The sequence below is a fragment of the Mustela erminea genome, chromosome 10 (assembly GCF_009829155.1).
Source record: "Mustela erminea isolate mMusErm1 chromosome 10, mMusErm1.Pri, whole genome shotgun sequence".
NCBI classification, from domain to species: Eukaryota; Metazoa; Chordata; class Mammalia; order Carnivora; family Mustelidae; genus Mustela; species Mustela erminea.
In genome coordinates, this window is record NC_045623.1 from 89087375 (window position 1) to 89204823 (window position 117449).

At 38.8% G+C, this 117449-nt stretch overlaps 1 protein-coding gene across 4 annotated transcripts; it reads left to right on the forward strand.

Annotated features, from left to right (window-relative positions):
• The first annotated feature begins 731 nt into the window (after positions 1–731).
• EYA3 (EYA transcriptional coactivator and phosphatase 3) lies at positions 732–116340 on the forward strand. 4 transcript variants are annotated; one of them, XM_032303707.1, is made up of 18 exons: positions 732–895; positions 40703–40803; positions 50538–50581; positions 54766–54845; positions 59604–59670; positions 62168–62304; positions 74417–74554; positions 80626–80711; positions 83582–83765; positions 85732–85871; positions 90683–90766; positions 92231–92320; positions 94583–94641; positions 97195–97355; positions 100244–100358; positions 101411–101532; positions 110168–110268; positions 112231–116340. In XM_032303707.1, the coding sequence occupies exons 2-18, from the start codon at positions 40771–40773 to the stop codon at positions 112309–112311; spliced, it is 1722 nt and encodes a 573-aa protein (XP_032159598.1). In that variant the 5' UTR covers positions 732–895; positions 40703–40770; the 3' UTR covers positions 112312–116340. The 4 variants fall into 4 exon arrangements, with proteins under 4 accessions (XP_032159598.1, XP_032159599.1, XP_032159601.1 ...); XM_032303708.1 differs by lacking the exon at positions 40703–40803; XM_032303710.1 differs by lacking the exon at positions 74417–74554 and having other exon boundaries at positions 733–895.
• The last annotated feature ends 1109 nt before the right edge of the window (positions 116341–117449 follow it).

Below are 117449 nucleotides of genomic sequence, written 5' to 3' on the forward strand. Positions count from 1 at the left end.
CAAGCAGTTTAAAAATAGTGGGTAATTTTTCTGAATTTTGTGGTACTTGTTAAGTTTTTAAAATTTCTAATTTGTGATTTCTTTTCTCACCCCAAAGATTCATTTTTATACCTCATATTGTATTTGTAATTTTGGATTTTTTTTTTTAAACAGGGCCCTCAAATTGAATAAATCTCAAGCCCCTGCAATACCTGAATTCAGTCTGGCTCCTTGCCCATATTTGGGCAGTAATTTAAAGTTAGCGAAGCATTAATACTGTTTCTGACATAAAATAATGGGCACGAAATAGAAGTCATTGTAAGAGTAATACAATTTTAGAAATAAGCTAATATTGGGGATTGAAACACCACCCTGGACTCGCCTCCCTACCAGTGTCTTCCAGAATTTCTCACCCATTCTTCCTCCCACAGTTTTTCTAAATCTGTCACATACATCGGCATTTCTTCTCACGATCGCTTTGGGAAGGCAGGCTTTACACGAGTCTAAAAAAAAAAAAAAAGTCTAAAAATATGAATGCTAAAATATTCTTTATCCGGGCTGCTTGTGCTTCAGCTGCGCCACAACACCACTGCCCGCTGGCAACCAAGCACCACCTCTCCGCACTACCCAATTCCAGACTCCCCTCGAGCCGTAACCAGGGGCGGGGCTCTCGGGAGGGTGGAGTTGGGAGGGGTCTAGATCCGCCCTCGCCCCGCCCCGTGAGGCCTGACACAGGCGCCCAGAGGCTGCTGGTGGAACGAGGTGTGGATTGTGCTGTGACTCTGGCCTCTGACTTCCGGTTCCTAGGGATGCGCATCCGGGTCACGCTAACGCCGCGGTTTCCTCCATCCGCTTGGTTCTGCTGTGAGTCTGGACCAGTACCCATGTCCTGCTTTGGGGCCTCTGCAGCCTTAGAGTGAGTCTCCGCCGAGACAGGGTCTGAATGCGGCCGGTCGAATGCAGCCTGTAGGGGGACGGGTCAAAAGTTCTGTCTTGGTCCCTGTGGGTGGGCGTTCGCTCTGCCTGTCCCTTGTCCCTGCAGTGCTTCCCTCACTTCAGCCCTTTCCCTCGCCGGCCTCGCCTCATTCACCTCGCCTTAGCCTTGCCGATCCCCGCGCACCTCTCGCCTGGCTGCCTCCCCATCTTCATCCGCCGGTTACAAGCCCGGGTTTCTTGCCTTTTGCCTCAGCGCTTCCCTCACCACTGCCTCTCGCTTTCGCCCGGCTCTCCTGCTAGCACCTCCCTGGTATCTCGCCGTTCTTTGCCGAAGCAGGACGGCCCACCTGCTCATTGTGCTTCCCCTCCTCCACTGCGAAACTGAGCCTGTCTTTCTGGGGTCCTAGGTCCCGTCCCCCTACTTCCATCACCTTCGACCCCTAGATCTTCCTGGGACTAGTAGGTGACATTTGTGCTTCGCCTGGGGTTCTCCCGCCTTTTCTTAGCTAGAGGAGGGCTTAGCGAAAGTCCCAATCTGGGCCGATTTATCCATCCTGGGGGAAGTTTTGCCTTGAGGCGTTGTGTTAGAGTCAACTCTGGTAGTTTCCGTAGTTAGGGAACAACAAAGGCTTTCCCAGTTCTTTGCTGGAGCACAGTTCGGGGGGCTCTCTCTGGAGCGGGCTAACAGGTGGCAGGAACACGAAACTGCTAGAGATGGGGCTTGTGTGGTCTGGTTAACTGACAGGCCATGATGACGTCCTGTCATTTTTGTGTTCTCTCTCCCATGAGAATGGATGCGCACGGCCGAGGTAAAAGTGCAGATATTCTTGGCACGATCACCTTTGTTTTCTGCATAGGCTTTACTTACAGGACAGTTGCTATGACAGAGGACAGAGTTTCTTGGGAGATTTTTAGCCCCAGATTTGCCAAAAATTTTATTATTACTGAAATTTTGTTTGCTGCTAAAGAATGCACTGTTAGTAATTTCAAAAGTACATTTTCTTTGCTTGAACTCAGTGTGCATATGTATCTTTATCCTTAAGTCTCATAAATTGTTTCTTTGTTTTTCCTATATTGACAAGTTTTCTATTTTTCTTCCCATTTCTTCATAAGCCAGACATTATACTACATTATCTCTTCCACTATTACTCTTTCACTTTTCTTTATTGTTTTCACTTTACTCTTTTTTTTTTTTTTTAAGATTTATTTATTTGAGTGGTGGGGGGAGCAGAAGTAGGAAGGGCAGGGGGAAGGAGAGAATCTCAGGCAGACTCCCTGCTGAGATTGGAGTCTGCTTAATGGATTTCATGACTGAGATCAGACCTGAGCCAAACCAGGAGACACTTAACTGACTAGTCTTAAAACCATCTTTTTCTCATTTGAGACTTAGGTTTCTCTTAAATTTCTTAAATTTCTGTGATGGCTCTTAGTCACCTCTAAGATGAAGAGATTGGATTTCATAGTGATTTGTGTCCCATTTCTCAAATGTTGTGATCTGAGGTGTATTTTGAGACAGAGGTTTGGATAATTTTTATTTTTTTTTCTGATGTTTTTAGTGGTGTCCAGCATTTGATTGCAAATGTTTTTCTCTAAGCAGCTTCTGGAATATAAATTGTGCTCTGAAATTTAGTACTTAAGTGAACAGAATAAATATAGCTTTTATGTCTGCTTCATTTTTGACTGGTGAGTTATAGAAAAATTTCTCTCATTATATGATACATATACATATGCAAGCATAGCATAGACCTTGACTCATTCCAGAATTGAGCTGCTCCCTTCAGCTATTTTTAGCATAGGACTTTGGAGTGTGGCCATATTCCTCCTGCAAGCCACAGAGAAGGACCCTTCTGGTTGGCTTTCAGGCCTTATCTAACAAAGGAAGACCTTTTGAAAGCTCCTTACCCATACCTCTTCCCCAGCACCTATACTGGAAACTCTAGCTTCTGTTCATCGTGGCCTCATCATTTGGCATCCTTAAAAACTAATCCCAGTGAGAGTGAGTATGGTCTGGCTCTCTATGTTTCCTCACCTCCAGGTTTGTAGACTTTTTTTTTTAGCCAGGGGAATTCCATAGATAGACTTATATTTGGATTGAAGCAAGGCCCTTTTTCAACCTTTTTTTCATTTCTGAACTTTTTATTTCTTGGGCATGTCTAAGTCTAAACCTAGATGGATTTCTCAGTTTACAGCTGGAGGGAACCATAGAGCTCAAACTTACTCCTTCATTTTACAAATAAGGAAATCAAGATTTTAGGAATTGGTGATTTTTCCAAGGTCAGGTTTTACAAATAAAGAAGTTTTGTGCATGCACTCAGAAGTCGGTTTTAGTTCCCTTAAAGTTGTAGGTCAGAGAGCACAATATAGTACTTAATGGTTCATTTCAATACATTTGTGTCACAGGAATGAGTTTTAGGATAAGAAGTTTATGACAGATTTTAAAATTGAAGGCTCGGGGGCGCCTGGGTGGCTCAGTGGGTTAAGCCTCTGCCTTCGGCTCAGGTCATGATCTCAGGGTCCTGGGATCGAGCCCCACATCAAGCTCTCTGCACAGCAGCTTCCCCCTCTCTCTCTGCCTCCTTTTCTGCCTACTTGTGATCTCTCTCTTTAAAAAAAAAAAAAAAAAAAAAAAAAATTGAAGGCTGAAGTTATTTTGCCTTCAAAGATGGACTTGAAAAAAGTTGTGTTGTGCAGACGTAGAAGTTGAGAAGTCTTAGGGAGTCTCTCTCTTTCTTCCAAAATCACTTTAGCTTATTATGATATAAATGCTGCATAAAACCCTTTACATGGAATGAACATCCTATGGTCTTGTTGGAGCAATTGTGTTTGCACTCCTGGTCTTCCTACCCAATACTAACAGACCTTCTAGTTACTGAAAAGCCTGCATGTCTTATCTAACTTCCAAACAAATAAACGAAAATATCACTATAGATAGCTTAGAGTATGTTTGTAAGGCTCAGAAGAGGAATCGTTGTCAGTTTTCTATAAAAATTTCTCTTTTAGTTTAGCAGTCTTAGCTTGTACGCCTGAGGGCTCAATTTAAAATAAATTTCTGCATATTAGCTTATGCCTACAAGGTTTTCTGTTTTTATTTGGCTTACTTATTTTTGAATGTTCTTCTTCTTCTTCTTTTTTTCATTTTACTTGCTACTGTGCTTTTCTTACATGGTTAATTTTTATTCTTGAACCCTGGGATATATTTTAAGGAAATGTAGCTTTAAAAATTTGAGAAACAAAGTACCCCTCTTCCATGTTCTTACCAGTTGTACCTTGCAGCGTGATGGTTTCTGTGATCTGCCTGAGCCACTTCATAACTTCATTCTTTTTGTTTTGCTTTCAGATAAAAGGCTGGTAGAACTTTTTTGATAGTTTGTCTAAAAGACTTCGTGTTCTGCATATAGCGGCAGGGTATTTTAACTGAAAATTATTTTAAATGGAGGAAGAATAGTTCAAAATAGTTAACATAGACTAGTTTAATAATAGAAATAATTCAAAGTATATTTAAGAATATTAGGAATAATTTATTTTTCTTATACATTCATTTGCATCAAGGAGTTAATTTGGAATAAAGTTGAAAATAGGTGGGATTTCCATCTGCTAACTAACGTAGAAATGCAGGTGCATTTTCTTATACAGAATATATGGCTTAAGCTGTGAATATGTTTTATTGACAGAGAACATAGTGAATAATGGATTGGCAACCACATCATCATCTCAATATTTTTATTTGGTCCCATCAACCTAAATTTTAGGGTATCTAATTATTAAATGTAAAAATAATGAGAGTATTTTCTTTGTTATTTCTAGTATATTCAAAAACAGTTATTAGAAATATGGGCTTCATAAAATTTATCTTTACTATTTTCTCCTTTTAAATAATGCAGTAGTGTTTTTCTTTTTCTTTTTCTTTTCTTTTTTTTTTTTTTTTAAAGTAATCTCTACACCCAACATGGGCCTGGAACTTACGACCCTGAGATCAAGAGTCATATACTCTACCAACTAAGCCAGCCTGGCATCCCTGTATTAGTATTTTAAATTAGAAAATGAAAAGTGTAGGGGCGCCTGGGTGGCTCAGTGGGTTAAGGCCTCTGCTTTCGGCTCAGGTCATGATCCCAGGGTCCTGGGATCGAGCCCCGCATCGGGCTCTCTGCTCCGTGAGAAGCCTGCTTCCTCCTCTCTCTGCCTGCCTCTCTGCTTACCTGTGATTTCTCTCTGTCAAATAAATAAATAAAATCTTTAAAAAAAAAAAAGAAGAAAAGAAAATGAAAAGTGTAAATAGTGCTAGCCTTTCAACACCCATTGAAATCTAAAATTAGATTAAAAACTCTTAACAGGGGGCGCCTGGGTGGCTCAGTGGGTTAAGCCTCTGCTTTCAGCTCGGGTCGTGATCTCAAGGTCCTGGGATTGAGCCCCACGTCGGGCTCTCTGTTCGGCGGGGAGCCTGCTTCTCCCTCTCTTTCTGCCTACTTGTGATCTCTCTCTCTGTCAAATAAGTAAATAAAATCTTCAAAAAAAAAAACCTCTTAATAAGAGTAGGAATAGAGGGAACATACCTCAACATAATAAAGACCATATATGACAAATGCATCACAAACACAGTCAACAGTGAAATAGTGAAAGCCTTTTTTTCTAAAATCAGGAACAACGCAAGTATGCCCACTCGCTGTATTTATTCAACATAGTATTGGAAGTCCTAGCCACAGCAGTTAGACAGAAAAAGAAAAAAGAAATGTATCCAAATTGCTAAGAATAAGTTAAACTGTTAGTATTTGCAGGTGACCTAATTCTGCATGTAGAAAACTTAAATTTTCCATAGACAGCTATTAGAATTAATGAATTAAGTAAATTTGCAAAATAAAATAACAGTATACAAAAATCTGCTGCATTTCTACACAATAATGATTAACTATTAGAAAGAGAAAACAAGGGCACCTGGGTGGCTCATTTGTTAAGCGCCTGCCTTCAGCTCAGGTGGTGATCCCAGGGTCCTGGGATTGAGCCCCGCATCAGGATTCCTGCTTGGTGGGAAGCCTGCTTCTCTCTCCCACTACCCCCTGCTTGTGTTCCCTCTCTCGATGTATCTCTCCGTCAAATAAATAAATCTTTTAAAAAAGAGAGAGAGAGAGAGAGAGAGAGAAAACAATCCCATTTACAGTGGCATCAAAAAAAGTAAAATGGGGGGCGCCTGGGTGGCTCAGTGGGTTGAAGCCTCTACCCTTGGCTCAGGTCATGATCCCGGGGTCCTGGGATCAAGTCCCACATCAGCCCTGTGTCTGGCTCTCTGCTTGGTGGCGAGTCTACTCCCCCCCCCCCCCCCTCTCAGGGATCCCTGCTTGCCTCTCTGCCTACTTGTGATCTCTGTCAAATAAATAAATAAATAAATAAAATCTTTTTTTTTAAAAAAAAGAGTAAAATGTCTAGGAATAAATGTAATCAAGGAAGTGAAAGATATGTGCACAGAAAACTCTTAAGAATTTAAAAATTGAAGATGATGCAAATAAATAGAAAGATAGTCCATGCTCATGTATTGGAAGAACTAATATTATTACAATATCCTTACCATCTGAAGCAATCTATAGGATCAGTGCACTTTCTTTCTAAATTCCAATGGCATTTTTCATAGAACTGAAATAAGGAACTCTAACATTTGGGTGGAAAATTCAAAAAAAAAAGAAAAATTAAAAAAATAGTGTTGACTTACTGTAAGTTAACAGATCCCCCCTAGGCAGTCAGTCAGTGCTTAATGTCTTAAAGATCTTACTACAGATTGTGTTGGATACACTTTAACTTATTAGCTTGGTTAATATTTGCACTAGTTAGATTTGCTTTTATTTGCCTTAGAAAATAGCAGTAATCTTTCTAACACATGTCTTTTAGCAAATTTATTTTGGGTGCCTACTATGTATCATTTTAATAATATATATATAGGTTGTTCATTGAACTAGGTAATATTAAGGCTGACATATATACTTAAATCCTAAATTTGGTTTTCCTTGTGCATATTTGAATTAAACTATAAGATGTAATATAATGTATATTATAGGGGGTAGCCAGAAAAAGAAGCAGCAGCAGCAGCAGCAGCAGCAGCAGCAGGGGGTAGAAAACATAATTAGAATTAAAATAAACCTTAGTCCTGAGAAAGTGTCACTTCTTACTTCTTACTGGTGACAATGGTAGATGATTTTTTATGTTTTTTATGTTTTATGTTTATGATTTTTATGTTTTTCTGTTTTGAAAATACTTTGGTTTTTCATCATTAATTGAGTTTAAGGTTCTTGTGTTAATTTGCATCACAGTTTAATATAAAATCCTATTCTTTATAGGTACAATTAAATAAATTTCATTTGGGAAACTTCACAACTGAACTGTAAAAATGTAATGGTAAAACAGTAAACATTAAAGTAGCTTTACATAGCTCTTACTATGTGTCAGGAACTATTCCAAGTGGTTTACATATATTAACTCTTTAATCTTTACAGCCCTGTTAAGTACTGTTCTTATCTCCACTTTACAGTAGAGGAAGCCAGGGCAGAGAAGTTACATAACTTGCCCAAAGTAACAAAGCTAGTTAGCCAGAGAGCTGGATTTGAGTTTAGTCTCTCTGGGTTCAGAGTTCATGACATTTTGAACAGAGTTCTACTAGTTTAGTGATTTCTTCCTTTGTAGGTTAAGGTTACCTTAGGGGTTTTACGTGGTCTTTTTATCAATGCTGGCTTAAGGCATATTGCAAACCCTGTATTTTCTATGTTTCTTAGAAGGCAAAAATCATGTATTAAGAAAGGAAAACAGGACCAGATCTTTCCCTCTTAAAAAAATTATCTTGTTGGGGCACCTAGGTGCCTCAGTCAGTTAAGAGTCTACATTTGGTTTGGGTCATGATCCCAGGGTCCTAGGATTGTCCCCACATTGGGTTCCTGGCTCAGCAGGGAGTCTGCTTTTCCCTCTCCCTCTGCCATTTCCCCTGCTTGTGCTCTGTCAAATAAATAAAATCTTTAAAAAAAAAATTATCTTATGGAAGTTGGTTACTTTTGAGTTTTAAAGAGAAAAGGTAATACATTTAATACAATACATTCTATATTATTAACATGTCTTACCTCTAGATCTTAATATTTTTCCTTTCTTTGATTTGCAAAATATTAAGCAAATTTATGTAATAGTCTCAAGCTCTGAAATCTTAGTGTCCCCAGTATGAATTTAACAACTCTGAAATATGAAGCAAAACTAAAACTGAAATTTCTCACTTAGATATATCTCATTTTCAAATTTGGAAATTTGTGCAAAATTAAGTGTTTTTAGTTTTACTTAGAAAAGAGGAGAACTTTTGCAAATTAATTCCTTTGTAAATTGAAAAATGCAAATAGTAATTTAAAACATTATTAATCATATTAATATTATTCTTTTGTTCTTTTATTTTTCCCAAATATAAAAATTCTTGTGTGTCCTTAGGGAAGGGGATGATTTTACATCAGTTCAGGTGGTAGTTTAATGTAAGAGTCTGAGATATGCGAAGTAATTCTTCTGAGTATTTTAAAAACAATTGAGAATCATGAGATCTGGTTAACAGGAAAAAACTACAGTATTCTTTCTGGTAAGAAGAGACACTTGTTTAGGGATACTGCTTATTTTATTTCTTACATAGTAACTCCCATTTATTTATTCAGACATTAAATAAGTACACCATTTTTCATAGTCTTGATTTTTTTCATTTTGGTGGGAAAATACTGTTATGGAGCTAAAAAGTCTAAGCTTTGTTGTGCTGATTTACTTATTTGTATTTAGAATGTTTTTTACTTCGGTTTAAATGTTTAATTTTTATTTCAAAAACAACTCTTTTTTTGTATGTGGGTTTGATAATCAGTTTATCTTCTAAAATTTCAATAGTTTTTTTTCTTTCACCTGAAATTTAATAATGTAGCAATTACTGGATTTAGGAAAATTGTTTATTGCTATCAGCACTGTTACTATGGGAATAAATTAGAATGATTAGCTCTAAGGTGGAATTGAACTTTATTCTTTAGTTTCCATAGTAGTTGAAAAAGATTTAGGTCAGATTCACCTGTTGTTCCTCCTTTTTTCAAAATAAGAGGGAATTTTAATTTAGCACAATGATGTTAATATTTTCCCACTAGATACGATAGTTTCTCTTTTTATTGATGGCATAATCCAAAATAATGTGTATATGATTTGGTTTTTAGAAAATTTCAGAATTTAGAGAACACTGTAGGATTAAAAAATAGTATATACATGACTTAGGAAAAAAGTGCCCTAGAAATCAGTGTGTTATTAATTCACTGAATTTTTCAAATTCGCTTTTACTTTTTACCAAATCTTTGTTGTCGATTCAGAATCCATGATTAGATAACAAGACCATGAACTCTGAATAAGAGTTCTTGAGAGTGAGAATGAGAGCTTTTGCAAAGAAAAGAAGCCATCTCTAGTATTCGCGTGGCATTTAATAGCTAGATGAACTGAAAATCTTTGTTTTGTCTCATTTCTATGTATCTCCTGTTAGTATTTATTTATTTACTTTCGATACCTCACATTCTGTGAAATTGTTGTCTGTTTGGAATAACTCTGTTAAACTATTAATTCTTACGCAGACGGTTTCCTTTTCCTTTTTTGTTCTTTTTCAGAGGGTTGCTTTGAAAGAGCTGTAATTTAGAGAACCACCAAGACTCAATGTTATTTCCTGTGTAGTTTGAAGTGGATATTTTCCTCCTTTTCTCTGGCCAGTTTTTTATATTCTGTTAAAGTGGCTTTCAAATTTTTTTAATCATGACCCACTATAAGATGCAGTTTTTCATTGTTACTGAGTCTGTATACACATATGTACATTATCCAGTACTTGTACATATTAATGTTTAAAAGTGAAGTAGGACATTGGGGAGGGTATGTGCTTTGGTGAGTGCTGTGAAGTGTGTAAACCTGGTGATTCACAGACCTGTACCCCTGGGGATAAAAATATATGTTTATAAAAAATAAAAAATTAAAAAAAAAAGTGAAGTAGGAGTTTTGTGAAACAATATTATCCTTACACTACTGGTAATGAATTGTAATATTTTTTTTCTATTTTGTTTTATTGTATTTCATTCAAAACTCTTGGTCTCCACTAAGTTAGTAAGATAATATATTAATGCGTTTGGAAAGTTTGGAAAATGCAGTTTGGAAAATTCTAATGACTGCTAGATTTTTTCCAGTATCGTCTTTTTTGTAATTGAAATGTTTGGGTTTGTTATTTTCTTTCTCTGAAATGTATCTTGATTCTTTTAAGCTTTTGATCTAAGTAACTATGCAGAACAGTTGAGAGAGGGAGACCCTATTGCCCTGATTGTCATTGCTGTCATCTGTGTTTTACTTTGTCTAGGCACATGAGCTTTGAAAAACGCTTGGTCACATGCAGCGCTTCTATCATTGGAATCCTTTGCTAGATTCCAAATAATAGTCAAAGTTTAAGTTGATGAAGTTGCTTTTCACCAACTGCTCCTGCTCTTGGCAACTAGTCAAAAGTTTACAAAGCTGCTTTATTCTGCTTTCTTCTGGCTCCAGTCCAGTCTTTGTAAGCCAAAAAAGAGAACTGAGGAGTGTAGAAGTTTGCGTCTGTGTGTAGATGATCAGGTGAAAGTGATGTGGCTGAAGAGTGGACTGTATGTATGTTTTATATATTGTCCGGACTCCTTTCCTGTAATCGTAAAGGGGAAAAGATGGTAGAGGTCCCAGCAGTTCCTAGCATATCGTAGCCATTAGAGTGAGGCAGTGTCAGCAGCACACCCTACTGTTTATCACCACCACCTCCTAACGCTTTCTGTTCCAGGCACTGTTTAAAGCACTTTTTTTTTTCACTTGGGGCGCCTGGGTAGCGCAGGCAGTTAAGCATCCAACTTTTGGTTTCAGCTCAGGTTGTGATCATGAGATGGAGCCCTGTGTGGGGCTCCACACACAGTAAGGAGTCTGCTGGAGATTCTCTCTCCCTTTCCCTCGGCCCCTTGTGCTCATGCACTTTCTCTCCCTCTCTCTCTCTCAACATAAATAAAGAAATCTTAAAAAAATAATAAAGCACTTCACTTTATTCACTCATTCACTTGAGAAGCCTGGGAGAATGAGAACGAGAGGATAAAGAAGAAAACTTGCCTCAGTATTATTATCTGGCTTGTGAATTCTAGCTACTTGCGAATGTGGCATGGCATCCCGTGCATTTTTAGCTTGGTCAGCTTTCTGAAGTCATCAGTGCTGCCTGTGATGTTCCGTATTGAATGGCACATAACTGTGGTTTGAGACCTAAGGCTTTGAGGCTAGGCTGTCTGGGCTTGAATTCCAGGTTGGTGACTTACTAGGTAAATAACCCTGGGCAAGTCCCTCTCTGTACTTTAGTTTTCCCATCTGTAAAATGGTGATAATAATAACTAGTACCTATCAAAGACTTACTGAGTGGATTGAATGAGTTATACATGTAAAGTACTTAGGACATTGAGGCGTAAAAAACATTCCATAAATGTTAGCTATTAATAACTCACAATGCACAGTTGGATCTCCTGAAAGTATTTGTGACCATGATGAGTTCTGTGTATTTGCTAACAGGATGTGATTGACATTCAATGTTTTATTGTCCTGGAGCTTAAAAACAGCTTTCCTTGCAAAGGACTTACAGGGAAAGCTCTCTTGTAGGATATTTGGACTCAAAGCCAAATGAAAAGGGCAAAGCTACAGGCCCAATTTATTTAATTTCTTATAGGAATCTCTTGTTACTTGGATCTTATCCTTAATAATTTTAATATTTTTCCCTTTGAAAAACTAAAGACAGCTAGTTGCTGAATTGACTTTCACTCAAGACCAGATTTCTTTCCTGAATTTATCTTTTGTCTAAAATATTTATTTTATTTTTCTTTAACAAATAGCTATATGATGTTTACTGTGGTGCTAGGCACTATCCTGAGAGCTTCACAAATATTAGCTCATTTAAATCTTTTGACAAAGACACTTGTTATTCCCATTTTATGGATGAAGTATGGATGGATGGATGAAGTAATTGAGGCACAGGAAAGTTAAATAACTAAACTCCCACACCTTTCATCAGTGTAGAGCTGGGATTTGAACCTAAGTAGTCTGGCTCCAGAGCTAATGCTTCAGGCTTGCCAAACCTGTCTCTTACAGAGGTAAATTATGTTGAAAAGAGTAAAATAAAAGAACAATTGTTCAAACTTCACTATTATTGTGAAACTAATATGACACTGTATGTTAACTACATTGGAATTAAATTTTTTAAAATATGGAAAAAAATCACTGTTCCTCATTCTGCTGAAATGACAGCACTGAATTTTTGGGTGATGAATTCTCAAAGGAGTAAATAAGTTTGGAGAAATAAAACAATAATGAAAGAACTGAACCTAGATTTTATAGTTCTGACAGCTAAAGACTTGCATTTTCAAAAGACTTAGTTTTGTTAGCATAGTGTAAGATAAATTTTCTATGAATAATGGAGAGCTGATGTATAAATGTGTTATATGTAGCTTTATAAAGTGTGATGTAAAGTTTTGACTTTTTTTTTTTTTTTAAAGATTTTTTATTATTCATTTGACAGAGAGAGATCACAAGTAGGCAGAGAGACAGGCAGAAAGAGAGAGAGAGGAGGAAGCAGGCTCCCTGCTGAGCAGAGAGCCCGATGCGGGACTCGATCCCAGAACCCTGGGATCATGACCTGAGCCGAAGGCAGCAGCTTAACCCACTGAGCCACCCAGGCGCCCAAGTTTTGACTTTTGAATGAGGAAGAGGTAGGGTACAAGTTTTTCAGTATAACTGGAAACAGCGCATTTGTAGGATATTCATGTTGGAATAAACCATGTATCAGGCCATAGTACCTACAGAAAAAATTATGATTCTCTTAGAAATGTTAACTTCACAGATTAAAGGAGGATAAAGATAAAATTTTGGAGGTTTTGAGTTCCGTGGAGTCTGGATTGCTACACATTAAATTCTTGAGCTTGTGACTGACAAGTTACTAAAAACAAGGAGAACTGGAAAGAACATAGAACTGTAGGATTATCGTTAAGCTCACTTTGACAGATATAATTCAGATTAACTCATTTCTTCTCTATACTTTTTACTGTGCTTTGGAATTTTTCTTATAGAACAGATCTCCTTATTTTATCAGAAGCTTGTGGGGATAAGTTTTCATAATTTTTATTAAAGATTGTTTTATAAACAACTTCAAAGGATGATTTTCCAAGAAATAATACTAGAAATTTTAAGAACAGTTTTTCTTAGAGAATCTATTCCTGATCAAGTATTTTTCCTATTAAGAATTTAGTACAGGGGTGCCTGGGTGGCTCAGTGGGTTGAAGCCTCTACCTTCGGCTCAAATCACGATCCCAGGGTCCTGGGATCGAGCCCCACATTGGGCTCTGCTCAGCAGGGAGCCTGTTTCCCTTCCTCTCTCTCTGCCTGCCTCTCTGCCTACTTGTGATCTCTGTCAAATAAATAAATAAAATATTAAAAAAAAAAAAAGAATTTAGTACAGCCTAGGGGCCCCTACGTGGCTCATTTGGTTAAGCAACTGTCTTCAGCTCAGTTCATGATCTGGAGTCCTGGAATCTAGTCCTGCCCGCATCAGGCTCTCTGCTCAGCAGAGAGTCTGATTCTCCCTCTGACCATCGCCTTCTTGTGCTCGCTCTCTCATTCTCTGTCTCTCAAATAAATAAATAAAATCTCAAAAAAAAAAAAAAGAATTTAGTACACTCTAAATGTATTTTTTTTTTAAAGATTTTGTTTATTTGACAGACAAAGATCACAAGTATGCAGAGAGGCAGGCAGAGAGAGAGGGGGAAGCAGGCTCCCTGCTGAGCAGAGAACCCGATGTGGGGGACGTGGGGCTCGATCCCAGGACCCTGGGATCACAACCTGAGCTGAAGGCAGAGGCTTTAACCCACTGAGCCACCCAGGCGCCCCTCTAAATGTATTTTTTAAAAATTCTTCTCAGTAAGTTCTGATAGTATTCTGTTATTATAAAGTTACTATAAATATTCCTACAGCTGACAATACCATAACATGTTGGTCAGTCATATCTCCCAAATAAAGTAACCAGAAGAATTCACCAGCTTTACCACAGTCAGTTGGCTGGGCTGTTTATTTATGGAAGGAGTTCACCAGCATGGTGATGGCTTTTGTCTATCCACAGACAGTTCTGTGGATACACAATTACACAGAAGGTGTAGTTGGTTAAAATCCCCCCCCCCACCCCCCCAGAAATGTGAGTTGTGCTGATGCCTGAATTGTGGAACTAAAAGGCTTTCTTAGGGTGCCTTGAAAGACAGTCTGAAGGTAGATCAGCTGAGTATAGGTCTGCTGGATTTTTGTGTCTACTTCAGCAGGACACTTGAGCTCAAAGGACTCTGAGTAATCCGTTAGGTTTGTTAGAAGTTTTTTGAAAGGTAATATATCGAGAAAAGTTACCATCAGTTGATGAGATTGGTGAATTTCTAAAAGATAAACAATAAGATTGAATCAGTAGAGACTAGGAGAAGAAGTCATAACTGAAGGTATATGTAGAAGTTTCAGAATTGGGGGCGCCTAGCTGGCTTAGTGGGTTAGAGCCCCTGCATTCAGCTCAGGTCATGATCCCAGGGTCCTGGGATGGAGCCCCACATCGGGCTCTCTGCTCAGCAGAGAGCCTTCTTCCCTCTCTCTCTGCCTTCCTCTCTGCCTACTTGTGATCTCTGTCAAAAAAATAAATAAAATCTTTGAAAAAAAAAAAAAGAAGTTTTAGAAATGTATCAGACTCCACATAGACAATTATGAAGAAATGAAGGGTGCCTGGAGTATAGTGATTTTGAGCATTTGGTGTTTGTCCCCTGGATAAAGGCTGGGAAAGTGCTTTCCAGACACATTGAACAGTCTGCTTGTGGAGGGCATGTATTTCCATGGTCTGTTCTCCCCATGGTGTTTAGTGTATATTAATTAGATTATGTCATTCCTTTGTTTGAAACACCCATCGCCTTCCCAAACTCCGTATCATGTGTTACAAGGCTGTGTGTGATCTTGCCCTTGCCTGCTTCTTGGTCTTTGTTTCCAGCTACTCATTCACTTGCTGACAATGGCCTTTTTGCTATTTCTCAAACATGCCAAGATGTTATCATTTCAGTTTCTTTTTTCTTCTTTTTTTATAAATTTTATTTATTTGTCAGAGAACGCATGTGCGAGTGCACAAGCAGGGGGACCCCCGGCAGGCAGAGGGAGAAGCAGGCTCCCTGCTGAGCTAGGAGCCTGATGTAGAACTCAATCCCAGGACCCTGGGAACAGGACCAGAGCCGAAGGCAGATGCTTAACTGACTGAACCACCCAGGTGCCCCTCCTTTCAGTTTCTTTTTACTTGTTTCCTTCTGAAACCTCTTCCTTTGCATCTTCTTATAACACTCTCCTTTTCATTATTCAGATCTCTGCTGAAATATTACCACCTCAGAGAAGCTACCACCCTATCTGAAATAGCTCCCTTGTAGTCAGTCTCTATTCTTTGTGTTGTTTCCTGTGGTACTTAACTACTTTGTGAAATTACATATTTGTTCATCTTTCTGTTAAAATATAAGTTCCTTGAGGCTGGGGCCTTCGTGTTTATCACTGAATTTCCAATATCTGAACTAATGCCGGGCACATAATAGACACCCAATAAATATTTTATAAATGAATGAGTGAATCTTGAGATTAGAGAAAGAAGCATGAGGAGCCTGAAGTCGCAGAGGAAGCGAAAAGCAAAATGAGTAGTTAACTCCAGTGTTTCTCCCCAGGATAAAGCTTTGCTAGTTGCTCTGAAAGTGAGTCTTGGCATAAGAGGCCAGATATATCCCTAATAATTTGTGATGTTCAGAAGAGACAGGGATTCATATCTAGAAAGCAGGTTACCAGCAGACCAGGCCTAACTGTGTGTTTCTCCCTCTTCATAATCAGTGGAAGTGAATATGTATAACTAGAACCTACTTAAAGCAACAGATGAACAAAGATTCTCATCCACTCTGAGAAAAAAAAAGTTGAGGTAAAACTCCCAACTACAAAAATGAACTCTAGGGGCACCTGGGTGGCTCATTTGGTTAAGCGTCTGCCTTTGGCTCAGGGCCCTGTCAGGCTCCCAGCTTAGTGGGGAGTCTGCTTCCCCCTTACTCTTCCTCTGTGCTCTCTCTCAAATGAATAAATAAACTCTTTTAAAAACAGTGAACTCTAACAATCTAGATTTAATCATTTGAGGAAAATTAATGCTATGAAAGAGAGGAATCAAATGTAACTGACACTAAAGTCAATAGTGAATAGTATAAGCCGAAGGAGATTTTAAAGATAAGCATTTTTAGTAATTTGAAGAAATAATGAAATAAATGTAAATGTTGAAATTTTAAAGAGAAATAGCAAATATAGCAAAATAATAAGTATAAAGGTTGAGTTAAGGGGCGCCCAGGGGCTCAGTCAGTTAAGTGTTCAACTCTTGATTTCTGCTCAGGTCACAATCCCTCGGGTCATGAGATTGAGCTCTGTGCCGGACTTCATGCTGGGTGTGGAGCCAGTTTAAGATTCTCTCTTCAGCCCTCACCCCCATCCCACTCAGGCACGTTCTCTCTCTCTCAAAAAAAGAAGAAAAAAAAAGAGTGAAAGGAATTTCTCAGTTAAAAAGCAGTCAGCAATAATGACAGTAAGAACCTCTGAAAGTTTTCTCCTTCATAAAAGCAATGAGAACACTGGCAGACATAGAACCAACTCTTCCAGAACTCTGAAAATTAACCATAGGTTTAGAGCAAACTGGGAACATTTATTCAAGAAAAATGGCCACATTTCAGGAAAACAGTGAACTTTGTAGCAGTTTAACTTGACCAAAAGCCATCCTCCTCTCCAGTTCCACAGTAGCTTTGAAAACTAGTAACCTCCAATCATGGTGAAAACTAGCAGCCTAGAAACCAACAGGAAGCGATGGAACAAGATTGGTTCTTCAAAGCCCCATTCTCAGAGAATTGTCAATTGAATTTGACCTGTCATTACTTGTTATTATTGACCTGTCTGGTAGTTCCTTACAAGACCTCATCTGTACACTTGAAGAATTCTTCCCCCCTCCCGCCCCCAGGGTGTTCATTGAGAAAAATTAGAGGCAATTATTGAACATCTCAGCTGCCTGTGGTAGTGAATAGCAGTTGGGGCAAACAGGCTAACCAAAAAAGCTTAAAAGGAAAAGCTGGGGAATAGATGTCCATAGGAGATCTGTAAAGCTTTGATGCGTTCCTGGGAATCTAGAATGCTGTTGCACAGAGGTTGAGCAGTATGCATGTTTAGGAAGGACCTGAGAACGCCCTAAATTCTCAGTTCTGGTTCATCTGGAGGCTCTGTGCCTGCAGATACTAAGGCTAAGCCAGAATTGTGAACTGACTGGCTGAGTGCTGAAGGTGTGCCCTAATATATATAGAAAGCCCATCAGTAAGGACTGGGAGATTTATTGGTTCCAGGGGACTAGGGAAATCTATCTAATCATTAGCTGACCATTAAACTAACAGCAGAGACCTCAGTGGCCACGTACAACAAAAAATCCAGGTTCTATAGAATTAGTTTCTCTATTTCCTTGTCCTATTTTCTATTCCTTACTGCTGCTTGAATAATAATTTACTTTTTATCTGTCTCTTCCTTCCAATTAGAACGTAATTGTACTAAGATCAGGGACTCTTTGTGCACAGTGCTTTATTGCCAGTGCCTAGAACAATGCCTAGTACATAAAAATATTTCTTTCTTTCTTTCTTCCTTTTTTTAAAGTAAGCCCTGTGGCCTTCATGGGGCATGATCCCAGGATCAAGAGTCACATGCCCCGGGGCGCCTGGGTGGCTCAGAGGGTTGAGCCTCTGCCTTCAGCTTGGGTCATGGTCTCAGGGTCCTGGGATCGAGCCTCAAGTTGGGCTCTCTGCTCATTGGGGAGCCTGCTTCCCCTTTTCTCTGCCTGCTGCTCTGCATGCTTGTGATCTCTCTCTGTCGAATGAATAAGTAGGATCTTAAAAAAAAAAAGAGTCGCATGCCCCACCGCCTAGGCCAGCCAGGTGTCCCTTAAATATTTCTTGAAATGGTGAGTAAATGAATGACTCCAGTATTAATCCCCTTGAAGTCACTGTTTTTATTTCTTTATTTCATTTTAAATTTTAATTTCATTTTATTTAAGTAATGTCTGCTTAAGAAAAATTAAGTGGGTCTCAAACTCATGACCTTGAGTTTAAGAGTCGCATATTCTTCCAGCTGAGCCAGTCAGGCGCCCCACTGTTCTTATTTTATTGTTGTGTATTTTATCTGTTTCATTCCTTTGCTGTTATTTTATTTTATTTTATTTTACATTTATTTTGACAGAGATCACAAGTAAGCAGAGAGGCAGGCAGAGAGAGAGGGGGAAGCAGGCTCCCCGCCAAGCAGAGAGCCTGATGTGGGGCTTGATTCTGGGATCGTGACCTGAGCCGAAGGCAGAGGCATTAACCCACTGAGCCACCCAGGCCCCCCCCACTTTGCTGTTATTTTAATGGGGTGGATATCAGGAGAGAGAGAGGATATAAATGGGTATGCTTCATCAGCTCTCATGAACCAGAATGTTCTGATTACTGATTTTGATAATAGGAATTTCATTGAGAGTAAACTGATTTGGATGAGGTTTGGAAGGTTTTATGGTAGAAGTCATTCTAACGAAGAGAACGCAAGAACTACACACACGCAGGGCACCTGGGTGGCTCAATCATTAAGTGTCTGCCTTCGGCTCAGGTCATGGTCCCAGGGTCCTGGGATCAAGCCTCAAATCTGGCTCCCTGCTCAGAGGGAAGCCTGCTTCTCCCTCTCCCCCTCCCACTGCTTGTGCTCCCTCTCTTGCCTTGTCTTTCTCTGTCAAATAAATAAGATCTTAAAAAAAAAAAGAACTACACACATGTATTATGGTGTAAAACCTTGTGCAAATAACCTTGACAGTCTGCATGAAATAGATGTTTTAGAAAATGTTACCAAATTTGACCCCAGAAGAAAGAAATTCAGGAGACAAATTATAAAGGGAATCAAAGTTATCAAAGGACCGCTCCATAAAAACTGTTGGACCTTGATGTTTTCGTAGGTATATGTTACCTCAAATAGCCAAGGAATAGATGACTCTGTTCCAGAGCATGGATAGAGAAGGAAAGTTTATAGTTCTTTTTTTTTGTTTGTTTAAATTTATTTGACAGACAGAGATCACAAGTAGGCAGAGAGGCAGGGAGAGAGAGGGAGGGAAGCAGGCTCCCTGCTGAGCAGACCCGGATGTGGGGCTCGATCCCAGGACCCTGGGATCATGACCCGAGCTGAAAGCAGAGGCTTTAACCTGCTGAGCCACCCAGGCGCCCGAAAGTTTATAGTTCTTTTAAGGAAGCCAATGAAATGTTGATTCTAGAGCTTCATGAACACCACAAAATAACAAACTGTGGAAGAATCTTACAGGTATCAATGTAAAAATCTTAAATTCAGTGCTAGAAAATAGAATTCAACAGTATGTTAAAATAATATTCTCTAATCCAACGGTTTTCTTTTCGTTTTTTTTTTTTTATTTTTTTAAAGATTTTGTTTATTTATTTGAGAGAGAGATGGCCACAGACATTGTGAGAGAGACCATGTGCCGGGAGGAGAGGGAGAAGCAGGCTTCCCACTGAGCAGGGAGCCCGATGGGGGGCTCGATCCCAGGACCCTGGGATCATGACCTCAGCAGAAGGCAGATGCTTGATTGACTGAGCCATCCAAGTGTCCCCCTTCCAAGGATTTGATTTCTAAAATAAACGCATATATGGCTTAATATTAGAACATCTATTAACATGTTTTAATAGATGAGAGAAAAGCCATATGAAAAACCATAGAAAAACCATCGTTTGGGATGCCAAAAAAGCATTTGACTAAATTCATATCCATTCCTGATAAATGTTCTTTATTTAATTAAAATCGATGAATTCCTATTTGACATGATTAAGGAAAAATGTATTTCAAACCAAAATCAGTATCATACTTAGTAGTGGTATGGTAGAAGTATTCTCATTGATGTTAGAAACAGGAAAAGGATACCCAGCATTTAGGACTTAATATTATAGTAGAGGTATAAGGAAGCCTCAATGGCTCAGTTGGTTAAGTTTCTGCCTCTGGTTCAGGTCATGATCCACAGGGAGCCTCCTTCTCCCCCTGCTTGTGCTCTTTCTCTGTCAAATAAATAAATAAGTTTTTGTAAGTGTATAAACCAATATCATTAGGCAAGAAAATGAAATAAAGAGGTTAATATTGGGAAAGAGGAAGGAAACTATTTTTATGCAGCAGGGGAAAATAGATTCAACATCAGCCATCTTACCAACCATGTTACCATCTTACTGTTCTCATTATGAGAAAGAAGGAGACTTTGGTAAAATGGCAGTTTACAAAAGTACCGGTACCAGTAGCTTTCCTATATATACAAAATAACTTTTTTGGAAAATATAATGAAAAATGTAAAAAGCAAACAGATAAAATAGGAACATAAATAGAGAGGGTCTACTAAGAGATATTTTAAAAAAGAATAACTGGAAATATATATTGTGCCTTTAGGTAGGAGAGCTTAATATTGTAAACTTACATTTTCCTCTAAATTAAGTATTTAATGCAATTTAAATTAAAATATCAGTTTTTGAAAATTTGACAACATTGCCCTGGAGCTCATTTGTTTTTTAAACTTTTTTTTTTTTTTTTTAATTTGATGGAGAGAGAGAGAGTGCACAAGTAGCAGAGCTGCAGGCAAAAGGAGAGGGAGAAGCAGGCTCCCTGCCGAGCGGGGAACTCAATGTAGGGCTCAATCCAACACCCCAGGATCACGACCCAAGCAGAGCCGAAGGCAGACGCTTAACCAACAGCCACCCAGCGCCCCTGGAGCTCATTTGGAAAGCATAAAATCTGAGAAAAGAGAATGAAGACTAGCCTTTCCAAGTACTAAAACATATGAAATTACTGGGGGGGGGGGAAGCCTCTACAACATGTTATGAAATTATAGTAATGCAAGTTAAATCTGAGGAAGTACAAATAGATCAGCAAAACTTAACAGTTTATATACAGAAATTTAGTTTATTATAAAATTGGCATTTCAGATAATTGGAGAAAAAGGTAAGATTTACTAAGTGTTGGGGCAACTGGCTAAGCATTTAATAGGTGAAACAAATAACACCTAATGCTTAACAATTATTATGCATCAGTGTTATTATCATAAGCTCTTTATATTAATTAACACATTTAACCCTCCTAACATCCTTGTGAGACAGATAATATTATTGCCCCCCATTTTACAGTTTAGGAGATTGATGCATACAGTAACACAGCAATTAAGTGACAGAAGGTAGGATTTGAATCGAGGCAGACTGATTCCATGATCTGTTCTCTCTCTCTCTCTCTTTTTTTTTTTTTTTTTAAGATTTTATTTATTTATTTGAAAGAAAAAGAGAGAGAACACACAAGCAGGTGGAGGAGCAGATCCATAGGACCCTGGGATCATGCATGACGTAAGCAGAAGGCAGAAGCTTAACAGACTGAGCCACCCAGGTGCCTCCCATGATCTGTTCTCTTAATCACTATGCTATTATTAGCCTCTCTAAACATATATGTAAGTAAGGAGATCACCTTACTTCACTTACAAAGATAAATGACAAGGGGAAAGAAAATGTATAAGTGAAAGGACTCATTTCCAAAATTTACAGTGTCCTCATACCAAATATTAAGAAAATGATCAACAATTCCGTAAAAATTGGGCAAAAGATAGGAATAGGCAGATTTACTAGAAAAATGTCAAACGTCTCAAAAAACTTATTTTCGGGGTGCCTGGGTGGCTCGGTGGGTTAAGACTCTGCTTTCAGCTCAGGTCATGATCTCAGGTTCTTGGATCGAGCCCCACGTCGGGCTTTCTGCTCAGAGGGGAGCCTGCTTCCCTCTCTCTCTCTGCCTGCCTCTCTGCCTACTTGAGATTCTCTCTATCAAATAAATAAATAAAATCTTTTTTAAAAAAACTTGTTTTCACTTACAATTAGAGATATAAATCATGCAGTTTGAGATCATGTTTTACCTGCTGAATTAGGCAGACATTTAATTTAAAAAGATTGATGGTACTTGGTACTGGTTAAGGCACAGGGAAGTGGATATTAATGGTTGTAATCTTTTTGGGAGATGTCAGGGTTTTTTCAGTCTGGCAGATGTTAGGGTTCATGAGAGAAGCAGAACTACTTAGGAGAAAAAAATAGATACACACACACACATATGTACATGTGTGTGTAAGGCCTAAAAGTACTTAATGTTGTGGGTAAAGAAGGCAATTTTCAGGTATCCTAAAAGGAATCTAGCACATAGGGTGCAGTTAGCATCATCAGATCCTGCAGAAAATACAAGTAAGATATGGACTGACTACACCAAAATGAAAGGCTTTGGTACAGAGAAATAAATCATCAACAAAACAAAAAGACAGCCTACTGAATGGGAGTGGATATTTGCAAATGATACTTTAAATAAGAGGTTAATATCTGGGGCACCTGGGTGGCTCAGTAGGTTAAAGCCTCTGCCTTTGGCTCAGGTCCTGAACACAGGGTCCTGGGATCAGGCCCTGCATCGGGCTTTCTGCTCATCAGGGAGCCTGCTTCCCCCCCCCCTCTCTGCCTGCCTCTCTGCCTGCTTGTGATCTCTGTCAAATAAATAAATAAAAATCTTAAAAAAAAAAAAAGAGAGAGGTTAATATCTAAAATATAAAAAGAACTTTAAATTCAACACTAAATAAACAATCACCTGATTTAAAAATGGGCAGAAGACCTGAATAGACGTTTTTCCAAAGAACACACTGAATAACAAATGTTGGCAAGGATGTGGAGAAAAAGAAACCCTCCCTCATGCAGACTTTGTGGGAGTGAAGATTGGTGCAGCCACTCTAGAAAACAGTATGAAGGTTCCTCAAAAAATAAAAATAGAATTACCATGTGATTCAGTAATTCCACTACTGAGTAGTTATCCAAAAGAAAATGAAAACACTAATTATTCAGAAAGATATTTTTTCACCCCTATGTTTATTGCTATTTACAATAGCCAACCCCCGGAAGCAACCCAAGTGTCTGTTCATAGATAAATAAGTAAAGAAGGTAGAAGGTGTGGTATGTGTACACACATGCAGGAGTACTGCTCAGGCATAAAAAGAAAAGAAAAGATCTTGGCATTTGCACCAATATGGGCAGACCTAGAGGGTATAATACTAAGGGAAGTCAGTCAGAGAAATACAGATACCATATGATTTCACTCATATGTGGAATTTAAAAAGCAAAACAAATGAACAAAGAGAAAAAAGACCAAAAAACCCAGACTCTTAAATGCAGAGAACAAGCAGGTGGTTGCCAGAGGGGAGATGGAAGAGGAATGGTGAAATAAAGGGAAGTGAGACTTATCTTGATAAGCACTGAGTAATGTACAGAATTGTTGAATCACTGTATTGTACACCTGAAACTAATATAACACTGTATGTTCATTATACTTCAATTTAAAAAGGAAAGAAAAATATAAAGAGCTTACTCTATAGGACATATACAGATGTGGACTGAGAAAAGACTATTAGTGAAAAATTAATTTCCATAGAAAACGTTTTACAGTGGTATAGAAACTACTATGCAAATTAAAAGATTGGAGTTTTAAATTTTGACTTTTTTTTTCTTTTGCGGATTTGCAGTGGTTTCATAACTAAGAAATCCAGTAGACTGTGAATAGCCTGTGGAAGTGGTCCTACTTGTATATTCTTCCACTCTTGGTGCATAGCAAGATATTAAAAAACGCAAAGGGGACTGACATTTTTGGGTTACCTTTATTTGTGTTAGGCACATGTATTGTACTAGATTCTTTGAATGTAAGTATTCACTGAATTTTAAGATTGACTTTTTAAAAAAGATTTTATTTACTTATTTGACAGAGATCACAAGTAGGTAGAGAGGCAGGCAGAGAGAGAGCACGAAGCAGGCTCCCTGCTTAGCAAAGAGCCCCGTATGGGGCTCAATTCTAGGACCCCGAGATCATGACCTGAGCTGAAGGCAGAGGCTTAACCCATTGAGCCAGCCAGGTGCCCCTGAAACATGTGTCTTACAAAGCAAGCTTGCTTAACAAGTTTTTGCACCCTTTTTGGTATTATTCTTCTAAGTCCCTTAAATATTTTTTAAAAGAAAACAGTACTGTACAATGTTAACATCCATAATGACACTCCATAAATGATGATGTGGGCTTTTATGTGACTTTTCTCTTTTAAGACTTCCAACTAAAGAATTCTCTTTGAGGGGTGGTTAGGTGGCTGCCTTTGGCTTGGGTCATGACATCAGGGCCCTGGGATCGAACCCTGTATTGGGCTCTTTCCTTGGTCAGCGGCGAGTCTATTTCTCTCTCTCCCTCTGTTACCTCTCTCACTTTCTCTGTCTTGAATAAATAGATAAAATCTTAAAAAAATTTTTTTTCTTTGGATTTTTTTTTTCTCTTTGTTTTTGTCAGACACATGTTTTCATGGTATCATTGGGTTTGCAAAGTATTTTGCTATGTAGTAATTCTTCTGGCTTGATAAATGTGTATATGTTTTGCAGAGATCTTTGGTTCATTGCCTATCTCTTAAGTACCCTCTACTTTGTGTTTTTGTCCTTAAGTAAATATCAGTTTCTTTTTTTTTTAAGATTTTATATATTTATTTGACACAAGCAGGGGGAGGAGTAGAGGGAGAAGGAAGAAGCAGGCAGGTTCTTCATTGAGCAGGGAGCCTAAAGCAGAGCTCATTCCCAGGACCCTGGGATCATGATCTGAGCAGAAGGCAGATGTTTAACCGACTGAGACACCCAGGCATTCCAGGTATCAGTTTCTTATTTTAGGTGTAATTGCTTCTGAATGATGGAATTGTTTAGATCTACCTATAGTGGCTTAGCATAGGTGAAGAATTCTTCCACCACTCCAGTTTAGGTAGGGAAGGAGTGTCTGTTGAGGGTAGTCATATTTAAAATTAAAAATTTATACAATTTGACCTTATTTAAGTCATCTATGTAATGGAAAACTCTAATGTTAAGATATCAAGTAGTACTGCCATTTCATGTACTCATGAACTATTGATTCAACTCTGTTTATAATTTTCTTAACCAGCATTTCAGTCCATTTACTCATAAATTGATCTAACTATATTTATAATTTTATTTGCATATATTACAGTTACAGAATTTTAATCAACTTTGTATATAATTAATTTTTTCTAAATATGTAAATAGATCCTTTTATGATGTTATGAGATATAATTCACATATAATAATTTCATCATATTAAGTGTACAGTTCTATGAGTTTTACAAATACATACCATCATGTAATGACCAATATAATCAAGATGGAGAATAGTTCCATCATCCCAGTAAAGTTCCCTTGTAACCCTGTGGAAGCAGTCCTGTCTCCCATCCCTAGCACCTGGCAACCACTGATATATTTTCTGTCCTTACAGTTATATAAAAAATGCCGTATGAATGGAAGTATACAATATGTAGATGCCTGACCTTGGCTTCTTCCACTTAGCATAGTGGAGATTCATCTAAGTTGTTCCATGAATTGCTGCATAATATTCCATCCTATAAATATACAACAGTCGATTCATTTACCGGTTTAAAAGACATTTAAGTTGTTTACAGTTTTCACTGTATATGTGAACAAAGCCACTATATGCATTCATGTACGGGTTTTTGTGTGAACATAAGTTTTCATTTAGGTGGATACTTCAGTGGGATTGCTGGGTCATATGGTAAACATATGTTTAGTTTATAAGAAACTACCAAACTTTTCCGCAGTGGCAGTGTTGTACCTTTTTGCATTCATACTAGTAACGTGTGAGAATTGTAGTTGTTTTACATCCTTGTCAACACTTGGTATGGCCAGTTTTCCTTTGTTTATTGCAGCCATGCTAGTGTGTAGTGATACCCCCTTTTTTAAAGATAAGTTTTTTATTTTGGAATAATTATTTTGGTATAATTTTAATTTTGGAATAATACAATCCAGGCTTGAAAACAACATTAATCTCATTGTGTATCTGCATCAGAGCTCTTAGATGATCAAGGTGCATTGTCAATGAGCAGTAATATTTTGAAAGGAATCTTTTTTTCTATGCAGTAGATCTCAGCAGTGGGACTAACACATTCAGAATGCTGGGGCACCTGGGTGGCTCAAGTCGGCTGAGCATCCAACTGTTGATTTATTTTGGCTGAGGTCGATCTCAGGGTCGTGAGATCAAGCCCAGACTGCTCCACATTTAGCATGGAGTCTGCTTGTCCCTCTCTCTCTGGCGCCTCTCCGCCAACACACACTTACGTTCACACTCTCTTCCTAAAATAAATAAATAGAATCTTAAAAAAATTTTTTTTTCAGATAACCACATTGTAAATTGATGTGCTGTCATCCAGGCTTTGTTGTTACATTTACAGAGTGCAGGCAGACTAGCTTTAGCATAATTCTTAAGGGCCCTGGCATTTTTGAAATGCAAGAGTCAGCCTCTCTTTTGAAGCTTTGAGGCCAGGTGTTGATTTCTTCTTTCCAGCTATGAAAGTCCTGGATGGCATCTTCTTCCAACTTAAGGCTGTTTGATCTGCATTTAAAATCTGTTGTTTAGGGAAGCCACCTTCATCAGTAGCTTATCTAGATCTTCTGGAGAACTTTATACAGCTTCTACATCAGCACTTGCTACTTCACTATGCGTTTTTATGAAACGGAGATGGCTTCTTTCTGTAAATCTCAGGAACCAGCCTCAGCTGGCTTCACATTTTTCTTCTGCAGCTTCCTCCCCTCTCTCTGCCTTTACAGAATTAAAGAGAGTTTGGGCCTTGCTCTGAATTAGGCTTTGGCTTAAGGGAATGTTGTGGCTGGTTTGATTTCTATCTAGACCACTCAGACTCTTCCCATATTAGCAATGAGGCCGTTTTGCTTTCTTTTTCTTTTTCTTTTTCTTTTTTTTTTTTAAGATTTGATTTTATTTGAGAGAGCACAAGTGGGAAAAGGAGCAGAGGGAGAAGCAGACTCCCCGCCGAGGAGGGAGGCTCAATCCTAGAACTCTGGGATGATGACCTGAGCTGAAGGTTTAACCAACTGAGTCACCCAGGCACCCCTGCTGTTTTTCTTTCTTACCATTTATGTGTTCACTCGAGCACACTTTTAATTTCCTTCCAAGAACTTTTCCTTTGCATTCACAACTTGGCTGTTTAGCAGAAGAGGCCTAGCTTTCATTCCACCTTGGCTTTTGATATGCTTTCCTCACTAAGTTCAATCATTTCTAGCTTTTGATTTAAAGTGAGAGATATGAAAATAAGTTAAAAAAAAAAGTGAGATATATACAAAAAAAAAAGGATGAGATCTTGCGACAATATGGATGGACCTAGAGGATATTATGCTAAGTGAAATAAGTCAAACTGAGAAAGGAAAATAGCATATGATTTCACTCATATGTGGAATCTAAAAAACAAAACAAACAACAAGAAGCAAAATCAGACATAAATACAGAGAACAAAGTTATGGTTGTCAGAGAGAAGGATAAAATAGGTAAAGGGGAGTGGGAGATACAGTCTTCCAGTTACAGAAAGAGTAAGTCATGGGTATGAAAGACAGCATAGGGAATATAGTTAATGATATTATAATAGCCTTGTGGAGTGATAGATGGTAGCTACATTTGTGGTGAGCATAGCATAACTTACAGAGATCTTAAATCACCGTGTTGTATATCTGAAACTAATGTAACATTCGGTGCCAACTATACTCAAATAAAAAAGATTTAAAATAGGGCACTTGGGTGGCTCATTTGGTTAAGCAACTCCCTACGGCTCCAGTCATGGTCCCGCAGTCCTGGGATCGAGTCCCACATCAGGATCCCAGCTCCATGGGGAGTCCGCTTCTCCCTCTCACCTTCTTAGCTCTCATGCTCTCTCTCACTCTCTCTCTCTCTTAAATAAATAAATAAAATCTTTTAAAAAAATTAAAAAGAGAAAGGAGACCTAATGAGATGGCACCCTATTGAGTCCAGCTAATTCAATAAATGGGTTACACTGAAAAAATAAAGTGAAAGGTGTGTGACTCTTCTTTTCACTTGAACATTTAGAGACCATTGTAGGATTATTAATTGACCTAATTTCAATACTGTTGCATTTCAGGGACTCGGGAGGCCAAGGAAAGGGCGAGAGATGGGGGAATGGCTGGTCAGTGGAGCAGTCAGAACACACATAACATTTATGGATTAGGTTGGCCCATCTTGCATGGCACGGTTCGTGGTGCCTTAGAACAGTTACAGTTAGTAACATCAGAAATTGCTGATTGCAGATCACTACAACAAGTACAATAATAGTGAAAAAATTTAAAATATTGTCAGATTACCAAAATGTGGTATAGAGACGAAGTGAGCAAATGCTGTTGGGAAAATGGTGCCAATAGACTTGCTCAATGCAGGGCTGTCACAGACCTTCAATTTGTAAAAATCAAGAGTGTCTGGAAAGTGCAGTAAAGTGAAGTGCAGCAAAGCGAGGTATGCCCGTGCTTTATAGAGAAAAAGGAAGAAGTAGGGAGGGGCTCTCCATTGGAGGAGAGTGAGTTCTGAGCGGTGATGGTTTCTCACTGGCCAGGCTAGGAGGTTATTTTATATCTTACTGACCACTGCGGTAGTAGAGTAGGCTTCTTCTTTTTGGGGTCTATAGTTGGCAAGTTGGTAGGGCTTGAAAACACCCCCTTTAAGGCCTTCCAGCTCCATATATGAGGTTTCCTTTTTCATTTTCACACTTAGCAAAGATGGCATTTTTTACCTACCTAGATAATCCAGCATCATTTCCTCATCTAAAAATCTGTAATTACAATTGCAAAGACTCTTTTTTCCAAATAAGGTTACATTCGTTGGTTCTGGGGATTAAGGTGTTGATCTGTCTTTTATCAGAAATCTATTTTCTGTGTATATATGTGTTGGGCAAGGGGATTCTCTCTCTCTTTCCCTACCCACCCCCCACCCCCCGCTTTTCTTTTCTTTTTCTAACTTTATTTGTTTATTTTTAAAGATTTCATTTATTTATTTGACAGATCACAAGTAGGTAGAGAGGCAGGTCGGGGGGAGGGGGCAGGCTCCCTGCCTATCAGAGAGCCCGATGCAGGGCCCAAAACCAGGACCCTGGGATCATGACCTGAGCCGAAGGCAGAGGCTTTAACCCACTGAGCCACCAAGGTGCCCCATCTTTTTCTAACTTTAAACATTCATCTGTTAAGGGAGAGGAACCTGAGGGCTCCTAATTTTTAAATAAGTAGTACCTGTGCTGTGATCCCTTGTTATGGATGTGATTTAAAAATTTGATTTACGGTATTTCATTCCTTGTTTTTACTTGAAGGGAACTTTCCAGTTAACACAGACTTCAAAATGATATTCTTCAGGTCAGTTAACAAAACCTTGTAAAGAATTAACATTGTGACTTAGGTATCTGTGGCTAGAAGTGGGAAAAGTAAAGATTTGAAATTTTTGTGCCTCTAAATATATCAAAGTTTCTTAGTGAGCTGGTTTTCAGTAAATATATAGAGGAATCAAGAGCCTAGAAATTGTACTCGATTGAATACGTGTTTATTGAATACCCAGAATGTGCTGTCAGATACTAAAAAGAAGAAAGTGGTCTCTGCCACTGTGGAATTTAGGATGAATATTCATAGGAATCATAGGACCAACCATAAGAAAATTAGTAGCTGTTTTCTTTGGGGGCAAATTATGCTCAGAGACAGAGACTGTCTTTGCCAATAATTTATTTAACACAAATTATTTAACAGTAATTTATTTAACATTGCGGGAATTATAATTTATAATATTAATATTTTATAAGCCAGTAGCATAGGATAATGTCTTATAATAAGCCAATAAAGAAACAACATACTGCAAACTAATGATAAATTAATTACCCTACTGCTCCAGGCAAAGGGGAGATGCAAGAAATAAAGTCCACATTTAGTTGAAGTGTACCTTCCTACAAGCTGGTCTTGGTAAGAGTCAGTCATTCCAACTAAAAGCTGGTTATCAGCTGCTGCCTTAGGTCCTTTGCTGCTGGTGCATGTAGCTAGCAGACAGTAATACTGGTGTTGCTGGCAAGGTGGGTTGCTCTGAAGGGTGTTACTTCAGGAACCACTGCCTATGAGGAGTAGCCTCACCAAGGCCTAAACAGATGTGCCGTCTACTCCTGAGACTGCTACATGATTTTATTGCCCCTGGTGATGACAGGTAGTATGGCCATAGCATGAGCAAGCTTCTCAAGATCTTAAGAGGGATGGGGTGCCTGGGTGGCTCAGTTGGTTAAAGCCTTTGCCTTTGGCTCAAGTCATGATCCCAGGGTCCTGGGATTGAGCCCTGCATCTGACTCTCTGCTCAGCAGGAAGCCTGCTTTTTCCTCTCTCTCTGCCTGCCTCTCTGCCTGCTTGTGATCTCTGTCTGTCAAATAAGTAAATAAAAATCTTAAAAAACAAAAAACGATCTTAAGAGGGCTATGTAGATCTGCAAAGAGTAGCCTTGCCCAGACTGAACGCCATCGAGTTGGTCAAACCTCTTGGGTTTTTAAAGTTTAAAAGTCCATCACTTGCTGGACACCATTGCTCTTACCATGGTATCAGTGATGTAAAGGTCCTCTCCATTGCAGGTGCGAAAGAAAACCCTAATACCCAACTTCAAAACAGGCTATTCAAAATAAGTTCATACCACAACTTTGTCCAAAACAAACTTTGAAAACATGGATTTGAAATTATAACAAGTCGTACATAACAATGGTATTACCAGAATTGTTAACTGCCAGTCAAGATCAGAAGAGTTTTGAAGAATTCTTAAATATTAACAATAGAGAGAGAAATCTTTCATTAACAACATTGAGGTTTTTGTAAGTTAGGAAGTATTTTAATTTTCTAAAATCATAATGCTTATCTCTGAATAGAAATAGTAGAAGAATTTACTTTCATATACCTTGTAATTAAAATTACTTGTTTCATTAATAATAAATCAGCCTGTGCATTGTAAATTAAAGACTTATGGCTGTAAAGAGAAGTTAAATTGTTATTTTTGCTGGACTGCCCAGGAAGTTAAAAAGCAGCATAAAAAAAGAATCTTGTTTTAGGATTTTGGGGCGGTCCTTAAGGTGCCAGTTAACATATTGATAAAGTTTTGAATTTGTAAATTTAAAACATTTTAAAATTATGCTATTATACCATGAAGTCAGAGTAATGTAACAGAATAGAGATTTAATGTCGGAAAAGAAATAAATAGCCTATGTTAATATTAGAAATGTGGGGCGCCTGGGTGGCTCAGTGAGTTAAGCCGCTGCCTTCGGCTCAGGTCATGATCTCAGGGTCCTGGGATTGAGTCCCGCATTGGGCTCTCTGCTCAGCAGGGAGCCTGCTTCCCTCTATCTCTCTGCCTGCCTCTCCGTCTACTTGTGATCTCTCTCTCTGTCAAATAAATAAATAAAATCTTTAAAAAAAAATATTAGAAATGTGGTTTTAAAAAAGGGACTCAGATACTCAATTCTACGTGAAAGGAGAAAAACTTCAGACGGGGGAGTTCATAATCTTGGGTCCTGCTACTGGTTCTGCTGCTTAAGAGTCTTCGTGAGGCAGTGCCTTCCTCTCTTTGATTTTAATTTACTCAGCTCTGAAATTGATTATCTCTAAAATCTATGTGCCTTGTAACATTTTATGTTATGTATTTTCTTGCATTCATAGAATGAACAGTTTCTCTCCAGTAGGGCAAAATCAAATGTGAAACATCTTCTGGTATCAAATTCTTTAACTAGTGGAAGTTCAGTGCTTTTGTACAGAACAGTTAAATGAGCCAATTCTGTGCTTGCGTGCAGTGTCTAACTTCACTTCATTCTTACGAAGGAGATAATGGAATAAAAAATTTTTTTTTTAAGAATTTATTTATTTATTTGACAGAGAGAGATCACAAGTAGGCAGAGAGGCAGGCAGAGAGAGAGAGGAGGAAGCAGGCTCCCTGCTGAGCAGAGAGCCCGATGAGGGACTCGATCCCAGGACCCTGGGATCATGACCTGAGCCAAAGGCAGTGGCTTAACCCACCGAGCCACCCAGGCGCCCAGAGATAATGGAATAAAAATTTAATGAATCTTTCTGTCTGTAGTGCTGTCTTGAACTTCTTTAAGATTTGGGGTAAGGGAGGATCAATGCAATTTAAATTGCTTTTTCCCCAGAGTTTAAATTTTTTTTTTCCTGAGGAAAAAGAGTGGGACAAGAATGGAGGAGTTGTGTCCAATTTTAACTTAATGTCTTGAGGAACACTTTTTAAGGACCATTTATAAAATAATGTGCATAAACATTTTACTATCCAAACCTTAAGATGTTGTCCCTTGAGATCTGCTTTTGACTCTTAACAAATTACATTTAAGCTGTTAGCATTATTCCATAATTAATTTAATTTCTTTTCTTCTTATATTCTTTTTAATTTAATTTTTCAGTGTTCCAAGATTCATTGTTTATGCACCCCATAAACATGCTCCATGCAGTCCATGCCGTCCTGAATACCCACCACCAGGCTCACCCATCCTCCCACCCCTCCTCCCTTCCAAAACCATCAGCCTGTTTCTGAGAGTCCACAGTCTCTCATGGTCTTTCACCTTTTATTTCTTATTTATTTATTTATTTTTAAAGATTTTATTTATCTGTTTGTCAGAGCAGGAGAGCACACACAAGCAGGGAGAGCAGCAGGCAGAGGGAGAAGCAGGCTCCCTGCTGAGCAGGAGGCCCAATTTGGGGCTCTATCCCAGGACCCTGGGATTAGGACCTGAGCCGAAGGCAGATGCCTAGCTGGCTGAGCCACCCAGGTGTCCTGTCTTTCACCTTTTAAAGATTTTTTTAAATTATTTTTATTTATTTGACAGAGATCACAAGCAGGCAGAGGCAGACAGAGAGAGAGAGAGGGAAGAAGTAGGCTCCCCATTGAGCAGAGAGCCTGATGTGGGGCTCGATCCCAGGACCCTGGGACCATGACCCGAGCCGAAGGTAGAGGCTTTAACCCACTGAGCCACCCAGGTGCCCCTACAGTTTCCGTTTTAATATAAGATACTCATTCATAGAATTACAGCATGGGTAAGCCATTCTCCACATGTTTTCTGATTTTTCATTTCTCTGAACAAACTTACTCTTTTTTGGAATTAGAGTTAGCTTTTTACCCCTCTGTTTAATTTTTGGGAAAAAAATTAGGAAATTAATCAGGCCATGGATAATTTTATGATCTGTTTCATAGTCTAACCAGAGAACAGTCTGAAGATAACATGATTTTACAGCTGTGCCTGAATATTTCTTATAGCTCAGATAACACTCAGTTTTGTTGTTTAGATTTATTTTTGGTATTTTCTTAGGTATGAAGTAGTATCTTAAAAATATTAAAATTTATTTAGTTAGTAGTGAGAGGCTTTTTTCCCAAGTGCTGATGTGATCTTGGTGGTTAAACTGTTTGTGTCCTTTGATGGATGTGTATTTAGTTACTGTTTGCTACATAACAGATGATCAGTAATGTTGAATTGGGTGGGTTTATATTGCAGACATTAAGGTTTATCATAATTATCGCAGGTGTTGCTTCTATTATATTCTTCCCTTTTAAATTTTTTAAAAAGATTTCCTTTATTTGAGAGAGAGTGAGTGAGAGAAAGAGTGAGCATGAGAAGGGGAGAAGTAGAGGGAGAGGGAGAAGCAGACTTCCTGCTGTGCAGGGAGCCCAATATGGGGCTCTATCCCAGGACCCTGGGATCCTGACCTGAGCCGAGGGCACACACTTAACCAACTGAGCCACCCAGATGCCCTATATTATATTCTTTAAATCCTAGATTTGTTATTCCTTACTGCAGAAAGTATATTTTATATAATCACATCTGTTGATTTATTTATGCTTTCTTCTTTTGCACACAATTTTTATCTCTTTTCCACAGAGAGATAAATATACTTAATCTGCTTTCTCCAAAATTTCTTGAATGTTTTTTGTTTATTTAGAATTTAGAACACGGATACTGTTTTTCTGGCAATATACATACATATATATATATATATTTAAAGATTTTATTTATTTATTTGACAGACAGAGATCACAAGTAGGCAGAGAGGCAAGCAGAGAGAGAGAGGAGGAAGCAGGCTCCCTGTGGAGCAGAGAGCCCGATGCGGGGCTCGATCCCAGGACCCTGGGATCATTACCTGAGCCCAAGGCAGTGGCTTTAACCCACTGAGCCACCCCGGTGCCCCATATATATATATATATATATACATATCTATATGTATATATACATGTATATATGTACCGCAAGACCAAGAGTTGCATGCTCTACCAACTAAGCCAGCCAGGTGCCCTCTGGCAGTATTTTTTAAATACGAGTTCTCTACTTATAAGCACTTTTGTTTGTTTGTTCTTGTTTTGTTTCAAGTTTTTATTTAAATTCTGGTTTATAAGCTCTATTTAGATTTGATTATTGCTTTGGTATTTCTTGTTTCATGGGTCTTTTTTTTTTTTTTAAGATTTTATTTATTTATTTGACAGACAGAGATCACAAGTAGGTGGAGAGGCAGGCAGAGAGAGGAGGAAGCAGGCTGCCTGCTGAGCAGGAGCCTGATGCGGGGCTTGATCCCGGGACCCTGAGACCATGACCTAAGCCGAAGGCAGAGGCTTAACCCACTGAGCCACGAAGGTGCCCCTCATGGGTCTTTTTATATCTTTTTATTATGGTAAATATATATAACAGAATTAACTATTTTAACCACTTTAAATATACCATTCAGTGGTATTAAGTACATTCACAGTGTTGTGCAACCATCACCATCATCCTTCAGCCTCTTTATTTGGTATATTTCTGCCTTAACTTCAAACATTATTGCTGTTACTCTCAGGCAAATTGTTTAAATCTCTGAGTCCTAGTTGCCTTGTCCATAATATGAAGATAACACTATGTCTTAGGATCGTTGTGGAGATAAAACTTAGGTAAGACAAAAAAAAAAAAAACCAAAAACCCCAAAAGAAAAAAAACTAGGTAAGACAATAAATGTAAAAATATTTGCTGTATTATATATGCTTGGTAAATGATTGCTCTTATCCTTCCCACTGTAATTGGTTTTAAAGGCTGTTGCAGGGTAAATCTTCCTTAATTCCCTCAGTAATTCTCCACTCCTCCAAGATACTCATTGTTATTTTTGCCTAATTTTCACAAGATATTTGTAGGTGTTAGAATAAACCTTTGTTCTCTTCTCGTTTGAAACTAATGTATATGTTCTATGGATTATGAAGGCCTAATTACTACATGCCCCCTGACACAACTAATAAGCAATGTTCTGCAGGAGAACACAGAAATGTTTTCTTATATTTTGAAATCTTTGATTTCATGATTTTGCCTTATAAGGCCTCTTAGTTTATAAATTAGAGTTTAAGAGGTATCTTCAGGTTTTATGTTTGGTTCTTTGAGTGTTAGGGTACTAGTTTCTGAATTCATTTAAGGATCTCCTTTAGAATAGATCTGTTATTGTTGAATAACAATACTTGAAGCAGTTGTCTTAAAGCCACTAAAAGATGGTATTTTGCTTATTGTTTTCATTCTTCAAGGCACACACATAATTGTATTTGAGGATACCATGGTGGACATTTACTAATTATGTACTTTTAAATCCTAAAGTAATCCACGTTAATAATCTTTTTTTTAAGAGATTTTATTTATTTATTTGACAGACAGAGATCACAAGTAGACAGAGAGGCAGGAAGAGAGAGGGGGAAGCAGGCTCTCCGCTGAGTGGAGAGCCCGATGTGGGGCTTGATCCCAGGACCCCGGGACCATGACCAGAGCTGAAGGCAGAGGCCCAAGCCACCCAGGCACCCCAATCCACATTAATAATCTTAAGTGATAATATACCACTTTTTTGATACTTCTTTTTAGATTACTTTTGTTTATAACTTTTATTGCTGAGATATATTTAATTTTGGGAAGGGTGCTGTTCATTTTCCCCAGGGAAATTTCTTTTGCCTTTTATTTAGTGTGTTCTTAAAAAAAAAAAAAAAAAAAAAATATATATATATATATATATGGCCTGCCTTGGAAGAAATATTTAGTAGACTTCTAAAATACAGTGTGGTCAGTGATTAACTTTATGAGCTACCTGTTTTCTCTTTAGAATTATATGAAAGATACTCAGTTAATCTATGCACACTTAGCCACGTGAAAGTTCCCCTTCTAGGACCTACAATCCAAATATTGTGCTCTATTTAGACACTTCTCTTGATGTTATAATTAGGAGTAGTATATACTTTATTTTCTTTGAAAGCAATTTGATCTTTATTCTGTTCTTTATATGTGTGTATGTAGAATATATATATATATTTTTTCCCCCTTTCTGTACTTGAATGCTATAATAACATTGCAGTAACCTAGGTTTTTGCTTGTAGCCATTTACAGTTAAAGGTTGAATAGTATGTTCAACTTGGTACAAAACAGAAATTATCAGGTAGGAATATAATTAGAATTTTGAAGTAAAATATTTACTAATTATTTCCCTTCTAACATTTAATGATTAAAAAGAAAAATTATAGCTGCCATATTACAAAAGTATCCTGTTTTATTTATGAACATGTGAAATCACAGTATTTAAATTTGTGACCTTTTTTAATCCAAACAGAATTCCCTATTTTTGCCTTGTCAGCATTTGCAGATAGGGAAAGTCTACAGAAATAATACCATTTCTGTTCTTGGTTGTAGATTTTTCCTAGATTTCTGTGTATAAAGGCATATAGATACTGACAAACTCTCATGATAAAAAAGGTGTAATTAGAAATCAACAGTAAGAATTGAGGGGCGCCTGGGTGGCTCAGCGGGTTAAAGCCTCTGCCTTCGGCCCAGGTCATGGTCCCAGGGTCCTGGGATCGAGCCCCGCATCGGGCTCTCTGCTCAGTGCAGAGCCTGCTTCTCTCTCTCTCTCTCTGCCTGCCTCTCTGCCTACTTGTGTTCTCTGTCAAATAAATAAATAAATAAAATCTTTAAAAAAAAAAAAAAAAAGTAAGAATTGAAACTAGAAAATTGTGAGAGGACATTACTATCCAAATGCTTAAAAGCACTTAAAAGATAAACTCACAGCATGTTTTGTAATTTCACTGGCTGTTTGACTAAGTTATAATAACTGTATTCATTTAAGTTCCACTTTATATAATGAGCTGTATTCATTAAGTGCACTTAAGAATCCACTTTTTACTTCTATGTCAAGTCATTGTATTTTTGGGTATTTTAGAAGATGAATTTCATTTGTAGAATAATGTCAGGTTACATTAATGGTTTACAAAAACCCACTTAGATTAATAAACTCTAGAACTAGTACATGAAAAAGAGAATACTAAGATTTGTATAGTAATTCTGTACTTTTTAAATTATCAATTATAGTAATTCTGTACTTTTTAAATTATCAAATACTAGAGCACTATTTGAGTTATACAACACTTTCATCTGGTTGCTAGTAAATGTGACTTGATTATAAGCATGTGCACTTATAGAAAATTGTATGGGATCTTAATATTAAAGTTTTAGCACATTGAGAAGTTCTAGGAATGTGACAAATACTTGAATTCTTGTATTTAGTAAGTCCTTATATTTCAGATTAGTCAAATTATAAATTATTGGAAAATTTTAAATTTGTAAATTTAAATTATTTGCAAATAAATTACTTTTAAATTATTTGTAAATTTGTAAGTTTGCAATTTTAGGCATTTTACATGTTGCTGATGGAATCCCAGAAGATGCTGTAATAAATCATGTGCTTTCCTCGTAAGATTGCTTTTGTTTGTTTTATTTATTTATTTTTAAAAAGATTTTGTTTGTTTGTTTGTTTATTTATTTATTTGATAGAAGGAGCACAAGTAGGCAAAGCCAGTAGACATGGAGAGGGAGAAGCAGGCTCAGGGAGCCCAATGTGGGACTTGATCCCAGGACTCTGGGATCATGACCCAAGCCAAAGGCAGATGCTTAAACATCTGAGCCACCCAGGCACCCCTGCTTTCATTTGTTTTAAATGATCAAAATTGTTAGTGATCATTGATCCAGTTATTTGATTTTTAAAATTTTTTCCTAACTATAGAAATTATGCCCTTTTATTCCCCTAAATTGAAAAGCTGAGAAAATAAAGGTAATTTTTAAGATGGAAACAGTAGTGCTTATTTTCAAATAAGAAATAGGAGAGGAAGAAAGAATGTCTTCCAATTTTTCCCTTAAAGTTTTCTTGCAACTTAACCATAGAATTTGTCTTAAGAAAAATGGAAAATTCCTTCTTTTCATTATAAAATCACTGTTATTTTGCCATATTTTTAGAAAACAAAATTCAAGATTTTAACATTTAATTTTGTATGACTTGAGAATTTATTTCCCCATAATTAAGAATAGTATTTTTTACCTTGTAAAACCTGTGATCCCTTTTGATCAATAAAAACGGTGCCCCTTTAATGTTTGTATTTTTGAAATCAGTTCTTGTGTTTAAAATTAAAACACATGTTATTGAGTATCCTTTTTTAAAACAAAATTTCTTACCTTATTCTTGCCCAGAGGTAGATTTTATAACCCTTCCCCCATGAGAAGGAATATCCCTTCCCTCTCCCGTGCTGAGAATCTACGAATTAGAGATTGCAATGATTACGTATGGCTTTCAATTAAGTAAAACATGGAATACTATAACTTTTTGTTTAGGTGAGAGATGATCACACAAAAATCCAACAAATGAGTTATTAAAGGTATCACACTTCCCTCATGATTTGGCCCTATTTTGCTCCTTTGGGGATGAAATTATATATGTACATAAGTACATTTAGACAGTATTAAAAGCCCATAAAATAAAGACATTTCGATTTAAATCTAAGATAGGTAGAAGCTGATAAAACATAAAAATGTTTCATCTTTCACAGTTGTGAATCCGTTTCACGTCACATTGATTATGCTCTTCTGAGGAGAGCAAAACAAATTCAGGCAAGATAGCTCCTGTGGGCTTTAGTTACTGTGCCCTGTAATTCTGCAGCACCAGTTACCTGCGTCATGTAGAGCTTGGCTTTTGGGGCTCTGTATGAGCTACACGTGAGTATTGATCACCAAGCGCTTCTGACCTTTAAACCTTTTTTCTTTTGACATCTAGGTCAGGGAAGGGAATAAAGTCACGGTAGAGTTGGGCTGTTCTGCCTCTAATCACGTGTGTGTTCCCTCTTTTTCTCATTCTGGAGCGTGGCTGTAAAATAAAGTGTGTTGTATTGCATCGCTATAGAGCAAAAGAGGGGAGGGGTGATATGGCACAACTGAGGGTTTTCATTTCCCTTTTCATTTTTTTTTTCAATTTTTTAATTTTTATTTATTTATTTGACAGAGAGATCACAAGTAGGCAGAGAGGGAGGCAGAGAGAGGGGGGCAGAGAGAGGGGGAAGCAGGCTTCCTGCTGAGCAGAGAGCCCGATACATACGGGGCTTGATCCCAGGACCCTGGAATCATGACCTGAGCTGAAGGCAGAGGCTTAACCCACTGAGCCACCCAGTCGCACCTTTTTAAAAAATTATTTATTTATTTATTTGACAGAGAGCATGTTTTTTTTTAATCTCTGTTCGTTACTTCAGTGATAAGGTTCTATACTTGATTTTGCTTTTATACGTTTAGTTACAGTGATTAGTAGAAGTAAAACAAGTGTGACCTTCTTTAAAAGCATAAATGGTCACATCAGTTTTGGAGAAGTGTCATTTTCATTTGTGTTGAATAGATACGGAGTTTTTGTTTTTATAATGTGTTTAGTTTCATGATACGTACCTATTTCTTGCCAGCAGGCCACAGTAGGTAGTTCATACCAGTAAATGGGGGGTTTTGAGTCCTCTATTTTTCTTTTTTAGTTTGAAAAATCAGGACAGGAAGAGCGGGGTCTGAGAAGGTAGAGTTTGCTTAAAAATTGACTAGATAGTGGGACTCCTGGGTGGCTCAGTCGTTAAAGTATCTGCCTTTGACTCTGGTCCTGATCTCAGGGTCCTGGGATCAAGCCCTGCATCCGTCTCAGCAGGGAGTCTTCTGCTCCTCCGCTGTATGCACACACTCTCTTTTTCTCTCTTTTAAGTGAAAAAAACATTGACTAGGTAATATATTTAGTGGAGCTTATTATTTCAGAATAAAATTGGGTGTTAGTTTTATATAATTTTTCCTTAGTTCTAAAATTCAGGGTTTTGCTTTACTTATTTATTTGAATTACTAAAATAAGTCTAGAAGAATTTTCTTTAAAATCAATTGCATATATACAGATAGTTGGTTGTGAAAGTATTTAATCGATATTCCAGTTTGTCCCATTTAAAGTGATTCAGTGTGTCTGTGTTAACAGTTATGTAAATGTTCCACATTCAAGCAGGTTAGATGTTATCATAACTTACTGACTTCCTAGGCTAGTTTTTATCATTTTTTAATGTAACAGTAATCCTAAAATCATGTTTTAGTTATCTGCACATGGCTGTCATTATAAGATGTTTAGTGCATTAGGCACTATAGTAACCGGGTTTTAAGTACAGCAGAAGGGGTTCCACGTGTTGGCTTTTGCTAGGCAGTATAAAGGTCATTGTGTGCACCTATCTCGACTTGGTGCAGCATGTCAATTTTAAAAAGCCACGTGCAGGTTTGAGATTTTGAGATTGGGACTCACGTAGAAAGCTTGGAGTAACAAAAAGTTTAAAAAAATTATTCTCTGATGGCCTCAATGATAATGCTTTAAGAGTTCATAAAGCTTTGAACCCCCCCTTTTTTAAACAGACAGTGAAGACTGCTGACGGACACTCGCAATCCAGCCACATAAACGTTAGGAAGGAATACTGGTCCTCATGGAAGAAGAGCAAGACTTACCAGAACAACCAGTAAGTGTCTCCTTTAACAGTTTAAAGTTCTTTTTTTTTTTTTTTAAATTTTTATTTATTTGACAGACAGAGATCACAAGTAGGCAGAGAGGCAGGTGAGGTGGGTGGGGGAAGCAGGCTCCCTGGTAAGCAGAGAGCCTGATGCAGGACTTGATCCCAGGACCCTGGGATCATGACCTGAGCTAAAGGCAGAGGCTTTAACCCACTGAGCCACCCAGGCGCCCCAATTTAAAGTTCTTTATAGAAAAGCTAATTGTAAAAGATTTTAAATATTACTCAGTTATACTAGAGATTCCAAATTAGAATAAAAATAAGGAGAAGACTTCCTAATACTTCCCTTCTAAGAAAACAGCGTTCTTAAATTCAGTTTTGTTAGTTTAATTCTAGAGAGTCTGCTTAGAAAATACAGTATTAAAAAATTACATATTGTATTTGGAAATGCCATTAAAATAGAAAAAACACCAATGGCTATTCTTAAAGTTTTTAGAAAATAAAAGAGGACATCTGTTTACCAGTAAAACAGTATATATATGTATCATTTCTGCCTGAAAACTTAGCTTTATCTTTACCTAAATTTCTCTGATTGACTTAATTAATTAATTTTTTAATTTTTTAAAAGATTTTATTTATTTATTTGACAGACAGAGATCACAAGTAGGCAGAGAGGCAGACAGAGAGAGAGAAGAGGAAGTAGGCTCCCTGCTGAGCAGAGAGCCTGATGCGGGGCTCCATCCCAGGACCCCGGGATCATGACCTGAGCTAAAGGCAGAGGCTTTAACCCACTGAGCCACCCAGGTGCCCCTGACTGACTTAATTTAAAAAAAAAAAAAAAGTTGAAGAAAAGTGTAATTTGACCACTACCTAATTTTTTTTTTTTTTTTAAGATTTTATTTATTTATTTGACAGAGAGATATCACAAGCAGATGGAGAGACAGGCAGAGAGAGAGAGAGAGGGAAGCAGGCTCCCTGCGGAGCAGAGAGCCCGATACGGGACTCGATCCCAGGACCCTGAGATCATGACCTGAGCCGAAGGCAGCGGCTTAACCCACTGAGCCACCCAGGCGCCCCTGACCACTACCTAATTGTTAAAAACATAAGATCCTAGAGTCTAGGTTAGAGTCTTAATTTCTTATAAATATTTAATATAAATAAATAAAAATTCTAAATGTCCCCAGGGGATACAGATTATTGCCTTTGCCATGGCCTTTGTTTGTTTTGCTCTTTCTGTATTTTGACTTTTAGCATTTAAAAAAGGAAAGCAGGGGCACCTGGCTGGCTCAGTCAGTAGAGCATCCAATTCTTGATCTCTGGTTTGTGAGTTCAAGCCCCACCATGGGCATGATGCCTACTTAAAAAATAAATAAAATATAATAGGAAAACAATAGTAATCATTCTTTCAAGATACTTTTTTTTTTCCTTTTAAGATTTTATTTATTTATTTGACAGAGATACAGCAGAGATACAGAGAACTCAAGCCCTTTCCAGGGGAGAGGGAAAGGGAGAAGCAGGCCTCCACTGAGCAGCGAGCCCAGTGCGGGGCTTGATCACGGGACCCTGGGATCATGACCTGAGCTGAAGGCTCAATGACTGAGACACCCAGGCACCCCTCAAGATACTTTTATATTAAAGAATCTTTTCCTTTTGTGTTGTTTCTCTTTCTGAAGTTAGATAAATCCTAAGGCAATTTACTATCCTGAATGAGCCTCTTGCATTTCATAGTAAGAAAGAATGTAGAATAATAATATGTTTACATTTATGAAAATCCAACTTGGAAAAAAATTGAGTTTTGAAAGCAGATGATAGGGCATGTTTTTCATGTTCTAGATGTATTCTTTATATCACAGAAGGATGGGCACTGGCTTGCATCAAGTCCTTTAATACATTTTTAGTATTTGTTGTTACATTGAGAGTACATGCTAATGATTACTTTGCCATTCTTCTTTTAGCCCCTTTCTTAAGGTAAGTATAAAACTAGAAAGAGCAGGACGCCTGGATGGCTCAGTTGGTTAAGCATCTGCTTTCAGCTCAGGCTGCAATCCGAGAATCTTGGGATCGAGTCCGGCATCAGGCTCCCTGCTCAGCAGGAAGTCTGCTTCTCGCTCTCTGACAAATAAATAAAGAAAATCTTTTTTAATAAATAAAACTAGAAAGACATAAGCAATTGGTAAAATGATCTTGGAACATATGAAGTGTCATCCCTTATCCCTGATGGGGCAACAATAATTAGGGAAATGGTAGAACTAAAAATCATCCTTAGCAGTGTTCCTAGGATATGTACTATGAGAACACATAGCTGAATTAGAGGCATTAAGTATGCCAAAGAAAATTATGTCATTGAGTTTTTATGTAGCAAGACAGAAGTCTAGTCAGGAGGTCTAGTTTCAAGACTTATGTGCTGACACATTATTGAAATGGGTATTACTAGTTACTCCGTATTTATTGAAAGTAATGAGAATTGTGAGGCTGACCTGCTGGTGAGTCATCTTTTCTGCTCTGCTTCATTTCCTTGCTGTTCTGTTCAATTTCTATAACACAGTGTACAAAACCTGACTGTTAAGAAGGTGAGAAATTAAAGCATTTTTAAAAAATTAAAGCATTTTAAAAACAAATTTTCTACTGACTGTAAATGGTGATTGTCACAGGGTGTCATTTATTTTGATTTGTGCCCGAGTCTTAATTTAGAAAGGTAACTGAGTGACCACATGGGGAGGTCAGTGCCACTGAAAGAAGAGTTTAATGTTACTGATTGTCCTTAGATATGGAAAGCATGGCACACCACCCAGGGCCAGAGGGAGACGCACCAGTGTCAGTTAGGAGGCAGGAAGGAGCAACGGGAATTTATAGGCCACGGGCTTTATTGGGGTTACCCCAGGCAAGGCGAGGTAAACAAGGTTTAGTTTGTTTGAATAATTCCAAGGGCTTTTGGGGCATTGTGGCTGTCAGTAGGTTTCTGGTGTCTGCTTCTGGGTGGGTTGATTAGAGCAAGGGAAATACTGACTTGGTGTGTATGTTGGAAAGGAGATGGATCAGAGTATGGGCCCTGCATCACAAGGGAGATGTACACAGCTTTGGTCTATAGTTTGTCCCTATGATGAATGGATGCTAACTAGACAAATACAGAATCCAAGAAAACATGAAATTTTTTTAAAAACATGAATATTTATGAACTGTTAAAAATAATTAGAGTAGGAAGAGTAAATATTGTACTTTGAGGAGAAAAGTATTCACAGGCTGTAGTAGAGGTCTAAAATTTGAGTAGAAAAAGTGGTTCTATCCCAAGTTGATAATAAATAAAACCGAGAACTTTAACCCTACCGTTACCTGTATACATAGAGAGATGTTACTGGTGGGCATTATTAGCTGGAGTTATGTTACTCTCATTAGCTCGTCTTGTCTCTTTCCTACTGAATTATCCCTTTCTTGTTTCTTTTCTTTCTTTCTTTCTTTCTTTTTTTTTAAAGATTGTATTTATTTATTTGACAGAGATCACAAGTAGGCAGAGCAGCAGGCAGATGGAGAGGGGGGAAGCAGGCTCCCTGCTGAGCAGAGAGCTGGACTCAGGGCTTGATCCCAGGACTCTGGGATCATGACCTGAGCCGAAGGCAGAGGCTTTAACCCACTGAGCCACCCAGGTGCCCCAGCATACCTCAATTTTTAAAAATATTTTTATTCCTGTGTGTATAAGCAAGGACTCAAGTTATTTCTAATGAGTTCTGCTCCTCCAGACTTGCAGCAGTTTTATCTTATAAACCTAAAACTTTGAGATGTCAGTGCAGAGCCAGCATTGATCATCTGAAAAATCACAGAGTCATCCACAGAACACAGATATTCTGAATTCATGTACTGTGTTACTAGTATTCCCTTGCTCTGTTATGTTAAAAGCATAATTTTTTTTTTTTTTTAAGCAGAGGCACAAATAGAACCCTGATTCACAAATTTGTCAGTGGTTCTTCTTTTTGTGTTATCTTCAGTCATAACATGCCCATAAGATTATGTCATTTTTTAAAATAACAGGTTTGAGATACAATTTACATCGTCTTTTTAAAATGCAATTCAGGGGCACCTGAGTGGCTCAGTCGGTTAAGCCGCTGCCTTCGGCTCAGGTCATGATCCCAGTGTCCTGGGATCGAGTCCCGCATTGGGCTCTCTGCTCAGCCAGAAGCCTGCTTCTTCCCCCCTCTCTCTCTCTGCCTTCCTCTCTGCCTACTTGTAATCTCTGTGTCTGTCAAATAAATAAATAAAATCTTTAAAAAAAAAAAAAGCAATTCAGTGGTTTTTGGTATAGTCACAGTGTTTTTCAGTCATCACCAGAATCCGTTTTAAAACATTTTCATCATTCCCAAAAGAAACTCCATACCCATTAGCAGTCACCCTCCAATTTCCCCATCCCCTGCAGCCCTAGGCAACTACTAATCTAATTTCTGTCTAAAAATTTACTGATTTGTGGACATTTCATGTAAATGGAATCATACAGTTTGTGATTCTTTGTGACCAGCTTCCTCCACTTAGCCTAGTTTTTCACACGGTTCATTTACTTTGCAACATGTCTCAGTACTTCACTCCCTTTTATTGCTAAATAATATTGTTTGGATTTTTAAATTTTATCAGTCATCATTTAATTTATCATTATTTTATCATTTTATTTATCCACTTATCCATTCATTCATGTTGTTTTTACTTTTTGGGTATTTTGAATAATGTTGTTATGAACACGGCATCTGGGTGGCTCCATGGGCTAAAGCCTCTGCCTTCAGCTTAGGTCATGATCCTAAGGTCCTGGGATCGAACCCCATATTGGGCTCTCTGCTCAGCAGGGAGCCTGCTTTCCTTCGTCTCTCTCTGCCTGCCTCTCTGCCTATTTGTGATCTCTCTCTGTCAAATAAATAAATAAGTAAATAATCTTTTTTAAAAATGCTGTTATGAACATCTGTGGACATATGTTTTCATTTTTCTTGGTTATATAGCTAGGAATCAAATGACTGGGTTATATGGTAATTCTATATTTAACCATTTGAGGAACTACTAAACTGTTTTCCAAGGTAGCTACACTATTTTACATTCTATTGATTTCTGGATCGTATTGTTTCAACCCATACTTCTGTAATCCAGTAAAATCTGTCTGTATCCTTTTCAGTTAGTTTACCTTCCTGGAGTACCAAGGCAGTGCATGTTTTCTATGTTTGATTTATAGAAGAGCATAATTGCCCAAGTCAAGGCAAATAATGGTACATGAAAGGTAAAAAAATTAGCTATGATACTTCACTAGGCATCAGGGAAATATAAATCAAAACCACAATGAGATGCCACCTCACACCAGTCAGAATGGCTAAAATTAACAAGCCAGGAAATGACAGATGCGGAGAAAGGGGAACCCTCCTACATTGTTGGTGGGAATGCAAGCTGGTGCAACCACTCTGGAAAACACATGGAGGTTCCTCAAAAAGTTGAAAACAGAGCTACCCTATGACCCAGCAATTGCACTACTGGGTATTTACCCTAAAGATACAAACATAGTGATCTGAAGGAGCACGTGCACCCAAATGTTCATAGCAGCAATGTCCACAATAGCCAAACTATGGAAAGAACCTAGATGTCCATCTGGATATAGAGGATGTCGTGTATATATATACACAATGGAATACTATGCAGCCATCAAAAGAAATGAGATCTTGCTGTTTGCGACGGCATGGATGGAACTAGAGGGTATTATGCTTAGCGAAATAAGTCAGTCGGAGAAAGACAACTGTCATATGATTTCCCTGGTATGAGGAAGTGGAGATGCAATGTGGGGCGTTTGGGGGGTAGGGAAAGAATAAATGAAGCAAGATGGGATCAGGAGGGAGACAAACCATAAGAGACTCTTAATCTCACAAAACAAACTGAAGGTTGCTGGGGGAAGGGGGGGTAGGGAGAGGGTGGTGGGGTTATGGACACTGGAGGGGGGTATGTGCTATGGTGAGTGCTGTGAAGTGTGTAAACCTGGCAATTCACAGACCTGTAGCCTTGGGGCTAATAATACATTATATGTTTATAAAAAAATAAAAAATTAGCTGTGATAATAACATTTTCTTTCCCCCAAACTTTTTTTGTTTGGTAGATATGATTTTAGGTACATTTTCTCCATTTCTAGTATTACTTATTCTTTGTACTGGGTTGGCACTGTAATAAATAAAAAGTGAAATAAAATTTGAAAGACCCTATGGTGTGGGTGCCTGGGTGGCTCTTTTGGTTAAGTGGCTGCCTTCAGCTCAGGTTATGATCCTGGGGTCCTGGGATGGAGCCCCACGTTGGGCTTCCCTGCTCAGTGGGAATCTGCTTCTCCCTCTGTCGGCCCTCCACTTACGCTCTCTCGGTCTTTCTCTCTCAAATAATAAAAAAAAAAAAAACTTTAAAAATAATAATTATTTTATTTTATTATTTTTTAAAAGATTTTATTTATTTATTTGACAGAGTTCACAAATAGGCAGAGAGGCAAGCAGAGAGAAAGAGGAGAAAGCAGGCTCCCCTCGGAGCAGAGAGCCTGATGTGGAGCTCGATCCCAGGACCCTGGGATCATGACCTGAGCCAAAGGCAGAGACTTTAACCCACTGAGCCACCTAGGTGCCCCAGAAAAATAATAATAATTTTTAAAGGCCCTCTAGTATAATTTGTTAATTATAAAATTTAATTATAAAAAATTTATACTTTTGTATAAAAATTTATTTTATATAAAATGTTATATAATTAAAAATTTTTAATTATAAAAATAAATTTTTGCTCCAGTTCCCTTTTTTTTTTTTTATGATTTTGTTTATTTATTTGAGAGAGATCACAAGTAGCCAGAGAGGCTGGCAGAGAGAGAGGAGGAAGCAGATTCCCTCCTGAGCAGAGAGCCCAAGGAATTTCTTTTCTTTTTTGGGAATTTCTTTTTTTTTTTTTTTTTAACTTAATTTGTTATTCTGTGGTTCTAATAAAATTAAGATTATAATAAGTTAGATAACTCAGTGCTCCAGTTTTCTTTGTATGGATGATTTAAAACTGTATAGAATGTTTTGGTTACCAGGTCACAAATACATTTCTTTGGTCATAAAGAGAGTCTTAGGGTGAGCTAAGCATAAATTCATCCCTGCTGTTGGAAAATTACATTATCATCTGACGTTATGTAAATACTATCATCTTTAGGTGGGAAGGGCAGCACATTTTATAACAAAAGCATATATTTTGTCATTTGTGAAATTATGGCAGGCAAGTAAACTAGATAATTTTATTTTCCTTATGTCTAACCTTGCAATTTCCAGTCACAATGTCATCCATTATTATCTTAAGTAGCTCCTTTATGTCTCACCCCTTTCAGTGGGGTTACATCATACAGTTACAATAAATTAAATGCTTTTGTCAAAGTCCATATATTATCCTAGGAGTATTCAATCTCCTGGTTGGTTTATGGCATCTTTTATCACATAGAAGTTTTGAATTTTTGTAATATCAAATCTGTTTTTTATTTTATGGATTTGGAATTTAATATGCCTAGTAAGAATTTATCTGCCTCAAAGGTTTTTGTTTTTCTTCAAATGCTTCTGTAATTTTTTTAAATTTAGAGGATTAAAAAAATTTTGGGGGGGCACCTGGGTGGCTCAGTGGGTTAAAGCCTCTGCCTTCAGCTCAGGTCATGATCCCAGGGTCCTGGGATCGAGCCCCGCTTCGGGCTCTTTGCTCAGTGGGGAGCCTGCTTCCTCCTCTCTCTCTGCCTGCCTCTCTGCCTACTTGTGATCTCTGTCTGTCAAATAAAATAAATAAAATCTTTAAAAAAAATTTTTTTTAGTTGACACACCATGTTACATTAATTTCAGATGAACGTAGTGATTTATCTACTCTTTGTTGTGTTGGGCTCACCCCAAGTGTAGCTGCCATCTGTGACCATGCCATCTATTGCAGTGCAATTGACTATATGCCCTATGCTGTGCCTGTTTTTCTTAGAGGTTTTTTCTTTTTTAAAGATTTCTTTATTTTAGACAGAGAGATCGGGAGAGGGAGAGAGAGAGAGTGCATGAGTGGGAGAAGCCAGAGTGGAGGGGAGGTGAACACGGAGCCTGCTGTGGGACTTGATCCCATGACCCTGAGTTCACGACCTGAGTCAAAACCAGGAATTGGACAGCCAGCCAACCATACCACCCAGACACCCCAAGGGTTTTTCTTAATGCCCCCCTTTCCTTGATTTTCGCTTTACTTATGAAAATTAAAGTAGCAGTAAAAAATAATGTCTGTTGGTATGCCATAAGCAGGAAGCCAAGAGTGGCTTTATTTATTTTGTCATGTTTTCTCATGAGGAATAGATGTCCATGAAAAATGTTATGGGCCTTGTATTTATCTTTTATTTATTATTTACCTTATCTAAGGACTGCTAGACTGTTTGCCAAAGTAGCTATACTATTTTACATTCTCTCAGTTTCTGGATTATATTGTTTGAACCCATACTTGTAAAGTTTGTCTGTATCCTTTGAGTTCATTTACGTGCCTCTAGTGCCAAGGTGGCACACGTGTCCTGATTTACAGGGGGACATAATTACCTGAATCAAGGGAAATAATGTCTGAGATGTTAAATTGATTCATATTAAATATTCATATTAAATAGCTATATTCCCACCTGATATTTTTGTTTAAAATTATTTAACAGTGTTTCTGCCTTTTGTTGGCTTGAAATACTTTGAAGGACCTATAATTTTGTATGGCTAAGCATACTAAGCATGTTTCTACTATGACTAGTTATTCTAATCAAGAGCTCTAAAATCAGCTTCTTTGTAATATGAAAGCAGGGAAATCCACTAGCAGTGTTAAATGTTGATCTTCTGTTTGTGGATTCTTGAACTATTTCAGTGGAAATGCTTTCAGCTCAGAAGGAATTAGAAAAGACAAAAATCTGGAATAAAATAATAGCATGCAGAATATTTTTTAAATTGCTCATAACCTGGGGCTCTTGGGGTCTCAGTTGGTTAAGCGTATGACTCTTAGTTCTGGCTCAGGTTGTGATCTCATGGGTCATGGGATCAAGGTCAGCACTCTGCTTGAGTTTCTCTCTCCCTTCCCCCTCTGCCCCCCCATCTCCTCCTTCCCTCTCTCTCAAAATAAATAAATAAGTAAAATATTTTTTTTTAATTAAAGACATTCCTGTTTAATAAGTTAATAAATGAGTAGGTGATATTGAGATTGCCACACTTACTGTTGGATAAGATAATTATGTGTCTGTTAAAATTTAAAACCAATTAGTTTGTATCCAAGTTTAGATATTTGATTCTGATAAAAATTTTTGTAAAGATTTTTATTTATTTGGCAGAGAGAGAGTGTGTGTGTGCACACAAACGAGCACAACCAGGCTCCCTACTGAGCAGGGAGCCTGATGCAGAACTCGATCCCAGGACCCTGGGATCATGACCCAAGCCAAACAAACGCATACGCTTAACTGACTGAGCCACCCAGGCACCCCTCTGATAAACATTTTATCTCGAGTAAAAATCTGGTAAATATTTTACCTTGAACCTGAAAAATACTTTTTTCATTAAAAAGAAAAGAGCTCATGTGAAAACCAAGTCCATCTCTAACTCTAAAATAAAACAAAGGTTAATTAAATAAATCTAAGCAAAACAAAATGAAACAGTTACCTTGTAATTTATTAGTTAATATTAGCCTGCCATTTGAATAGCTTGATAATTTCAAGAGCAGATCACTATATTGATGCCTTTGTATAATTATTTTTGCAGGTAAAAAAAGCCAAGATGCAGGAATCAGGAGAGCAAACTTTAAGGTATGTAAAGTTGAATTTCTTTTTAATGATCTACTTACTGTCTTTTTTTCATATGCTGATTAGTATAGGGGCGTGTTTTGGGTTGACTACTCTCTTTTTTAGTTTTAGCATGTCAGACTTTGTTGGTTTTTTTTTTTTTTAAGATTTTATTTATTTATTTGACAGACAGAAATCACAAGTAGACAGAGAAGCAGGCAGAGAGAGAGGAAGGGAAGCAGGCTCCCCGCTGAGCAGAGAGCCCAATATGATCCCAGGATCCTGGAATCATGACCTGAGCTGAAGGCAGGGGCTTTAACCCACTGAGCCACCCAGGCGCCCCATCAGACTTTATGTTTTGAAATTACTTGGTTTAAGATGAAAATTTCCTTCCAGTAGTTTGTCCTTGAAACGAGTAAGCGCTGATATTTTCTTATTCATTATTTATTCAGTAATATGTACTGAACTCATGTTATCTACCAGGTCCTGTGATATATGGAAGAGACAACAGTAAATATTCTCCAGTCAGATGTACAGTAAACAGAATGGGAAGAATAAGCAGAAATAAGGGAAATTCAAGGGATTTCGTGTCAATTACCAAATGAATATGGGATGCCTTAGTCATTAGCTCCACTCCCTCTTGGATAAGAGGTAGCTTCTTTGCACCTCATGCTCTCACTTCTGCAATGCCATTGTTTTCTGCTTTCTCCAGTTCTTAATTCCTTTTGTTTGTCTGTGAACTAGTAACTACATCACCTCTAATATCTTAATTTCCAGAATCTGACTATTTTAGTACCACACACTGCATTCTAGCTCATGTAGCTACTCCCATACTCCCATATGATATCTTCCTATGCACTTCCCATTACATGAGCTGTCATTTTCATTCTTAAACATTGACCCCTCCCATAAAAAAAAACTTCCGTATCTTTCTTATGCTGTTTAAATGATAAGATCTATTAATTTAATCAGTCCCTGACAAACATTTTGTGAGGGACTTCTCCTTTTAACTTCTCCTTTTCCCCTGTGGCATGCTTCCTAGCAAAACCGCAACCCTGGTCAAACCAACTATCCACCCATTCCATGCTTATTTCCAATCACCCAAACTTTGTGATGGGAAAACACAAAACGGTACTGATCTGTTTTCATTTATAATTACATCTCAAACAGGCACTTAAAGATTCTTGGTGGTCCGTCCACCCTTCCCGGTGTATTTTATTCCCTAGCCTCTAAAATTAACTTTCTTCCCCTCCCTTCCTCCTTACCTCCTGGTTTCTACCCTCCACTCTGTTCCCATTCACTCAGCTGGGGATCTTGCTCTCCCTAATTCAAAGAGAAATTAGAAACCGTTCAATACTGCCTTGTTTGCCTGTCACCAAATCTACCAAATTTGATTAGACCAAATCTACCCATTTATCTACTTCTATTTTGACCAAATCTACCCATTTATCTGCTTCTCTACAATATTCTCTTGAAATCAAGAGTCGGACGCTAAACAGACTGAGCCACCTAGGTGCCCCATTAGCACTCTTGCTTCTGTTGAATCTCTAAACACTTAGTTGAATATGTAGGGGATTTTGCTATAACATAAGATTCTAGGACCATAGGTCTTTATACCATTGTATACCAGATTATACAAATAGACCTTCTAAGTTACTGGGTCTAGAAATAGTCTTTCATCAGTGGGTATAACAGTGAACCCCAGACTTATCCAGGTATACATAGGAGACAAAACAGCCATTGTAGTTGGAATATGAAGTTCTTGTCTAGCTTTATACCCATCTCCTGAGAATCCTGTTTAAGTAGGCATGACTAGAAGTCTGTATTTTTACCAGTTATTCGGGTAATTATAATAATAGACAAGTTTGGGAAACATGGATATAACTAGTCAGTTTGATTTCTTCCCCTTACTCTTCAATTCCCATAGTCACATCTTGGTTAGTACATTAAATGCTATTCCAAAAATACAGGTATTTGAGTAAATAGATAAACTTCATCTGGGGATTTAGCTTTAAAAATTAATTACAGAGGTGCCTAGCTGGCTCAGTTGGTAGAACATGTGACTCTTGATCTCAGGTTCATGAGTTAACACCCCAGATTGGGCATGGAGCCTACTTAAGAAAAATAAGGGGCATCTGGGTGTCTCAGTCCTTAATATGATCTCAGGGTCCTGGAATCGAGCCCCACATCGGGCTCCTTGCTCAGTGGGGAGACTTCTCACTCTCCCCCTCCCCTAGCTTGTGTTCCCTCTCTCCTGTGTCGCTGTCAAAAAAATAAATAAAATCTTTAAAAAAGAAAGAAAGAAAGAAAGAAAAATAAATAAATAAAAGTTAATTACAGGGACACCTGGCTGGCTCAGTCAGATGAACATGCAACTCTTGATCTCGGAGTTATGAGTTCAAATCCCTGATGGGTGTAATGATTGCTAATGTAAATAAGTAAACATTAAAAAAAAAAGGTAATTATATCTCAGGAAAAACTGTTTGAAAATTCAGAATATACCAGGGGGGAAAAAAATCTTGATTTCTTACTTGAATGTTTGAGGTCCATTCAGAAAAAATATGAGAGCTTTAAGGATTTTGATGCTGTGTACTTTTTATGTAAGTAACATTTCTTTTAAAAATTTTGCTGTGTAGAACCTACTCTTCCCTTTTATTAGTCTCATCTTTGAAGATATGTGGAGTCTCTGGTATGGTGTTGTCCATTTCTCCCTAGAGTATAAAATAGCAGAGCAGATTTCTTTCTAAGGGAAATGAATGTGGGAAGGATGCCTGGGCTGGGGTGAAGTTATAATACAATAATAATGGCTATGGTTATATTACATTTACTCTCTTCTAGTCTCTAAGTACTTTTCATATATTAACTCACTAATCCATGTAACAACCCTATGTGTTAGGCTCTGTTATTGTCCCTCTTTGACAGTTGAAAGCGGGGTACAAAGAAGTTTAGCTCAAAGTCTTTAAGCTAATTTTGGCAGAGTGTAACATGAATGCAAGCAATCTGGCCACTATGCTATGCTGGTAACTGAGAGAATAACTGGAGAGTAGAAAGGAAGGTAGAAAGGAAGAGGGAGGACACTGTGAGGGGTGAAAGTTAGTAAAATCTCCATTCCAGAATTTCAGTGAGAATTTTGCCATTCAAGTGTCTAACCTAATGATTTGTTCTCCCAGTTTATGTGATTTACCTTTTGTAATTTATCTGAATTCTCCTTATAACTTAAAAAAAGATACTGCTCAGGGGATATGATAGCAAATTTTTTAAAAAAATTTTAATTGAATGGGGAGCCTGGGTGGCTCAGTGGGTTAAAGCCTCTGCCTTCGGCTCAGGTCATAATCCCAGGGTCCTAGGATCGAACCCCGAGTCGGGCTCTCTGCTCTGCAGGGAGCCTGCCTCCCTTCCTCTCTCTCTGCCTGCCTCTCTGCCTGCTTGTGATCTCTTTCTATCAAATAAATGAATAAAATTAAAAAAAATTTTTTTTAATTGGAGTAAAAAGAGAAATATAATAGAATGAGCCATTTTAAGGTTCAGAACCCCCTTCTTGGAAGCAAGCATGTATAATTTGAAAACAATTCTCAAGTAACTATGAGAACCACTGTCTGAAATCAGGAATCTCCCCATTTTACTCTGGAACTTTGGAAACAAAGTAACAGCGAAGTTTGGTTTGCTTTCTTATTTTTTGTTTTTTGGTTTTTGTTTTTTTTTTTTACCCCAAGTTCTTTAGAAAAACTCTGACTTGTCTCTGACTTAGCTGGAATTTCTTTTTTTTTTTTTTTTTTTTTTTTAAGATTTTCTTTATTTATTTGACAGAGAGAAATCACAAGTAGATGGAGAGGCAGGCAGAGAGAGAGAGAGAGGGAAGCAGGCTCCCTGCCGAGCAGAGAGCCCAATGCGGGACTCGATCCCAGGACCCTGAGATCATGACCTGAGCTGAAGGCCGCGGCTTAACCCACTGAGCCACCCAGGCGCCCTTAGCTGGAATTTCTGAGTGATAGGAAAACAGGAGTGATATGAGAAAGAAGAGTGAAATGCTGAAGGTACCAGCCCCAGCCCTACTTCTTCAGGTAGCCGCTAAAAACCAATAATGATACCATGAAGACTTACTTTGCCTCTTACTTGTGTAGCACAGGAAGAGAAATGAGTTTGATGAAATCACTTTTAGCAACACATCAAGTCCATGAGGGGCTAATGTTTTCATTTTGGTTCTCTAGTCAAGTGAGCAGCCCTGAAGTCAGTGATCAGAAACCTGAAACTTCAAGCCTTGCTTCAAACCTTACCATGTCAGAGGAAAGTAAGTACTGTATTCTGTGCATGATGAAAGAGGTATTCTTATAAATGGATGATGCTGTTCTTTTATAATTGGTTTTCACTGATTGCCTTGTTTGTTCCTTATATCCAGAAGCCTTTCCTGTCCGTGTCTGTGTGTGTGTGTGTGTGTGTGTGTGTTTTCATCCTTGTGTTCTCATATATTTGACATACCAGCTGAGGAAGAAAATCGCATGGAATCCATTTACCTGAGGAGTCACACTTGGTGATTTTATTTTTGTTTTGTTTTGAAGTTGATGTTCTGGAAGTAATATTGCCTTACTCGCAATCAGAAAAGTTTCTGGGCCAACCTCTGACTGCTCCTCCAAAGACATTGCTGTTTCTCTGCCTTTCTAACAACCAAATGACTCTACCTATCCATCTGTGCCAAAAAGAAAAGTAATCCCCTTAAGAGCCCCCAATGGAAGGGTGCCTGGGTGGCTCAGTTGGTTACGCATCTGCCTGTGGTTTGGGTCATGATCCCAGGGTCCTGGGATCGAGTCCCACATCTGGCTCCTTGCTCAGCAGGGAGCCCGCTTCTCCCTCAGCCTTCTGCGCCCCCTGCTTGTGCTCTCTATCTCTCTCTCTGACAAATAAATAAATAAAATCTTCAAAAAAAAAAAAGGAGCCCAGAATTGATACTGGACGCTGGGGGAGACCCACCCCAATAAGATACATCCTCCACTTACCAACCTGCTTTCTCCTACAGAAAAGATAAATTTATAATGGACAAAATTTTATAGAGTGTTCTGGGTTTGTTTGGTTGGGTTTTTTTGTTTGTTTGTTTGTTTGCAAAGATGTAAGTTTTCTCTAGCATACCCACATATGTCCCCAGGTTCCCTCCATAGGACAAATAGTCATCCCTGAAATTAAGTATCATTGCCCCTCCATATTTTACCACGTACTTTAAAAGAATAAATTTGTATAAGACACTTTTTAAAAAGACACTTGTTTAGGGGATTTTTTTCTTCTCTTAAGGTGGTTATACTTAACTTGACATACTTCCATGTATTAGAAAATGATGTCTAAAAAAAAAAAGGAAGGAAATAGTATATCTTGAACTATGTATATTATTTCCTCAAAGGTACTAGTCTAGTGGTTCTCCAGCTCTTAGTGTACTTAAGAATCTGGAATGCTTGTTTATAATGTAGAATTTTGGCCTCATTTTCAGAGATTATCATTCAATAGATCTGATATGGATTGGAATGTGTAAGAAGATAGGTGATTCTGATGCATATGAGAAACTGCCCATACTGTGGAAACTGCTCTAATCCGTGAAAAGTCTCTGATTTTTTTTTTTGATGTCCCACTCATCCCCAAGAAAAAAAACCTGTTTTTTTGTATATTCCAGGGCCAGGAAGTAAGTTGAGTCTTCTTGCTCCTTCCAGATACTTCTTTCCCTTTTTTCCCTTCGAAAACTCCAGTTCCTTTGAAGTACATATTTATGCCTCCCTTGCCTTTCTTTTTACCCTAAACTGAACTACTAGCCATTTTGCTCTTTAAAGACTAGGTCTTCTTTGTTTTCTTCTCCATCCATACTCTTACTATATTCTTGGTGATTTCGAAATCCATGTAAATGACCTATCCAATACTTGTCATCATATCTGTCTGCCTTTATGTCCCTTTTCACTCTGTATGGATTCTATGGCTCTTTATTATAATTGTTCCTTACAAATACCTTCAATACCTTTGCCTCTTGTACTCTCCTTGCTAAACCCCCATCCTAATTTAATACAACTCTCCATCTTCCCTTTAAGTGCATTCACATAGCTAAACATTATTGGATAAATTATCTACCTGGCTGACTCACAAGGCCTCAAATAGGCACCCAGCATGTTTGGAAATCCTACATTTTGCTAATGAATTTTACCTTTTGATATTTCACAGAATACCATATCCTCACTCACCTTTCCTCATTCTTAACCGATGGCTCCATTGCAAATAGAAGTTACCAGACAAAAAAAAACCCCTTATCCTCTCACCACCACCAAATCTTTAAGCCTACCTGTGTTTGTACCCATGTTTTCTTGCTTCATTCTTTTTTTTTTTTTTTTAAAGATTTTATTTATTTATTTGACAGACAGAGATCACAAGTAGGCTGAGAGGCAGGCAGAGAGAGAGAGAGGTAGAAGCAGGCTCCCCGCCAAGCAGAGAGCCCAACGCGGGGCTCGGTCTCAGGACCCTGGGATCATGACCGGAGCCGAAGGCAGAGGCCCTAACCCACTGAGCCACCCCGGTGCCCCTTTCTTGCTTCATTCTTATCGGGACTAAAATAGTCCTAGTCTGTAGAAATAGTGCTCCTGTCAACGGTAAGACCTTTTATTTGGGCTCCACATCTAACCCATTCTCACCTTCCCCAAAGGCTTTGGTGGTGTTGTTAACTAAGACCATGCCTGTGTCATCAAATTCTTCTTCTCTTCTTAATCCTTCCTGTCAGTAAAGAGACATGACACAGTATTTGCCATCTTAAAACCGAAACAAAACCCTCCTTTGGCTCCACATTCTCCACCTCTGTTCCATGACCCATTGGAACTTCTGGAAAGAGTTGCGCTTTCTTGTTTTCTTGCCTCCCATTCATTATTCAGTCCTCTCAAGTTTAACTTCGGTCACCACTCTTCCACTGAATTGCTCCTCTCAAGGTCATTAGTTACTTGCAGTTACTCTGAGAGGACTAGTTCTAGTGAACGTTTCTTCTCATAGCCTGCCTCTCACCACTTTTCCTCCCACCTTTCTCTTCTGTTGGCCCTTCTTCCTCTGCCTGAACTCTGAATGTTAGGCCTCATGATTTATTTCTAGTCCAGCATTCTTTCCTCTTTCTGCATCCTCTCATCCACTGTGTTACTTTAAATATTGTATACATGGTTGATGAATTCCAAATTTAAATTTCCAGTTTGACTTCTACCCTGATTTCATTTGTGTATCCACCTGCCTGTTTGACACCACAACTTAGATTTCTGAAAGGAAAGTCATACTTAAAATATGGGAAAGCTTTTGGGACACCTGGGTGGCTCAGTGGATTAAACGTCTGCCTTCAGCTTAGGTAATGATCCCAGGGTCCTAGGATCAAGTTCCTCTCCCTCTGCCTGCTGCTCTCTCTGCTTATGTGGACATGAGGGCTGTCTTTCGCTCTCTGACAAATAAATAAAATCCTTTTTAAAAAAGGATTAGCCCCATCAAATCTCTTCTTTTCCCAAATTGCCCCATCTTTAGGAAGGGGTTTCACTATCCCTCCCATTGCTCAAGCTGGAAATTATCCCATATTCCCCTGTTTTCCTCAGTCCTTACATAGAGATCCGTCAGAATGTCCTGCTTTACCTTCAGAATGTATTTCAAGGTTGTGCCTCATCTCCACTGCTGCTATTCTAATATTACAGCAGATTATGCCTTGACTGTTTATAATCCTTTCACGGTTCCTAAGTACTGCAAAAATAAAGCCTTATTCATCCTACAAAGCAGTAAATATTGGTCTAAATCTCCTAGGATGTTTTGTCAATCTCTTCTCAAATTAAATCAGAGGAGAAGGGTTTGGGTTTTTTTTTTTTAAGTAGTCGTCAGCAGGGAAGGAACCATCACGCAGAATCCAAATGAAGGTATGTTTTCTGTGATGGACGTGAAGACCCTTTAGACCTAATTGAGATCTCTTTCATTTTTGTCAAAATTATTATGGATGAATGTGATCTACAGATTTCCAGTAATTATTTTTAAAGACCTTGAACAATGGCAGTGGACAAGATATCAATTTGTCTTACTATTGGCCATGAATTGCCGGCAGCTTATGTGCTCTTGACCAGAGTTCCCTTTTTAGTTCAGATACTCAGGAAACCCAGCTAGAAGTAAAGTTAGTTGGTTTACTCTAAAACCCGACTAATAGTAGAACAACCACAACCTCCTTCTCAGATGCTGAAGGAAGTTCTTGGACAATTCAGGGATCTGGTACAAGTTCTTTATGATACAACTCTGTCTACAGCATGGACTGAAATAGTGCGTAATGAATAGGATTTCGCTACCCATCAGACTTGAGTTGAATATTTACAGATGAAATCATGAGGATGAAGCCTTCTCAGCAGCTATTTCAGATAAAGTTATAGGTGTCAAGAGGACCCTAGCTGTGAAAGTCTCTTTACTTGATGGTTCATCAGAGCATCACATCAGTTCCTCAGATCTGTGTCTTTGCTTTGCCAGACTTGAAAGCCTTCACCACAAAGCTGAAAAAGTAGTGGTATGGAAGTGTTCTTGCATCTTTTGCTGCACTGTAATAGCAGTAGCAAAAATTTTCTAATAAAACTGGGTACTCCCACCCCAAATCTGTCTTCCTGCAAATCATTCTTACAGCTTTTTACTCAGATGAGTGGAAACACCCAGAGAATGAATAAGCTAAAGAAATATAATGCAATTTCTCAGATATGGATCTTGGTTTTTAAGTTTGCCTCTGAGCACAGTGAAAGCTTAGGGTGTTGCTTCATCTGTGACTTTAGATCAGTGACAGATAAAGATAGAGATCAACTGGTACTAACCTTCAGCTCTTCCCCAAACCCCCCACATTCTGGCTTCTTCTACTGTCTCTAAAAGTCTCTAAACGCATTACTATAAGAGAGAGGGATTTTCTACTGCATAGTCTTTTTAAATTTCTCAGGTGCCGTCTGTAATCTGTTATTTAGTTTGAAAGACTACAGTGAGATATGCAATTTTCTCATTTCATTTTTGAAATGTTCTAACTTTTTACCTGATGATATCTTTCTTTCAGTTATGACATGCACCGATTACATCCCTCGCTCATCCAATGATTATACCTCACAAATGTATTCTGCAAAGTAAGTTCAATAATTATTTCAAAAATCTATATGCCTTTTCTCTAGGTTCATTTCAAAATTTAGTTTGATATTTAACTTAGTAAGTCGACATTTTAACTTCATTTCACCTCTCATGTTTTCTGACCCTACTCCAATTTTTTTATTCCCTCTAAATGTAGAGTCTCTGTAACATGCTTTTAAAAAGTAGATGGTTGCCTGGAATAGATAACTGTTACACAGGAGCTTGCTGTAAAAGAATGGCCACTGAAAATGAGAAATATTCGTGATCAAAGCGTATCACTGATTGACCTCTGATCATTCTCTCTTTCCTCTGCCTTGCTAGATCAGTAACACAGCTCAAGCCAGCCTCCTAGTGGGACTTCTCAGCCTATTCTATGTTCAGTTTCTTGCTTTAGGAATGTCCTCAAAGTAGAATTTAGGCTTGAAGTTAGGCTTAGCAGGTTGAAGTCACTGAAAGGCAACGTGCTTTGGGCCTTCAACAGGTAAGATCAGCATTTAAGATCCATAAGCTAATCATCTCCAAGATGAGCAGTACAGAACTGGGTGTATGCCAGACTACCAACCATCTGTTGATAAAGAGTGAACCTGTACATACATTGATAGATACATATGAGTGTATTTATTGAGGTTGGATGTATGCCCAGGTGCTTACATAGGCAGAACACATGAAGGAATTGGTAACAGAGGTGACTGATACCTATGGTACTGTTCATAAAAAGAAAACTGGCATTTTTTCCCCCTTTTTGTGCTCGTTTATACCTTTTGAACTTTTCATCAGTTAACAAAGAACTAAAAAGATTAATTCAATGAGTTATCCAAATTCTCATCTGATATTTAACAATAATAGCATCTTTGACCCAGTCATTTGCACATGATTTCCTTCTGTGAAATGACTGAACCTATTCTCTGAGATCATTATGAAGGAAATAAGAAAATAACTTTGAGTTATAAAAACTCTACAGGAAAAAAGGATATTATGATCTTTAACATATCTGGAGATCAATCCATTTGAAGTCACCAAGATTTTAAATTATTCCCATGTGAGTTGATTAACAGTTACGACCTGAGTTATTTCTTGGTTCAGATCTGGATAAGAAGAACGATGTGAACATGAGGCATATTTCAAATTCATCTGACTATTCAAAAAATAATTTACATACCTGTTGCATTCAGGACTCCTTATTAGCTATGCTGTCAGTCTTAATTCAGACCTCTTTAGCACTTATGTGAATCATTGCATTATAGCTATTTTTTAACTGGACCTCTACTTCAGCTTTCTCCCCCTTCTAACCCATTTTATAAAGCAGTGTCAAATTAATCTTTATTCAAGAACAGCTCTGATCTTGTCACTCTTTGCTCAACAATTTTAGTGGCTCCCGATTGTTGCAGATTGGTCTGAACTTAGCCTGGAATTCAAGGTCTTTGGTGTCTTTCCTTCTTTTGCTACTCCCCTTCACTTCATGTATGTCCTTTAATATAATCTTTGCTCCTTATAGGCTTAAGCCCTTGTTTGCCTTCCTCTGTACCTTTACCAGAGTTTTTCTCTTTTCCTTGGACGCCCTTTCTTTCCCATTTCTGCAAATCTTATCTGCTCAGTTCACATACTGCTTCTTTATAGCCTTCCTTCATTTTCCTTTCCCCCAAAGCTGAAAAAAATGTTTTCTCCTTCATTGCAGTATTTTATTGTTCAGATTTATGTGGTACACAAAACACTTGCATTGTAAGTACAGCATAACTCACCAAATAAAATAACTGGTATCTAAAAATTCAGTGCACAAAATGTGGGACCATTTTATTGCACGGATGAAATGACCGGGTCCTCTAGCTAAAGTCCCAGAAGTTTCACTGCTGAATTCGAATTCCCTAGCTAAACCTGATGTGGTTGGCTGCAACTAGTGACAGTGTATTCTGGCTTAAACATCAGTGGGAGGATTCTGAGTCCTGTCTGGGACTTCTCAGATTTTATTATCTGGCCCCTGATTTGTAGGCTTGATCTGGGGATATTGGGGCCCACCGCTACTCCCCGTTCTTTGATGTGTAGTGGTTCCTTGCCTTTTCTCTACCAGCCTAACCCCTCTCTCAAGTCCTACTCTCTCTCTTAGAACTTGTTTGTCCCAGAGGGCTGGGTGAAGAATAAGAGCCAATTGTGAGTCCCATTCTGTCCAGTTTTCTGTTACTTTAGGGGTTCATGTACATGTAGATAAATTTTATTTACAACTTTGCATGTAGCATATTACAGATGGTTGTAGCATAGTGATTGGATGTTGGGAGGATACTTGGAACTATTTAATTTCCCATAAAGATGTTTCTTAAGTGATAGTACAACTTGGAAGGGAAAAATTAATTCTACTTTCTGACCACAGTAAGAGACATTTTATGTGGAAGGTTAGTCTCCTCATTGCTGATTTTTTTGCTTTTAGTGTTATTAGCTCTTCCCTCTATTTCTTATTAAAAATAAATCACATATGAAAGTTTTTATTTTCTTGAACTTTTATAGACCTTATGCACATATCCTCTCAGTTCCTGTGTCGGAAACTGCTTACCCTGGGCAGACTCCGTACCAGACACTACAGCAGTCTCAACCCTATGCTGTCTACCCTCAGGCAACCCAAACATATGGACTACCTCCTTTCGGTAAGGCATTCTATTATAAGCAGTTTCTAAGAGTGTTGATTTTATCCCCTAGAAACTTCGATCTTTCCCCAGATACCAAGTATGGCTAATCAGAAAGCTGAAAGATGATGGGTTGTTCTTTATAGAATATCTACTCAGTTACAAGTGTGATAGATGTTGGGTGTGCAACTTTCCAACAGTATGTTTGATGCATATTCAATAAAAGCATAACTTTTAATGCTCATTTGTGTATCTGCCAAAATTTTGCTGTTTCCAGAAAGGTACTAAATCTCGACTATAAAGCTTGGAATCTTTAAGTGTTGGGAGAAACTCTTTGAGGAATTACTGTTACTTTCTTTATACAAAACACATTACCATGGTTAGATAAGCATAATAAGTATATTTTGTGATGACTAATTTTCATGCTAAAACTTGGTAATCTAAATATCCAGATAGAGTATGCCTTATAGTGTACTCTCCCTTTTTTTTTGGTCAATTTTTCCCTCTCTTTTTCTCCCTCTGCCTTAAACTGATCAGTTGTTGCTCTGCTGAACTAACAAGTTACCTTAGAATGAGGAGAATCCCCAATTTTATATAGCCCTATCTTTGTGTGTAGTTTGTTCTGTAGTTTTAGGTATGTTGGACGTGAACTGTGAATTAAATTGATTTACTGGAAGTCAGTTTGAGACTCTGGGAGCACTTAATATCTGTGCTGATTTTTCTTTGTGTAAATTGATAGATATTTGCAGTATGCTTTGTTGTCTCTTCCCTGGTTTCCTAGAACCAATGTTAGAAAGTTGAGTGAGTAGTGTATTATTTTCACATATGCAACATGTTAATAAAATTTTATCTCTGTAGCCTTTACTGAAACTAACTGGAAATTAGAAAGAAATTCTCAACAGATTCTTGATGTATTGTGGTGTTGCCTGCTTTTGGTTTCTACATTCTTGCTTTACCTGGCCCATTTGACTAGTCCCTTGTGACAGTGACAGCTCTCTTAGTTTTAGGCTTGTTAATATGCCTTGGCTCCTGGTAACTACTAGAAATAAAATGGGAGGTCGTGTTTTAATGATAGTGATGGGTCTGTAATCAAAGGAACGAGACTGATACAAAGGGAAAGTCAAGCAAAGCTTTATTTTGCGCCGGGCATCGGGAATCAAACCAACCATTCAGGACGCCTCTTACAGAGAGGGCAACCCCTCCCAGCCTCACAGACTAACTTTTATAGAGCAAAGGCCATGTGGTTGAGCCTGGCCACACACAGGTGGCCAATGAGATTGTAACACACAGAGAAAACTGCACAGTCATGCTAGGTCATACATGGGTGGCCAATTGAATTACAGTTCACCCCATAGTAGCTATTTGAACTAGCCTATCACCTTGGTCAGGATTGGCGCCCAAAAGGCGGGTCCCACACTCCTTAGTAGCTAGGGAGACAGTATCCTCGCTTTACTGATTGGATGTCTCCACCGGGCCCTACTCATCCCTGCATTCGGGCTCTGTTACCTCCACCTGACCTGACCCGCCCTTGTATTTGGGCTCTGTTATCAGGGACTGGTCGACCATATTCTACTGGTTTCCCGGACTTGCTTTTAAGTAAGTTCCTTGTGGGGGGCGGAGTGGGGGGGTAGGGTCAGTTTAAGTTTGACTGCATAAACAACAAAATCACTGTTTAACCAGATGGAATCGCTCTGGCTAAATAGGCCCCTACAGTATTGGTAGTTGATAACTTCATGAAAGAAGACAAACAGAAATGCTCTTGTTCCCCCATTTGTATGTCCATACCTCCACGCCTGTCAGTATCCGCCCGTATACTAAAATCTTAAATTTGTTATATATTTAACCAGCCATGACTGAGTAATCCTTTTGGAAATGGAACTTTCTGTGAATATGTTTGTGCTTATATCTTTTTGCATATGTTAAAGTTAATTTTTCAACAGCTGACTAGTGAAAGCTAGCAAGTATAAAGTAAGTATTTTTATATTAGTTTTTTACCTTCTGTTTTGGTTGAAATTCATTGTTAGCAAGCCCAGAGCTCTTTATGACATTGTCGAACAGTTGATCATTCCTGCTGTTCAGTATTGAGTAAAACTCTTATTACATCTCTGATCTCAGATTATGGAAGACCTAACACAGTGCCATGTGCATATTATGGTATCTTTTATGATCACTGCATTTGCCATGTATTAAAGAAAAAAAAATTCTGTATAATAGGTCCTTGGTAAAAACGTGAAACTGTTTATATTGTAAAGAAGTATTGGTAATAGCAGGCTCTTTTATTAATCTGGTTTTGTTTAATATTTGGGAGTGAGGGAGACTTGTTTCATAAATTCCTCTCTCAGTATTTCAGAGAAAGAGAATCAGCTAAATCTGACTCTTAAGTAATATATGAAGCTTACTGGAGGGAGATTTAGGTTGGGGTAATGTGAATGAAAAATGTGGCATATTTTCAGAATTTATTAAGGAAATTATAGATATGGCTGGTTTTTTAAAAAGTGTGTTCACTCAAGTAGAAAATACTGTTTCTTCCTGTGAAGATTTGGCAATTTTATCTTAGTGCTGCTTACTAGCATTAAAACTAGATTAGCTGGTCTGTTATTTCATTTCAGATGTAAACAGGGCTTCAGGAATATCTAATGTTTATGAAGTGCTTTATATACCAAGCAGTATGCTGGGAACAAGTACCTCACACTTTACATTATTGTCTTATTTAATCTTAGAACAGCCCTCCGGAAAAGCAGTAGCATTATCCCTTTTTATAGATGAGGAAACAGGCTTAGAAGGATCAAATGATTAGCCTGAGGTCATACAATTAGGAAATACCTGGGTTTAGAATCGAACCCGGATCTGTTTAATTCCAGAAGTGCTCCTAAATTTAGTCTGTGTCTCAGAGTTGAGTTTGAAATTAAAAAACATTCTTCCTCCTGATGAAAGGAGAAAAAACTAGAGGAAATCTAGGAGGCCTGTACTGGGAGCAGTCTGTAATGCTCGCATGTAATGTGAATAATGTAAAAGTAAAGAAATAGTGGTCATGCTGTTTTTAAGAGCTCTGTAGAAATGTAGTGGAACGGCAGAAAGAGGAATGGAGGGTTAATTTCCAGTGATCTCAGTGAACATGTGGGAGGAAAGGGGCACCATTTATTTTTAGGAGCTTATAAAAGATCACCTTAGCTGCCACTATTCCGGCTTCTTTTGAAAGAACTCTAATGTGAGTTGGAGATTTGGTAATACTAAAACCTCAAGGACGTTCATGCCATTTCCCCCAGCAAATTCACTTCTAGAGATTTATCCTATGGAACTAATTAGAGATACCCATGGATTTTCAAAATAAGATACTCATCACAACATTATTTATAACAGCAAAAGATTGGAAACAGCCTACATTTTGAATTGAAAACCATGTGTTAAATTGCAGTGTATCTATAGAATGGGAAAGTTAGAAATAATATTCTTATAAATTCCACATTCTTAAAGAATATTCAGCATCTTGAGAAAAGTTTATTATTAATTTTAAAGCAGTATGTAAAACTAAAAGCAATATAATATGCCAAGTTAGTGTTTTTTAAAAAATATGTACATAAAGAATAATTTGGAAGAAAGATGCTCATATTGCTATACAGGCATTATAGATTTGATCTCAGTTATCAGGGAACCATGCAAGGCAAGGACTTAGTTGCATTATGTGCCAGTTTCTGGTAACGCAGTCCTCTACAAAAGCAAGAACTGCCTGTATTTTTTTTCTGCGCAGGACTATGCATTTTTTTTTTTAAACTTTCTATGTTTTCTTCACTTTCTGTAATATACATCTACTCACTTTATAATCAGGGAAATCTCAGATTAATTATTTAGTATTTGTAATAGCTCATCCCAGTGAGCTGTTGAATCAACAGACCAAGATATTTTTCATGTGTTTTTTCCTGAGCATTGGCATGTGCTTCAGTTCCTAACCAAAATAATTTTTCTCTAAAAAGCCACTACTCTGATATATAGTACTATAAATGGAAGTGCTCAGATTAGTTTGGTTAGTGACTAACCAAAGATGAAGTATTTGTGCTGAGAAACTTAGGAGTAGAGTTTGTGATAAGACCCCAATGTGGGGCAGTAAGAGGATAGAGCTCAAAGACTGGCTTCATTTGCCACTGTTAGACCAGCTATTGTCCACAACAGGCCCTTGGTGCTTAAAAGGCCTCGATAAGCTTGGTAGTTGTAGGGATAGAGCAGGGGACTGGGAGTCAGGAGACCAGGGTTTGGTTTCATCTTTGCTATGGGCAGGATTGCTATATAGTCAGACCATTTGGTCATGCTGCCTGTGACTTGGAATTCTGGGAAGGGCACTTTTAAAGGAAGATTCTTACATGCTTTCAGAGCAAGGCTACCGTGATGCCAGAGGCAGTGTTCCTGTGGTCTTTTATTCTTATCTTCATCGTAAAATAATTGTAATTTTAAATACCCACTTCTTGTTTCTGGTCAAAAACATTCAAAACTACTATAGTCATTTTCCTACTTGCCTTGGACACTTTGCTCTGGTTTTTGGCCTTATAAGGAGGACCAGTTCATAGACATTTTGCATTTTGAAACTGAAATATATAACTAATGAGACTGGCAAAACATTTTCAGGGAATACTATTCTCATGAATAAGATTGTATTTTAGTACAGTGTAATCTGAATGTGTTCACAGATCCAACACCTCAGATTCAAAACCTATTTAGAAAAAAAAAAATCACATCGATTACAATAAATCTGAAAGTTATTGTGACATTGAAATGGCAATTTGCTAAAATGACACTCAACCACAAAGAATCATGGCACTGATACTCAAATTTCACGTAACTGTTAAAAAAATAATATTTCCAAATATTTTTAGTGTTGAAATTTAGGTTTAGTTAGGACTTTAGCTGTGATAATGATAATAAACTAAGCACAGAACAGGGGCCAACCCTCCAAATGTATCCTGTAGATGATGGAATTCTTCATTTTCCTCAAATAAGTTATTTCATATGTTTAATAGGTAAGAAAAGAATACAACTTTTTTTTTATGTTTTAAGAGTTTGGGACAAGGCGATTGCCACATCCCATGTCGATTTGAGATTTTTGCAGCTCCCTTACACTTAGTAATCCACAAATTTTACAGATCTGAGTTTACCTGGATATTTCAGTGCCCTGGTGAGGCAGAGGGCCCTATTGTCGGTGCATTATATTTCTATAAATTCAGTATCAGATTAGAAGTAAATGAAATGAGTTAATACTGAATTTGGAGCTGTGGCTGACCTTGGTATTGATTTCTTACCTGGAATGTGATTGATGAACCTTCTTGGACCCGTTAGCTTCAACTACCCTGATCCACCAGCCATAGCTATTCAGAACACAATGAACAACCAGACAGTAAGTTTTTTTTTTTTTTTTTTAGATTTTTATTTATTTATTTGACAGAGAGAGATTACATGTAGGCAGAGAGGCAGGCAGAGAGAGAGAGGAGGAAGCAGGCTCCTTGCTGAGCAGAGAGCCCGATGCGGGACTCGATCCCAGGACGCTGGGATCATGACCTGAGCTGAAGGCAGCGGCTTAACCCACTGAGCCACCCAGGCGCCCACATTTTTTTTTTTAAGATTATATTTATTTATTTATTTGAGAGAGAGGGAGGGAAAAGCAGATTCCCTGCTGAGCCAAGAGCACGATGTGGGCCTTGATCCCAGGACCCTGGGATCGTGACCTGAGCCAAAGGCAGACGCTTAACTGACTAAGCCACACAGGCACCCCGTAAGATTTTTTATAGATAAATTTTTGCATAGCCAAAATTATCACTAAAACTGTTCACCATAAAGGACATCCTTAGGCTGTTGTGTAGAAGCAAAGCTTCGTTTATGGTTTCCTAGTTTACTGCACATGAACAAGGAGGTAAAGTGAGAAGCAAGAGATTGTCAAGTGACAGGTCACAGAGAAAAAGTTAAAATGATGTAGATCTATAACTGAGTTGTATTTAGTACTAAGCAAATGTCTTCACATATCCCAGTACCTCTGGGGATGTCTCTGTAATATATATATATATAGCACAGCACACTATTAATCTTTGTGACAGTAATTCTGAGAAAATCTAAAGGTACATCCACTATTTCCTTCCTGCAGAGAAGGCAGGAAAGTATATAAATATATTTGAAAAAGATTATCACTCAGGAGCATTGTGATAAAAATCAAATAAAAGTGAACAGCAATGACAGAGAATAAAGAAGCTGAGCAAAAGAGGGACAAACAGCTACTGGACCACGAGGGGAGAATTCGAGAGATAAGTGACACCATAAGACGAAACAACATTAGAATAATTGGGATTCCAGAAGAAGAAGAAAGAGAGAGGGGAGCAGAAGGTATACTGGAGAGAATTATTGGGGAGAATTTCCCCAATATGGCAAAGGGAACGAGCATCAAAATTCAGGAGGTTCAGAGAACGCCCCTCAAAATCAATAGGAATAGGCCCACACCCCGTCACCTAATAGTAAAATTTACAAGTCTCAGTGACAAAGAGAAAATCCTGAAAGCAGCCCGGGAAAAGAAGTCTGTAACATACAATGGTAAAAATATTAGATTGGCAGCTGACTTATCCACAGAGACCTGGCAGGCCAGAAAGAGCTGGCATGATATTTTCAGAGCACTAAACGAGAAAAACATGCAGCCAAGAATACTATATCCAGCTAGGCTATCATTGAAAATAGAAGGAGAGATTAAAAGCTTCCAGGACAAACAAAAACTGAAAGAATTTGCAAATACCAAACCAGCTCTACAGGAAATATTGAAAGGGGTCCTCTAAGCAAAGAGAGAGCCTACAAGTGGTAGATCAGAAAGGAACAGAGACCATATACAGTAACAGTCAACTTACAGGCAATACAATGGCACTAAATTCATATCTCTCAATAGTTACCCTGAATGTTAATGGGCTAAATGCCCCTGTCAAAAGACACAGGGTATCAGAATGGATAAAAAAACAAAACCCATCTATATGTTGCCTCCAAGAAACTCATTTTAAGCCCGAAGACACCTCCAGATTTAAAGTGAGGGGGTGGAAAAGAATTTACCATGCTAATGGACATCAGAAGAAAGCAGGAGTGGCAATCCTTATATCAGATCAATTAGATTTTAAGCCAAAGACTATAATAAGAGATGAGGAAGGACACTATATCATACTCAAAGGGTCTGTCCAACAAGAAGATTTAACAATTTTAAATATCTATGCCCCCAACGTGGGAGCAGCCAACTATATAAACCAATTAATAACAAAATCAAAGAAACACATCAACAATAATACAATAATAGTAGGGGACTTTAACACTCCCCTCACTGAAATGGACAGATCATCCAAGCAAAAGATCAGCAAGGAAATAAAGGCCTTAAACGACACACTGGACCAGATGGACATCACAGATATATTCAGAATATTTCATCCCAAAGCAACAGAATACACATTCTTCTCTAGTGCACATGGAACATTCTCCAGAATAGATCACATCCTCGGTCCTAAATCAGGACTCAACCGGTATCAAAAGATTGGGATCATTCCCTGCATATTTTCAGACCACAATGCTCTAAAGCTAGAACTCAACCACAAAAGGAAGTTTGGAAAGAACCCAAATACATGGAGACTAAACAGCATCCTTCTAAAGAATGAATGGGTCAACCGGGAAATTAAAGAAGAATTGAAAAAAATCATGGAAACAAATGATAATGAAAATACAACGGTTCAAAATCTGTGGGACACAACAAAGGCAGTCCTGAGAGGAAAATATATAGCGGTACAAGCCTTTCTCAAGAAACAAGAAAGGTCTCAGGTACACAACCTAACCCTACACCTAAAGGAGCTGGAGAAAGAACAAGAAAGAAACCCTAAGCCCAGCAGGAGAAGAGAAATCATAAAGATCAGAGCAGAAATCAATGAAATAGAAACCAAAAAAACAATAGAACAAATCAACGAAACTAGGAGCTGGTTCTTTGAAAGAATTAATAAAATTGATAAACCCCTGGCCCGACTTATCAAAAAGAAAAGAGAAAGGACCCAAATAAATAAAATCATGAATGAAAGAGGAGAGATCACAACTAACACCAAAGAAATACAAACTATTATAAGAACATACTATGAGCAACTCTACGCCAATAAATTTGACAATCTGGAAGAAATGGATGCATTCCTAGAAACATATAAACTACCACAACTGAACCAGGAAGAAATAGAAAGCCTGAACAGACCCATAACCAGTAAGGAGATTGAAACAGTCATTAAAAATCTCCAAACAAACAAAAGCCCAGGGCCAGACGGCTTCCCGGGGGAATTCTACCAAACATTTAAAGAAGAACTAATTCCTATTCTCCTGAAACTGTTCCAAAAAATAGAAATGGAAGGAAAACTTCCAAACTCATTTTATGAGGCCAGCATCACCTTGATCCTAAAACCAGACAAGGATCCCACCAAAAAAGAGAGCTATAGACCGATATCCTTGATGAACACAGATGCGAAAATACTCAACAAAATACTAGCCAATAGGATTCAACAGTACATTAAAAAGATTATTCACCACGACCAAGTGGGATTTATTCCAGGGCTGCAAGGTTGGTTCAACATCCGCAAATCAGTCAATGTGATACAACACATCAATAAAAGAAAGAACAAGAACCATATGATACTCTCAATAGATGCTGAAAAAGCATTTGACAAAGTACAGCATCCCTTCCTGATCAAAACTCTTCAAAGTGTAGGGATAGAGGGCACATACCTCAATATCATCAAAGCCATCTATGAAAAACCCACCGCAAATATCATTCTCAATGGAGAAAAACTGAAAGCTTTTCCGCTAAGGTCAGGAACACGGCAGGGATGTCCATTATCACCACTGCTATTCAACATAGTACTAGAGGTCCTAGCCTCAGCAATCAGACAACAAAAGGAAATTAAAGGCATCCAAATCGGCAAAGAAGAAGTCAAATTATCACTCTTTGCAGATGATATGATACTATATGTGGAAAACCCAAAAGACTCCACTCCAAAACTGCTAGAACTTATACAGGAATTCAGTAAAGTGTCAGGATATAAAATCAATGCACAGAAATCAGTTGCATTTCTCTACACCAACAGCAAGACAGAAGAAAGAGAAATTAAGGAGTCCATCCCATTTACAATTGCACCCAAAACCATAAGATACCTAGGAATAAACCTAACCAAAGAGACACAGAATCTATACTCAGAAAACTATAAAGTACTCATGAAAGAAATTGAGGAAGACACAAAGAAATGGAAAAATGTTCCATGCTCCTGGATTGGAAGAATAAATATTGTGAAAATGTCTATGCTACCTAAAGCAATCTACACATTTAATGCAATTCCTATCAAAGTACCATCCATCTTTTTCAAAGAAATGGAACAAATAATGCTAAAATTTATATGGAACCAGAAAAGACCTCGAATAGCCAAAGGGATATTGAAAAAGAAAGCCAACGTTGGTGGCATCACAATTCCGGACTTCAAGCTCTATTACAAAGCTGTCGTCATCAAGACAGCATGGTACTGGCACAAAAACAGACACATAGATCAATGGAACAGAATAGAGAGCCCAGAAATAGACCCTCAACTCTATGGTCAACTAATCTTCGACAAAGCAGGAAAGAATGTCCAATGGCAAAAAGACAGCCTCTTCAATAAATGGTGCTGGGAAAATTGGACAGCCACATGCAGAAAAATGAAATTGGACCATTTCCTTACACCACACACAAAAATAGACTCAAAATGGATGAAGGACCTCAATGTGCGAAAGGAATCCATCAAAATCCTTGAGGAGAACACAGGCAGCAACCTCTTTGACCTCAACCGCAGCAACATCTTCCTAGGAACAACGCAAAAGGCAAGGGAAGCAAGGGCAAAAATGAACTATTGGGATTTTATCAAGATCAAAACTTTTGCACAGCAAAGGAAACAGTTAACAAAATCAAAAGACAACTGACAGAATGGGAGAAGATATTTGCAAATGACATATCAGATAAAGGACTAGTGTCCAGAATCTATAAAGAACTTAGCAAACTCAACACCCAAAGAACAAATAATCCAATCAAGAAATGGGCAGAGGACATGAACAGACATTTCTGCAATGAAGACATCCAGATGGCCAACAGACACATGAAAAAGTGCTCCATATCACTCGGCATCAGGGAAATACAAATCAAAACCACAATGAGATATCACCTCACACCAGTCAGAATGGCTAAAATCAACAAGTCAGGAAATGACAGATGCTGGCGAGGATGCGGAGAAAGGGGAACCCTCCTACACTGTTGGTGGGAATGCAAGCTGGTGCAGCCACTCTGGAAAACAGCATGGAGGTTCCTCAAAATGTTGAAAATAGAACTGCCCTATGACCCAGCAATTGCACTATTGGGTATTTACCCTAAGGATACAAACGTAGTGATCCAAAGGGGCACATGCACCCGAATGTTTATAGCAGCAATGTCCACAATAGCCAAACTATGGAAAGAACCTAGATGTCCATCAACAGATGAATGGATCAAGAAGATGTGGTATATATACACAATGGAATACTATGCAGCCATCAAAAGAAATGAAATCTTGCCATTTGCGACAACATGGATGGAACTAGAGCGTATCATGCTTAGCGAAATAAGTCAAGCAGAGAAAGACAACTATCATATGATCTCCTTGATATGAGGAAGTGGTGATGCAACATGGGGGCTTAAGTGGGTAGGAGAAGAATAAAGGAAACAAGATGGGATTGGGAGGGAGACAAACCATAAGTGACTTTTAATCTCACAAAACAAACTGAGGGTTGCTGGGGGGAGGGGGTTTGGGAGAAGGGGGTGGGATTATGGACATTGGGGAGGGTATGTGCTTTGGTGAGTGCTGTGAAGTGTGTAAACCTGGTGATTCACAGACCTGTACCCCTGGGGATAGAGTATTATGCCTCCATCAGAAAGGATGAATACCCAACTTTTGTAGCAACATGGATGGGACTGGAAGAGATTATGCTGAGTGAAATAAGTCAAGCAGAGAGAGTCAATTATCATATGGTTTCACTTATTTGTGGAGCATAACAAATAGCATGGAGGACATGGGGACTTAGGGTGGAGAAGGGAGTTGGGGGAAATTGGAAGGGGAGGTGAACCATGAGAGACTATGGACTCTGAAAAACAATCTGAGGGTTTTGAAGGGACGGGGGGTGGGAGGTTGGGGTACCAGGTGGTGGGTATTATAGAGGGCACGGATTGCATGGAGCACGGGGTGTGGTGCAAAAATAATGAATACTGTTATGCTGGAAATAAATAAATAAATAAATAAAAACTGAAAAAAAAAAAAGTGAACAGCTATGATATCTATCAGTATGAGAAATTTATGTGTTCTGACATGGGAAGATGTCTTTCACAGGTATTATGTGGAAAAGCAAATTATGAACAGTATGGATAATATCCCATTTTTATTAAAAAGAAAAAAGATTAGTAAATATGTAGAAGAAATCTAAGTGACTTCTGCAAACTGTTAATAGTGCTTAAGTCTGGATGCTGGGATTATATATGACTTTATTTTTTCTAAGTTATATATTTCTGTAATATTTTTAATTTATAAAAATAAGCAAGTATGTCTTTCCTAATCAGAAGAAACAGGTAATAAAATAACCAGCTTAAGAAGGCAGAAAAGTACTCAATACATTTTAGAAAGTTTTGGTGCTTGTTTAATGGGTAAGTGAATTTTAAACTTGTGTGGAATGTCTCCCACCTTGACAATGGATAAATGATTTATCACTGTACATGATCATCAGGCACTCTGTATAATAAACACTCCAGTTGGGTGTCAGTAGCTTTTTTTTCCTGAACCCTGATCAATCTTCCTCAACCATTGAAATGAACTTATATACATATCATTTTTGGGGATTTTGACAAGATTTTTGTTTCTGTGGCCCCATTCCCCAGTTTTTGAAACTGTATTTGCTTGTGGTATATTAGGAGTGGGACAATCAGTAATTTTCTCTTACAAGCAAATTTACTTTTGTTCTAAGATTTAGGTTTTAAACCTACTGGCTGATAATTAAAAGCATAACCACGCTCCTCAGTCCCAGTGTATTGTTTGTAATTGGTCCAATTTATCTGATTCAGGTGCATTGTGGCCAGGTATGAAACCTGAAAGTGGTTTAATTCAGACTCCATCTCCAAGTCAACACAGTGTTCTTACCTGCACTACAGGGTTAACCACAAGCCAGCCAAGCCCAGCACATTATTCTTATCCCATTCAAGGTAAATAGGCATGGTTGTGTGTGTTTTATTATTGTTGTTTTTGTTGTTTTCAGTCTATCTGTATCTCCAAACAAATTGGGTAATACAGGAGCACTGTCTTGTAAAACAGAAGGGGGTGATATTTGCACTTGTGCATGCTTTTTGTGTTAGGCACCCAGAATTCGGGACTGTGGTTTCTAAGTAGTTTAGCCTTTAAATGTGAATTGTAATGTGTAGAACTTCAGCCTTTCCTTTTGCATGTTGGTGTCCAGAAAACCTGTCTGATTTTGTTTTAGCCTGTTCTCAGTGGCACTTTGTCCTATAAATGAGCAGAAGACTCCCCATGGGGCAGAACTTTGCTGATTTCTTTTATGGGAAGTCCAGGTAGGGCAGTAGTGAGATGTGTGCTGCATTTTTTTGCTGCAGTGTTGTCATACCTCCCACTTGCTGCTTCTTGGTGAGAGCATTTTTTCTTCTCAAAAAGTTTAGTCTTGTTTCTATTTCATGATAAAAAGCATTGCCTTAAAGCTTGAACTCTGAACATCTTTGCCTTCCTGAGTTGTTGTTCTAAAAGGTTAGAATTATGACAGGACTATTAGGAATAAAGAGAGAGAAATTCAGAAGGCACTATGGGATTAATTCCCAGCCCTTCCACATCTAACACAGGCAATTTGTCATTGCTCCAGATTGGAAATTAATGTCCATGTTCCTGGCTTCTCATCTGCCTCCCTTCTCCTGATTTCTCCCAGCTTTAAAATTTTATTCATAAAATGGATGCTAGAGGAGTGAGGATGGGACAGCAAAAACTGGTCTGAGGTACTCTTAAGATACAAACTTTGGTGATAAAAAAGTGTTTTGATATAGATTATAGTAAATAAAATATTTTGCTACTCAGTTTTAATTGTTTTCATTGTAAATGATTAAGAACTACTTCTACTTGTTCCATTTACCAGTTAGTAAATAATTAAGTCAGGATGTAAGCTGGGCAGTCTGATCTCAGAGCATGAGTGCAATATTTATGATTTTCGGTATTGAAATCATGATGTCAATATCAGCTCTCCCAAAGAGAGAACCTTTACGGACAAACAAGTAAGTTTATTGTTCCTCCCTTTTCTGGTTAACCTCTTGGCACATTTTGTTGTTCGTTAGAACTTTGGCAGAGGGTAGAATTTAAGGCCGAAGGTAACCATCAAGTTATTAATTTTTACCTTTATTCTAAAGAAACATTGATAGAATACAAATTGAAACAATTGGCTAAAATGAAATGTGAGTATTGGCAGAGTCAAATTACCTAGGTTGTCTGCTATCAATATCACTCTCCTCTCTCCCACCTTTAGTTTTCCTTAGCATGGATAGTGAATGGCTGTCCAGGGCTGCTCTGTTCCCCCTGTATAACTGTCCAGTCCCTCCACGGAAGAAAAGCAAGAAGAATTCTGTCAGTTTTTGAAAAATGGTCAAAATAGCAGTGTCTCCTCATCGTACCCCAAAGCATTCTACAATTGACATATAGAGTTATCTAGAGTTGTCAAATCACTATGTTGTACACTTGAAGCTAATATGTGTCAACATACTGCAATTTCTTTAAAATGTATAATTTCAACCTAAAAAAAAGTTACACTTCTGGCTTGATCAACTCTGATCAAAGCCCTTTCTTCAGTTTATGCAATGCTTATGAAAGCCCTTCAGTTAACTAGATCTGGCTGCTTTATATCAATCTTTTCCTACAGTATAAATATGTGGCCCAGTCTCTGGTTATTTTCTTCAGTTGAGATGGTTTAGGTGGTTAATATTTAAGTGGTAAAATTAATTTCAGAAATTTCAAAACTAATTATAACGTAATCTTGACTTTTAATGAATGTGTTTGTGCTTAATTTTGTTGGTAGCACATGATAGTCTTTTTTTATAGTCTTTCACTAATCAGGAGTTTTGTTTTGTTCTGTTTTTTAATAGACATTAGTTTTTAGTTTAGTTTTAGATTTATAGACAAATTGAGAGGATGGTACAGAGAGTTACAGATACCCCCATCTTGTATATAATTTCCCCTATTATTGACGTCTTATTTAGAATGGAACATTTATTATAATTAATGAACCCATACTGGTACATTATTATTACCTAAGTCCATAGTTTATTCATAGTTCCTTAGTTTTTTGTTTTGTTTTGTTTTTTAAAGATTTTATTTATTTATTCATTTCACAGGCAGAGATTACAAGTAGGCAGAGAGGCAGGCAGAGAGAGGAGGAAGCACACTCCCCGCTGAGCAGAGAGCCCGATGCGGGGCTTTATCCCAGAACCCTGGGATCATGACCTGAGCCAAACGCAGAGGCTTTAACCCCCTGAGCCACCCAGGCACCCCCATAGTTCCTTAGTTTTTACCTGATGTCCTTTTTTTTGTTCCAGGATTCCATCCAGAATACCACATTCCATTTAATTGTCATGTCTACTTGGGCTTCTCTTGACTATGCAGTTTTTTAGGGTTTTTTTGTTTTTGATGACCTTGACATGCTATACTTGAGTCCCACAAGTTACACAGGAGTATACCTGTTTGCAGGATAGACGTGAATCCCACAAGTGTTTACTGAGCATCACCTGCACTGTGCCAGGTATTTTGCTAGATGTTGGAGATAAGAATAAGATAGTAAGATTCTGCCTTCTTGGAGCTTACAGATGAGTGGAAGAAACAGAAAGCAAGCAAGTAAATAATTAAATAGATTTTGAAAAGTTCTCAGAAAAAAAAAACAGATTGCTGTGATTGGGAAAACAAGGAATTAGTTGTGTTTTTTTTTTAATTAAATTTAATTTTTTTTAATTAGCATGCAAGCAGGGGTGGGGGCGTTTGGGGAGGGGCAGAAGGAGAGAGAGAGATGGAGAGAGAGGATCTTAAGCAGGCTCCATGCTGAGTGTGGAGCCTGGTGCAGGGCTTGATCTCACAACCCTGAGATAATGACCTGAGCCAGAGTCAAGAGTCAGATGCTTGACTGACTGAGCCACTCAGGCACCCCAAGGAGGGGTCAAAGAGCATGCCTCTGAGGAAGTGGACTTGCTGAGCGTGAGCCATTATGTTGGGAGGGCAAGAGGGACCGACCAGGGAGAACAATCCAGGCGGAGCAAGCAACATTGCCAAGGTGCTCAAGTGAGAAAGAGCTCATCTTGCTTTGAATAACTTGAAAGCCAGGTAGGCAAGGGTGGTAGAGGGAGACATGTATAAAGTTAAGACATGGGTAGAAAGTAAATCTTGCGCCAACTTTTATATACCACTAACCTTTAGGTCAACCTTCTGGCTTTGGGGCAGTGTCATTTAATTTGGCTGTGCCTCTCACAGTGCTATAACCACTGTCTTGTGATTAAAGCTGTCTGTGTATATTGACTATATTATTTGGACCTCTACTGGGGCATGGTTTTTTAAAACACACCTATGAGGAAACTACTGAGTCTCCTCTTTTCGTATTTATTGATTGGACCTCTAGTGGGGCATGGTTCTCAGAAGCTTTGTTTTTCTATTATTTCATGGCCCCGTTGTCAGAACAGGAGTGGAGACTATCCAAAAACAGTTGGACATGCCATTCGCATTTGGAGAGCAGATAGTCTTCAGATATGTATCAGTAGGATTGACCACTTGAGTTTTCTTTGATCCTCTAAGTTTGTATGTTTTGTTGCAATTTTATTGCTGCTGTTTTTGTTTCTTAAATCTGCGATCAAATATTATTTGTTGAGACATATATATGTGTATATGGGCAGAATGATAAGTACTATTTAGTACCTTTAGTCATAGTTATGTGTAGGGTAGTGTATACAGTGATGTGTGTGCCCTTTTAGGTGAGTTTGGCTTGGGTGCAATGATGGTTACAAGAGCCTAAAGAATTATGTATTTAATTGTTATCTCACTCCATCAATGCAGTCTGATCTCCATGAGAGCAGGGGACTTTGCCTTGTTCACTGCTCTATTCCTCAGTGACTGGAACAGTTTCTGGGTGCATAGTAGACCGTGGTTTGCTGAATGAATGAATATGGCACATATGAGAAAGGATTTGATTGAATTAGAGAAAGAAGTGGTATACTGAACCCTATAAGCTTTCTAGGTCAGTAGGCCAACATTTTCTATAATAGAAGCCACTATTGCTGAAAGTAGTTTGTGATCTTTAGGAAGGTATGTATTAAAAATTCAGTATAGCAACTAGCTAATCAAGTCATTAAACTTCCTAGTGGAGATATAAGAGTATATGACCACTTGTTTATAAGGTCCACCTTGTTACCTTTAGCCCAGTTCAGTAAGTAGTTTGAAAATTGTTAAATTTATAAAACCACTTTGTCAGAGTACCTTTTCCCCATGTATGCGAAGATATGAATGGGTTGTACTGCTAACCATTTATAAGTTAGTAATACAGAAGGTAGAACAGAATTAAAGGTAAATAGGAGAAAAGAGGATTATATGCTAGAATAAAGACCAATGAAAAATTGAGCTAGAAGTGGACTTCACTAGGAGAAATAAACTTAAGAGATTAAGTAAATTATTCATTTTCTTTCCCACCTTAAATCACCTTATGTCCTGTGTGTTTTATTGCTTGGCTACCTAGCATAATGTGCTGGTAATAAAACCTGAAAGCCACTCAAAATCTCTACCCACAAGAATGATTAAAAACTACTTACAGAATTATCTAAGCCTGTGTATTGTACAGTAATTCCTTGTACTTCCCCATGGTGGGAAATGGGTTAAGTCATGGTAAAGAAGAAGATGAATATTGGTAGGAAGAAAATACCATCTATGAGGTTATAAAATCTGTTTCATTCGGTTTTATGTTTAAGAAAGTAAACTCTTTTAAGAGTCCTGTAGTTCCCCTGGGAGAAGAAGTATTGTAGAAAAATTCTCCCTGGATTGTCAGGAAATCTGTCTTGGCTCATCCAGTTGGGAGATACTAGACGCCATCGTGACTAACACTGGTTCCATGACAGTAGACAAATTACCTTAACTCTTCTTTGTCCCAAGTTCTTCATCTGAAAGCTGGGGTTTCTCTTCTAATCTTTTCTAGACTTTCTTCTAAGCAGAGTACCCTTAGGGGAAGGAATAAACATTTCCCTGATTTTGATGAGTACTCTCATGTTTCTGCTTCATTTGTCCATCTGTTCTCTTCTTAATGGAGGTTTTCCTATTAACTTTACCTGTAAAGTACTTTGTTGCTAATGGGATAGGTAGTCAGATAGTCAGGTCTACCTGACGACGAATTCTTATGGCATGTGTGACTATAGTGTGCTTGTGATAAATGAGGGAAAGGACCAGTTCAAGACCAGTACCTTGTAGTCTTAGTTACTACACTGGTTCACCTGAAAAAAGTCACTTTAACAAATAGTAGTCACTGAAGATTTGACTAAAACCCTGGTGGAGTCTGTGGTAGAAGGATATAAAAAAAGTTAGCCCAAATTCTTGGTCCCAAAATAGGCAGCCTAAATAACTTACAGAGTATATTGTTACCTGGCCAGAATAATATTTAATATTTTCCAGGCTCATTGGTACAATCATTAAATGCCAGATCATGTTTATTGATCCACATTAATAATTCATGATTTGAGTAGAGCCCAAAAAGCAACTCCAAGCAGGTTTAGGGGATCAGCTCTATTCCTCAAAGTTAATTATGTTGCATTAGGAGAGGCATCGTTTGGGGCAAGTGGTAACAAATATCCCAGTCTAGGATTTACATGCAGATTTACCAGAGCTCTTGTGGTTTCTGCTGGTTGTCAGTCGGTCACATTGCAGGTGAGTCATCTTTCAAGGGCTGAGAAGATAGACTGGAGATTTGGTTAGCTTCTGATTCCATTCATTTCATTAGTATGAGCCAGTGCATTGTACATGTGTCCTTCCTAGGACTTTAATAGGAATAGTGGAAGACTCAAGTTAAAACAGAAAAATGTTTGAACTGTTTTATTTCTAATCAAGATTAAAGTATGGCATGCAGAAGAGCAAAATCAGTATTTGTTTCCTTTGTGCAATGTTCTTTATCTCCTTGTAGATCTGTTTACATAAGACACAATATGTTTTCCATTTCTTCTAGGCTTTTACATGATATCTTTAACATCTTTTCACACTCTCCATCCTATAGCTTCAAGCACAAATGCCAGCCTGATATCCACTTCATCTACAATTGCCAATATTCCAGCAGCAGCAGTTTCCAGCATCTCAAACCAGGTACAGTCTACTGAGTTCATCCTATTTTATATGGTTCATCAAGTTTGATCTTCTTCTCTTCACTCTCTGGTCAATTTGCTAATCTAAGAAACAGCCAGAACTGGGACCCTGGATGGTTTCTCAGGCTGCCCTCCAGTTTCTTTCATTACTATGCTATCTGACTGATACAGCTCTATCTGCTCACTTACCTACTTTGTGTGTCTGTCTCCTACCTTGTCCCTACTAGAATGTAAGCTCCGTGAGGATAGGGACTTACTTTTCTATTTTGTTCACTTATGTATTCCCAGAGTTCAGAAAAAGCCTGGTTCTTTCTACATTTTTATTTAGGCACTCATTTCTTCTTTGTGGTCTGGTCTCGATCACTGTTCTATTAATTCTTTATGTTTAGATCACTGGTAATAGCTTCAGTGTTTTAGGGGTTTTGTTTTTGGTGTTAGGTTTTTATTTGTTTTCTCTGCAGCAATGAAACTTCTCCATGAATCTCTTTTTTGGCTATAATTAACATTACTGTTCTGGTTCATCTTTTATGTTTGACTGTTTTTGCATTTCTTCATTCTTACAGTTCACAAATTACTGAGTTTCTACTATATACCTGGCACTCTTCCATGTTATTTATCTTTCCCTTTCCTAAGTTTTGTTTTTGATCCTGTTTTCTCTCATGGACAGTGTATATAGTTTTCCACATGTTTATTATTTCATCCCCAGAAATGTTTAACCACATTCACAGTGTCCATTTACTACCTCTGAAATGAACATTCTATCTTGACCGCATGATTTCTGCAGGCTTCCTGCTGATTGATGGCCATGTTTTTCTTTAATGTCTCGCCATTTCCCTAAGTTTATCATATCAAAAGCCAGGCTTTCATTCCACCTTTTTTTTGTCCTTCAAAAGTAAAAACCACTTTTCCCTATGACTTTTCAATTGTCAGTGAGACCATTTTTAAATAAAGCTAGGCCTCAACCAAACCAGTTGTTTTCAGTTTTTTTCCCTCACCTATTCCTAATGTAGCCATTTCTAGAATTCTTTCTCTTCCATTTTTGCTATTATTTCCTATGTTTTGGTTCTTCCCCTTTAATCCTGTTACTTCGGTTAACTGTTCATCTCATCTCCAGTTTTCCTCTGTACCTAACCATTTCCTAAAACACTATCTGAGGACACATGGCTGATTCAGTCAGCGGAGCATACAACTCTTGATCTTGGGGTCCTGAGTTCAGGCCCCATGTTAAGGTTAGAAATTACTAAAAAAAATTTTTTTAAAAAGATTTTAAAACACTGTCTGAGTAATTTTCTCAAAAGTCTACTTTTATCCTGTCAATCATCTGCCCAGAGTCTGTCTCTATTTTTGTTGTTTTGATTTTGATAGTCACTGTTACCTGCCCCCCACACACAAACTATACACCATGGCCTTAAGAATCCAAGTCACATTCATAGGCTTGCATGACTCATTCAAGCCTGCAAGATCCTTTGTTTCAACCAGACTCAGTATCTCTGGTCCCTTAATAAAACCTTTTTAGGCCCTATTCATGCTCTTATTTCCTCTGTCTGTTTAGCTCAGAAAGCTCTGACTATCACAGTTTGCAGGGATAGTTGTCTTCCTCTGTATTTCATTCATTGAACATATAATTGACTGCCAATTTGTTGGAAATGTTGTCTCCTCCTGCTAGACTTTTAACTCCCTTGAGTTCAGCCAGTACAGCTTACTCTTTTGTTTAATGTTCCAGCTCATACCTAGACACATACCCTGACTGAGTTGTATTTGGTTTATGATAGATGCTCAGTACTCTTTATAATTGGTCTGGTTAATTAGCTTCTTCCTGCTTCTTACCAACATCAGTATCAGTTGAAATTTTTTAAGGTATGTATTTGAGCTACACATCATACACATTTTTTGTACAGCTTTATTAAGGTATAATTGATCTATAATAATCTGCATATACTTAAATTGTAGTTTGATAAGTTTTGACATGTATGTGCCCATGAAATCATTAAAAAGTTCCCTCCAATTTTCTTCTTTTTTTTTTTTTTTTAAGTAGGCTCCATGCCCAGCATGGAGCCCAAAGTGGGGCTTGAGCCCATGATCCTGAAATCAAGACCTGAGCCAAGATCAGGAGTCAGAGACACTTAATGGGCTGAGCCACCCAGGTGCCCCAATACTCAGTTTTTAAACTAGGAAACCTTAATGTAGAATATGTGCTTTTTTGTTTAAGCTCATCTGTACTTAGAAAGCACTAGCATCTAGTGAAGTTGCTTATAAACTTCTTAAAGAATAGAATCATCAGAAATTCTGTGCAGAAATTTACACAGAAATTCAGTACCTAAAATGGACAAAGAAAGAAAGAAAGCCGTTAGAGTAGAAAAGGGACGTTGTGTGTAGAGTGCACGGGACCCTTCTCTCTCAGCCTCCTGCTCATGGTAAAGATAGCCTCTGAGGTCTCTCCTCTTGACTCTTAGGTTGCCACAGAATGCATTTTGAAAATCATTGGTTTAGGTGGAAGCTATAGATGGGTAAATGAGAAGTCAAATAAATGTTTTAGGAAACTAACAATGAATAAGAGGGACATGAAAGTGGGGCACCTAGGTGGCTTGGTCATTAAGCATCTTCCTTTTGCTAAGTTCATGATCCTAGGGTCCTGGGATTGAGCCCCGTATCGGGCTTCCTGCTCGGCGGGAAGCCTGCTTCTCCTTCTCACACTCCCCCTGCTTGTGTTCACTCTCTTGCTCTCGCTGTGTCTCTCTCTGTCAAATAAAGAAATAAAATCTTTAAAAAAAAAAAAAAAAAGTGGGGGGGGACAGAAAGTCTCTTGTGTTGAAATCAGTGCTTTGCTCTTTCTAAGTCTTGTTTTCCTCCCTTATTCCCCTTGGTCTACAGGACTATCCCACCTATACTATCCTTGGTCAGAGTCAGTACCAGACCTGCTACCCCAGCTCCAGCTTTGGAGTCGCGGGCCAGACTAACAGTGATACCGAGAGTACCACATTAGCCGCAGCCACATACCAGACGGAGAAGCCTAGTGTCATGGTACCTGCGCCGACAGCACAGAGACTTTCCTCTGGTAAGCACCGTACCTCTCAAGCCTGTGGCTTAAGAGCACTTCATTCAACATTACGGAATAGTAAAGATCATTTTGTTCTGGTCTGAGTCACTGTTACTGTGCTATTGGCTTTCCTTCTCAGGTGAGGAATATTTAAATATTAGAACCAGATATGTGCTGAGTCATTGGCAGGCTGAATGTAATACCTGATACTGTGAACTGAAAAGCACCAAGAATGAGAAGACTGTGACAGCCACCCCGCCCTTCAGCTTTACTGTGTTTGTCATAGGGAACTTCAGAATCTTGGCACATTTTGTCAAAGCTGAAGGACTCTAGTTTTAGTCAGTATGTATTGTGGACTCCTGCAGTGGCCTCAGAGCAGTAGTCCTTAACTTTTTCTACGTCATGGATCTCCAAGATCATGAGGAAAGCCATGGTCCTTCCCCTCTCAAGGAAATACATACTTAACCTACAAGTCTAAACCTGTACATTTAGGTTTGAAATGTGTTGATGAATTATGAAGTCCAGGTTAAAAAAAAAAAACCCTGACATAAAGGCTTTATACACACATTCAGTAAGTAAACATATGTATATCCTTTTTATTTGTCTCTATCATTCAGGAAAATTTAGTGCTTGGCTGTCACATCATATAATTGGATGAAGGACTGTTTATTGTTAGCACTGATGCATTTTTAAAAGTAGTGCTCTGTCTCAACTAAAGCAGTTTTTTGTGTACCTTCACTAGTCTTCTAAGAAAAGGATACTGCTTCAAATTTACATAACTTTGAAATAGGTACACTTGTTGATGCCTTAGTTTTGAATTCATAGCTCTAAATATCTATTCTTCCTAACAATTTTAACTTATTAATAATAGGGAATTTCAAACCTAGAAGTTGTCAGAATAGTATAATGAACATCTTATGTATCCATCATCCATCTTCAACAATTAACTCGTATTTCAACTGTACTTAATCCAGTTCTCTCACCAAATTCCAGCATTCTATGTCTATACAATAAATATTTGCTAGTGTAACCACAATGCCATGCCCTCTGAAATAATTCAGCAGTAATTCCTTACACTATCATAAAATACTAAAAGGTATTATTTCTAGTTTTCTCATAAATATGAAGTTTTATTTTCCTTTTTTATTAGAGTTTTTAATTTTTTAAAAACTAACCTATTTTATTTAGAGTTTATTTAAATTAGGATCAAAGTAAGGTTCATACATTGGGATTAATGGATATATACTTTCTCTTTTAACTTATAAATTCCCCTTTTTTTAATTCTCTGATGTACTGTATTTGTGAAGAAACTGGAGTGTTTATCTCATGCCATTTCCCAGTCTGAATTTTGCTGATTATCACTGTATTGGATAGATCTACATGTCCTGCTGGCTTCTGTATTTTATTTTAAATTGGTAAATAGAACTAGAGTCATGGTTTTCAACTAAAAGTGATTTTGTGCTTTGCCCTCTCCCGCATTCGCCTAAGACATTTGGCAGTGTATGGAATACTTTTGGTTGTCACAGTGGGTGGGGAGTGCTACTGGCATCTAGTGGATAAAGGGCAAGGGTGCTGCTTAGCCAGTCATCCTAGAATACATAGGACATCAGCTCAACAAAAAATTATCTGGCCCAAAATGTCAATCGTGCCAAGTCAAGAAACTCTGATATAGAAGCTTGGCCAGATACAGGTTTAGGTTTTTGGGGGTTGTGTATGAGAAACAACTTTATAGCTATGTTCTTGCATTGAGAGGCAGGTATATAAATTCTATTATAACTATCTCTGTTATATTAGGAGCTGTTGATGCTTGATGTTGGTGCCTAGGTCTGCATTCCTAAACTGATCAGGATCAGGCAAAGTTTGATTTTCCAGACTTTATTGCTGTAATATGGTTCTTATGGACAGAAAGCATGCTGACCCTCTTCCAGCTCTGGTTCTTATAGCCTGTGACTACTGGCAATATATATCTCACTTTTCTTTCCAGGAGACCCTTCTTCAAGCCCATCTTTGTCCCAAACTACACCAAATAAAGATGCGGATGACCAGTCCAGAAAAAACATGACTGGCAAGAACCGGGGCAAAAGGAAAGCTGATGCCAGCTCTTCCCAGGACAGTGAATTGGAAGTATGGGAAGAAACTCATTTGAGCTACCTACTTTTTTTTCTCATTTTTTAAGTTCATCGAACATACTTATCTGAAACTCATGGAGATACTGTAGTTCTGTGTTTAATGTCCCCCAACCCCCCGCCCTGCCACCATCTGCGATTCTTGGTCAAGAGAAACGAAACTGGCCTAGTGAGGAGAGAAATGTAAAAACACATTCTCCGTGCCCATAACTTGCCATATTACTTTCGGATGCCTTTCACCAAAGCATTGCAGAAGCTTTTTTGAATTTAGGTAGTCAGGTAACTTTTTATTTAGTTTGTTAGTTTGTTTAGTTTGCCAGAACAGTTTGTTCTCTGTGTTCAGAGCGGAACAGAAAGAACAGTTCCCTCATATTCAGAAAGCACAGGGTGTCACAGATAATGTCATAGTGTTCTCCTTTTAAAAATCTAAAAGTAAAATGAGAAGATGAGAGTGCTTTAGGCCAAGCTTCTGTGAAACCGCATAACTTATTAATGAGACGAGTGCTCACTTATTTTGTGGTTAAGCACTATAAGCATTTATTAGGGACATTGCATTTGGCTTCATTATTAAAAAGATTAGAAAATCATACAAAATGCTAATAATAGTTGAGTTTTTATATGCTTTTGTTTTTGTATTTGATTTTTCTATAATATGAGCATTTAATGGGTAGAGGGATGCTATATTTAAAAATGAGTTCATCGATAGGTATTAAGACATGAGTAAATTAAGGCTGTGTTTGGGGACTCTCTTTCCTTTTATTCCTGACCAAAAAAAGAAAGGTAAAAAAAAAGAAGAAGAAAATCTAAGTCCTTTTACATTTTTTGGGAAAAACTGAGAACCAAGTTTTTTTTAGTAGTGGTAAAATATATGCAATAGAAAATTTACCATTTTAACCATTTTTTAAATGTGCAGTTCAGTGACATTAAGTACATTTACAGTGCTGTTTGTTGCCACTATCTATTTCCAGAACTTTTTCATGATCCCAAACAAAAACTCTGCCTATTAAGCGATAACTCCCCGTTCTCCCCTCCCACTAGCCGCTGGCAACCTCTATTCTACTTTCAGTTTCTCGGAATTTACCTATTCTGAGTATCTCGTGTAAGTGGAATAATAGAATATCTACCCTTTTGTGTGAGACTTCTTTCACTTAGCATCTTTTTAAGGCTCATCTGTGTTATAGCATGTATAAGATCTTCATTTCCCTTTGTACCTGAATAATATTCCATTGTCTGTATATACCATGTTCTGTTTACTCATTCATTTGTTGATGGACACGAACAGTTTTTTCCACTTTCGAGTTACTGTGAATAATGCTGCTATGAACATTGTTATCCAGATATATATTTCTTTCAGTCTCTCTTTTCAGTTATTTTGGATATAAACTAAAGAGTAGAATTGCTAGATTATATGGTGATTCTGTGGTCAACTTTTTGAGGAAACAACAAAATGTTTTCCATAGTGGCTATATCATTTTACATTCCCACCAGCAATGCAGGAGAGTTCTCATTTCTCCACAACCTCACCAACACTTGTTATCCCCCACCCCCTTTTTTAAAAATAGTAGCCATCCTAGGGGCTCCTGGGTGGCTCAGTGGGTTAAAGCTTCTGCCTTTGGCTCGGGTCATGATCTCAGGGTCCTGGGATCGAGCCCCCCATGGGGGCTCTCTGCTCAGCAGGGAGCCTGCTTCCCCCTTCTCTCGCTCTGCCTGCCTCTCTGCCTATTTGTGATCTCTGTCTGTCAAATAAATAAATAAATAATTTTTTAAAAAAATAATAGCCATCCTAATAGATGTGAAATGGTTTTGATTTCCATTTCCTTAATGGCCAATAATAGTGTTGAACATCTATTCATGTATTTAATGGCCATCTGTATATTTTCTTTGGAGAAATAGCTGGTCAAATCCTATGACCAGTTTTTAATGGGTCGTTTGGTATTTTGTTGTTGAGTTTTAGGAATTCTTTATATATTCTAGATACTAATCACTTATCAGATATCTGACGTGCAAATATTTTCTCCCATTCTGTGTATTCTTTTTACTCTCTTGATAGTATTCTTTGATGCACAAAAGTTTCACATTTTGTTGAAGTCCTGCTTTTCTTTTATTTGTTGTGCTTTAGTGTTAAAAAATACAAGGTTATAAAGGCATTTACCTATGTTTTCTTCTAAGAATTTTATTGTAGCTCATAAATTTAGGTCTTTGATTCATATTGAATTAATTTTTTTCATATTGAGTTAATTTTTATATATGGTCTAATAAGTAAGTAAGGGTCTAATTTCATTCTTTTGCACATGGATATCCAATTTTCCCAGCACGTTTTGTTGGAAATATTTTCCTTTCTCCATTGAATGGTCTTAGCATCCTTGTCAAAAATAGACCATATATGGGGGCACCTGGGTGGCTCAGTCAGTTAAGTGTCTGCCTTTGGCTCGGGTCATGATCCTAGGGTCCTAGGATTGGGGCCTCTAATCCCATCAGGCTCCCTGCTCAGTGAGGAGTCTGCTTTTCCCTCTCCCTCTATCCCTCCCGCCCCGCCTTGCACTCGTGCTCTGTCACTTGCTCTGCTCTCTCTCAAATAAATAAATCTTTTTTTTAAAAAATTGACCATACCTGGAATTAAGCCCCACATTGGTCTTCCTGCTCAGCAGGGAGCCTGATTTTCCCCTCTCTCTCTGCCTGCCTCTCTGCTTACTTGTGATTACTGTCTGTCAAATAAATAAATAAAATCTTTTAAAAAAAGATTGACCATATATGTCAGGGTTTATTTCTTAGGAGTTATCTTGTCAATTTCATTAGTATATGTGTGTTTCCTTTTGCAGGTACCACATTGTATTGATTACTATAGCCTTGTAGTAAGTTTTGAAATCAGGAAGTGTGAGTTTTCCAACTTCATTCTTTTTCAAGATTATTTTGGCCTTTCAGGCTATGGAATATGAGATTCCATATGAATTTTAGGATGAGTTTTTCTTTAAAAAGCAATACTGAGATTTTGATAAGGATGCACTGAATTTGTAAATCATTTGGGTAGTATTGTCACTTAAACATTGTTAAGTCGTTCATCCATGAACATGGGATGTCTTTCTGTTTATTTAGATCTTGGAGCTTGAGCACAGGACCCTGAGATCATGACCTTAGCCAAAATCAAGAGTCGGTTGCTAAACCCAACTGAACCACCCCAGGCATCCCTTGGTTAAATTTATGCTTAAGTATTTTATTAGTTTTGATGCTATTATAAATGGAATTTTTTTTTTAATTTCTTTGAGGATTAGTTGTTACAAGTATATAGAAATACAGCTCATTGCTGAATTCATTTATTAGCTCTAATAATTTTTCGTGGATTCTTTAGGAATTCTTTAGAAAAATGATTTTTCTCTATATAAGATCATGTCATTTGTGAACAGAGATAATTTTATTTTTTCCATTACAACTTGGGTACCTTCTTCTCCCCCCAATTCTTGCCAAATTATTCTGGCTAGAATTTCTGGTACTTACGTTGAATAGAAGTGATGAAAACAGGCATACTTGTCCTATTCCTGATCTCAGGGATAAAGCTTCCAGTCTTGCACCATTGAGTAAGATATTAATTCTGGGTTTTTCATATACAATCTTTATCATGTGAGGAAATTCACTTCTACTTCTATTTTATTGAGTGTTTTTATTATGAAAGTGTATTGAATTTTGTCAGATGCTCCTCCTGCATCAATCGAAATGACGATTGGGTTTTTACCCCTCTGTTTTGTTAAGGTAGCATATTACACTGATTAATTTTTGTATGTTGATCCATCCTTGCATTCTAAACAAATCCCACAGGGCCATGACATACAGTCCTTTTAATATGCTGTTAGAATTTTGTTTGCTAGTATTTTTGTGGAGAACTTTTTGCTTTGATATTCATAAGAGATATTGGTCTGCAGTTTTCTTGTAGTGTCTCTATTACCTGACCTTAGTATAAGGGTAACGCCGGCTTCATAGAACGACTTAGGAAGTATTCCTTCATATTCAACTTTTTGGAAGAGTTAAAGAAGGATTGGTGTTATTTCTTTAAATGTTTGGTAGAATTTAACAGTGAAACCATCTGGCCCTGGGCTTTTCTTTCTTGGTATCTTTTTGATTACTGAGTTCAACCTCTGTTAAAGGTCTATTCAGATTTTTGTTTCTTCCTGAGTCCGTTTTGGCATTTTGTAAATTTCTAAGAAGTTGTCCCTGTCCATCTAGGTTATTTGTTAGTAGTCCATAGTATTTTCTTGTAATTCTTTTTATTTCTGTAAAATTGATAATAACATCCCCACTTCCGTTTCTGATTTTACTAATTTGAAGCTTCTTTTTTTTCTTAACCTAGCTAAAAGTTGTCAATTTTGTAGATCTTTTCAAAGAACCAACTTTTGGTTTCATTGATTTTTTTTTTCTTGTTACTTTTCTACTCTCTGATTTATTTATCTCCATTCTAACCTTTAGTCTTTCCTTCTGCTGGTTCATTCCAGTTCCTTAAATTGGACAGTCATGTTATTGATTGAAATCTTACTTCTTTTTGAAGGCATGTATTTTATAGCTATAAATTCTCCTCTTAGTACTGATTTCATTACAGCCTATAAATTTTGGTGTGTTGTGTTTTAGTTTTCATTAATCTCAAGGTATTCCTAATTTCACTTGGGATTTTTTTTCTTTGATCTATTAGTTGTTTAAAATTGTGTTGTTTAATTTTCACATATTTGTGAATTTTTCAGTTTTCTTTCTGTTACATATTTCTTGTTCCATTCCATTCTATTAAGAAAAGATGCTCACTCACTGTTTTTTGTTTTCCTTCCTCAGCGGGTATTTCTATGGGACTTGGATGAAACCATCATCATCTTTCACTCTCTTCTTACTGGATCCTATGCCCAGAAGTATGGAAAGGTAATTTGAGTCTTTCTTCCTTTGTTGTAGTGTCCTCCTCCTGACTATATGGACAGGTAACCAAAATCACTTTCTCTGCTACCTGTATCTTACCCTGTTGGCCTTTCTTTCACTTTCCATGTAAAACTTCACCTGATGGCTTGTACCAGACAGGCAACATGGTCAGGCAGTATTAATAAAGCTGGAGACTAGACCTAGGACCAGTGCTATATAAGCTTAAGTTGTTCAAGACTACTGTTTTATAAAGACTAAATATGGGAATGAAGCTCAAAACAGAATGGAGTCTTAGGATTATATATTCCAAAGACATATCCGTTAACCTTAAGTCACTTTTAACAGCCCAAACTGAGCGTTTTATTTAGCTGAGTATATGCCAGATATGTAAATTTAAAATATATATAAAGTACAAAATATTTTTCTTACATAGATTACATACCTCCTTAAACTAAATATATACCAAGCAGAATTTAATTTATTTAGTCATCAATATAAACAGAGTTTTGGGAGGGGGACGTTGTTTGTTTGTTTGTTTTAGATTGATTTATTTATTTGAGAGAGAGAGTGAGAAAGAGCACACACGCACGGGGTTGTGGAGGGAGGAAAGAAAGAGGAAAATCCAAGCAAACTTCACACCAGGAGTTGGGCGTTTAACCAACTGCACCATCCAGGTACCCCTAAACATCAGCTTTAATAGAGGGATAAGCTATGTATTTCTACACTAAATTATCTCCAGGCTTCTATTTTTTTGTTTCTACGAATAAATTTTATAAAAATATCTGCTTCCTTTGCTTTCTTACTATTCCCATTTATTTCTTATTATCATTAATGTTTCTGTTAGAAGTGCTTTCCACAGGCTTTTAGTATCCAGGCTGGTAAGCTGACATTAGCTCATACGCTGTATAAGCTGATTATAAAAGTATATAAAATAAGAGCATACAGAAGCCTAGATAGTTATTGAACAAACAAAATGTTTGTGAACATTTTGTGAAGTGAAGACCTCATGGTTCACTTTAAAGCTAAATGCATTGGTTTTCCTACAAATATTTTGACTTTAAAGCCTTCTTCCTTTATTTCCTGACTGTTGAGATTGTCAGATAACTGACTTCCAGTATTTATACTCGGGGGGGGGGGGGGGGGGGGGGGCGGGGGGGCTGAAGGGAGATAATAGGTATTACATTAGTAATATTTTAGCAATAGTTAGCATTTCTTACAAAACAGGGAATTTCCACTCAAAATGGTTTTTTTTAAGTGAGTTTAGTTTTCTAAAAACTGACTTCAGAAATTAACTTTGCATAATCCCAGATTCCTCTCACTGTGAATGAAATTGCGTGAGTAATAGTTAGAAGCACTTTTGCAGGCCTGTGTTGTTGTGGCCTTGACCCAGAATAACTCCAAAATACCTGAAGATTAGAACCAGTGCTGTTGGTACCAAATTAAACAAATTTTTCTCTTACTGTCTTCTAGGATCCAACAGTAGTGATTGGCTCAGGTTTAACAATGGAAGAGATGATTTTTGAGGTGGCTGATACACATCTGTTTTTCAATGACTTAGAGGTAAGCATTTTAAAGTGTTCTGTGCTTCAGTTAAACATTTTGTTTGTTCAATAACTATCTAGCCTCTGCTTATGTATTGAGAGGAAATGTGGTGAGAAGGGGTGGTTGTGGAGAAGCCACTTGGCCACTTAGGCTTTTATAGGCTTAGAAGAACAGTACCTTAGCTTGGTCATCAGTCTTGGTACTGGCCCTCAATTTTATTGGTTCAAAAATTTGATTTTTGTTAGCCTCTTTGGAAGTGATCTAGCTCTAGAGGAAATGCCAGCCCTTCACACAAAACAGTGAAATATAAACCAACATTCCTATTTATTCATCTGTCTTAAGTAACAAATAATAAGGTGGGTTTTACTCTGTACTCTTAATTATATCTTGACTATCTTTTGACTTTACCTTCTTAAAATATAATCTCTTGATCTATCAGATCTATAAATGGCTATTCTGACTCATTATACTTTATGTATGCTTATTATCCATGTATAGGTTAACCTTGATGTCCAGAATCATTTTATAGTTAGATGCAAGGAAAACCAGGGACACGAAGAATTTCTTGGTGAAGTTTTTTGGCTTTGACATTTGAGTTCACCTTTGAGGTGACCGTGGTATAGTGGCAAGAGCACAAGACTGGGAAGTCAAAAGACCAGAGTGTGAGTTCCAGGTTAGGAAAATTATCTCCCCATTCTGGGCCTCAGTTAAGCAGTTATCCTACACAAGAAACTAGTAACAATTGTTCTCTCTGGAGAAGGGGATATGTTGCTGGGACACAGAGGTGGGAAGGAGCGGACTTTTCACTTCATGCCCTTCTGAGTTTCAGACTGTGTACTACTTACGTAACCTCGTTTTTTAAAAACAGTGAAAATTGTAAGTTAAAAAACAAAATAGTGGGGTGCCTGGGTGGCTCAGTCAGAAGAACACGTGACTCTTGACCTCAGGGTTGTGAGTTCCAGTCCCACATGGGGTATAAAGATTACTTAAAATAAATATAATTAATTAATTAAAAATAAGATAACATTTTATAAACACAAAATAATCCTATTTCTTTTCAAATGTAGTCTAGTTTTACTCAATGAACAGTTCTCCAACAAATTGAATTACCAGGGCTCTAAACTCTTTGTCTAACCTCCACAATGCTTTAATCTTCCTCAACTTCACATGTTGACATGTTAGGACAGCATAGTTTTACTCATCAAACATTTATTGAAAACCTATTTTGTGCCAATAATTATTGCCAAATTGTATTTGTAATGATTTTCTAGACATAGACCTCACTCAGGACTGAAAGTTCTGTGAAGAATTTGACCTGAATGTGTTCCTGCCCCCCAGGTCAGTGGTTCTCAACTTTAGGGGGCATAAGAATCACCTGGGGAGCTTGTTAAAAATGAAGATTCTAGGACTTCACACCCAGAAATTCTGATTGAAGTAGGTCTGGGGTGGACCCAAGAATATGCATTTTTAAAAAACTTCCCCCAGGGGATTCTGATACAGGTGGACATAACAATATTGCCTTAGGTGGTATCAGAGGAGTGAATCTCTCAGTGTTAGGCAGTGGGTGGCATTTTATGTCCATAGTAGCTCAGGCTTGGTGGAGAGAACCTTGGATTCAAATTAGAAGGCCCAGGCTTTTTCTAGTTCTTTTTTATCACTCACTAGTTTATAAATGCGGGTCATTCGTTTCACCTCACTTTTTGGAACATGAGGAGATTAACTTAGGTGACCACTTCTAATTCCTAAGTTTGGATTTACAGATTTCTGTTACAGTCATTCTCCGTTTTGATACCATACTCTACCAGCATCTGTTTCATCTGCAAAAACGTATTGGATACATGCTACATTAAGAGCGAGCACATGCTACACAAGGACTAGACTGGAGGGGTACAGAGAAGCTGTAGGATACAGATTGTGCCACAGGAAGGCCACAGTGTATAACAGAACTTCACAGTCTGGCGTAGGACATTGACATCCCTGACAGTGGAAAGAGCTTGTGTTTTTACCCATGAGCTGTTGTGTTATACCCATGACTACTGAGAGAAGAGCATACTTGAGAGTTGGGCTGGGTAAGGAAGATTTCATGAAGACCATGGGACCTGACTTAGGCCTTAAAAGAAGTTGGACAGCAGGGGGGTGAGAGTGGTCCTCCACACACAAGAGAGACTGTAAGGTATTTCATCATCTGCCATTGTTTGTGGTCTTTTTACAATATGTCATGGTGGTGGTGGCACTTACGCTCCCTGGACTGAAATAGCTTTTGGTTTTGTCTTTCAACAGGAGTGTGACCAGGTGCACGTGGAAGATGTGGCTTCTGATGACAATGGCCAGGACTTGAGGTGATAGAAGCAGTGATGTCTTAAACTTAAGTATATACCTGTTAGGCACGAGACACTGTCTAGGTTCAGAGGAAAACAAAGACGAGTAAGACATGGCCCTAAAAGATCTCGCAGTGCTAGTGGAGACCGAGAGGTAATGATGGACTGCCATGTGTGGAGGTGCCTGTAGAGAATGTGACAGAGCACAGAAAAGGAAGTAATTTTGGTGGCTATGGTTGCCAGCATTGGAGGGGCCTTCTCAGTGCAGTAGAATTTGAGTATGGCCTTGAAGAATGGGTAGCAATGATGGAATAAGGGAAAAAGGCTTCAAAGTAAAGGATACACTAGTTTCTCTTTGCCCAGATTTTCAGTCAGGAGGAGTGTGCTTCCAGACTGTCAGTTTTAGATACAAATAAGCATGGGGCATTTTACCAGGGAAACTAACTGTGGGGTCTATTGGTGTCAGGAGTAACCCTATCAGAGACAGCCTTAAACATTGTGTCAGTGAACACTATACCACGGGGATCTCGATGGCAAAATGCTTGCTTTGTGTCCTCATTTCTCTCTTGACTACTGTCTTTTTACCCAGTAGTCTTACTGAATAATTCAAAAATGTATCTAGCTTCTATTTAAAGGCTTATAGAAAAAAAGACTGTCACAGTTTTTTCATGTTGATTTGTTTTCATGTTTGTCCCTTTCATAGGTTCTTCCCTGTGTCTACCCTAAAATTGTTTCCTCCATGAATTCTCAAACATAGAGCAGAACTGGAAGGATCTAATCCTATAGGGCTGAGAAGGATTACAAAGTCCCACATGAGAAGCAGCGTCCAGTCATGCACGTGGCTCACATGGCCATGAAGTGCACTGTACTAATGAGATTTTACTGGACCTTTTAGAAAAGTGCCTGGTCTGAAGCAGTTTATGATCCACTCTGAAGCCCAGAGTTTTTTTCCTCTTATACATGAGGCTAACCAGTAATTACCTAAATGTCTTGACAGTTTTATTTTCTTAAAAGTAGAAACTCATACTTACTGAACTCAGTTTTGACTTTTGATTGAACCAAGTTGTCTCTAATTCTGTTGGTCATTTTTTAAAAAAAATCTTTACTTAAGAAGCGTTCACCTCTCCCAGCCTGTTTAACTATATTACTTATTTCTATGGCGGTGTAACAGATTACCCCCCAAACTTAGTAGCTTAAGGCAATAAACATTCATCATATCGTAATTTCTATAGGATAGGAACTTAAAAGTGACTTAGCGAGACAGTTTTGAATTAGGGTCTCTGAGATGAAAAATCAAGATACTGGCTGGAGCTTTAATCATCTGAAGGCTTGATGGGAGCTGGAGGACCTGCTTGCAGCCTCTCACACGTGGCGATAACAGGACACCTCAGTTCCTCACTCTGCATGCCTCTCCGGGGGGGGCAGCTCAAGTGTTCTCATGACCGCTGACTTCTCTCAGAGCAAGTGCTCCGAGAGAGCAAGAGAATCCTGTCTCTGCGGTCTGACACCATCACTTCCACCACATCCTGCTTACACTGAAATGCAGTCCATACCCATAGGGAGAGGAATTAGAAGAGAGGAGTTATTAAAGAATTTGTGGACATTTTAAAGCCATCACTTTGACCCATGAAATTAATAAACCAGCTAACGTATGTCTGAAGAACATCTCCATTACACCTTGCAATTATTAATATTTGTGGTTATTTCCTTCCCATTATTTCTTCACACATTTCTCCACATTACATAGTTTCCGCGTGTGTGTGTGCGCGCGCACGCATGCGTGCACGCACCTGTGTGTCTGTGTCTGTGTACACAAAAATGTTATATTCTGGGTTTTGGGTTTTTTGTTTTTTGGGTTTTTTTAAAGATATTCTATCACTGGGGCTCCTAGGTGGCTGAATGGGTTAAGCCTCTGCCTTCAGCTCAGGTCATGATCTCAGGATCCTCAGATTAAGCCCTGCTTCGGGCTCTCTGCTCAGCAAGGAGTCTGCTTTCCTCTCTCTCTCTGCCTGCTTCTCTGCCTACTTGTGATCGATCTCTCTCTCTCTGTAAAAAAAAAAAAAAAAAAAAAAAATACACACAATTTATTTAAAAAAAAAAAAAAAGATACTCTATCATTAATGAAAAGATGCTCTATTCCCTAACCACTCTTTCCCCCTCTCTCCCTCCTTTCTTTGATGGCAGTAATGAGGGTGAGGTAGACAACTAATGGAAGATAGATTCTGACACACAGAGATTAAGAGAGAGGGTTCTCAAAGCCTTTAGACTTTGGGGCGCCTGGGTGGCTCAGTTGATTGGACGACTGTCTTCAACTCAGGTCATGATCCTGGAGTCCCGGGATCCAGTCCCTCATCGGTCTCCCTGCTCAGCGGGGAGTCTGCTTCTCCCTGGGACCCTCTACTTCTCGTGCTCTCTCTCTCTTCCTCAAATAAGTAAAATTAAAAAAAAAAAAAAAAAAGGCCTTTAGACTTGATGTCAGATGCCAGGAATAGGACAGAGAATCCCAGGTGGGATCCAGCCCAAAACCCTGTACAGTTAAGATATTAATTTTCATCATCCTCTCTCTCTCTGCAGCAACTATAGTTTCTCAACAGATGGTTTCAGTGGCTCAGGAGGCGGTAGCAGCCATGGTTCCTCTGTGGGTGTCCAGGGAGGTGTGGACTGGATGAGAAAACTGGCTTTCCGCTACCGAAAAGTGAGAGAAATCTACGATAAGCATAAAAGCAACGTGGGTGGTAAGTGTGTCATACAACAAGTCTGATATTCTGTTTCCCTCTTATTTCCTGTGTTCTTTTCTAGGGATTCCTCAGAACTCCCTAACAACTGCTTAGGAATTGGGGCCACAATCACATTTTAACTTTGTATTTAAAAAAATGAGGTTTGACTGAAACTTTCTGAGGAGGAAACTCTGCATTTCTCATGGACTTCTCTTAGCAAAGCTTTGCAGAGTTCTCTTGTTCTTTTTAGATAAATACCTTTTTAAAGAAGTGTGTTTCAAAGATTATATCTGATTACGTATGTTTTATTCTGAAGTCACAGCTATTGTCAATACTAGTTAATAGGTTGCCATGTTTTTTGACTGATTTATGTAACTATCAAAACAAGTCAGGCAGAACAAGTGGCTAGATTTATAAAGGATGGAAAACTCAGTCCAGAATTAAAGGTTGGCAGTAGCCATGTGTTGGACCTTGGAAATCCTTCCCAGAAATAACTCAAATATCAGGTGTTACTTTACCTAAAATTATTTTACTTAAGATTAATAAATTAGCCATAGACTGTTCAAATTAGAAGAGACATTAGAAATCTAATCTGAGGGGCACCTGAGTGGCTCAGTCAGTTAAGCGTCTGCCTTCAGCTCACGTCATGATTTCAGGGTCCTGGGATCGAGCCCCACATCGGGCTCCCTGCTCAGCAGGAAGCCTGCTTCTCCCTCTCCTACTCCTCCTGCTTGTATTACCTCTCTTGCTAACTCTCTCTGCATCAAATAAATAAATAAAATCTTTTAAAAAGAGAAAGAAAAAAGCAAATTCATTATTAAAAAATATAGATATAATCAGAATCCCTCATTTTGAATTCGAGAAAGCACATTTATCATGAGGCTGCTCAGGACAGCAAACCCACGGTCACAGCTGGAACCCAATCCCCTAACTCTTGGTCCAGTGCACTTTACGTTCATGCAGCACCCCCCCCCCCTTTTTCTAAGTTTGAAAGATGTTTGGTTTTTTGTTTGTTTGTTTGTTTGTTTATTTTTAAAAGTAAGCTCTGTGCCCAATAGGAGGCTTGAACTCATGGCCGGAGGTCAAGAGTTGAGTGCTTACTGACAGGCACCCAAACGCCCTGATGCAGTTCCTTTTTTAGTGATGTACCTAAATGAGAAAAAAATTTTAAACTGTGAACCATCACCCTTAAAACATGAAGTTTCAGGGATTCAATAAACTGTCTAGAGGTATATTACCCCAGATCCTGCTACCGCACTATGCTGCCTCACATTGTGCTACAGAAAGTGAAAATAGGGCCTCAAAGGTAATTTGGTTAATTGCTGTTAGAGCCCCCAGTACCAGATAAAAAGCACAGGCCTCGGGACTTTGGGAATTTAATTTGCTTTTTTTAGAGTGCCCTTTTTATGGCCTATTTTTTTCTCATGATTCAGAGCCAGCACTTTATTTTGGCAACTCCATCTTTTTACTCTACTCTCTCCACACATTAGCCTTTCTTTTGTTTTCGTATACAGCCCAGTGTCTGATCCTGTTTCTGTTCACTGGGTGCCAGGACCTGATTTCCTGAGGAAGGTGATATAGCCCTCTGTGAGAATCCCCTGAGCCTGCCCTGGGGAACATATTGAAAGTAATGTCCACCTGTATTTTGTAAAATAGGAATTAACAGGGGCACCTGGGTGGCTCAGTGGGTTAAAGCCTCTGCCTTTGGCTCATGTCAGGATTCCAGGGTTTTGGGATCGAGCCCCACATCAGGCTCTCTGCTCAGCGGGGAGCCTGCTTCCCTTCCTCTCTCTCTGCCTGCCTCTCTGCCTACTTGTGATCTCCACCTGTCAAATAAATAAATAAAATCTTCTAAAAAAATTAAAAAGGAATTAACAGAAGTGCCACATCATATTGTTAGTTAAGTGTGTGACATGTGTACTTACATGTAGGCCACACATGACCTAAGGGTGCTGGTTTTGTTGTTTTATCAGAGACCGTGAGAGTCATGTAATTCTAGGCTTGCATTGTGAAACCATCAATCTGTAAACAAATTATATACTGTTATCCTCACAGAAATGCCTCCTGTTTTTGTGAAATATTTGTAATAGAATACACAGTTTCTCTTTTACCTTCACTACAGAAAATACAGGGTCAGATTTACGGTTTCAATATTATAATTCAAATGGCTGATAACATGCTGCCATCAGATGAATTCTGTTTTGTTTTATGCTTAATTGTCTGATCTTAAGCAGTGTTTTAGTCTCTTCTTAGCTGGAGTTGTTTCAGAAGTAAGTACAATACAAATAAATGACGTTCATGAAGTTGGTCATTCAGCCTGGAATCTCAGGCTGATGCGCTGTGCAGGGGTGAGAACCGCACCGTCACTGTGGGAGCAGGGTATGGCAGAACAAAGACTTCGGAGGCCAAAAGCCACTAACTTGCTATATGACCTTAGGCAGCCCCCCTTCCCTCCCTGCACTTCGGTTTCTTTAGAGAGATTGGAAATGCTGCAGACTCTTCCAACTGTAACCCTCATTTCTCCCTCCTTGATTCTTGCTTGATGTCACATCTAAAACAGTGCAGCTCGAAGTATGGTCCACCCATCTGCCAGTCATGTGACTGGCTCTTGATGAAAGAGTCAGCTTTGGCAGAATGTCATCACAGTGTTTCTTTCAGCTGATTTTGTGGTGGTGGTTGTGGTCCCCCCTCACCCCCCGCCCAGCAGAACATTCTGAGGAGGAAAGTCAAAAAGGTATCTTAATTAAGGAGGCTACTCCAGAGTTTTACCAAGAAGAGAAACCTGTTAGCTCATTGGAATATTTCAGTGACTCACAGTATTTCTAAATTGAATTTAGAAGTTGCTTCCTCAGTGTCAGCAAGGATATACTGTCAGATGATAAATGTGTCTGCTTTTATTCCCAAAGGCCTGCTCAGTCCCCAGAGAAAGGAAGCACTGCAGAGACTAAGAGCAGAAATTGAAGTTTTAACAGATTCCTGGTTAGGAACTGCGTTAAAGTCCTTACTTCTCATCCAGTCCAGGTATGGAAACGGTTCTCTTAGTTCTCATCCTCTCCTAGATGCATCTCTCCGACCCCAGTCCAGGATAGGCCACTCCCTAACACTGGTTTCGGATAGGGGTGAGAGGAGTCGAAAAGATGCAGGCAGACACTTGGGTTAGGCGGGAGGCAAGGTCATTCCGCGCTGACAGCACATGTTCAGATCTTCAGAGAATATTTATATTTGAAAACCTTTTTTCTTTCCCCTTACTTTTTGCTCACAGAATTAAAGTTTGGTAACCGATGATCTCCAGCCCAGGAATGGGCCTGGTCAAATCAGAGAATCCCTGTAGGAGACACATCTCATATCCTAAGTACAGGAAGCTCCAAAGAAATGTATCAGAGCCCCTTCAGGAAGGCAGGATTCAGAAGAAAAGGAAAATTTAAGCAGTTTAAGATTTCTGCTTAAAGCTTAGAATGGGAAATAAATATAGTCAAATACAGTCTACTATAGTACCCTTTTTGCTCCCTCCCTCAAAGCAGGAATTCCAGATACAGCCTAGTAGAGCAAACGGTAAAACTGACACCAAGGGGTGGATACCCGCGAAGGTAAAGGTCATGTGAAATTAATGTATATTCTGGAATCTATGTTGCCATTGTGTGAAAGGCAAAGAGGATTTAAATCATACCTTATTAAAGGGCTGAGTTGCATTCTGATGAAATAGTGCTGTGACTGAGTCTTCGTTACTGGTTTTCTAGAGTGTGCAATCAGTGACATGGGTTGGTGGTTTATTTGTAACAAGTGCAGTGAGCTAGAATGGTCAGAAGGGAAATGGGACAAGAATCAAGTTGTTGGCTCAGTGCCCATTAAATATATAGAATCTCTGTCCTTTAATATGGGAAATTAAAAAACCTGAGGTAATTAGAGCAATAACCAAACATAGCACTGAACAAGTATCAGGCCCTTTGCAGTTAGTTTTTATTAATTAGATTCTAAAGAGGTTAGTTTTTAATAATTAGATTCTAAAGAATTCTTGCTCTCATATGAGTTTAGTTTCACTTTTTCCTTTTCTTTTTGTTTTTTCTCCCTTCTAGAAAGAATTGTGTGAATGTGCTGATCACTACGACGCAGCTGGTTCCAGCTCTGGCCAAGGTTCTCCTGTATGGGCTAGGAGAAATATTTCCTATTGAAAACATCTATAGTGCTACCAAAATTGGTATGGTTTCAGTTCTGTTTCTTGTCATGTGCCTTACATAATACTTCTTAATTATGATGTACTTAATTACTTTTCAATCCCTTAATTAGGCACTTTATGTATATCTCTCTAATATTCACAGCAGTCTTTTCCTAATATTAGTGGTGGGCCAGTTTAGGCTTAACAGTTGTGTAGCTTCCTCAAGGCTCCACAGCTAGTAAGTTACATAAACCGGATTCAAATCCAGGTTTGTAGGACTTAAAGTTTATCATATTCTTTCCATTTATAATAATTGAAAGGACATAATATGTAGCTTGGAAATCTACTTTTGCCTCATCCCAGATTTATTTTTATCTTCCAGAGAGAGTGGTACAGTATAGTCTAATAGAAAAAGCACTAGATTAAAAATCAAAGACTAAGCTGTACACTTAAAACTGTTTAAATTCCTCACACCCATTCAGATGGCTGCCGTCAAAAAAAGAAAAATCGGGGTACCTGGGTGGCTCAGTCAGTTAAGCATCTGCCTTCAGCTCATGTGATGATCCCAGGGTTTTGGGATCGAGCCCTGAGTTGGGCTTCCTGCTCAGTGGGCAGCCTGCTTCTCCCTCTCCCTCTGCCGCTTGCCCCCCCTTGCTTATGCTCTTTCATTCTCTCTCTGTCAAATAAATAAGTAAAATGGGAAAAAAAAAGATGGGGGAGTTACCTGCCTGACTCAGTCAGTGGAGCATGCAACTCTTGATTTCGGGTTCATGAGTTCAAACCCCACATTGGGTGTAGAGTTTACTTTAAAATAAAGTTTAAAAAAAATAAGAAAAAGAATAACAAGTGTTGACAAGGATGTGGATAAATTGGAGCCCTTCTGCCTTGTTGGTGGGAATATAAAGTGGTAGGACTACTGTGGAAAACAGTATGGTGATCCCTCAAAAAATTTAAAAAAGAAATATGACCAGCAATCCCACTTTTGGGTATATATCCAAAAGGATTGAAAGCAGGATCTCAAAAAAACATTTGCACTCCCATGTTCATAGTAGCGGTATTCACAATAGCCAAGAGGTGGAAGCAACTCAGATGTCCATCAAATGAATGGATAAACAAGATATGGTATATACATACAGTGGGATTTCATTGTGCCATAAGAGGGAAGAAAATACTGTCGTATACAACCACGTGTCAGCCTTGAAGACATGATGCTAATGAAGTAAGACAGTCACAAAAAGGCAAATACTGTGAGTTTCTTAGTCAGACTCATAGAAACAATGTAGAATGGTGATTAACAGAGGCTTAGAGGAAAGGGAGATAGGGAATTGTCGTTTAATGGGTATAGAATTTTAGCTTTGTACCATGGAACGTTTTAGAATAATGTGAGTATACTTAACACTGCTGAAATGTACATTTAAAAATGGTTAAGACGGCAGATTTTACGGTTTTTAGTACAGCTTTTTGGAAAGAAAAACAGTAATAAAGACTAGAATTCGGGGCGCCTGGGTGGCTGAGTCAGTTAAGCATCTGCCTTCAGCTCAGGTCCTGATGCCAGGATCCTGTGATCGAGGCCCACGTGGAGCCCCACATCGGGCCTGCTTCTCCCTCTCACTTTGCCCCTCCCCCTGCTTGTGCTGTCTCTCACCTTCTCTCATGAATAATAACATCTTTGAATAAATAACATCTTTAAGTAAATAACATCTTTAAATAAATAACATCTTTAAAAAAGAAAAAAAGAACTAGAATTCAAGTCCTGTCTCCCCCACTTACTGGTTCTTACCTTGGGCAAATTACTTTATCTCCTGACCCTCAGGTTTCTCATATAAAATGAGAAACTTCCAGAGAGGTTGTGAAACTCAAATGGGACTGTGTATATGAAGGTACTATTTAACCCCTAAAAATGTATTCAGTACCAAGTATGGGTAAGAGTAGGTACTCAATAAATATTTGCTGAAATAATTAATTAATTAATTGGCACCAGGTTTATACAAAACCAACTTATTCCACTAAAAAGGCAGCAGAGTGTGTCACTCTGCTTCTTGTGTGCCACACATGGTCAGAAAAAGAGGACTCTGGCAGCCTTCTCATCATCTCTCCAAACTCTTACAGTTCCTGCTTCCCTGTTGTTACCAAAGGAGAGGGTCCTGGAGTTTGAAGATGAGCTGTGGTTATTCATTATTTTTTTTAATCTACTATATACCTGTTGATCAGCTTTCTCCATAAAAAGTAGGTCTAATTTTATATGTTTATACACACACACACACATATACACACGTGTGTGCACTCATACCCCAGGACCTATGGAGGCAATAAGCCCATCAGGTCCTGTTGACATTTTTTTTCTTCATTCATTCACCAAGTATTTATTTGTCACCTTTATCTGCAAGACATTTTTCTAGGTACTGGGGATGTAGCAGTGATCAAAAAAGACAAAAATCCTTGCTCCTAGTGGGAAGAAGTAGTCAGTAAACAAGTAAGTTAAGGAAAACAAACCACATACATCAGATGGTGGTAAGTGCTATAGCTAAAGATCAGTTAGGAAAAGAAGGCCGTGTTTCAATTAGGGTAGTTAGGTGTGTCTCAAGGAAAAGCTTTCTCTCTAGCCCTTTCTTTCCCTGCTTCCTTCCTTCCTTCCTTCCTTCCTTCCTTCATTCCTTCATTCCTTCCTTTTTTTGAAAAGTTAAGCAGAGACCTAACAGAAGTGAAGGAGTTAGCCATTAGCCTTTACCTGGAGAAAGAGCATGCCGAGGAGAGAGAACAGCCCGTGGAAGAGGTTGGAGACGTGTTCAGGGAAGAGCAGGGAAGGAAGAATGTTGGGAAATAAAGTCACGAGAGAGCAAAGGAGAGGGTGGGGAGAGCCTGCAGGGCCCTGTAGATTATTTTAAAGACTTCAACTTTTACTCCAGTGAAATGCTATTTTTAGGTTTTGAGCAGAAGACTAACAAGAAATGACTTTCCCATTAAATAGGATTTAGGAGCTTGAGGAGGACAGCCAAGAGGCAGACTGGGAGGTTATTGTAACAATACAGCATGAGATCCTGGATGGCTTGAAATAAGGTAGTAGTAATGGAGGTGGGGACATAGTCATATATGATGATAGATATGTCTGTGATATATATAGGATATATTATGAAGGCATTATTTTGACAGGCATTGCTAGTAATTTGGATATGGGGTGTGAAAGAAAAAGAAGTTAAGGAAGAGTCCAAGGATTTTGGCCTAAAGCAGCTGAAAGGACGAAGATGCCATTTACTGAGATGGAGAAGGCCGTGGTAAGAAAGATGAAGGGTCTAGTTTTAGATGCTACGTTTGAAACAATTATTAGATAACCACGTGGAGATGTCAGGGAGGCAGTTGGATATCTGAATCTGGAAGTCAAGGGAGAGGTACTGGCTGGAGACGAATAATGGGAAGTCTTCACGTGTGTGCAGTTATTAAAAATGACTGGATAAGTCATAAGAATGAACGCAGACAGAAGAATAGAGGTCTGTGAACTTAGCCCCGAGTCCCTCTAATATTTAAATATTTGGATCTTAAGGTGGAACCAGCAGCAGTGTTAGAAGGAGAGGTATGTGAGGTAGGAAGGAAAATGAGAATGGTGTCTTAGAAGAGGACGAAGGGAGAGGGTTGGACTCCGATTGTGCTAATGGGTCAGATACGATTGCTACATGGAGGCCATTACTAAACTTGACATGCAGTTTGAGCAAAGTGATGGGAGTGACACCTAATTGGAATGGGCTTAAGAGAGACTGGAAAGAGAAGAGCTGGAGATGGTAACCATATGACACTTTAGATCAATTATAAGGAAGGACAAAGAAATGAAGTGTAGTAAGTGGGGGTCATATGGGCTCAAGAGAATTTTTGAATGTAAGAGAAATTTATACAAAGTTTATATGCAAGTGGTAATGATTCACTAGATGAGAAAGGACAATAGCTGTTGCCTCCTGTGTGTCTCACATTGCGAAGGTGCTAGGAATATAGCAGTGACAAAAATCCTCTGTCCTCATGGAACTGACCTTCACTTCCTGGTATGAGGGTAACTGGGTTATCCATATGAGGAGAAAAGCAGAATTGTATTCCTTTGTGCTATTTGCAGAAATAAGTTCCAGATGGGTAAAAAAAACTTAACATGAGAAGCAAAACTTTGATTTTTAGAAAAAAAATACAGAAGAGTATCTATGGCCTTAAGGTAGAAGAGGATCTTATTTAAAAGTCCCAAAAAAACAGTTTTAAAAACAGCAACAACAAAATGATCATTTTAATTGGATGATGCTCTATTTTATATTGAGTGAAAATATAAAGTTGACAAAACAAACCAGACTGGTAGAAGATAACTTGCAACTCTTTTACTTGTTAATTTGTGTACAGAGTCTGTAAAGAACTGTAAATTATGAAGCAGCAAACAGCATTTTAGAAAAGTAGGCAGAAACCTTGGAGCAGTTTGCAGAAGAGGAAAATCAGAACACCAGTAAACATATGGCAAGTTCCTTAACCTCACCAATTAAGGACATCTGTATGTCCTTAAAGTGTGATGCATTTCCTATTTATCAGATTAACAGGAATTTAAGTCTGGCAGTGCCAAAGTTATCAAGGAAATGGGAACATTTAACTTTGCCTATGGGATTAAAAATGGAGATAGCCTTCTTTTTTTAAGATTTTATTTTTTAAATAATCTCTATACCCAACATGGGGCTTGAACCCACAACCCCAAGATCAGGAGTTGCATGCTCTACCATCTGAGCCAGCGATGCGCCCCTGGATATAGTCCTTTTTGGAGAATAGTTTGACAGTGTGTAGTGGTTTGAGATGTGCATAACCCTATGATCAAGTAACTCCACTTTTAGATAAATGTACTTTAGTACAAGGCTCTGCAGACTATAACCCATGTGCCAGATTCTGTCCACTGCCTGTTTTTGTAAAGTTTTATTGAAACATAGCCATGTCAGATCATTTCCATAGCTACTTTCACACTGTAGGAGCGGAGTCCAGTAGTTGCAACAGAGCAAAGCCTGGAATATTTACTGCCTGACTCTTGACACAGAAAGTTGGCCCACCCCTGCCCTTGAGTAATTTTCATGTGCACAAGGAGACGTGTGAGGATTTTTTTGATGCCACATTGTTTATAATAGAATACAATTGGAAACAGCCACTCTGTGAACCTGTCCATGAAAAGAAAATAATCGCTATATCCAAACAGTGGGATGCTATATGACAGTAAAAAGTGAATGAACTAAAAGTACGTACATCCTTAAGGATTAATATGGGAGACGATGTTCAACACAGAAACAGTGCAGGCAGACATGTAAGGTGTGTATCATTTATCTAAAGGTCAGAAGTGTTCACAACCATATAACATATATTGTTTATGGATATATACTCACAGAGAGTATATATCATAACACAGAGTGTTTATGGATATATACTCCCAGAGAAAGAAAGGGTCAACGGGTCCACAGGAAATCAAATCTGTAGTTTCTCATATTCTTTTTTTATCTAAAGCAACTGAAAGTGTTAATAACATTCGACAAAAATGGAGCAGCAGTAGATATACGGGAGTTTATTTTTATTCTCCTTTTTCTGTATGTTGAATTATTTCATTTACAAGGGATTGGGGGAAACCCACCCCCCTTCATGTTTTGCTCTCACAGCCACTGCTTCACTTGGTGTTTCATAAGAACCCAGGGCACGCAATAAGCCTTTCACTCCTGAAAGGTAGAAATTCTGTAGTGCTTGTTATATAGTGAGTTCTGACACCCGAAGGCTCATCAGACTAATGGGAATGATTTTATTCCCTCTGACAATACATGTGTTTATTTGGTAACTATTCTCAATCTCATTTCATCCAGAGCTCATTTGCAAAGCTGTGGGTGGGTACCTTGCACCTTGGTAACTACAATGAGAGACTTGAGGCTTTGCTTGTGAGATGGGAGCAAGGAGAAGAAATATTTGATTTCAGAGTTATGATTCTTTTATGGCCACTCTGTTACCTTGGACATTAAAAAAGAATTCTCCAAATTGTTTCTGAAAGTCTCAGAAGTGTTTTTGATAGGGGAAGCCCAGAAACCCAATATTCTCCAAAGGCTTAGTTGGTCTTGCAGTTAGATTTAGCGGTTTGATGTTTGGTAAAGCTGAGTGATCATTGGCCATATCCTCCTGAATGGAAAGCTCATCTTCAGGATTGTTGGCAGAGTGTAAAATGAACGAAGTTTATTTACCAACGGTACAGGAGTCTTTTTTTTAATGTAGCTACTTCTTCACTGTGAGCTGTTCATAACTCTCTCTGTCTCGTAATCCTTTTAGAGGAGACATTCCTAAATGTGTTTCGTCCTTAACCATTACATGCTGTGACAATGAAAAACTTTCAATGTCCTTGTCCTCTAAATATGAGACATTCCTGGGGCACTTGGGTGGCTCAAGTCGGTTAGGCGTCTACCTTCTGCTCAGGTCATGATCTAGGGATCGAGCCCTGCATCAGGTTCCCTGCTCAGTGTGCAGCCTGCTTCTCCCTCTCCCTGTGTTGCCCCCCCACTTGTGCTCTCTCACGCCTTCGCTCTGTCAGATGATTTAATAAAATGTTTTTTAAGTAAATAAATAAGAAACATTCCTTTTGTTAGGCCTTAGGGGAAAAGTCTAAAATCTGACTGATTTAAGGTTATTTTCCATAGACAGATCATAAAGTAGATTGGGTCTGGCAGAGGTCGTCTTAGTTTATAGGGATGTAATATTTGCCATGGAATTAGACAAACAACTCTTCAACAATTTGAACATAGTAAAAATTTATTAGTTGAACTATTTAATATTTGAATTAGGGATCAAGACATGGACTAGGCATCTGTTGAATCATTTATGAGATTAATATGTATTTATTCTGCAGACATTGACTGCACTGCCTGATTTGATTGTTGGGCATAACAATGCTATTGTAAAATGTTAGCACTGAAAGGGACCCAAATGCACCTGAGCCAAGCTTTTTATGACAAGGGGGAGACTGAAGCCCGAGCGGTCCAGGTGACTCGCTCAGTGGGGTTGAGGTGCCAGTTGGGCTAGGGATTTCAGAAACTTGCGGTTGCTCAGATGTGCCAAGCAGGACTTCTGGGTATGGGTGGATAGGTTCTTGTGGATTATCGTGTTGTTGCAGATTCGTGTTTATATATTTATTACAACGATCTTCCAGCAGATGGCAGTCAAGTGCCTTGAAGAAGAGGCACCTTTTTCTTCTTCACACAGGAACCCCCGTGCTAAGTCACTGGATCTGGCAAGAAGAAAGGATTAGAAGGTTAATGGAGCAGGATGAAGAAGGAAACCAAGTTAGGACCTTGCTTAACTGAAGAAGGTGGCAGAAACAGGGAAATAAAATATAAGATGGTGAAGAAAGAGCAAGAGAAATAATTTCCCTTTTATTTATGTAAATAAAGTATTTTTCCTACAGCAGTATCATCTGTGCAAGTTACCGGTGCATTCCAGATGGGATTTGAATTTTGATACACTGCCATGTTTCTCAGCTGTCTGCAGTGGATTGGAATCACCCTTTCCCAAAGTCAACTTCAGAGATCCACTATCTCAGTTGCAGTTACAGCATTCAATTGATAATATAGATGTGACATTCTAGATATTCTGGTCTGATTTACTGCCATATTCATTGGTACTCTGGGGGCTGTTACCCCCTGTGAAAGACCTAAGACCCAAGCCAGAACGGTTTCTGGAAAATGAAGAATTGGAAGAAAATGGCTGTTTGCCTGTTTCTTATTACTAATACGAAATCAGGACCTTAAGCTTCCACTTTTTTTCCCTACACTAAAACAGTTTCCCTCCGAAATTATCCTTTCATCATGGCAAGATAGCCACAGCCTAGATTGGATCCTGGAGCCTGGAGTATAGCTACTAGCTTGTTCGTGATCTGAGACAAGTAACTAATCCTTTCGATCCCATTTTCATCTTTACAATAGGGAGCTGTACTCCTCTCACTGGATTATTTTGAGAGTTCATTCAAGGAATTACCTTTGTAAGCTATAAAGTAGGGAGGTGGTATCCTAGCTTTCACACTGCCTAGACACCATTGCTTTCCATTTGTAAAAATTCACCACACTAAGGGGCGCCTGGGTGACTGGCAGTTAAGCTTTCAACTCTTGATCTCAGCTCAGATCTTTTTTTTTTTTTTTTTTAAGATTTTATTTATTTATTTGACAGAGATCACAAGTGGGCAGAGAGGCAGGCAGAGGGAGAGGGGGAGGCAGGCTCCACGCTGAGCAGAGAGTCCGATGCGGGGCTCGATCCCGGGACCCTGGGATCATGACCTAAGCTGAAGGCAGAGGCTTTAACCCACTGAGCCACCCAGGTGCCCCTCAGCTCAGATCTTGATCTCATGATTAGGAGTTCAAGCCCCCACTGGGTATGGGCCTACTTAGAAAAAAACAAAAACAAAAACCATACTTATTAAAATAAGAACCTAAAAAGCACAATGCTTAGAAAGTCTTGTCTTAATAGCACAATTCTACATTCTTTGGGCAGCAGGCCTGCTGGATCTCCAGCTGCCACCCCCACTCCCTGCCATACAAATTACATGGGCTGTCACTTGGTTTGTCTAAGCCTAGGCAGGTGAACCAGCAGCAGCTCTTTTCTTTAGTGTTGAAAAAAGGTAGGGGGAATGTCCTAATGGGAAATTTCTTTTTCTCATCAGGTAAGGAGAGCTGCTTCGAGAGAATTGTATCTAGGTTTGGAAAGAAAGTCACATACGTAGTGATTGGAGATGGACGAGATGAAGAAATTGCAGCCAAACAGGTAACCATGGTAAAAATAATAGTCCCTGTGAGAACGCCTCAAGTTATTAGAAAAATGGTAAAAGTCAGAAATCGTAGCAATCTTGAGCATTTACAGTGTTTTCCCCTCTCTGTCCTATTTTTCTTTTAAAAAAGACGTTCATTTTTTCCCCCAAATAGGGTTTTCCCTCAAGTTATTAGATCTTTCCTTTCCCCCCTCCCTGCCACTCAAAAATTTTAAAATCTTTGGGCCCTCCATCATTAAACCGGAGATGGGCCGCATCTTCCATCTTCATCCCAAGAACTTGAGACTTCACTACAAAAAGGTGAATCAGTCTGACTTTTCCAGGCTTTAGATTCTCAAAAAGCCAATGAAATTCGTTCAGATGAAGTCCTTCCTATCTTTGAGCCCAGAAAATACTGTTCTGCTGTTAACCCCCTCACTGCGCAGGTCCCAACTCCTGGCCACCTCATCCATCTCACTACAGGAAACCATAGATGAAAGAGTCTTGACTATGGAATCTAAAATTAATTTGGGTCAGCTCTCCTTCTTTGATTAGCGGTGTGACTTTGGACAGTTTACTTTTCCTCTTGGAGTTTCCTCATCTACGTTTATTAAATGGATCTACAGAAGTTCTTTTTCTATGCTCTCGTTTCCTTCCCGCAACTCCGTTTCTTACGTTTGGAGGCGGAGGGCTGCCAGCTAGGACCAGCTGTCCTGGTTTTCTTCATCCAGTTAATATAAAAACTTCAACTGTGAGATTGCTAATCGGTGGCATTATTACCTCATTACGTTTTCATTCACTATTTTATGTAGCAATTCAAGGATGTTTATCCTTTTTTTCAATGTGTTATCTTTGAGGCTTTGGTTCTGAAGTGCTTGTTGCCCTCTGGGCGGGGAGAAGACAGTAGTGGTTGGAAGCAGCAGTGCTGCTTGGTTTGAGGAAGGGAGTCTGGGAGCTAAAGAAGGATGACGTTATTAGCAGAGTAGGCAGTAGGCGCCTCTCAGCTGCTGCCTGTGATCACCTACCATAGCATGTACCCGTTGGAAGATGCCTTAGAGCTCCATCCATTTCAGCCTCTATGCTGTGAGGGGCCTTTTCTGTAGCCCCTTACCCAGAGGACTTTCTAGTCCTTGTTTGAATAAACCCAAGGATGGGGAGACTGCTGCCTGTGTGTCATGTTCTGTTGTGGGGTCATCCAAACTGTTAGGATGTTCCTCCTCCCACTGAACTAAAACGTGTATCTCTAACTTTCACATCCTGGTCCGAGTCCTGAGTACGACGTAACAAGTCTGTTTCCTGTTTAAATACGTGTGAGCAGCATGCTTGAAAAACCCTGAGCTCGCTGCCAAAAGAACTGCTGTAAGACTTCGGTATTTTGGGTAACTTGGAACCAGTTGGAGCAAAACGATCAGTCAGGCTAACCCGCTTCAGCTTCACAGAACATGGTCTCCCACACTTGGATTTTTTTCAGATCCCTTCTTTAAAATGTGGTTTCCACAACAGCACACGGTATTCTGGACATGATTTTGACAACATGGTAAATGGCATTATTACTTCTTAGATCTGTGTATTCCGCATCTCAGTCGTGAACAAGATTTGTACTTTGTCGAAACGTAGAGAAACTTTGTCTGAAATTTACACAAAACTAACCATCTGTAAGAAAATGTGATAGATTAATAGTAATTTCTCACAAGGGTCATTTTATTTGATCCTGAGGACCTTATATAATGGCTAGAACAAGGATGTATCGTAAAAGCACAGTTACCACGAAAGACCTGGCAAAAATCTCTTACATTTGTCAAGTGTCGTGTAGTGTACAAAGTCCTTATACATTTGACTTCCTTTTAACAGTCCAGTAAGGTGGGCAGGAGAAGAGAGCATTACCAAGTGTCTTGGGGAAAGGAAGAGGTAGACAGGTAAATATAAGCTCCCAAAAGAAGTTGGGTGAATCTGCTATGAACTGTGCCCCTCTCTTCCAGCACAACATGCCTTTCTGGAGAATCACCAACCATGGAGATCTAGTGTCCCTCCACCAGGCTTTGGAGCTTGATTTTCTCTGAGAACTGGAATGAAGACCCTTCCCCGTGAGCTCCTTTTCCCCCCTGAAAGGAGCTAGAGACCAGAACCATCTGGGAACTCTCTCTCTCTCTGTGTGTGTGTGTGTGTCTCTGTCTCCCTTTCTGTCTCTGTCTCTGTGTGTGTGTCTCTCTATTTCTCCATGGAATGCTGGCGAGAACACAATCAGAACCAACAGCTGCAAGGGACGAAGCTTATTTTTGCTAAGAGTGAGCTGCGGCCCCGTGTTCACCATCGTGCAGAGGCAGGAGACGGTGGGATGGAGAGGACTCACCGCAGCGACAGTGCTTTTAATTCTTCGGGGGTTTGTTTCGTTTTATTTTGTTTCCAAAAAATGAAGAAAAGAAAAGGCAATTCTTGGGGCAGAGTTGCACTCTTAGTTCGTGCCCAGTTTGAGAACTGCTCTGAACTTGCGGGAACAGGATACACGTGGCAGACTTTTGTGATACCATCTCTTGCGGTCTTTGTAATCTCCTTAGCTCTAGAACATATTCCCAGGGGATGTATATGTTATTTTTATAGTTAAGGGTCTGGTCTCTGAAGCAGGTTTTCCCTCCTTTCTTTTTCTAACAAGAAAGGGGTGTGTAAAGTTTCCTTGGAAAATAGCAATTGAAATGTCTAAAATACCTCTCTGTGACAGTAGCACCTCCTTTAGCTGCTCCGGTGGTCTGCTCTCTAGGGCGGTTTCCTTCCCGATCTTCCACCTCCTAGTCGGCTGAACTGTGGGGCACTGGACACTGATAACCTTGAGACTTTGGAATTTCCCATCCTAGAAGCCTTAGTCCCCTCTCCAGCCCCTGTTCCCCTTCAACCAAATGGCACAACCCTAGAAACTCCCTCTCTTAAGACATAAATTCCAAGCCTTCAGCTTGACTTTTATTCAAAGACTGTGTCCCAGAGGGCTTACCTCCCAACTGGAGGGAAAGGACTAAGGCTTTGTAGGAATTTCTGCTTCTTTGGCTCTTGGAACAAGAAGATTCCCCCTTGTCTGGCAGAGAAGCACCCTTCCCCAGCAGCAGAGGCTCACCCCTCCCCCCTTCTCTTCCTTCTTAGTCACCAGTGCTAGACTCTTGCTCCTGCCCTGCCCCTCTGTACCTCCCATCCGCCTCCATGCAGCTCTGGCCAGTCGCTCAGCTTTGGACCCAAGAAGTTAAATCAAGCCTAAGAACAGACTTGTAACTACATTTGACTTCCTTTGAAGCCCTTAAGCCAAGAAAGGTATTTTGGGCATGTATTTACCCAAATCTCTTGCCTGAAACCGAGGAACAGATTGCTGTGATCAAAACCCACTTTTCCCATGGAACACCCTTTCTGCTTCTCAAATCCCATTCTAAAATGGGAAACCAGAAGGCCAGAAAGACTTTCCTGATCTAAATGAGGGTGCTGGAACCCTACTCCATGCCTGAAAATTTAACCCGGGGCTATATGCAGAAACATCTGTCACCCTGACCTCTAGGAAGATTGGTGGGTGCCCGGCAGCTAATCCCAGCCTTAGAGCCCAGGTGTGTTTGCAGATGCTCCATCCCTCCAAGACGAATGTGGGCCCCTGCTCGGGCAGGATACAGTTCCTAGCACTCAGGAAGTTGAGCCTCTCCCGGGCTGCCTGGAGAGGTGATCATGTCAGCCCCTCAGGCGTGCAGTCTGGGTCCTCAGGAGGAGGCGTCCCTTGACCGCCCCCAGCTGTAATCGCTCACCCCCAGAGATTCTGTGCATCCATTTCTGGAGATGTTGCGGCACCGAGGGGCCAGGCTCCTCCTGATGCCAGGCCACCAAATGGCAGCAGAGAAAGACTGATAGACACATTCCTTCAGAACGGATTGAGAAAGTGCTCCATTCCTCACAGGTTTGGGGAAGGAGCTGGAGTCAGTGCTCATTACTTAGCTGTCTCTCTCCGACCTCGTCTCTTGACAGGTGAGGAAGAGATAAGGCATGGAGTTGGAGGCCAACCTTCCACGGTCTGTGTAGAGCACAGTTGTCCACATGCTGCTCTGCCTGGCTTGGTAATCGATCTTAGAAAGCTCTGTAATGGGCCTTTATTCCAGGCCCCAAGCCCTCCCCCTACTAGCAGTATAACTGTGGGTTCCCTGAGTTGGACAGAGGCCACCTGGTTGGTGCTGCATGTCAGGCTTGTGAGGCTGTGCAGTGGTTCCCCCCGCCATGCACACAGGGCCACACACAAACACTTCCCTCTCCCTGCCTTTTGGGAGAAGCGCTCTATCCCTAGGAGTTAGACTCCTCTTTCGATGGTGTTCCCCCCACTGCCCCCCTGACTGCCTAGCCTGGGTCTTTGCAAAAGGAACTTGGAATTGGCTAAGAGAAGTGAGGAAGCTCTATTGAGCAGAGCGCCTCTGCTTTCTTTTGGTTGTTGCTGCCCCCATTACGGAAAATGAGAGCTTCTCGATTCCTCTTTGCCAAAATGAGTTGTGCAGGGAACACAGCATTCTTTTACCCTGTGTTTTTTTCCTCCCCAGCACAAAGCTCTGGAAAGGAAAGTAAGTGGGTAGCACTCTTGGAAGTTGAGGGCAAAATGGGTCATTTCTTCAAGGGGAAGCCCTCTTTACTAGAAAGTGTCCCCATGAAGTTACCCACATCCTGAGTCTTTCCCCCAGCCAGGCGCTGTGGGTTCTGCCAGATGGGTCTGCACGTCTCATGGTGAGGACTGTCTCTAGTGCGGGGTCTGGAGTTGTCAGATGTGTCCTGGGTTTAAGAGGTGGCTTGACTTTCGAATGTAAAACTGATTGTGCCTTAGCATCACCCTGTCCAATGCCCCTGGGGCGGCTGGTGGTGTCCGGGAGAATAGATGCCTGTTCCAGACTTCGATGCCTGTTTGGGCTTTTATTTGGTTTGGGATGTTCCTGTCTTCGCTCTGCAAGTTGAGGGGCAAAGCTAGCATCCCAGGAGACTTGTGCCGCGGCATGTCCACAGTTTATACAAACTCACTTTTCAAGCTCCAAGTAGAATCTGATTGGCAAACTCTGGCTGCAGCACGTGGAACCATCTAGACATTCGCTACATTGAATGGTGCCACTGAACCACGGGGCAGAGGCAGGGAGGGGCGGAGCCACGTTTTTTCTCTTCCTGGGAGAATGACGGTCTAAGCCAAGGGTGGAGAGCCGGGGGCCTTCCTCTCCTCACTCCTGTAGAAGGGGGACAGTTAGGGGCCTTCTTAAGCAGGCTTCTACTTCTTACCACCTTTTTCATTAGCTTCCTTTTTCATCCAAAACTTGGAACTCCCCAGATATTCTCACTTATAAAGAAGCCAAATCTGAATTCTGGGATTCTAAAATAGCCTAAACTATGAGAGAAAAATCTAGTTCTGACCCATCCCCAACTTGCAGGCCCTCTGTCCCTTCCTCCTCCGATTTAGACCGCTCCAGCAAGCAAGGCTCCGTGGCTAGTCCCTAATGCACTGACGGGAGCCATCTCATTAAGGACAGCTTGTACTCAAAACATAACCCTCTGGACTTCAGATGCCTCATTTAGCAGGAAAAGGCATTGAGTGGATCAGATATATTTATGTGACTGCGGGCATTCGTGGCTGTGTAGAGTCCTTGACCATAATGTTATATGTAATGGGAACTATCTTATAAACTTGAAAAAATAAAGTTTTTATTTTCTATACAGTGTGCTCCTGTGTCTTTTCTGAGTAGGATCAGCCCAGTTGCCCAGCTAAGTAGGCTTCTGAGTAGGGCTTCATAAAAAAAATCTGAAGAGCTCATTAGAAAGCTGGCACTCTTCAATAACCCAGTCATTAATTTCATCGAAAATAAAGACTAACCATTTGGTATAAACAAATGTACATGGGGAAATAAAATAATATTTTAAAATAACTTGCAAGGGAAAGTTTATTTCTTAATTGTTTCTAAAATCTACTGCTTTTTAAAGTTTAGGACTGGAATGATAAAAGAGGTTTCATTTGCTGTCAAATTGTGCTGAAATTTAATTATTAAAGAGAAATCAATACATTGCTGTGATGAGCTTAACATGCAAAAGCAATAAAACATGATCTGATATTAAACCTCGCTTGATTTGGCCTCATTTCCTGTCACATCAACAACTTTTGCTCATTTCGTTTCTTCAGATTTGGGTCTGACTGTCCCTCACTGGTCTGGAAAACAGTTAAGAATCCCTTTGCCTTTTATTGCAATGAAGGAGGCCAGAATTCGGGCTAGCTTCCAAGTGCCACATGTGTCAGACTGTAAGATGTGTTTTTTTTTTTCCAAATTAATTCCCTCTTAGAAAAGGGGGTTGCCTTGTATTCTAGGCATTATATTTTTTAATCAGAAGGTACATATTTCGAACCACATCATAGCTGAAGCAGACTTGTTACATCTTTAACTTGGTCTTAAGTACAAATACTGGAGTATTACTTGCTTTTCAAGCCTCGGAGTAAACTTCCCTTCTTCCCTATAGTAAGTGTAACATCTGCGTATTTCTCAAAAACCTTTGTTTGGCAGGTAAAAATTAGTAATTCAAGGTGGTTTTATTCTTCAAAAACAAGTTTCTTGACCTTTAAAAGAAATTCTTGATGGGATCTTGAAAGAAATTTCTAATTGCAAGTCATATCACTGCCATCTTTTTAAAACTCTTAATTCTATGAACTGTATATACAAATGAAGTGACTGCTTCGTTCCACAGATTTTAAGTGGTAGACCTTGTATGTTATTTCAATTTAATTACGTATTACCATCATTTGACAATTTTCATTTAGCAATTACAGATGAGAGTTTAGCCAAAACATTAAGAATACACATCTTGAGGGCGCCTGGGTGGCTCAGTGGGTTAAGCTGCTGCCTTCGGCTCAGGTCATGATCTCAGGGTCCTGGGATCGAGTGCCACATTGGGCTCTCTGCTCAGCGGGGAGCCTGTTTCCCTCTCTCTCTGCCTGCCTCTCTGCCTACTTGTGATCTCTGTCTGTCAAATAAATAAATAAAATCTATTAAAAAAAAAAAAAAGAATACACATCTTGAGGATTTTTCTCGGGAAAGAGGGAATTGCCTAAAACACTGTCTTCTGTTTGGGCATATATAGCATCTCCCCTGAACCTAATCTCTTCATATGACAGGAAGCTTGGAAACCCTTAGGGCCTATGTCCAAAGCTAGGTGGGGCACTAAGCCTACC

Coding starts and splice junctions, on each gene's coding strand:
- EYA3 (XM_032303707.1), top strand. CDS start 40,771: ATGGAAGAAGAGCAAGACTTACCAGAACAACCA. Junction 80,712..83,581: donor TTTCCAGCATCTCAAACCAG/GTACAGTCTACT, acceptor CTTGGTCTACAG/GACTATCCCACCTATACTAT. Junction 110,269..112,230: donor AAGAAATTGCAGCCAAACAG/GTAACCATGGTA, acceptor CCTCTCTTCCAG/CACAACATGCCTTTCTGGAG.